General features: G+C 36.2%; 1 protein-coding gene and 5 pseudogenes across 1 annotated transcript; 2 read left to right on the top strand and 4 right to left on the bottom strand.

The window, feature by feature from the left end:
- Positions 24833-25745, top strand: OR6AA9BP (olfactory receptor family 6 subfamily AA member 9B, pseudogene; annotated as a pseudogene).
- Positions 44724-45677, bottom strand: LOC138921000 (olfactory receptor 2T27-like; annotated as a pseudogene).
- An 18963-nt stretch (positions 45678-64640) lies between these two features.
- Positions 64641-125999, bottom strand: OR2T1C (olfactory receptor family 2 subfamily T member 1C). The gene is made up of 2 exons (XM_001496984.5): positions 125487-125999; positions 64641-65864 (listed from the first exon to the last, which is right to left on the bottom strand). Exon 2 carries the CDS (start codon positions 65838-65840, stop codon positions 64875-64877), a length of 966 nt encoding a protein of 321 aa, XP_001497034.3. The 5' UTR covers positions 65841-65864; positions 125487-125999; the 3' UTR covers positions 64641-64874.
- LOC138920972 (olfactory receptor 2T8-like) lies at positions 83896-91542 on the top strand (annotated as a pseudogene).
- Positions 110548-126460, bottom strand: LOC138921080 (olfactory receptor 14I1-like; annotated as a pseudogene).
- A 16312-nt stretch (positions 126461-142772) lies between these two features.
- Positions 142773-144179, bottom strand: part of LOC138920971 (centrin-1-like) — a 3317-nt pseudogene continuing 1910 nt past the window's right edge.

Genomic DNA, 144179 nt, shown 5'->3' with positions numbered 1-144179 from the left:
AATTTTTTTCCTGACTCTCTTTTTTCCTCTTTCCTGCCATATTTCCTCTCTCCTTTCCCTTACTGTCCATATTGCAACTTTATCAGACTTAGTTTATTTCTTCATGTAGACCAGGCTATTTTTCAAATGATTGTTGACACAAATAAAACTCTTTCTTCTTGGAATAGTCTTACTATATCCTGCCACCTTCTTCAATTCAAAACCTGTGTATTCTTATAAAGGTATATTCCTATACTTTTTCCTTCTGTCTACATTACCAGCTTCTCAGCTATGGTAGATCACCTTCTATATAAAACTATTGCATTTTTCTTGTTTTTCTAATGTTTATAATATAATATTTCTTATAATTTGTATTATACTTTTATGCAGCTAATGAAAACATTTCATGAGAACACAGACCATGTTTATATTCCTCATGTTGTATCTCAAATATTAAGACCATTTTCTGACATTCCGTGTCAACTCAGAAACTATATTTTGAATTGATAAATGAACAAATGAATAACAAATACAGGAAACAAAACCACTGGGGAAAGAAATCTAGATCTATTCTGTAGATGTTGAGTTTTTGAAGCCTAGGGTTCAACAAAGTTTGTATTTTATTTATGCAGGTGAATGTATACAGTTGGAGTTAGGTCAGAGTAGAAGGAATGAAAATTCATAAACACACACGTGGCAATTGAAGTTGTGGGTAATGAGCAGATTAACAGTTCAATTCTGATACTATCTGCCTGGAGTTAGCTTCAAATCACAAAGGTTAAGGGCCCAGTCACACAAGACTGCCCACCTCCTTTCAGATGCCAATCACAGCTAGTGCATCTCCTCAGGTTTCTCACTTCTGTCCAAGTTTGCTACAAATTAGGGGTAATTGCAACACCCTCCTCAGGTTTCATGATTTGCTGGAACGGATCATGGAACTCAGGAAAAATGCTTTACTTACTATTACTGATTAATTATAAAGGATATTTCAAAGAATATAAATCAACAGCCAGATGAAAAGATCAATAGGACAAGATCTGGGCTGCAAGCCCAGTACAGTTTGTTCTTGTCGTCAGGGAGTTTGGGGTGTGCTACTCTCCTGCACATGGACATGTTCTTCTTCAGTGACCTGGAATTAGGTGGAATCTTTTCTTACAATACACATAAAAGTTAGCTCAAAATGGCCTAAAGATCTAAACTTAAGCCCCAAAGCTATACAATTCCTAGAAGGAAACAGGAAGAAAGCTTCATGACTTTGGATTTATCAAAGATTTCTTGGATATGATGCCAAAAGAACAGGGAACAAAAGCAAAAATAAACAAGTGAGACTACGTCAGACTGAAGTTCTTTAACGAAAAAAAGTGAAAAGGCAAACTACAGAATGGTAGAAAATATTTGAAAAACATATCTGATAAGGAAAAAATACCTAAAATATATAAAGAAATCCTACAACTAAACAACTACAAAATAAAATTGTGTGATTAAAAAACGATCAAAGAAATAAAGTTAGGGGACTAACACTACTTGACTTCAAGACTTACTATAAAGCTGCATTGATCAAGACAGTGTGGTTTTGGTGAAAGAATAGATAAATAGATCAATGGAAGAGACTAGAGAGCCCAGAAATAGGCTCACATAAATATAGTTAATTGACCTTTGACAAAGGAACAGAGGCAATAGAATGGAGCCAAGATTAACTTTTCAGCAAACGGTAGTGTAACAACTGGATATCTACTTTCAAAAACAAAATAAATAAGTAAATCCAGACACAGACATTATACTCTTCACAAAGTTAACTTAAAATGAATCATAGACCTAAATGTAACATGGAAAACTATAAAAATCCTAGAAGATAATATAAGAGAAATCCTAGATGACCTAGAGTATTGCAGTGACATTTTAGATCCAACAACAAAGGTATGATGCCTGAAAGAAATAATTGGTAAATTGGACTTCATTAAAATTTCTATAATTTTTATTTCCTTTTCCTTCCTGATTTCAGAAATTTTTGGCCATTATTTTTTTTCAGATATGCTCTCTGACCCTTTCCTTCTCTCTTTTCCTTCTGGGACTCCCATAATGCAAATATTGGTCTATTTGATAATATCCCATAAGTCCCTTAGCCTCCCAATTTTCTTCTTCTTCTTTTTTCTTTTTGCTCCTGATGATGATTTCAAATGACTGATTTGCATGGGAATTTTTCAGCTCAGTTACTGTATTTTTCAGCCTCAGAATTTGTTTGGTTCCTTTTTACATTTTCTATCTGTTGGTATTCTCATTTACCTCGTGCAATGTCTTCCTGATTTGTTTCATTGTCTATCTGTATTCTCTTTTATTTCGTTGAGCATTCTTATGATAGTTATTTTAAATTCTTTGGCAGGCAGATAATAGATCTGCTTTTACATAAGTTTGATGTCTGTAGTTTTATTTTGCTCCTTTATGCATGCCTTGTTTTCCTGTTCCTTTTATGCTCTGTGGTCCTGTTATGAGATTTGGGCATTTGAAAAAACAATCACCACTTCCTTTTTCATACATTGGCTTTACAAATTTGAAGACCTTCACCGTTCATCCCAGCAAGAGCTTGTAAGACCTCAGAAACTTTCTCTGATCTTTTGTTGCCCCTGGTGTCTGCTTGCAGAACTGCACCCATAAAGCGCCATGGTATCTCTCTCTGTTTTCATTGGCTGCTAAATAAACACTGCCACAGGGCCCATCAGCACTCTGAGCAGGGTTAGCCATAGACTAGTCCACTGGGCTGTCACCAGACATGGAGAACATTGAACATACAGTCTCCTCTTTGTTTCAATCCCACGGGAAGAGCCCTGGTATGGAAGGCTCCTCTTAGTTGAAATGCTCTAAAAGGATAGGGTTGTATCATAAGTGAGCATGTGAATGCTCTAAATTTTCCTGCCCCTTTTCCTTGAATCCCTTCAGGGTTTTACCGTGGCCTTTGTGCTGTAGCTTTTCAACTGGTGTCTCGAGTTCTCAAAGTTATTCTGGTCCCTATTTGGTGTCATTGTGCTGTCTTTGTGGGGAAAGGAGCTTCTTAGTCTTTCATCTTGCTGATGTCTCTCTATATTTCAAGTTTAAATCTACCTTAAATTTTCTTTCTTCTTTTGTCCCACAAATTCTCCTTTATTGTGTTCTATTATATATAGTTCCCTCTAAGATAAGACAAATTACTGAATTTTCAAATTACACTTACAAAACTTAGACATCTCACTTAGTATCAAGTTTATGTATAATTTCAAATATAAAAACAATTAAATATAGCTAATGAAATCTAAGCTCTCCAATGTAGTTTTGCAGATAGGTACTATCCATATCAGGACATCCTTTCAACCCAATTTAGCATATGATGTCTATATATGATATGTGCAGTGTGCAATCACAGCTCTTATATTGAATCTAATGTTTTAGTTAAAAAAGTATGTGTCTTGTATAGACATATTGTTGATTAACTTACATGACATTTTCCAGGGAGTCACGGCACATAAATACATAGATTCAAGTGTTTCAACAATTATATACTATAAGAAATCCTAGGCAGTAAGGTACATCCTGCCAAAAGTATTCCACAGATAAAGACTTCCATGCTAGCAAATACTATGCTTCTATTTCTTCAAAAGATCCACTATTAGCAAGATTGTGACATTAGGGAAGTTGCTTTTTCTATTTATCATGGTTTTTATTACGAATAGATTTTAAATTTTGATAAGTAGTTTTTTCATCTATTGAGTTGATCATATAATTTTCCTCATACATTAAGGTAAATAATAAATTATTTAATTAATTTTAAAAGATATAAGCAAATTTTTGTTCCTTGAATAAGCATCAGTAATGTATATTTTTCTATGTAGAGCATTATCACTTTTGCTTATAGTTTAAATAATTTTAATTTTATTTGTTTATATTCATGACAGGTATTGTTCTTTGGTTGTTAGTTTTCTGATGTCTTTTTCAGTTATGATTACATTTTATTAATTTAAAAAATACTATAAATATGTGTAATATTATTATAAGTGCATACTATTTATATAATTTTATTTTATAATCATATAATAATTGCAATTATAATAATTATTCTTTTGAGTTCATAAATTGAGTTAGGGGGCTTCTTTTTCTCTATTTTCTGAAATGCTTTGTGTAATAAAAATCTTATATCTTCATAAATATTCTTTCATAAAAGTTCACTCACGAGATCATGTGGATCTATAAATTTCTGTGTAGCTTTTTTTAAAGACGTTGATCAAAATTTTTTATCATAAAAGTTATGCATGTTTTCGCAAAAGATATGCCAATCTCGTCAATGATGCCATTGTTTAACATAAAGTTCATGCTGTATCATGTTATCTTTTAAATATTTGTGAGATATATAGTAATGCTGCATTTAGTTTTAGGAAGCCTGGTGTTGGCAATTTGTGTTTTCACTCTGTTTTAACATCTCATTAACGTTTAACCTTTTTCAAACATTTGAATAAAAAGTCTGTTTTTGGGGGCCAGCCCCGTGGTCGAGTGGTTAAATTTGCGCGTTCCACTTCTCCGGCCCAGGGTTTCGCCAGCTCAGATCCTTGGTGCAGACATGGCACTGCTCCTCGAGCCACGCTGAGGCGACATCCCACATAGTGCAACTAGAAGGCCTCACAAGTAAAAACACACAACTATGTACCAGGGGACTTTGGGGAGAAAAAGGAAAAAATAAAATCTTAAAAAATAAAGTCTGCTTGTATCTTGTTTTTCCATATCTATTTTTATTTTATTTTTCTACCAAAAAATAGTGATTTAAGATAACATATTTAGTAACTTAAAGTTCTGGTAGTCAATAATGCCAGATTCACTTCACTAGGCTAAAGTCCAGGCATCAGGCTGCTGTATTCCTTTGTGGAAACTCTAGAGGAGAATCCATTTTCTCATCTTTTTCAAAGATTTAAGGAGTGCTCACATTTCTTGCTTCATGTTCCCCTTTCAACTCAAAGCCTGAAATGTATGGTCAATTTTTTTGCACGTTACCATCTCTCTGGTTCTGACACTTCTGCCCCCATCTTTCCCATCCAAGAACTCTTGTGATTACTTTTGGCCCAGCCAGATAATTCAGAATAATCTCTTTATTTTAAAATCTACTGGTTAGCAACCATAAACCTATCTGTAACCTTAATTACCCTTTCCGTGTAACTAACATATTTAAGGTTTTAGAGAATTTGATATGGATATACTTGCAGAACTATCATTTTATCCACCACAGATAGAAACATAAATCGATGGGGCAGAATAAAGAAACAGAAATAGGCTCATTTTTAACAAAGGGGTCAATCTATCAGTGGAGGAAGGTAAAGCTCTTATAACAAAAGGTGATGAAGTAATTAGACATGAACAGACAAATAAAAAATATCAACCTAAAATTCACACTACATGTAAAAATAATTCAAAATAGATCATTGACTGAAATATAAAGTGTGACTATAAAACATTTAGAAGAAAAAATAGAAACATTGAGAATGATGTATGACCCAATATGTGGGCACTGTGACCAATCCAAGTTAACTCACATAATTAATCATCACACTCCATGAAAATCAAGATTCTGCTCTTACTACCCTATTCAGCACAATAGTGGAAGTTCTAGCCAGCGTGATAAAACATGAAAATATGAAACAAAAGGCACACAGAGTGAAAAGGAAACATTTGTTATAACACTTATTAAGTGATTATTATTAATCTTTAAAATTTCTTAATCTGAGTGAAAATAACCTACCTCACTGTTTTTCTGCAATTAATTGATTAATGATAAATTAGAAAAAACTTTCCTTATGTTTATTGCATATGTAACTTTCTTTTAAAAAATTGAAAATTGCTTAATTAGGTTTTAAGGACTGGGGACAATCCTCCATGTTTAGCTCTCTGCTCTGGGCTCTCAGGTCTGTCTTCTGGGCTTTTGGTTTCACTATCTGTGCTCTTCCTTATGCTCTCTAATCCCTTAGTTCCAGATTCTAAGCTACATTCTTATTTTTTTGAAAGTTAGCACCCTTTAGTAGGTATGTAGCTTTATCAGTCAACTTCATGATAGTAAAACTTTTTATGTCCAACAGCTTTCCTTCATTTTGTACTCTGTGTATTTCAGTCCCAGCTGACAGTGTTCTCTTCATCTGAAAATCACAGAATGCTGGGGGATCTTACATAAATTGTATGGGAAAATAACTCCATTAGACAAGAGTCAAATTCACAGAATTTTTGAGATGACCTCTTCTCTATTTTTGGCTTCTGTTGAGATGTCTGGGATCCAGCTCCTAAACTTCCTTGAGGGCCTCTAGTTTGATTGAAAAGATCTGTAACGAATATCCTAACTCTCTTGTGACTGAATACACTGAGGTTTTGATCTTGACAACGTGTCTGCAAAAGGTAGTACAACTACACACTCAACTGTTTCCCAATGTCATCTTTTCAGCAGACGTTTCTGAATTTTAGCATCTTTTGCTCTGTGCATAGGCTTATAGTTTCCCATATTAAGTTCTGGTTATTTTTGCTTTAACATATTATCCCTTGATTTATCATTTTCCTCTCACATTTTGCTACAAACAGAAAGGAGAAACTGAGTTACAACTTCAGCATTTTGCTTGGAAATCTCCTCAGCCAAATTTCCAAGTTCACTGTTTCTGAGTTCCGTTTTCTATATAACTGCAAGACATAATTTTACTAAGAGTTCTGTGACTGTATATCAAGGATTCCTCTAACTACAGATTCCAATATCATGTTTCACACTTCTTTTTAGACTCTTACCAGCAGCATCTTCAAGTCCAGATTTCTACCATGACTCTGTTTTAGGCTTTCTTCCAGGATATACACACTGCTTAAACATGTATTATATTTAAACACATGAAATGGTCTTTTTTCGTTGGACAAAATAGTAAAATATTATCAGTTGTATGTGATTTCATCTAATATATTACTTTAACAATATAATATGGCATCTTGTAAGCCAAGTTGGCATTATTATACTTTGTTCTTTCCCTAAAATGTCCTGGCCATTTCATGGTGTTACGCCTCCCAACTGCCATAGGAGATTCAGAATAATTTTTTCTGTTTCCCTCCCAAAAATATTGTTTAATATTGATTGTTATTGAATTGATTTATTTGGGAAGAATTGAAATCACTATTATATTTAGTCAACCAAAATAAGAATGCATGTCTTCCCTCTCCTGTCATATTTTCTTTTGTGTCACTTAGTTGTTATTTATTTTTCTGGTGCAGCCACTATGGAAAGCAGTTTGGAGTATCCTCAGAAAATTAAGGATAGATCTACCATATGATCCAGCTATTCCACTGCTGGGTATTTATTCCAAGGAACTTGAAAACACAAAGGCGTAAAGATACTTGCACCCCTATGTTCATTGTGGCATTATACACAATAGCCAAGACTTGGAAGCAACCTAGGTTCCCATAAAGGGATGAATGGATAAAGAAGATGTGGTATTTATATGCGATGGACTACTACTCAGCCATAAGAAATGGTGAAATCCAGCCATTTGTGACAACGTGGATGGACCTTGAGGGTATTATGCTGAGTGAAATAAGTCAGAGGGAGAAAGTCAAATACCATAGGATCTCGCTCATAAGTAGAAGATAAAAATGACAAAAAAACCCCCACATAGCATTGGAGATTGGACTGGTGGTTACCATTGGGGAAGGGGTGAGGGGTGAGGGCAAAAGGGGTGATTAGGGTCACATGTGAGGGGATGCACTATAATTAGTGTTTGTGTGGTGAACATGATGTAATGTATCCTGAATTTGAAATATGATGTACATCCGAAAAAACTAAAAATAAAAAAAAGACTTATTTTTCTCCTATAAGATTTACGTATTTTTTGTAAAGAAAGGGTTTATTTGATCACTTCATTATTATGAGAACAAAGTTGCATTCTCTTGACCTTTACCATATCCTTGCTGGGATTTGCATCATACCTTGTTTCCTACAGGGCAAGTGAGGCCCCTTGAATGCACAAGACACTATTCTGTTTACACTGGCTAAAGCACAACAGGGAGAGGTTGAAGACTTTGCCATAATCAAGAAACTCACCAGAATGCAGGAAACTGCCCTGTTCATCATTTTTTATCATAGTACAAACTCATTTGTGCACAACAGAAACAAATTTTAGATTATTGCCAGAACCCTCTTTTGAGAGAAACTAGCTATATCAGGAGCAATTTCTAAAATATTTTAAATGTTTAATCATTTTATGTGACGCTTTATTGTAAGGTCACTAGCATTTCAATAGGCTCTGATGAATAGGTAAAATCATGGTTAGAAAATCCTTTTCTCCTTGGGTTTTCCTTGAAATTGGTCAATATTTTGCTTCAATTATGTGCTTGTTTTTTGATTGATAATGATTCAGAGTAGCATTAAACAACAGATAATAAATTTCTAAAACATTCAAGAATCCTTTTGCTTCTTTCTTAATGGAAACTAGCACCTTGAATAAATCTCTTCACTTCTGTTTCTAAAAATGTCAGTGAGATGGCAGGTCCCTGATAGGATGGATTTTTATCTCTAAGGCAAGTGTGAGCCTCATCATCTTATATACATACTGTTTCTTGTGGACTAAAGGCTGAAACAAGAATGTTTTTCACAAAATAGAATAAAAAATATATGACATGTATTTAATTATTTGATGTCAGAATGTTATCATTTTCACTCCAAATCTGTGAATTTCCCCTATGGCAGTCACCTGTCACATGTGACTATTTAGATTTAAATCAATTAAAAATAATTGAATTAAAATTTTATTTCCTCGATCACACTAGCCACATTTTCACCACTGAAGAATGTCTATTGACCAGTGTTGCTCTATATCACTCAGTACTATCAGAAGAATCCATCCTAGTTCTTGAAATAACTCACAGCCTTTACATTGCTCTATGTCATGAGTTTACCAGGCCTGCTGAAAAGTCTCTTCAGTGACCACATGACATCAGATTCTGTCCGTAGAAAATTTAAGTAGTGAAATCATCTATGTCTCTTCTGAGAACCTAACTTGAAGTTTTGTGGCTTTACACTTCTTTTTTGCCAGATTATCAGTTGAAAATAATATTTTTATGAACATATATTGACTGACACTCATCTCTCTCTTTTGCTAAATCCTATATCAGTTCAAGGATGTTTATCCTAATGAGAAAGGCAATGCGTGTTGTAAAGCAGCTCAGAGATTCGAAGTCAGAGTGAAATTACCAGATTCAGAAAGGAAAATAACAGGATAATTCCAGAGATTTGGTTTGTTGCAGAAAGAGGCCTTCAAATGATAGGAATGAGATAAATTAGCCCCAGTTTATCAGATTAATTGCCATTCTTTTCAAAATTATCTTTCCAGGGAAAGAAAATATTTAACTTGAACTACCTGCTTTGAATAAAGTTAAAAAAAAGAAAAGCAAAAATGATTAGCTTTCTCAAAAATGTATTCCAAAGTACAGTGAACATGTTGAGACTAAATGACAAAATTCATGATCAATGATTCAAACAATAGATACACACCAGTGTGGAGTCATCCACAGTCACAATTCCACACTTGTGACCCAATTACATGAATCCAAATGTTGCATCATCTCAATTTGAAATCCCACCAAATATTGGTAGTAAGTATTATACACGAGACAGCTCAGACAAAAGAGTACAATGTAAGGAAATTTTGCCCAAAATTGCCTTTCTTAGATCATCTTTGATGCCTTTATTTCCCAAGCTGTAGAACATAGGATTCAGAGGTGGAATCACCACTGTGTATGGGACAGATAACAAATACCACATGATTTCACTCATATGTGGAAGATGAACAAACATGTGTATGAGGAGAACAGATTAGTGGTTACCAGAGGGAAGAGGGTAGGAGGGAGAGTGAAAGGGGCATGAAAAGGCTTACATGTATCATAACAGATAAAAAACAGACTGTTGGTGGTGAATTCAAAACAGTCTATACAGAAACATACATAGTAGTGTATACCTGAAATTTACACAGTGTTGTAAGCCAATATGACCTCAATAAAATAATTTTAAAAATGAATTAAATTTAAAAAAAGATCCAAAAGTGATAGGACATCTGACTTTAGGATCAAATAGGGTGTACTGCCAGTTGAGACAAATAAGGTCATGACAGAGAGATGAGGCAGGAATGTGAAGAAGGCTTTTGCTCTACCCTGTCCCAATGAGTTTCTTAGCACTGCAAAATATATACAAGAATTGGGGCTGGCCCCGTGGCCGAGTGGTTAAGTTCGCGCGCTCCGCTGCAGGCGGCCCAGTGTTTCGTTGGTTCGAATCCTGGGCGCGGACATGGCACTGCTCGTCAGACCACGCTGAGGCGGCGTCCCACATGCCACAACTAGAAGAACCCACAACGAAGAATACACAACTATGTACCGGGGGGCTTTGAGGAGTAAAAGGAAAAAAAAAAAATTAAAAAAAAAAATATATACAAGAATAGGACACTATGATGTAAACAAAGCATCCCAAGCTCAATAAAAATACTAGGGCAATTATGATAGATTTTTCAATGTGCACCAATACATTAGATCTTCATTAAGGAATGAACATCATAGAAAATTTGCTCTATGAGGAAGTTGCAGAAGGCTAATGAGAAAGTGCTGGAAATGTGCATGCCACCAATTATACCCCCAGTAAGCCAGAAAGCTACTGCTAAATTCATAGAGAACTTTCTCTTCTTGGTGACTTTGTAGTGTAAAGGATGACAAATAGCCACAAAGTCATCATAGACATCACTGTCAGTTAAGACCAGCTCTGAAAATGCCAGGTAAAGGACAAAGAAAAATTGTGTAGCACAGCCTAGGAAAGTGAACGTCCTGGCATGTGTTATTGAATTAATAATAAATTTTGATATGGTGACCAAGATGAAAAAACAATCTCAAAGAGAGGCTTCAGCAAAAAGTACATAGGAGTAGAAAGACATTGGTCAAGAAAGGTGAGGGAGATTATGAGGATATTTCCCAACAGAGCTGTCATGTAGATAATTAAGAATAGTGTAGCATGAAAGATTTGAAGCTTATGAATCTCCAAAAATCCCATTAGGATAAAGTCTGACATATCAGTGAGGTTGGCCATCTCCTACGTGTAAGTTTCTTCAGCTGAAGAACAGAAGGGTGACAATTAGGAAAGGTAAATATGATACTATGATCATAATGAACCGTCATCTCAACGATGCTCTCAGTGTGGATGAAAATTTTGTAAATCATAACTATCCTATCCCCTAGACAGACATGCATAATTATTTCAACAACTTGAAACACCAAATATATTCTCACAAATATTTCTTTTTTCAGAAAAGTATAGCCCCTATATTACTGTGAAAGTTAAGACTCCATTATATGAGAACTCTTGGTTGCTTATTTATCCAGCCCAGCATTCAAAGTTTTCTTTATTATCCCCTGTGAACTGTTTCAGTTCAACAAATACACAATGATACAAAGAAAGCACATGGAAGAATGTTGTTTTATTTTTCAGCTGATCTAAAGAAGCTTGTGTATGACATGGAATGTCCTTCAAACTCTCATTTGCCTATCTTAACCCTCTTACCAATCTGCTCTTGTGAACACTAAACATGTATATAAAATCTTTGTATACAGTGAAAACAGCCAGCTCAGAAATCTGCACATAATCAAGATTGAATGTATTTTTCACTTTCTATTTTGCTACATTCAGTTTTCTTGACTTGTATTTCTTTGTATTGAATTACAATGATTGGGAGTGATTACAAGTTTAGGTACAAATGCAATCAAAGACTGGATAGTTGGTAGATGGAACTCAGAAATTAAGGCCCTGAGATGGCACCTGTCTGTTGATTTTTTAAGAAGAGGGCAATGGATCACATTAGTATCAAAGCCATAAAATTCGAAATAATAGAAGATAAGGTAGTATTTGAGGTCAAGACTCTTGTCCAGAGGTTCAGACCTCTGAATTAGAGTCTCATCACAGAATCTTTATCTGCCCAGGCCTAATGTTGAGGGTACTGCATTTGAAATTAAAAATAAGTTCTTGTCTGCATAATATATTATTCACATACAAACAAGCTAATTAATTTGAAGACTGAATTAATATTTTCCTTCAAGTCTCATCTGTTCAAAAGTAACATGCAAAAATTTATTTAGATTTATTTATTCAGGAAAAAAGACAGTAGAATTCCACTTCTTTGTTAGAGAATATGACACATGCATTGAAAATGAGCAGAAAGCTGTTAATGAACAATGCCATACATCAACTAATGAGCCAGATTACAAAATCAAACTTGTGCCACAATAAAATAATAATCCAGAGACATCCATCTGAGCTCTACTTCCAGATCAAGTCTATGTAAAAAATACGAGCAATAGAGAGCCAGGGAATGATGCCAAAATAAAATTCACTGATTTTAAGACAGCTTAAATTAACAGGACAGTATAAATGATGAACAAGGGTAAAAGAGTAAGGTTTTCTCAAAACTAAATCAATTTTATTTCTGTGAAAAATACTTGATCACCATTTGGGACAGTTTACTTTTCCTAGAATATCTGTTTAATTTGATCAACATTCAAATTCATGTTTACTAACAAAAAAAAGTCAGATTTGATGACCAGAATAAATGAGAAATATGACTAGTTTGAGAGTGTATATAATTTTCTTTGTATGCTAAAGCTGTAATAAACATTTTACTTTTATTTTGTTTGAGTTCTGTCTTTAATATATTCTATATTCTTAAAGCATTTTCTCTTTCCATTATTTGCCCATTATATATGATAATTATAGCTTTCACACTAACGTCCATGATTTATGAAAATCTTCCATGATGTAGTTTGTCTCTGCCATTTAGTGACTATTATTTATTGCATTGTCTGAATTCTTTATCTTTCTTTTTAGTACTGAGTTTTCTTCACCTTGTCCACCCATACTTATTTCTGAGTTATCTACATGAAAACTATTTTTTTTGAGGAAGATTAGCCCTGAGCTAACATCTGTCACCAATCATCCTTTTTTTGCTGAGGAAGACTGGCCCTGAGCTAACATCTGTGCCCATCTTCCTCAATTTATATGTGGGAGACGTGTCACAGCACAGCTTGACGAGAGGTTTGTGGTCAGCACCCGGGAGCCAAACAGGCAAACCCCGGGCCACAGAAGCAGAACATGTGAACTTAACAACTGTGTGACAAGCCTGGCCTCAAGTATTTTCTTCCTTCTGCTAGGTTCATGTTTTATTCCCTCTTCTTTCTTTTTTCTGAAGATATAAAATTAGCCTATTGACTTGAGAATTGTATTCTTTTTATTAGAGGTTTTTAGTGATATACATTTACACTGAGGACCTCATTCACTGCATCTCACACATTTTTTAATGCTCTATTTTCAATTTCTTTCATTTCTGCTATTTTTTAATTTTCCTTGCAATTTTTTATTAAACTCTTTTGTTGTTTTAGATTGCGTTGTTAAAATTCCACGGATTTGTGAATTTTCCAGCTTCCTTCATTTATTAATATCCAGCTTTATTCTATTGTGGTTGGAGAAGCTATATTTTTCAATATTAATCTTTTTAAAATTTATTGACTCTTGTTTTGTGGTCTACCATGTTGTCTACCCTGGAGAATATTTCATGAGTGCATGAGAAGAAAATGAATTCTGTTGTTGGTAGACTGTTCTATATATACATACCTGTTAAGTCTATTTGGCTTATTGGATTTACAAGCTCTCTAATCCTTGTTGATTTTCTGTTGCGATGCTGTATTTACTATTGAGAGTGAGGTATTGATGTCTTCAATTATGATATAGAACTTAACAATTTCTCCTCTCAATTTTGCCACAATTTATATAATATGTTTTGAGGATCTGTTGTTTAGTATAAATATGTACAGAATTGTTATATTGTCTTGAGATATTACCAAGATATAAGGTCTTTTTACTTTCTTATAACATTTTTTAGTTTTAAAATACATTTTTCCAACATTACTATAGCCACTCAGGTTTCCTTTTGGTTTCTATCTGCATGAATTTTTTAAAATTGTCCATTAATTTTCAACCTATTTGTGTCTTTTGATCGAAAACAAGTCTCTTATAGACAGCATATAGATGGATCATGTTTTCTTAATCTATTCCACCAATCTCTGCCTTTCAATTGGAGAGTTTATTCATTTACATTTATATAATTATTTCTCTTTCTTGCTAAAGTAAGTTTATTTTGTTCTTTGGACCTATTTTAGGTGATGAGTAGCAAAGAACAATGATTCTATATTTGTAAATACAAGAAAATGCCTGGAAACCACAACTCAGTTACTATGTCCCTGTATACTCAATATTTGTAACTGTCATAAAAACACATAACATAAATTGTTTCGACTCAACCAATTTTAAGCATACAGTTCAGTGGTATTAAGTACATTAAAATTATTGTGAAACCATCATAACCATCCATCTCAAGGATTTTTTCATGTTTTTATTTTAGGAATCATTTTTAGAAATATTTTATTGAGGTCATCTTGGTTTATAACATTGTGTAATTTCAAGTGTACATTATTACATATAAATTTCTATATAGACTGAATCACGCTCACCACCAATACTCTCGGTTTTATCTATCACCAGACATATGTGACCTTTTACTCCTTTTGCCCACCCCCAAATTCCTTCCCCCTGGTAACCACTAATTTCTTCTGCTTATCTCTGTGTTTATCTTCGACAAATGAGTGAAATCATATGGTGTTTTCTTTCTCTATCTGGATTGTTTCAGTTTATATAAAACCCTCAAAACCATCCATATTGTTGCAAATGGAATGGCAATCTCTTTGTTATGGCTGAGTAGTATTCCATTGTATATATATATACCACTTCTTCTTTATCCATTTATCAGTTGATGTGCACTTGGATTGCTTCCACATCTTGGCTATGATGAATAATGCTGTGATTCATGTTCGCATAGGGATACATAAATCTCTTTGTATGATTGATTTCACATTCTTTGGATAAATACCCAAGGGTGGGATATCTGCACCATATGGTATTTCTATTTTTAATATTTTTAGACATCTCTATACTGTTTTCCATAGTGATTGCACCAGTTTGCGTTCCCACCTGCAGTGTATGAAGGTTCCCTTTGCTCCAAATCCTTACCAACATTTGTTATTTTTTGTCTTGTTAAATTATAGCCATTCTGATGGGTGTAAGGTGGTATCTCATTGAAGCTTTGATAGCATTTACCTAATAATTAGTGGTGTTGAACACCTTTTCATGTACCTGTTGGCCATTGGTATACCTTCTTTGGAAAATTGTCTGTTCATATTGTCTGTCCATTCTTTGATGAGGGTGTTTGTTTTTTTCTTGTTGAGTTGTATGAGTTCTTTATATGTTTTGGAAAGTAACTCCTTTTTGGATACTTGTTCTGCAAATATCTTCTCCAAGTTGTTAGGTTATCTTTTTGTTTTGTTCATGGTTTCCTTTGCCTTGCAGAAGATTTTTAGTCAGGTGTAATCCCACTTGTTTACTTATTTTTTTATTTCCATGCCTGAGTAGGCATGGTATTTGAAAAGATGCTGCTAAGACAAATGTCAGAGTGTATGGCAAATATTTTCTTCCAGGAGATTGATGGTTGCAGGTCTTATATTCAAGACTAATCATTTTGAGTTAATTCTTGTGTTTTGTGTAAGACAATGGTCTACTTTCATTCCTTTGCATATAGCTATCCAGTTTTCCCAACACTATTTATTGAAGAACTTTTCCTTTTTCCATTGTATGTTCTTGGCTACTTTTTCAAAGATTAGCTTTCCATAGGTGTGTGGTATTATTCCTGGGTTTTCAGTTCTGTTCCATTCATCATTTCTCTGTTTTTGTGCCAGTACCATAGTGTTTTAGTTATTATAGCTTTGCAGTGTATTTTGAATTCCAGAATTGTGATGCCTCCAGCTTTGTTCTTTGTTCTCAGGATTGCTTCAGCCATTTGATGTATTTCTTGTTCCACATAAATTTTAGAAATCTTTGTTATATTTCCATGGGGACTATCATGGGAATTCTGATTGGTATTTCATTGAATCTGTAGATTGTTTTAGTTAATATGAACATTTTAACTATGTTCATTCTTCCAATCCATGAGCATGCATTATCTTTCCATTTCTTTGTATCTTCTTCAATTTCTTTCAATAATGTCATTTTCAGTGTGTATGTCTTTCACTTCCTTCAAATTTGTTCCTATATGTTTTATTCCTTTTGTAGTGTTTGTAAATGAGATTGTATTCTTAACTTCTCTTCCTGTCAGTTTTTCATTAATGTATAGAAATGCAACTGTTTCTTGTAAGCTGATTTTGTTCCCTAAAACTTTGCTGTAGTTTTTGCTTATTCTTAATACTTTCCTGGTGGAATTTTTAGGGTTTTCTATGTATAGAATCATGTCATCTGTAAACAATGAGAGTTTCACTTCTTCCTTTCCAATTTGGATACCTTTTATTTCTTTTTCTTGCCCAATTTCTCTGGCCACCAACTCCAGTACTATGCTGCATAGGAATAGTGAGAGTGGGCACCATTGTCTTTTTCTTGTTTTCAGAAGGATGGGTTTCAATTTTCATCTTTAAGTATGATGTTGCATGTGAGTTTGTCACTTTTTGACTTTATTATGTTGAGATAATTTCCTTGTTTCCCCATTTTATTGAGAGTTTTTATCATAAGTGGATGTGGGATCTGGTCAAATGCTTTATCCGTGTTTAATTAGATGGTCATGTCATTTTTAGTTTGTTAATGTGGTGTGTCACATTGATTGATTTGTGGATGTTGAACCATCACAGCATCCCTGGTATAAATCCCACTTGATTAACGTGTATGATATTTTTAATGTATTGGTGTATTTGATTTGCCAAAATTTTGCTGAGGGTTTTTCATCCTCAGCAAAAACTATGTCCATCGGTGATATTGGCCTCTAATTTTCCTTCTTTGTGCTATCCTGGTCTGGTTTTAGTATCAGGGTAATGGCCTCATAGAATGAGTTAGGAAGCGTTCTGTCTTCTTTAATATTTCAGATTAGTTTGGTGGTCAGTAAATATTTGAATACTTGTTAGAATTCACAAGAGAGACCATCTGCTTCTGGACTTTGGTGTTTGGGGAGATTTTTGATTACTGTTTCCGTCACTTTTTTTGTCATTGCTCTATTCAGATTCTCTATTTCTTCTTGATTCACTTTTGCAAGGCTGTATGACTCTAAGAATTTATCCATTTCTTCTATGTTATCTAATTTGTTGGCATATGATTTTTCATAGTATTCTCTTATAATCCTTTTCATTTCTCTGTACCCATTTTAATTTCTCTTCTTTCATTTCTAATTTTACTTATTTGAGACTTCTCTTTTTTTCTTAATGAGTCTGGCCAAGGGTTTGAAATTTTGTTTATCTTCTCGAAGTGACAGCTCTTAGTTTCATTGATTGTTTGTATTTTTTCTTAGCCTCTTTCTCAATAATTTCTGCTCTAATTTTTATTATTTTCCTCCTTCTACTGACTTTGACTTTGTTCTTCCTTTTCTAATTCTTAGGTGTAATTTAAGATTAATTAATTTGAGATTTTTGTTTCTTGTTGATATAGGCCTGTATTGCTATAATTTTACTCCTGGTACCAATTTTTCTGCATCCTATACGTGTTAATATGTTGCATTTTAAGTTTCATTTGTCTCCAGGTATTTTTGATTTCTCCTTTGATTTCTTCATTGATCCAATGGTTATTCAGTAGTATGTTGTTTAGTCCTCTATTATTTGTCACTTTCTCAGCTTTTTTTTTCTAATTGATTTCTAGTTTCATAGCAAAGTGGTTGGAAAAATGCTTGATATGATTACAATCTTCTTAAATTTATTGAGACTTTCTATGTTTCCCAGTGTATGGTCTATCCTTGAGAACGTTCCATATGCACTTGAGCAGAATGTTTACTATACTTTTTTAAGATAGAATACTCTACATGTATCTTTAAGTTTATCTGCTCTGGCATCTCATTTAAGTCTACTGTTTCCTCGTTGCTTTTCTGTCTGAATGATAGGGGATGTCTAGTGGCAATGAAATTCTTTAAATTTTGTTTATCTTGGAAAGCTTTGATTTCTCCATTGTATCTGAAGGATAGCTTCACTGGATAGAGTATTCCCGGCTGAAAGTTTTTGTCTTTCAGTATTTTGAACATATCATTCCATTCTCTACTAGACTGTAAGGTTGCTGCTGATAAATCTGTTAGATTATTTTCTTCTGCCTTGCTGCCATTAATATTTGCGGGGTTTTTTATTGACTTTTCACAGTTGTACTATTATGTTCCACAGAGAGGGCGTTTTAACATTGATGGAATTAAGAGTTCTGTCAGCTTCATGTATTTGTAAGTCTGGTTCCTTCCCCAGGTTTGGGAAGTTCTCAGCTATTATTTCTTTGAACAAACTCTCTGCTCCTTTCTACCTCTCTTCTCCCTCTGGCATACCTATAATCTTTATTTTGCTTTTCCTAATTGAGTCGGATATTTCTTGAAGAATTCCTTCATTTTCTTAAAGTTTCATTTCCCTCTACTCCTCTGCTGGAAGCAGTTCTATATTTCTATCCTCCAAATCACTAATACTTTCCTCCATAACATCAGCTCTATTTTTTTTAAAGTATTCTAACTTATTTTTTATCTCATTAATTGTGTTCTTCATGTCCAGAATTTCTGCTTGTTTTTTTTTTCTTATAGTCTCAATCTCTTTGGTGAAGTACTCCTTCTTCTCATTAATATTATTCCTGAGCTCATTGAATTGTCTTTCTGAATTTTCTTTTAACTCATGGAGTTCCTTTATGACAGCTATTTTGAATTTTCTGTCATTTAGATTGTAAGTTCCTGTGACTTCAGAGCTGGATGTTGGAAACTCATTATTTTCCTTCTCTGAATTGTTGCTGTAGTTTCCTATGGTCTTTGATGAACTAATCTTTTGCTAGCACATTTATGTTAGTATCAAGTCACAGATTCCACCTGCTACCTCTAGAGGAAACAGGAGCTGTGTTTCTGATCCCACCCCATCTGGTGGAAGTTTTCAGGGTACAGTGGGCACCCCAACTGGCTGGAAAAGCATTCATGGGTGAGCTCAGGGTTGCCATCATCTCTTCTTACAGTCATACCAAGATGCATCCCCACCTGTGGGGTTACTGTGGCAGTATAGTCACACCTGGTAGCCAAGAAAACATTCATGCATGTTCATAGATCTGCTGTCACCTCTTCTGGGAGTTGTGCCAGCTGTTATTCTTGGTGGACAGGGCTTCTTCATGGGTTCTGAGCCTGAGCCACTTGTTGCAACCACAGCAGCACAGTGGGCTCTTCTCGCAGCTCTGAAAGCATTCATGCATGGGCTCAAGGCTTCCTCTGCTTCTTCTTACAGTCACAATGACATGTGTTCCCATTTGTGGGGCCTCAGAAGTACTATTGGTGCTCCTGCGGGCTGACAAACTTTCATACATGTGGATGTGTCTCCTGCCACCTCTTCTTATGATCAGACCAGCCACTGTGATTGGTGACTGGCACTTCTTCATGAGATCTGAGCCTGGCCCACCCATTGGGACTGTAGCAGCATAGTGGGCTCCCCTGTCAGCTGGGAAAGTGTTCATGCACTGGCTTAGAACTGCCTCTGGCTCTTCTTACAGTCAAGCCAAGGTCCCTTCCCACTTGTGGGACCACATGGTCACTATGGGCATTCCATGCTGGGATAGTGTTGCAGGAGAGCATAGCATCATTATTGCAAGGCTTTAAGCTTAGCAAGAAGAAATTACAAAATGGGTGACTGAGAAATATGCAACTTGGTGATTCTCATAAATTACTGTGTTAGACAGTTTGTGCTTTGGAATCAAAGGCCGGAAGGTAGTTTCTTACCAAACATGAAGGCAAGGGGCTTAAGAACGCTGGGCCCTTGCAGGAACAGAACGCTGTCTGCATAACTTGACAGATTGTTTGTTCCTAGGATGTTCCCTCAAAGAATGGCGTTGCGTAGGGCCAGGGTACATTGAAGGGGGGAAGATTAGAACTGCTGAGCTTTGAATTGCATATTCCTGCTGGCATGAGTTCCTGCTATGCTTGTACTTTTTGGGCTGCAAATAAATACATGGCGATCAGAGGGATGTCACCTCAGTCCTTGATGCTGATGGTCCCCTGTCCCGTTAAATAATATAGAGTGTGTTTTGTCTATTATATAGATGTGTTCTGTATATTAATTCCATCTGCCCCTTCAGCTGGCTGCCTAGCTGGTCTCGGCAGCAGGAAAGCATTTGTGTGCCCACACAGGTTTCATGGGGCAGCATGAGGGAGTGTTCACCTATCTCTACTACTTCTCAGAGGCACAGTCAGTCCATCCACCTTCAGATGTAGAGCTTTATGGGTCTTTCAGGTGTCCTGTTGTGCTGTGTGGGTAACCTCTGTTGGACAATGAATGTCCATTTAGTTGTAGTTCAAAGGGGAAGAGATAAAGGGAACAACTCAGTCCACCATGTTGCTGATGTCACTCCAGAGTGCTGTATTTCTTGAGTCTGGTGATAGATACATATGTGTATACATTTATCAAAACTCATTGAACCCTATACTTATAATGGGTGTATTTTATATTATTTCAATTACAGCTTAAAACATTTATTTTAGGTTACTTCCAAGTCTTGGTTATTGTGAATAATGCTGCAATGAACATAGGGGTGCATATATCTTTTAAAATTAGTGTTTTCATGTTCCTTGGATAATTATTGATATATATCTGAAATTTACATAATTTTATAAACCAATGTGACCTCACTAAACCTTATATTGTCTTCAGGCCAGTGATTCTGAATGGGATCACTATTAATACCTCGTGTGGGGTATTTGGCATCCCGAGATATTTAGCATTCTTCATGCTCATATCAAAACATGCCACCAACATCCCATGTTCCTTCAAACAAACTGCCTCCATACATTTTCCAGTATCTCCTGGTACCTTTAATTTTCTCAATGATCACTTTTTTACATTTTTTTTCTTTTTTGCATAAATTTTTGATCCATTTCTTATTTATGCATAAAGATTGAGAGTTTTTTATATATTTTGCTTGTAGGATAACAAATTTTCACAAACAATATTTTGAACAAACATTGTTTTCCTTGAATGACGTGAACAACCGCAACCTTGTATTCTAAGTTCCCTTTTCACCACACATGTCTAGGTTTATTTTATTCAATGTTCTATATCGTCGTTCTCTTCTTCTTTTGCCACATGGATTGCCAGTCTTTCATATGCTCTACACATATTCTCTATGCTCTTGTGACAAACTTTTTGTGAAATGACTCAACTTCAATATCTACTACATTGAGCAGTATTGTTTCCACGCACACTAAGTAAATGATTTTTAGTGCAGTTATTTGCTGTAAAGAGATTCCATGTCAGTGTTGTTTTCTGTTTTGTTTGTTTTTCAGCTCAGTTATTGTAAAGGAAGACTTTTAAATGTGATCTATTGTGTGCATTATATGCTAGAGAATATCATCTTCTGTCTATGCTGTGGTGGCTGAAATATTGAGGGATGCAATTCTGTAATCATAAATGAAATGTGAATATTGTGGCCAGTGGCAGCTAATGAAGTCAATTTGGAAGCTATTCCTTAAGTACCTGTGGATACATTTCTGTTGCTCCCCACACTTTGTTGTTCCTTTTGTCCCAAAGGGAGAATACTCTACCCCTCACCAAAGGAAAGTCATAATGTGATGTTTGTGGATGTTAGAAGTTGGAGGGCAGATCTCCAAGGCTCCAGGCTGAGGAAATCTTACCAAATGCCAAAAGAAGGATTTCAGACAGTGATTTTCCTTGCTTCTTGGCTACAAGGGGAAAAAATGGAATAAAACAAACAAACAGAGAATTCAGTGTTTATCTATAGCATAGAAGGTGTGGGGCAGACAATGATATAGCATTGAAGAAACTTTTTAGCTTATTTCTGTTATGATCCATTTGCATTGCCTTATCTGCTAATACATAGCTTTGCTGAAAAGGAACATTTAAAGGGAAATTTAATTTATAGCATTCTACCCCTGAAAAATAACCAAACAGAATATAGGCCGTGAGTATATCTGGGGGTACATAATCCATGTTATTTCTGCCTTTTCTAGAGATTAGTGGATTTACAGTACTTTTAATTTCTGTAATCAGAGGCAATAAACTTCCTCTAGCATTCACTTAGCATGTAGGATTAGTGAAAATAGGCAATAAATTAAAAACAATAAGTATGTAAAATGATATGTAAGTTATTTTTCATATTTAAATGTTATTTAATTTTATAAAATATTAACTTAAAAGGAATTTTCTCTAATTCCCAGTTCCCTTCTAAGATTATATACAGTGAAAGAGTGTATAACCCTCTTTTTACCAAAGGCAGAATTAGACAGTTGCAAGATATTTTAGAAAAAGAAAAGATATATTCTGTTTGACATGATTTTGACTTAATTCTGTTGCCAAAGTGCTATAATTATTCTTTTCAAATTGTTATTGCTTTTTCTGTGTTAGGATAAAAATAGCCATGCAATCTTCTTTACATAATAATAATATAGATATCTTGGACTTTTGATTGTAAATGAATAATATAAATGAAATATATAAATAACATAATATAAATGAATAATATAAGCAGTATAATTTATAATTATACATAATATAATAATAATATACATAAATATTTTTCATATGGAGCCAGAAAGACAAAATAAGGAAATATATTTTAAAAACATCCCAAACTCGTTCATCTGATGAGTTTTCTTAAATCACAAATTCTGCGTATTTGCTAATCATATTTTAAAGAGGAAATTGTGACTTTTGTGACAACATGAATTGAATTTAAAGGCATTTTGCTAATCAAAATAAGTCAGAGAAAGACAATTACTGTATGACTTCACTAATATATGGAAGATAATCAAACAAACAAAGCGATATGGAGAATATACTGGTGGTTACCAGAGAGGAAGTGGATGGGGGGAAGGAGAAGTGGGTAAAGTGGTGCATGTGTGGTGAATGGATGGAAACTAGACTTTTGGTGGTGAAAACAGTGCAGTCTATACAGAAGTCTAAATATAATAATGTACACCCAAAATTCATGTAATGTTATAAAACAATGTAAACTCACAAAATAAATTTAAAAATATATGTCTTTGAATAGTTGTAGACTTCAAAAAGTACAAGGATGTTTTTCTTAGAGTAAAATATCAAAAACCCTGCCATTTTTAGGGGTTTTCTACCTACAGGTTGGTGTAGTGGAACAAATAAATGTTTCCTCTCCTTACCAACTTTTCTTGACTCTTTATATCTAAGTGAAAATTTCTATGATCTGTATGTTGAAAAATTCTCTGCTAATCAATAATGTAACACGTGGACCATTAATGCTGTGACATAAAACGTATACATATTCTTTTAAAGATTTCTTTTTCCTTTTTCTTCCCAAAGCCCCCTGTACATATTCTTAGTCGTGGCTCCTTCCAGCTGTGGCGTGAGGGACGCCACCCCAGCATGGCTTGATGAGCAGTGCCATGTCCGCGCCCAGGATTCGAACTGATGAAACACTGGGCCGCCTGCAGCGGAGCGTGTGAAATTAACCACTCGGCCATGAGGCCGGCCCCCATAAACATATTTTTAATAGTTTTATGGTTCCAAAACTCTATAAAGGTTTAACAAAAAATCCATTGGAATGGGTCCGATTACCCCTACATTTCATTCTACTAATTTATTTATTGTGATATAGGAGATATCAAGTCTGTATGTTTAACACAGAGAATTTTAAAGAATAGCAAAATATATATATATATTACATGTACAAGAATGTTTTATTGTGAGTATTAAAATTTTTTTTCTGCTGTACTTTACACTCATCATTGATATCCTTTGGCACTAAAGCACATGTATACATGAATACACTCATTTGAAATCTTTGTTTCTTTAAAGACAAAATTTCTTTTTTTTATTATGGTGTGAACACAACATAATTGTAGTTAGCAATACAGCATTGTATACTTAAGTATTTGGAAAGTGGGTAGATCTCATGTTGTCTTCTTTCACAACAACCAAGATATGGAAACAACTTCACTGTCTATTGAAGGATAAATGGATTTCTGATACTTTAAAAAATTTATTTCTTTGCCTGTTCCCAAGAAATGTAGGAAATCAGATGAATGTAATGATTCTAAAAACAGACAAGCCAAAGATTAAGAAATTTAATATTTATAAACATAATGTCTCCCATATAGACTCTGAATCCTACTCTCTGTTTTGTTTTCTGGAGATATAGTTTACTCATGTACACATCTCTCAGAAAAGTCTAATTGATGGACTAAATCAGAGATCTTGAAGATAAAATTTTGTCTTCACCTGACAACTAGCATGGCCTAGAATCTCCATTCTGAATGGCACCCCATCCTCCCCCTGAGATCTACTGGTGTCTTATCTGCACTGTCTACAGATTTATTCATAATCCTCTAATGTCTAGGATTTGAATTCCTCAGTGATGAGACAATCACCCAATCACATTTTTCCTGTTAGCTTGGACCTTGTCTTTTGAATCAACCTACCTGAGTTCAAAACTTTACCCACCACTTAAAGTGAAGTAATTGTGGGAAAACTATGTACTCCCTTAAGTTTCATTTGTAAAATGAAGATTATTAGAATATTTATAACGGAGATTTATCTTGTGAATCAACTGAGGTAATCCATGTAAAATTTTTATAAAATGCCAATTATGTTTTTGCCAGACATCAATTTTTATTACTATTAAGGGTCCATTATGATCATGAAATAAATGAATATAAACATGTTCTAATCTTGTTCTTTGCTCATCAATAATATTCTGTTATTTGGTGGCTCATGCAAAGTCAAAGAAGATAATATATGGATGTCACAAACCAAACTGCAGTGACAGTTCATTTTTCTTGGGTTTTCTGGTGTTCTCTATCTACGACTCATGTTGTTCATGATAGTTGCCACTGTATATCTCCTCTCCCTTATGGGAAACATCCTCATCATTTTCTTGTTGTGATATAACCCACACTCCAAATGCCCGTGTATATTTTCTTAGGAAATTTCTCCTTCCTGGAAATATGGTGCCCCACAGCCACATTGCCTAATTTGTTGGTCACCTGCGTCTCCCAGGTTGTCGTTACCTCTGTTTCTGCTTGTATAACTCAATATTATTTCTTTTTTCTCCATGAGAGCCACAGAGTGCATCCTTCTACTAGTGATGGGTTATGACAGATATCTGGCCATTTACTGCCCTCTACATTACTTACTCATGAGTTTTTTGTCTGTGCCTGTGGTTTTCAGCTGGATCTGGAATTGAGGGCCTTATTGCCCACTTCTCATGTACCATGCTCCTTTCTCATGTAAACTTTTGTGGCCCCCAGAAGATCAACCACTTCTTTTATGACTCTGATGCCATTTATAAACTGTCCTGCTCAGATACTTTTTTGGTGGAGAATGTAGCTCTGTCATGATTCTAAGTTGTTACTTTCTCACTACATCTGCCTGTGGACTCATTGTGGTCATAATAATTGTAGAGTCTTCCAGGGAGGCTTGGAAGAAGACTTTTTCCATATGTACCCCCACTTCACTGTGGTCAGCATCTGTTATGGCATCATTATCTTTGCCTATGTTCACCCACCAGCCAAATACAACTTCACTATTGTTAAAGTGGACTTAGTGTTCTATTGTGTGGTCACCCATTGGTAAATCCTCTCAGATACACCCTAAGAAGCAAAGATGTGAAGAAAGCTTTCAGGAAAGCTCTAGCACAAAAGACACTGCTGTTGACCAGAACCACACATGATATTTGAGAGATCAACTAAAATGAGCAACTTGGAATAGATTCTCAAATCACATTTACAAATGGCAGGTACTGATAATTATTTTATGAAATTGATACCACCTAATATGAACATCTCTCTGCACTTTACATTTTGAGTTGAATTCTAATGCAATTGATATTCCATAATTACTGTGTTTAAGAATGTCTTAGTGCAATGTCATAAGGATAAAGAGATAATAAAAGCTCCCTGAACATAGGCATTAACAATCAGAAAATAGGCTGATTTACTCCCATTTATTTGAATGTTTTCATAATTTATATCACAAGAGTAAGTATGGGCCAAAAATTGTTTTTGTTAAATAGAGCAGTGTTACTCCAACTGGTAAATGGGCTGATTATAAGAATATCACTTGGTACCTCAAAATAAGTCACTCAATAAACATTCATTACACATATATAATGAGCCAAGCACTATTCTTAAGCATGAATTTTGATTTAAGTATTAATATAAACATAAGTGGAGACATGAGAAAAAGAGTAGCAAAACACTAGATAAAGGTCTTTTCTGGATAATATAACTGGATTTCAAAATTTTAGCAGAAGTAATAAGAATAATAATTGGAAAGGAAAAGAGGAAATACTTAGAACTGATCAGTTTAAGAATGTGATATCTAATATGGTAAAACAAGTATCAATCATTGTTATAAAATATTGAAGTAGGCAATCATTTCAGCATAAACGAATTTCCTTCAGAGAGAGATGAAAAAATAGAAAAAACGAAAGAGAAAATTTTTTTTCCATTACTATGTTCACATCCCTATATTAATGAAGTAGTTTTATGATTTTCCATTATGTCAGTACATTTTAGTAATAAATGGGATAACTAGATTGCTGGGAAAAATAAATCCCACCAGAGCTTTCTAGAGTAAGTATCCTCCACTTGATCACCTCCTATAGTCTTGCTTTTCAAAGTGTGGTCAGTGGACTAGAAGCATCAGGGTCGTCTGGGATCTTGTTAGAAGTGCAGAACCATATCCCAGACATGTTCAATGGGACCATGCATTGCCACAAGTTCCCCAGTTGACTGGTATGCAGATTAAATCATGAGAAGGACTATTTTAGGCAACCAAGATTTTAAACAATCTATTTTTATGGCAATAATATATAATGAAATCAGGAGTTTCTTGCAAATGCCAAGGCTTGAAATTTTTCTTAGTTTGAACTTTGACATGTCATTTTCTAATACATATGAAAACTGTAATATATTCTCCTGAAAGCCTAATTAAGTTTTAATTTTAAAACAGTCCACATTAATGGAAGCTATTGTCAAAATTACCTACTATGGAAATGAAAAATTTAAGATATACAAAAACATTTTTTAACCTCCTTTTCCCATCAGAATATTGAAATCTATATGAAAACTCTCACAATAATAGTGAAACATTCTGTAACAACACACAGCTAAATCTGTATGCCATCCTATTTTAGGGGAGGAAAAATTCCTTCTACCCTCTTATGATTTGTATCTGTGCCTAAGTATCAAACTAACATAAGACAGATTAACAGAAGAAAAGCATACATATTTTATTTTCATTTTTATGTGCACATCGGTGTCTTCAAAGAGAAAAGTTACTCAAAGAAGTAGTTAGTCTCAAAAGCATATATACATTTTTAACAAAGAACAATAAATTGTAAGTATATGACAAGATGAAAGAGCTTGAGCAAGGGGCAGTAAATTGTGGGAGTATCTATAAAATATATGGGAGAAACTAAAGTAAGGTAAGCGTGGGTCCAGCCCTGTGGCAGAGTGGTTCAATTCTCATGCTCCGCTTTGGCAGCCCAGGGTTTCACTGGTCTGGATCCAGAGCATGGACATGGCACCACTCATCAAGTCATGCTGACGTGGTGTCCCACAGAGCAAGAAGGACCTACAACCAGAATATACAACTATGTACTGGGGGGCTTTAGGGAGAAGAAGAAAAAGAAAAGAAGATTGACAAAAGATATTAGCTCAGGGCCAATCTTAGAAAAATATTAAATAAATAAATAAAAATGTAAACAAAGTGGGGCTGGCCTGTGGCTGAGTGGTTAAGGTCACAGACTCCACTTTGGTGGCCAAGGGTTTCATCGGTTCAGATCCTGGGCACGGACATGGTGCTGCTCGTCAGGCCACACTGAGGCAGCGTCCCACATACCACAGCTAGAAGGACCCACAACTAAAAATGCACAACTGTGTACCAGGGGGCTTTGGGGAGAAAATGGCAAAATAAAATCTTTAAAAAAAAAGTAAACAAAGTAAAGGATTATTTTACTTGGTTTGTTTTACTGGTCCCTTTTGAGATCAACACACAGTCTGCAGTGATAAGAATGTTCTTCCTGGCACAGGGAGAGCACATCCAATAGGAAATCATATGACCCACTTTTAGGTAGAAAGGGGGAGGTCAGTGAGTCCTCCTTACTTCTGCTGTTTCTCAAGTGTCTTCAGCTCAAAATAGTCAAGATGCCAAAGCAGCATATTCAGGTGTAGTGTATTCTTAATTCCTAACAACTGAAGAGAGATTTTGTGATAGTAATCTTTCCAAATCCAATTCCTTGGCAGAATGTTTAAAGCCTTTCCCCTTTTATCATTTTGTTTATCATAAAGCTCTCAGTGGAACTCTTTTCTTTTTTTCCTAGAGCAAGCCAGGAGCCATGGGCTGTTTGGAGTCAGTCATAAGGGAAAGAGTGCATTGCCTTCTCCATCTACAATTTCAATCATACAAAAGAACCTTGCCTGTCACATTCACTTATTTTTATTCCATTGTTACATGTTTGCAAACTCTTTGGTGTTACTTTAAAATACCACAATAAGGATGGTTTCATTGGAAAAGGGAAATTTTGGTAATAATAATAACTATTACATTTCCTTTAAGCAGATTGCATTAAAGCAGATTATTATGGAGTCTCAGGACCTTTCTGCTGGTTATCTTCATAAAGCTGTGTAATAGCATAAAACAAGAGGCAAATGTCAGGCAATGTAAAAAACCCAATGTGAAAAAGCCAAAAGGAAAGTCAAATAATATTTAATTTTATATTGTTCATAAAACTAGAAGAACACAATGAAATTTTACATAATTTAATGTAGGTAAATATTTTATACAGGCAACATTTACTTACAAGTTATTTTCTAAATACTGACGATATGTTTATATACATAGCTTTACAAACTGGATGGCAATGTGTATAAAGGGCAAATTTTATAAGTATTGAAGCAACTTCCTGACTTAGGAATTGTAAACATCTTGTTTGTTTGGCTGTACACTTTTCTGTGGTTTAAATTTGCTAAAACATATGTCAAAATTTATATTTTGATTGTTAATTTTGTAATCCTGTTATGTTGAGTTATCATTGTACTTAGTTTCCATATAAAGTATCTGTCTGCCTCACTGAACATTTCCTTGTGAAAACTGGTGTAAATTGTGCACCTTTAGTTGTAGAAAAATGAAGTCAGCTTTAGTCCACCATCTTGAAGGAAAAATAAACTATATTGTGTAGTGGCCCCTCATTATTTAAGTCAGAAATTCTAGCATCTTAGTTTTCCCTGTCATGCCCTAATCCATCAGTATTCATAGCCAATCCATTGCAAATTCTTATTTTTGATACCAAATTCTTCACAAATGAATCGACACATTTTCATCTCCTTAAGCAATAGCAGAATCTGACCTAGAAATGTCCGTATTGGATAGCACAGTATCTCCCTTAAGGATCTGACCCCTTCCTCTCAGGACCTGGTCCAATGAGACCTGCATACTACAATCAGAATAGACATTTTAGAACGTCAATCAGAACATGTTTTCTTCCTTCTTAAAACAGATAAATGTCTTTCTCCTACTTTTAAGAATATAAATTAAATCACTCATCCTAAACTAGAAACACTGTATGGTCTGGCCTTTCTTATTTCCTTGTTCCTTCTCTTGTCAAAGTTCAAACCTCAGTAGATAGTCTCATCACCATATACTCACCATGCATTTTCGCCCATATTCTGTGCACATGTTGCTCACATTGGATTCTCCCTCCTGTAGCTGTCAGTGCATGTGGCTCTTACTTAGGATCTCCCCTCAAGTATCACTTTGCTAAGGAAGAGTCCCTGAACTCACAGCTAAAACTCAAGGCTCTCTAAATCACCTACTTCAAATCACCACGTAACTTTCACTCAAATTTTGTACAATTACAATTTCACACAATCTGTATGATTATAAGATCATGATATTTAATTGACTTATTTTATTTCACTTCAAAAATAAATGATATTGTGTCTCAAAAACCAGAACTAGGGGCTGGCCTGTGGCACAGTGGTTAAGTTTGCACTCTCTGTTTGTGCGGCCCTGGATTCACCAGTTCGGATCATAGGCACAGACTATTCATCACTTATCAAGCTATGATGTGGCATGCATCCCACATATAAAATAGAGTAAGATGGGCACAGATGTTAGGTCAGGCACAATCTTGCTGAGCAAAAAGAGGAGGATTGGTGGTGGATGCTAGCTCAGGGCTAATCTTCCTAAAAAAAAAAACCCCAAAACTATACAAGATAAATATTTAGAAATTCTGATATTTCACTTTTCCTGTCTACACTGTTTACCTTTGACTAAATAAGTAAACAATTTAAAGTGGCTCCCTGTGTATAGATCCAGTGATTACTTGATATTCTTCTAAACTTTTTTGTGGGAGGCCAGGGACAGAAAGCATATAAAATAACTAGAAATTTACAGTAATTCCCACACAAAAATCTAGTATAGGATATACACTGTACTCTGCCTTGTTTTCAATTAATAATTAAATATCTTGAAATATGTGTGATGCCAGGGTAAAGAGGGTTTTTCACTTGTTATTCTACGTCTGTAGGCAATTCTGTATTTTATTTTACTTGTTTATTTTATTAAGGTTGTATTGGATTATAACATTGTGTAATTTCAAGTTTACGTTATTATACATCAGTTTCTGTATACACTGCTTCGTGCTCAGCACCAATAGTCTAGTTTTTGTCCATCACTATACATATGTGCCCCTTTACCCCTTTTGCTCATCCTCTCACCCCATTCCCCTCTGGTAATGATTAAATTTTTCTCTTTATCAATATGTTAGTTTATCTTCCACATGTGAATGAAATCATAGGTTTGCCTATCTCTCTCTGGCTTATTTTGGTTAACAGAATACTCTCGCGGTCATCCATGTTGTTGCAAATGGGACAATTTTGGGTTTTTTTGTGGCTGAGTAGTATTCCACTGTGTGTGATATATATATATATATATATATATATATATATATATATATGTATATATATATATGTGTATACATCATACCTTTTTTATCAATTCATCCATTGATGAGTACTTGGGTTGCTTCTGCACCTTGAATTTTTTGAACAAGGCTTTAATGACTATAAGGCTGCATAAATCTTTTTGTTATTGTTGATTTCATGATTTTTGGATAAATACCCAGTAATGGGATAGCTGGATTGTCTGATATTTCTCTTTTTTAATTTTTAAAGAAATCTTCACAATATTTTCTATTGTGGCTGCACTAGTTGCATTCCCAGCAGCAGTGTAATAGGGCTCTCTTTTCTCCACATCCTCTGCAACACATTATTTGTAATCACATTAATTATAGCCATTTTGACAGTTGTAAGGTGATTTCTCACTGCAGTTTTGATTTGCATTTGCCTAATAATTAGTCACACTGAACATGTTTTCATGTTCCTGTTGACCATCTGTATATAGAAAAGTGCAAAAATTAGAAGTGGCAAGATTGATGAACCAATATAAAGTGAACACATCCATGTAACCACAACAGAGGTGGGAAAATAGCCTCAGAAGTGTTCCAGTACATCTTTGGAGAAAAAACAAAATTCTGAGATTGCACTCATTGAGGAGGTGAGGCAGTAAGGACTAGAGGAAATGACAGTCCTTCAAATGTGAAGACATTAAATCTAGATATCAAAGAACATAAAGAATCATGGAAACATGACACCACAGTAGCAACATAATAGTTTTCTAGCAATCAACTTCAAAGAAATGGAGATGTGTGATCTACCCATTAAATCATGCAAAATAGTTGTCGTAAAGAAGTTTAGAGAGGCAAGAACAACACAGAAAGGCAATTCAATAAAAATCAGAAAAAAACAATACATGAACAAAATGAAAATGCCCTTAAAGAGATGGAAATCATAAATAGAACCAAATAGAAATTCTGAATCTGAAGAATACAATAAATGAATTTAAAGCATGCAATAGAGAGCATCAACAGCAGACTTTATCAAAGAGAAGAACTCCTGTGTCAAAGATGGCTCATTTAAAATTATCCAGTCAGAGAAGAACAAAGGAGAAAGAAAGACAAAGAATGAATACATTTTATATGAGTTATTGGAAACCATCAAGAGAAACAACCTATGCATTTTGGAGTGCCAGAAGGAACAGAGGGAGTGGGGTAGGAAATTGAAGCCACGTTTATAAAGCTCATAAGTTTTCAAGCTATCATTTAACAATTTAAAACATAAGCTGTTATTTAACTTAGAATAAAACTGTTCAAATCAAAAAATAAATTTTAAAAGCTGAAGGAGAAAAAAATCTACACATATGAGGAACCCTCATAAGGTTAAGACTGGATATTTCAGCAGAAAATTAACAGGTCAGAAAGAGTGGGCTAATATTTTCAAAGTGCTAGGGAAAAAACCCTGCCAGCCAAGAATGCTTTACTCAGCAAAGGTGTCCTTCAAAAATGAAGAGGCAAAAACTCTCCAAGGCAAACAAAAGCTAAGAGGATTCTTCATCACTAGTTCTGCCTTATGAGAAAAGCTGAGAGAAATTCTTCAAGTTGAAATAAAAGAACACTGACAAGTAACTTAGAAACATGTAAAAATAGAAAACTCACTGCTGAAGATACTATTATATTCAAAATCAGCATACTCCAATATTGTATATAGTGGTGTGTTGTCACTTAACTCTAGTATAAAGGTTAAAGACAAAGTATTAGAAATAAAGCTACAATGGATGCACAATATTAAAAGAGATAAGTGGTAACATCAAGAACATGAAATATAGAGGACGGGAGTAAAAGAGTAGAATATTTGTGCTCAATCCAAGATAAGTTAGCAGCTTAACATACACTGTTATAAATATAGGATGTTCTAGGTAAGCCTTAAGGAAAATACAAAGCCAAAACCTACAGTTAATACACAAAAAACAAACATAAGGGAATCAAAGCATATCACTATGGAAACTCATCATTCACAAAGAAAGGAAGAGAAGAAGAATGTACAAAGGAAGTAGAAATCAAGAAAAAAACAGTAAGACATCATTAGTAAGTCCTTAACTATAAATGATTATTTTTAAATATAGATGGGTTGAATTCTTCAACAAAAAGCATAGAGTAGCAAAATAGATAATTTAAAAGATTGAAGTAAATGCTGCCTACAAAAGACTCATTTCAATTTTAAAAAGCACAAAAGTTCAAAGTGAAGGGATGGAAAAAGACATTCAATGCAGATAGAAAACAAATGAAAGCAGGGGTAGCTATAGCTATATTAGACAAAATAGACTCTAAATCAAAAGCTATATGAAGACACACAGGACATCAATATTAAATGATAGAGGGAAGAATTCATCAAAAATATATAACAATCATAAATATATTTGCACCAAACATTGGAGCAACTAAATAAGCAAATTCTAACAAATATGAAGTGAGAAATAGACAACAACACAATAATAGTAGTGGATTTCAATAGGTCACTATCAACAATGGAAACACTGTCAAGACAGAAAATCAGTAAGAGAAGATTAGACTTAAACTATACTTTAGCACAAAGGAAGCTAGTAGACAAATGCCAGACAATCCATCCACAGTGACAGAATATATATTCTTCTCAAATTCACGCAAGGCATTCTCCAGGATAGATCATACATTAAATCACAAACAAATCTTACCAAATTAAAAAAGACTGAAATCATAGTAAGTACCACTTCTGACCAAAATGGTATGAAAATAGAAATCAACAATATGAGGAAAGCTGGAAATCTACAAATATGTGGAAACTAAACCATGCATTCATGAACAGCCATTGTGTAAAATAAGAAATCAAAGAATAATTCAAAACAAGCCAAATGGAAACAAATAACAAAAATTTATGAGATGCTGCAACAGAAATTTAGAGGGAATTTTATAGCAATAAATATGTATATTAAGAAATTAGAGAGAAAATGATGTCACTAAGATGGCAACATAGGTCATTCCTGATCACCACCCCTCAGAAGAGCTAACAACTATACCACTGAGAAAATCCTATGACACAGTGCTGAAGCCGAAGCACCCTCCCTGCACCACGGAGACTGAGATGGACAGCATTATAAGGGTCAGAATATCAGGTTTTGTCCCAGGCTGGTGCAGCACCACACTAAAAATTCTTCCCTGAGCCTACACTTCTCCCAGTGGGAAAAGAAAGATGAGGATAGACACCCAGTTTCACCAGCCTTGTAGATCACTTCTTGGGATCCTCCATTCTAGTCTTGGACCATGGGGTTGGCAAGGGAATCTGCAGGGCTTGACCACTGGGAAAGAAAGAAGCAGGGAAGGGCTTTCGACAACAAGCACTCAGATCTAGGCACACCAAATTCCTACCTGCAGCACCCAAGTAGAAGTCCTAATCACCAGCTATGCTCACCTGCAGACAAGATAGTGGTGCAATCTGAGCAGAGAACTCAGCAGAGTGCAAGTCTGCCTGATTCAGGACCTTAAACAAAAAAGCCCTGTTAGAACTGGAACCTGGTTGGCCCTTACCTAGGCAAGAGACCTGAGTCATAGCAGAGCCCACTGCTGAGCATAGCTCCCAGCCCCATCTGACCTAAAAGCCTAGCCAGAACACCTTAAAACTGTATAGTCTGGCAATGCTCAAGCAGAGTGTATGGTAGGCAGAGCTGAGTGTCCACCAAGCAAAGCCATGGCACCATTTGGCCAACAATCGTGGGTATCAGTTTGGCTTGAGTTAAGACCATAAACAAAAAGTCTTTCTGGGCTTAGAGTAAGTTCTTCCCTCAGCCCAGAGAAGAGAGGAAAACCATAGCCTTATCCACCACTGAGTATAGCTCCTTGTCCTTCCTGACCAGGAAGCCTGACTGTGAACACCTTGGAGGTTGCCTAGAGCTGGCCTTCCCATTCTGCTCTTTCAGGAGAGGTAAGTAATAGCCGTGCCTACTGCTGAGTTTAGTTCCAGATCCCACTAAACCAGAAAGCTTGGCTGGAACATCCAGAAAATTGTATAATCCAGCAATGCTCATGCAGAGAGTACAGCAGGAAGAGTTGATCATTTGCAGAACAAACCCAGTGGCCTCATTTGGCCAGGGAATTTGGGGCACAAGTCACCTTGAATCATAATCACAAAGAAGTTAGACAGTCTTGGAGTTGATTTTCCTGCTTTCCCTGACCAGGGAAACTAATTTGTAGCCCCACCCTTTGCTGGATACAGCCTTCAGTCCCTTGACCAGGGAATCTAAGCAAATCACATCAGAAGTTGCTTAGCTGACCCAATAGCCCTGCTTACAGTGGCACTTGAACTGAGCACACAGTCTGTGGCTTTACCCATATGCGAGGCAAAAACAGAAGTTCTGCCTGGCTAGTGAATTCAGTGCACAACCTTGCCTGATTTGTGTCCACAAAAAGCCAGCTGTGCAAGCCCTCAAGCTCATTCTGTTGCTCTAACAGGGCAGAAAAGTTACTTCATAGCTCCAAATACTGAGTATAGTACTAAGTCCCAAAAATCAGATTACCCTGACCAGAGAACCCAGGCCACAACTGAGGCCATCCTATAACCTCACGAGGCAAGGGTCCAACTCAGTGATCCTATCCACTCTTCTCATCAGCAGCAACCAACCAGAAGGACCTGCAACTAGAATATACAGCTACATACTCGGGGGGGCAGGGAGGGGGCGTTGGGGAGAAGGAAAAATAAAAAAAGATTGGCAACAGATGTTAGCTCAGGTACCAATCTTTAAAAATAAAAGATAAGATAATTTCTTAAAAATAAAAAAATATTTCATTCATAGTATCATCAAACACAATAAAACACTTAGGAATGAACTTCACCAAGGAGTTGAAAAATCTCTACAATAAAAATTATAAAAAAATTATACCAAACATTGATGAAAGAAATTGAAGAAGAAAAAAATAAAAGGAAAGGTATCCCATGCTTATAGATTTAAAGAATTAATATTGCTAAAATGTCCATACCACTCAAAGCCATCAATAGAGTCAATGAAATCTCTTTCAATATTCTAAAGGCATTTTTTACAGAAGTAGAAAAAAAATCCTAAAATAGACCCCAAATAGGCAAAGCATTTCCGAGAAAGAAGAACAAGGTGGGAACATGACACTTCCTGATTTCAAGCTATATTATAAAGCTATAGGCTCTGGTTTAAGATGGTGATACAGGAAGATCCTGCACTCACCTCTTCCCATGGACACACTAAGTCTACAGCTACATATGAACAATTCCCTCTGGAAAAACCCTAAAGGCTGTCTGAGTGATAACTACCTATTGGGCAAATGAGAAGAAAACAACATAAAAACTGGCAGAATAGGGTAGGACACAGTCTTGCCATACCCCCACCCCTGGTGTGATGTCCCATAACTGGAGAAGAACTCAAAACCTGAAGGTGTTGCAGGAAATGATGCTTGTTTCACTATTAGCTGATGCATGAGTTGCAGATATGTGTTTGTTTTTCCTCTTTTTCTTCTCATACATTTTCCTCCCAAAAAGAGTTTTAGCTTTTTTTATTCTCCAAATATTAAGTTAATTCTTTTTAAATATATATTTTTAAATTATTTGATTTGTTTCTTTCACACATCTTCCTCTGGCTCATCCCAAGGATAAAATCAACTTTACATCTTCTCCCTGGAAGAAGTTTTGACACACATCTAGCAGGCTCCAACTTATATTACTGCCACCTGAGGGAGTGACTCCTAAATCAGCTAGCTCTGAGGGCTGATGAAGTTGGCATTCCCGAAATCCCAGGACCACAGATAACAAATTTAGGTTTTTTAATGGGCGCATAAGCAGTTACAGCAGCTATTCCTCCTACCCCAGCACAGAGCAGAAGGCCAATATACAGGTCTTTGTTTCTCTGTGACAGTGGCTAGACTGCATCTCTAACACCCAAACTTTCTCAGATGCTGCCCAAAGGTGGGTTTTCCAATTACCTTTCATCTAGGAGCTGAAGGAAGAGGCAATTAGTAGTTTTTGAGAATCCTGAGAGGGTGTGTGTATTCCTTCCACCTGAGGGACACTGACTGGTCTTTACAAATTTCTAGTTTTTTGAGAGCCATTAGGAAAAATGACAGCAGTTTGGACTAAAACAAAGGTTATAGAGTCAACCAGAATCTCTGACTGTGCTGGTTGGAGAGCTTCATGTCCTAAACAAAGCTAGTCTGTGGAGCTTGGGAGAGGTGGCTGTTTTACCTAATGTGCACAAATAAACACAAAGAGTCAAGCAAAGTACGAAAAGGGAAATATGTTTGAAAAAGATGAACAAGATAAGTGTTCTGAAACCAACTCTATCAAATAGAGATAGGTGATGTAACCAAACGAGAACCAAAAATGATAGTCATAAAGATGCTCATTGAGCTCTGGAAAGCAAAGCATGACCCAAGTGAGAATTTCAACACAGACACGGAAACTGTAAAAGGTACCAACAGAAATCATAAAGCTGAAAAATACTATAACTGAACTGAAAAACTCAGTAGAGCAAATCAGCACCACACTAGGTCAAGCAAAAGAAAGGTGCAGCAAACACAAAAAAGGGCCGGTGGGAATTGTCTAAACAGAGGAGTAAAAGAAAAAAGAATGAAGCACAGTGAAGGTAATTTAGGCACTCATGGGACACCCTCAAATGGACGAATATATGCATTCTGTGAGTCCCAAAATGAGAACAGAGAAAAAAAAGAGTGGTAGAAATACTATTCAAGGAAATAAAGTCTAAAAACTTTCCAAACCTGGGAAAGAGATGGACACCCATATCAAGAAAATCAAAGAGAAACAAAAAGATGCATTGAGAGATTCTCACCAGAACATATAATAATCAAATTGTCAAAAGTTAAAGACAAAGAAAAAATTTTGAAAGCAGCAAGAGTAAAGTGACTTGTCACATTCAAGAGAATTGCCATAAGATTATCAGTGGATTTTTGTTCATTTGCTTGTTTGAGGAAGATTAGCCCTGAGCTACCATCTGCCACCAATCCTCCTCTTTTTGCTGATGAAGACTGCCCCTGAGCTAACATCTGTGCCCATCTTCCTCTACTTTATATGTGGGACACGTGCCACGCCATGGCATGCCAACAGGTATGTAGGTCCACACCCGGGATCTGAACTAGCAAAGCCCAGGCTTCCAAGCAGAACATGCAAATGCATCCACTATCAGTGGATTTTTTTCAGCACAACCTTGCATGCCAGAAGGGAATGAGATTATGTATTAAAAGTATTGAAAGGAAAAAAGAAACAACTGCCAACCAAGAGTATTGTACCCAGCAAGCCTATCCTTCAAATTAATGGGTACATAAATACTGTCAGACAGACAAAAATGGAGGGAAATTCATGCTTGTCCTTTAGTAATATAGGAACTTGTCACCTACCTTTTAGTATTTGGAAACTCTTTAATGAATACTAAGATCTCTCTTCCAACCAATCAGCACTTATAAGCCCCTTTCCTCTTCAGTAAATTTGTTCATGCCTTTTTAAACTATTACCTGATTCTCTTTAGCTTCTCATATTTTAAGCTACAGTATCCCTTTTTCAATAGTCTGGTAGCCAAAAAGTAAATGTACAATTCATCCTTCTTAATCTTGAAGTGATTTCTTAATAGTCATAGAGTGATGCCTAAAGAAAACATCCTAGTGTATGGGGAAAGTTTTTTCTGATTTCCATGAAAATCTAAGATCCTACCTCAGAGTAGCTGAGTCCAAGGCTTAGTAAGTCAACAGTGAAATGGCAGACTTCTTAAATGCTGAGATATGGAAGTGGGACTAGGTCAGAATAAAACTTTTATTCATAGTGGATTTCAGCATCCCAAACGAGGAATCCACAGCTTAATAATTAATCTAAATTTACTTGGTTTACCTTGTGCATTAGAAGAAGGTCAGCCAAAGCCCATCCCTATTTCCAGAGGGTGCGTTGTTTTCCTGAGTGAAATGTTGTAATCATTTCTTGATATTTCATCATAGGACTATTTATATAATCCTGGAGTCTCTTCAGAGTAATAAAAGAAATTGTTATATAGGAGTGAGAGTATGATTCACCTTAAATTTAAAGTTAAAACATAAAATTTTTAAAAAGAGGCATGCCAAACTAAAAATTGGTCTCTGCCATGTCATTGGACTATTTTATTTGGGAAAAATTACGTTAAAATTATGGATGTGACACAGAATTTAACTGTTTTTAATAATCATTCATCTAGGGAGTAGTGGAGGAGGAATTCAAATTCAGTATGAAATAAAGAAGACATGATAAAGAGAAGAGAAAAGTGAAGAGGAGAGGAAAAATAAGAAAGCAAAGAAGGAAGAAAGGAACAAATGATGAATTAAAACAGAAGTCACATATTCTCTAAAGGTTATTTTGCATAAGTTTATTAAGAGATTTAAACATGAGATAAATTGAACTTTCTAAAACTTGTTTCTTTTATTTTTCTAGAGAGGTAGATAAAAAAGGAAGTGGTCTCATTTGGAGAGGTGAAGAACTTAAGTAACAATAATAGCAACGATGATAAGAGGAATAAATACCATGATAGGATGCATCTCGTGCACTAGGCCTGGCGATGGGCACGCTACTTATATGATTTCTAATCATCACAAGTTTGTTAGACATAGACCTAAGACTTCATGCCCTCTATATTACAGATGAAAAAACACACACATTTCCAGCCATTTAGGTTGCTAATCAATAACTAATTCTTCTTGAAGAATATTTTATGAGTCTTCAATAAATATAAAAGTTGTTCAATTGGACATCAAATTGGTTTGAACAGAATTTTCCCTCCAGCGTGATGGGTTCATTACAGAGCCATGAATGAGTGAAAACTAGATATTGACCCTCTCAGTCCTCCAGTTGTCTGTAATGCCTGAGCAGTCTACAACCAGCAGGTAGTTGAGTCAGCTGCCAACAGCCACCTCAGTTTACCCCAGTGTGGCAGAAGACTACCATTTATTTTGGTATCCATGTCATGAAAATTTTTGAGAAGTTCTGCTATAACCATTAAGTCAGGCTTCTATTATTATTATCAACTTTGTTAAGGAAAATATCACAGCCTGTAAACATTACAGATTTTTAATGTATTGTTAAAATTAGGTATCTAGTAAATATATGAGTCCAAATTATTTATATATGATAGATAATTTGTGATTTCTCAATCTTCCTTTTCTTGTTTCTTGCTCAACTTTCTCTTTTAGCTCTCCTCCTCCTTCTACCCTGTAGCTCCTTCAGCCCTTTCCAGTAATATTACTTGTATAAAGGTAGAAATGGGCATGGATCCTACATTCCAAAACAGCAATTCCCAAAATCTTGTTGTTTATGTTCCCAGAGCTTGGTTTGATTTCAAATAATTTTGTCCACCCACACTCTGCCCAAGTGCTACCTGGCATTGAGATTGAGTCCTCTTTGGATAAAACCCTGATGTTTATCATGATAAGACCTAATTTAATATATTTTTTAAAATGTTCTTTCCAAATTCCTAAAGATTTTACTTATCGGTTCATGTCCCTGAAAGACAGAGACAGATATCAAAGGTTTCCTAGCTGGAGATTCAGACATGAACAAATAAGGCATGAAGACATTGGGATCCCTGGGAGAAGGAAAATATGTCAGCTGGTAGAATATTTTTATGAATTAAAAAATTAAGGCAGAAAGCATATAATTCTACCATATCCTTTGAGGAATCATTAAATTAAAAGGCTCAGAGGAAAGGCTAAAGATGCCTGAACTTGGGGTAAGGATACCTGGGCTGCAGCTATAGTTCTGCCATTTCATGTGCATTCTTGGGCATGAAATTCCATTCCTGGAAGTGGTTCTTCCATCTGGTAAATGAAAATATTCAACATAATCTTGTCTGAGCTTACTTGAAGCTCCAGTGTTCTATGATGCAGAATTTAAATGATATTTCCTTTTTTCTATATTAATACTTATTGCTTTATTTTATTTACTTCATCTCCAAGAATCCTATCAGTATTACTAAAGTGGACTTAACATATTTATTTAATATAAATAACTAAGTGAATAAAATTATGTTTAGGGCTTTTCTTTTGAGATTATTGAAGGTGCTCTTGGATATCAAGAAACAAAGACTGGAAATCACTAAACTTAAAGTATATACTCTAAGGCAAAAGGTGTTGATATAAGTAACAATGAGCAGTCATTGTTTATGACTATAAACAAATAGTGTGCTTATAACTATAAGCAGATGCCAGAACCTAACCAGAGCACGCATGAAAGATCAGGCACCCAAGACAGAGCGAATGGAGTCACAGTTGAGAATCAGGTGTCTGATCAGAGTAGGGAACGTACTTCTCTACACTTATCCAGCTCACTATGAAACAGTAGATTCTGAATGTTAGGGGAATTCTGTCTGTTTTAGACTACAATTTACCTGTATCAATATACTAGAACCAAAGAGACCTATTTTGTGCATTATAAAGGGAGCAGGTATCGATTTACCTACATTTTCCATTCTGCAAAACCTTCTTCTTGCTATAACTAATTGCATCTGACCAAGAGAAACACTTCTGTGTTAAATAAGTTTCCATTAAAATATCTCTTCATTAGCCACATCTCCTTTCCCTCTCATATCATGGTCAATACACTTTAGAAACTCATTTTAAAAGATTCTGAAATTCCCCTGTCCCTGGATATCCTGCTAACCTAGGATAATTAAAACCCCGCGCACCACTGGGGAAGAGCAGCATCACCACAGACAGCAGTGGATGCTGGAGCTCAGTCAAAGAGTAGACAAAGGGGAAGTGGACAAAGTGCAAGAGTAGGGAAGAAAAAAGAAAGGAGGAAACGGGTTTGGAGGTAGGGGTTGTTAGTCAAGTATGTAAGAGGAAGGGTTACAAATTATGAAAGAGAAAAAGAGGTAGAAGAAAGGGAGGAAAAAAGGGCTTAAATTGGGGAAAGACAGAGAAGCATAGATTTGATAACACTACTCTAGAGGAGAGAGAATGAGGTGATGTTGTAAAGAAATGCATTATAGAGCACACAACATTTATTTTTTTTTCAATTTATATTATTTGAGTGCCAATTATATGCCTAAAACTAAGCTGGAAAAGAAAGAAAGCAAACATATATGAGAAACATGCCTGGAGGTATGTAGCCCCTTTTGATTCACTGGGTTAGGAAAGGTGCGGTCAGCCATACACAGTTGGCTGAGTAGTTTCCTTCCAAGAAGAAATTTTCTTTATGTTGGGGTGTTTTTTTGCCTGTTTTCTTTAGTTTCCGAAATTAGGTGGAAATAAGTGTGAAAAGACCTTGTGCTGTCCAGTTCCTCATGACACACTAGAGGCAATGGCTATTATTTTATTACAAGGATGTGTAATGGCCAGTCAGACTAACACTGGTCCTTGAAATATTTTCTGTATGTTCTATAAAATGTATTATGTTGAAATTGGGAGAGTTTGATAACCTCTGTAGCTTCATCTATGCAAGAAATAATTCTGCCTAAAGGTCAAGCCCACTCCTGGAATAGAAGTGGCTGAGGGAGGCAAATCTCACTGCCCCTTCTCTGTAGTGATGAGCTAGTTATAATACCTCATGGTTTAAGCACCTTCCAAAGCTAAAGTTGCTTTGTACAAGTTATCATATTCTTGTAAAATTATCCCTCCAAGGTAAGAAACAGGTTAGAATATTATAATTTAATATATTGAGAAAGAGGAGTTCAAAAAGTTGAATTAATTTCTTCAACCTGACATAGTAAACACATCTATGATTAGAGCTTCACAAGAGTTATAACAGCAAAGCTTCTCTATCTTGAAAATGCAATTTTCCTAATCTCACTATTTCTTTCCTATCTAGAATCCATTTTTAAGGCATATTCACAGTTTTTAAATCAGAAAATGGCAAAAATTCTAATCCTGATCTCAGTTATCCTCCCCATGACACAGGTGTTAGAAAATAAAGTTCAAAGAGAGTAAAGGACTGAGTTGAGGAATCCTAGGGGATTAGGAGACAGTGGTGGAATCTAACTTGGTTCCAATCTGAGTGTTATTATGGGAAAATAGGAAAGAAGCCTACATTTAGGGATAAAAAACAATATCATATTTGACCCATGTATCCTCTTTGGAAATGTAAGATAAAAAATAAGGTGCCTTTGAAAGCTCTATAATGAGATGTTTCTCCTATTCTTTTCCTGAGTATGGAAGCACTGGATTTTCTAAAACATATGTCAAACCCCAGCTAACTTGTCTAAACACATTTAAACCACCCTAATATTTTACATTTTAAAAATGAATTTATAGGGTCCGGTCCAGTGACATAGAAGTTAGGTTTGTGCACTCAGCTTCGGCAGCCCGGGGTTCACTGGTTCAGATCCCAGGCACTGACCTATGCACTGCTTATCAAGCCATGCTGTGGGCACTGTCCTACATACAAAGTAGAGGAAGATGGGCACAGATGTTAGCTCAGGGTCAATCTTCCTCAGCAAAAAGAGGAGGATTGGTGGTGGATGGTAGTTCATGGGTAATCTTCCTCAAAAAATAAAAATGAATTTATCTATAATTATATGTTGTTCTTTGTAATGCAAAATATTTCCTTCTTAGAGAATGAAATATACGATAAGTAAACTCCAAAATATAAAACTGGGAAGATGGAAAGACCGAGGACTTAGAATGAGTCTTAGTCAATTCAGCAAAGGCATGGAAAAAGGAAATAAAAATTTTCTCTACTTCAGAAAAATGCTTGTCAATATTCAAGCATTGAATTGCTTAAATAAAAATTAAACTGAATTAAAATACTATTAAAATAGAACAAAGTACTTACATTAAATTCCAAAAGAATACATCAATCTTTAACACTCAAAAAACAGCCATTCTTTTGCTTGAGAATCTTTGAAATGAAATGTATTATGCCACCACACAATTTAAATACAGTGAAAAAGATGTGATTTAAAACTGTCCTGATTACTTCTCTTAAACTATATTAGGAGGTTGGAAAATGATGGGTAGGAAACGTAGGAGCCATCCATATTTATCAATGCTTCAAAACTACATTTATTTTTACATTGAATCCTTCCTTCTGGAATGAGCTTAGCAAAATCTTGTAGGGAAAACATAAATGTGAAGATATCCTCCAAAATTTCGTGTATACTATTGTATCTACAAGCCATTATGATGAAATTCCATTGAGAAAATTAGATAGAGTCAAATCAATTTTTTTCAATAATTATGATCTCAATATTGGCTTGATTGAATTCAATGTTTTTGATGACCAGAAGTACCATTTATAGAAAAAATCAAGTAAATATTGAAATAACATTTGAAATACAACCAAAATAATATTTTGCAAGTTTATATATTTGAAGTGGTCAATTTGTAGAGTGTCTAAAGAGAGACATTGGTGAAAAGTAAGAGAAGGAGCTGAAGATGAGTATTTCTTTGCTGTGACTGACCACAGCAACAAACAGGAAACTGCATGGTCTCCAGTGGTAAGCATGCTTTATGGGAAACAGATGGGTGACTACTGAAACCCCAACTTTATTCCCCTTCCATCCAAAATTGCCCATTGTTCAGAACCCTCACACCTTTCAAAAAATGACCATATCCTCAAAATCCCACAGTCATCTTCCAAATCCCAAGAATGCCTCACAGTAGCTGGCATATGAGTTACATTAATTTTCCAGGTGGAGAATATTTAAGTCCAAAAGTGATGATAAACTCCTGTATCCTTTTGTTCAAATCTCTAGCAGCAAATGCAGTTTCTTTAGAAGGTGATTACCCTTCCTGAGCACAAGCATCTCCCCAGAGCCTTCTGTAGGGCCCTTGTGACATTCTTGTTCCTAAGGCTGTAAACAAGTGGATTGAGAAAGGGAGTCAGGATAGTGTAAAAGGCAGACACAGCCTTGTCCTGCTCAGGGGTATGGTAAGAGTGAGGCAGCACATAGGTGTACATGGCAGCCCCATAGAAGAGACTGACAAGCACCATGTGTGAGGAACAAGTGGCCACTGTCTTTCGCCTTCCCTCTGCCTCACTCATCCTATAAACAGTGATGAGAATCTTTGTGTAAGAGGCTGAGGTAACAGAGAAAGGGATGAGGAGCATCATGATGCAACACACATAAATGGCTGTCTCATACACTGATGTGTCCACACAGGAGAGCTTCAGAAGGGCAGGGACCTCACAGAAGAAGTGGTTGATTTCCTGAGAGGCACAGAAAGGGAACTGCATGGTGATTGGGGTGAGCAGAAAGCCATCTATGGAACCTCCTAGCCAAGCTGCCACCACAATCAACAAGCAGATTTTGTGGCTCATGAGGACAGGATAGTGCAGTGGGTTGCAGATGGCAACATATCGGTCATAGGACGTGAGTCCCAGGAGGAAGAACTCAGCTCCTGCCAAAGTCAAGTAGAGGAAGTGCTGGGCAGTGTATCCTGCAAAGGAAATGGCCCCCTGGCCCACCATCTGGTCAACCAGAATCTTGGGCACAAGGGTGGAAATGTACAGGACATCCATGAGAGACAGCTGGCTGAGCAGGAATTACATGGGGCTGTGGAGGCAGGGGTCCATGTGGATGAGAATGATCATGATACTGTTGCTGGCTATGGAGATGACAAAGACCAGGAGGATGATGGCAAAGAGAAGCCAAGGGAAACTGGAGTTCCTGAACAAGCCCAGGAGGACAAAGTCAGCATACATGGAATAATTGCCCCACTCCATAGCTCTGTAGGTTACACAAAAAAGAGATGGATATGATGGGCAAAGCTGGATGCAAAAGATAAATATTTGATTTTATTAAAACCTTACCATGTGGCCCTGCACAAATCAAGGCAAATTAATCACATCTCATTGTGCAATTTCCTCCTTTTTCTAATACTTACTGTGGTTGATTCCAGTTAATGGGTTGCTTTGTGAATGCAGCCTTTTACCTTTGGGTTCTAAGTATGACCCACATCCTTTCCTGAATCTCAGAATTTTTAATTTCTGGAAGAACATCTTCAGCAGGATTATGTTATGTCACACCATTCACTCAAGGATGATATGCTTGACTTGCTGACTATTCTTAATTTAGAGGTCATGATGAAACAATTTTATGTCTTTTGGCTCAAGAACATTAATTAATTAATTAATTTGTTTGTTTACTTTTGCTCAAGCATAATCTTTCATTGAGGAAGATACACATAAAACAGTTAATATGCAACCTGTTTGATTGAATGGGGATAGAGTGGTGGGTAAGGAAGGGAGGGGATCCTTACCATACACTTTTCTCCCAACACGAGGCTCTAGTTCTCACACTTGAAATTCAGTTTGAAAACCACTGATCAAGAGTATACATTTTGCCTATGAAATGATAATGACCTTGACAGATTTTACCTAATTTACAACTTTCTTGACTCACGTGTACATTGTAAAATTTGAGTGTTTAGCTTATATTTATTAGGTGTTGGATATTTGAAAATAATGATTTCATGTTGAAAAATAAAATACAAGAGCTCTGAGCTCTGAGAAACAATCTAAGAATTAGGGGAAAGAAGACAATCAAAGGAAAATGTTTAGGATAAAGTGGTGTTTACTTTCCTTCTTTTAGCAGAAAACTACTGATTAATAACATACCATATTAATATGATTAGTGAGATGGGAGCAAAAACTAATGAATAACTTTTTAATAGAAAAAAGAAGGAAAAAGCTGATTTAAATAATACTATAGAGCATTGTCTTCCCAAAGAGCAAAATTTCTGCTTAAACCTGAAGTTAAATTATGCATAGATAGCTATTTAGTTAAATAAGATTACTACAGTTATAAACTGGTAGGTTATTTGGGCAAACAGTTTATATCAGCATCATATAGATCTGCACTGTCCAGTATGATAGCTGAAAGCCACATGAGGTTGTTGAGCACCTGAAACATGGCTGTTCTGAAGGGAGATGTGCTGTAAGTGCAAATTGCATTAAGAATCAAAGACAGTATAAAAGAATATGCAACATAACTCATTAAATATTTATATTGATAAAATGTATGCAATATATCTCATTAAAATTTTATATTGATTACATGCTAAATAAATAATCTTTTGTTTAATAACATAGATTAAAATTATTTTTGTCTGTTTCTTTTTACATTTATAATTTGGCTACTATGAAATTTAAAATCACCCCTGTGGTGTCCATCAGATTTCTACCAGGCATCACTCGTTTGGGAGTGTCCCTTTTCCAGGATATGATGGCTCCACATTGCTCCATCAAACCAAGTCCCCCAGAATTGAACACAAATCGAACTGGAAATAATTGAGCAAAAAATTCATGAGTAAAAACAAATTAGAAAAAGTAAAGGAATTACCTCTATATGCATTCACCTGCAAATAGTAGTAAGAACACATTAATAGCTGAGTGCTTAGTTTTTCGTGTCTTATTTGATTTACTTTCCCCAACAACCCTATGAAATACTATGCCACTGCTTTATCTATTTAATGAGATTTAAACAGGTTAAGAGACTTTCTCAGAGGCACATGACTCCAGTTACGTGACAGTATGATCACTCTATATGGTTTTGCAATAATCCTAAATAGATATCAATTCATTCATTCCACATACATTTCCCAGGGCACACTGCATGAGTTAAAGTATTAAGTTCTGAAGAGATGTAAAAGAATGTACAAGATATGGTCTCTGCCTTCAAGGAGCCTAGAATTGAGGCAAATAGGAATCCTTATATTATGTTTGGCCCCAAGTGCACTTTATGATTGGTTTTGATTAGAATCTCTGGGGTTTTGACCCAGCTAGTGTATAATGGAGAAGATGAAAAGGGCAGAATATTGAGAGAAGAGTTCAATGGAAGTGATGGAACCTGAAATCCAGTGGCTAGTTCATGATAAATTCATCTATAACTATGAAGAGTACATTATCAGTCAGATTTTTATTGAGGAGACTCACATTGCATCCTTATAAATTTTTAAGTTTTTTCATTATTGAAATATTACTAGTTTTACAGCAGGACGTCCATGAATCGTTTTCATAAAAGATATCTTTGTTGTGTTCCTCCTTTTTTTCCCCTCATTGTTCGCAACCACTGGGGAAATTAAAAGCAAGTGTTCAGCAGTAATCCACAGAATGGAGAGAGAGGGAAATGCCCGCTCAGCCCTGCCCATCAGAATTTTAATAAGAGCAAACTCCTTGGAGGGCTTTGCTCATTACTTCACTATAATTTAAGAGGACAGTAGATGGTAAGTGGAGATCAAGTACAGTGACTGCTATTGGTCCACAGGGAATGTTAAAGCCCAAGAGGGACAAATGGGCCCCAAAATCTCCCTTTCAGAGCATGAATGTCCTTAGCCTTGACCATGAATATTCCTGGTGCTGAAACTCACTGCTGAAGCCTTAGAGATCTCCCCAGCGTTCTTCACAAAGAGAAAAGGAGATTTCAGCAGTTCCATAATTCCTCAGATTTTAAAAACATTTCCTTCCCATTCTGTCAGTGTTGACTCATGCCTGCATTTAAAAAATTACAAGGTAATATGGGAACATTAAAGATATTTAGAAAATGAGAAAATAGACAGGAATCAACTGAAATACGCCATGCCCTGATGTAATATCTATTTCTGTGTCTATGCATAATTTTCAAATCTAAGTATACCCTTTCCATGTAGATGCACCGTCTTTACACAGAATATTGTTAAAGTTAAATGATGTATCATGCACTTTCTTATTCCTCAGTTGGTTGACATTCACATTGCTTCTAAGTTTGCTTATAATGTAAAATACTACGGTGCTAATTTTATGGGATAGGTCATGGAAGATGGGTTATTAGGATTTTGAAGTGCATAGCCAAATTTGTATATGAAGCTGGTGGCCAGTGATGCTGAAATAACAACAATGGAGCTTACTTGTAGCATAGTGTTCACTGCTGCATTTAGCAACCGTATCTAAACTCAGTTTAGTATGAGTTCCTTTGATTATTGGAAATTTAAACTTATTAGTATATGTATATTTTGTCTTTGTATTGTGGGCTTTCAATGTTCATGATCCTACTTATGTTCTATATTGGAGATTTCTCAAAAATTAGCATTTCTCTTTATAAGATAAGCATATTCTTTATGTATAATATTTATTACAACAATATTATCCAAACTTTTACTTGAAATTGTAACTGTGTTTGATTTTTAGGCCAAAAATGGTGTAAATATTTAATTACTTAATTAAGACATGTATTTTTTCCTTTGAACTATGAGTTTGGTTTGGAACGTTATTCCTCATACATGTCTCTGATTAATATGTAATTCTGTTTTAATCCAATTATCAAAATTTTTTAAATGTCTAATATTTTAATAAATATAGAATTTATTTTGCTCTTTGTTGAAAAATTTAGGACTATAGTTTTCTCTGCAAGGCCAAATATGTAATAAATTTGTACTTTCAGATGGTGCCAAGAAGTCCTATTTCTACTTATTCAAATAAGCAAAATAGTTCAGATGCAAATGAAGAACAACATCAATGAGGTCCACCACTTCTCTGTGTTGGTAAGGGGAATATCAGAATGGATGGAGTCAATCTTCACCCGTGTTGCATGTGTCAATGCTGGCATAAAATATGGATCCTAAAAACAGATGGGTCTTAGGTTAGTCTTAAGCAAAATTGTAAAAGCAGCGACAATTAAATTTTGGAATCTTACCCTGTGCTTTCCAAATTTTTTCTCTCTAATAATAGAGTGCCCAATACCAGATAGCTAGTTTTCTTTTTCTTTTTCTCTTTCCTTTTTTACATTGTCACTTTCCTGTCAAACTCTGCTCTATGTCAAATTTTGTCACAGCCCTAAGTAACCATCTAATTCAAATGATGTTTGAAAGTGCTGAAAGTCTAAACCAGACAAGACATGATGACAATTGGCATAAATTGGGACTGACTTAGCCAAACAGGGATAAAAACTGACCTTCACTGTAAGTCATTTAGTCCTACGTATAATCTAATCCATTTTATTTCCTCCCCAGTAGTGTTTTCATATGAAGCCTCACCTCTAATTGTGAGATAAAATTTCATTTTTAACGTAAAGTTATTTGGGGAATCTTCAGAAGGGTAGAGAAATTTTAACATAAGCAAGGGACCATCTTTCATTCTGAAACTAGAGTAATGGCCTAATAACTTTCTCAGCTAAATCTTCAGAAAAATTATACCTAGGTCTTCCTGTGTATATTCCCACCCTTAAAACTTATTTTCCTTGGCATTTTGTATGAATGTTATAAACATTAAACAATATTTGGGATCAGAAACCTGTTTTCACAGCCTATCTTCAGCACTTATGAGATTCTTGATATCTGGAAAGCCATTCATACTTCTTGTCCTGTCTACCTTCAGTAGTTTCTAAGCATAAAATAAGAAAATGTGGTGGGATAATTTCCTAGAGTAGGATATTAAGATTTTTCTACCTAAGTTATCTTTCAAGAAATTAATAAATTACCTGAGGAGATGTAATAGTACAAATAAATTAGATAAACTCCTGTCCCTATAAATACTTTAAAATTATATAAGTGAATATACTTTTTCAACAATGAGAACTTTCTTGAAGTTTGTGAATAAATGAAAAGCAATAAGAAAATTTAATATATTGTGGTATATGAGGAAGCTATTTGGTTTAAAACTAATTTGGCCTGACCTTGTTTTCCCAGAAAGGACTGACATAGCCTGTCAAGCATGCATTGCACATCTACTTTAAACATTTACAATGTCCCAAAACCAAGAATGATGCTCTTAAAGATGGGGATGTATGTCTCCCTCATATCAGTATTTCTTAAAGAGAAGCATTTTTCCTGGAAACTAAGGATTAATTACTGTCCTCCTGTGCTCATCTAGTGACCATTGACCTGTTGTGTTAGCAAAATATCTTGTGACTGTAATAAGACAGATATTCCTGTCATAGTTGTGGTTTCCTTGTTCCAAGACAAAATATAACTGTGCCATACAGCCCACTTCTCTGGAGGGCTTCCTTCTTTGGTGAAGGTTGTTCTCCTGGGATATAGTCCCGAAAACTGGCAAATAGAATAAACTCACCCCAATTTTGATTTATGGATTGATTGTGGTTTATTTGTGTTGGCAAGTTTTACATTGAACCAAATCTGTACAGAACTTTCCTGAGCAGAAAAATCACCTACAATGTGAAATACACAATAGAGAATTGAATCTATCATGTCAGCTGAGAGAAGAAATGAAATCAAAATGTCTAAAATTTACACGAGTAGCACTGATTCATGAATATCTATAAGTGGAATACTGAGGCATATCAACCTCAAGATTTCCTAATATGTCTCTAGTTTGAACCAGTTTCCCATTAATTAACTCCAGAATCTGACATTTCAAACACCCATAACTGACATAAAGTTCTCAGAATTACTTACCTCACGTAGTAGCCTCCACCAAACCTGACAGTCTGAACTAAAGGTCAAATACCTACTGTCTGGAGAAAAATCTTACAGAACTGAAGTAGTAAATGGAATTGCTCAGCATTTTTTAAGCAAGTGTGGGTAACTTAGAGGCATGATTCAGACCTTTCAAACTGAGAGTTGGTATTCTGAAGTGAAGCAAAACAAAGAGGGGAAAGAGAATCAAAGAGAAGGGCATGTATGAAGGTATGGAGGGGCCATCAATGGAAAAAAATAATGAAATGGTGCTGTGGCTTGGGCATGGAATTACATCTTGTTGGCATAAGGTTAAGAGTCAGTCCCTAACCAGTGTGAGATGCTTTAAAATAGTCAAGGATAAGCAAATAGATTGAGAACCTAGATATGGACAAGCCCAAGTCCTTAAATGCCTAAGAAAGGTGGTTCATGAAAGTGGGCAGCAGCTACTTTATGTAGGCTGGTAAAAACAAAGAAATAAGCAACTTAAATAAGAGAGCTTGAATCATCACGTTATATCAGTAGTCTCATTTGAAAGAATAATTGACATCAGAATATCATTCCCTGGGGTAATTTGTCCCTAGCCTGCCATTATACAGTTTATGTAAATGTGATAAAGTCTTTCACCTTCCTTTATTTTTAAATTCATAAAAATGTAACCTTCCAATTTATAAAGAATTACAGTAATTAAACTGCTCTCAAATAAATCAGACTGTGGGACTCTGCACTCAAATTAAATTAATTACTTTTGTGTTTTTTCCCCATGGCTTTATTTTGGAAAATTCCTTTTTTACAATTCTAATTCTTATGCATTCCTCTCTTCAAGGATTAAAGGAAAACCCACCCCTCATAGGGAAATAGTGTATTCCTGAAAATGCTGCATTTTAGACCCACTCTGTTACTAAGGGATTCACTTGGTACTGTAAACATCTTGTCTTCCTTATGAGTTGTGTTAGCAAGCAAGGACCATTTTGTCCACTGCACAGTGTGCTAATCACTGAGACAAATTTTGCAGCAGAGAAAGGCTTTATTCACAAGGCAGCCAAGCAAGGAGATGGGAGAACACGTCTCAAATCCACCTACCAGCAAATGGGCATTAGCGGTATTTATGGGATAAAGGGGCAGGGTGCTCTGAAGTGTGGGGATAGATGATTGGAGGTAAGGAAAACTGAGATAATTGATGATCTATGTAAATGTAGTCAAGCTGCATGGCTTTTCATACGATCTGTGTTCATAAAATGGTGGCCTTAGCATGATCTGACTGGTGGAGTTTTTGGCACCTCCTGATGTCAAAGGGTCACCTATCGAACATTCATGTAGGCATACTTGACATGTCAGTGGTGTCAACCAGCCTGAAGTGGACAAGGAGTCAACTCTCAGTTCCTCAAAAACAACTTAAACGACTGTTACCATGGTGACCCAGGTGTCACAGAAGTTATCTATCAGGAGCCTAGTGGGAGTCTGATAATAGGTTGCTTATCCCACATGACTTTTAAAACAATTATTAATAGTCACTTGGCCACCAGTTTCACTCATAATGATATAAGAAAAATTTCATCGCTGCAAAGGATTTGAAATATGTAATGAAACAACTAAAAGCAATAAGAAAATGAAATCTCTGACTTACTTAAAGAACAATAAGATTCCCTTTCCCCTCTTTTCCAATATTATCCCAAATGCTTACACTCTGGAAAAAAATCCTAGGCCAAGGTGTATTGCTATGCTAATATCTCCCTCTGCATTATCTCTTGGCCCTTTATCATGCAATTCACATTTACCTCTCCTGGCTATGTGCATAAATGACGGTGGGATTTAAGGTTTTCTGAGTCTAAAGTTTATGTAATATGGGGAGACTTCCTTAAGAAAAAGGATATAAAAGCATGATTACACAGTTCGTTTCAAACATAAATATTCTCATTTGATGAGAAAAGAAATTCTTTTGAATTACAAATTGAAAAAGCCAACAAATACTGAAAAGAAATTCAGAAAAACGCTAACATAATCTTGTTATTTAACTGCTTGATATAACACTTTAACCCTTTTTTTCCAAAAATTTTGTGCTGCATATTCTGTGATTGTGCTTTATAAGACAATACCATTTTCTATAGGAAAAAGAAAAAGATAATTCAATTATTCTAGTATGGTTGGCTGAGGATTTTTTTTTTAATTTTGATACTTTAGAACAGTTTGTGTGTCTCCTACTATTTTAGGATTGGGGTTCAATTTGCGATAACTGCTATTAAATTACTCTCATATATAATTTTCCTTAGCTTGAGCTTACCAGAAAATTGATTTTGGGAAATAGGTACTGTATTGCAAGTGTTTTCTTGAGGAATGTGATCCAGAGAGCAGATGGGATGGGCGGAGAAAAATAGTGGTTAAAGCAGGGGGAAAAAGTCAGTGCCCAGATGATCTGTTGTGGTGGCAGTTACCAAGACTGTGTGGAAGCACCCTCTAGATGACCCTGGAGAAGGCAGGTCAGATGCATCTTAGCACCGCCTTTCATGAGGAAAAAAAGGAGCAACTTCCATTCACCAGCCACCCGGTTCTTTATGATGTTCTCCTCCAGCAGTGATAGAAGGAAAAACACGTAAAACCATGAGAATTCTCAAAATATGTTCTATGTGTGTATATGTGTAGTGTAAGATTTTAGGATATTTTAACGTCTCCTGTGCAGTGACCTTTCTGACTTTTGGTGTTGAGAATGTAATGTTTTATATTGTCTACTTATACATCGTAATTTGTGTCAAATCAGGTATAGATGCAGCATATATTTGAGAAAAAAGTATATATATACCTATAAATTTATATCTGCATATGATATAAATCACTCAATCATATGAATGACTTCTGTAATTGGATTTTAAAAATTCCAAGAAACAAGTACTTATTTTTACTGAAATATTTCTCTTCCATTTATGATGTGATGTAAATATATTTTATTATTCTTTCCTCAGTTGCAGAATATCTTATATGGATACTTATTAACTCACATTTATTGCCTTTACATAATAGTCCACGTGTTTGCATCTGAATTTTCTTTGTTATTAAATAAATAATTTTAAATATTTTATTGTGATGAAATGTACTAAACATAAAATTTATCATTTTAACCATTTGTAAGTGTACAATTCAGAGGTGTTAAGTATATTCACAATGTTGTACAACTGTTACTACTATGCATCAATGGAACATTTTCATTATCCCAAATAAAACTTCTGTGCCCACTAAACAATAACTCACTATACCCTGGCCCCCAGTCCCTGATGTCCTCTATTCTACTTTCTGTCTCTCTGGATCTTCCTCTTCTAGTTACTTCTTGTGAGTGGAATCGGATAATATTTACTCTTATGCTAATTTCACGTAGCATAATGTCTTCAAGATTCATGCATGTTGTGACATATATCAGAAATGCATTTCCTTTTAAGGCTGAGTGACATCACTTTGTTTGTAAATGTCATATTTTGTTTATTCTTTCATATGTTGATGAACGATTGGGGTGCTTCCACCTTTTGGTTATCCTTAACAATGTTGCTATGAACAACCTTGTAAAGATATATGTTTGAGTCCCTGGTTTGATTTTTTTGTGATATATACCAGGAAGTAGAATTACGGGATCACAGAGTAATTCTATATTTTTTTTGAGGAATTGCCAAACTTTTTCCACAGTGGCTGAACCATGTTACATTCCCACCAGCAATGCACAGTGTTCCAATTTCTCCACATTCTTACCAATATTTCTTATTTCCTATTTTTTTCTTTATCCTTTGTTAGCTATCCTAATGAGTACAAAGTGTTATATCAATGTGGTTTTGATTTTTCTTTTTCTTTTTTTTAATCTTTTTTCTTGATACCGTTCAATTTATTTATTTATTTATTATTATTTTTGGATGTACATCATATTTTGAATTCTGTGTACATTACATCATGTTCACCACCCAAAAACTAATTATAGTCCATCCCCTCACATGTGAGCCTAATCAGCCCTTTTGTCCTCCCCCCTCTCCCCTTCCCCTATGGTAACCGCCAATCCAATATCCAATGCTACGTGTTTGTTTGTTGTTGTTTTTATCTTCTACTTATGATTGAGATCACATGGCATCTGACTTTCTCCCTCTGACTTATTTCACTCAGCATAATACCCTCAAGGTCCATCCATGTTGTCACAAAAGGCCAGATTTCATCATTTTCTATGGCTGAGTAGTAGTCCATTGTGTATAAATACCACATCTTTGCTATCCATTTGTGCCTTGATGGACACCTAGGTTACTTACACGTCTTGGCTATTGTGTATAATGCTGTAATGAACATAGGGGTGCAAGTATCTTTATGCCTTTGTGTTTTCAAGTTCTTTGGATAAATACCCAGCAATGGAATAGCCGGATCATATGGTAGATCTATCCTTAATTTTCTGCGGATACTCCATACTGCTTTCCATAGTGGCTGCACCAGTTTGCACTGCCACCAGCAGTCAACAAGTGTTCCCTTCTTTCCACATCTTGTCCTGCATTTGTTGTTTCCTGTCTTGTTAATTCTAGCCATTCTGACTGGAGGGAGGTGATACCTCATTGTAGTTCTGATTTGCATTTCCCTGAGAGCTAATGATGTTGAGCATCTTTTCATATGCCTGTTGGCCATCCATATATCTTCTGTGGAGAAATCTCTGTTCAGATCTTTTGCAGATTTTCTAATTGGATTGTTATTTTGTTGTTGTTGTAGAGCTGCATAGCCAAAGGATTCCTGAGAAAAAAGGACAAGGCTGGAGGTAACACACTCCCTGATTACAAATTTTACTTAAAGCCATAGTAACCAAAACAGCATAGTACTGGCACAAAAACAAACACACAGATCAATGGAACAGAATTGAGAGCGCAGAAGCAAACCAACATGTTTATGAACAGCTAATATTCAACAAGGGAGCCAAGAGCATACGATGGAGAAAGGAGAGTCTGTTCAATAAATGGTGTTGGGAAAACTGGACAGCCACACGCAAAAGAATGAAAGTAGACAATTCCCGTACACCATGCACAAAAGTCAACTCAAAATGGATTAAAGACTTGAAAGTAAGACCTGAAACCATGAGACTTCTAGAAGAAAACATAGGCAGTACGCTCTTTGACATAGATCTGAGCAGCATATTTTCAAGTCCCATGTCTGACCAGGCAAGGAAAACAAAAGAAAGAATGAACAAATGGGACTACATCAAACTAAAAAGCTTCTGCACAGCAAAGGAAACCATCAACAAAATGAAAAGACAACCTAACAATTAGGAGAAGATATTTGCAAACCATGTATCAGATAAGGGGTTAATATCCAATATATACAAAGAAGTATCACAGATTTTCATTTTCCTAATGGCTAATAATGTTGAGCATTTTTTCATGTGCTTATTGGCCATTTGTATATATTCTTCAGAGAAATATCTATCCAAGTCTCTTACCCAATTTTTATTTTTTACTTTTGTATGTGTGTGTGTGGCGGTTGTTATTGAGTTGTAGATTCTTTATGGACTCTGATATTAATCTCTTATCAGATATATGATACGCAAATATTTTCTTCCATTCTGTGGGTTGGTTCTTCACTTTCTTGACAGTGACCTTTGGTAACCAGACGTTTTGAAATATGACTTAGTCCAACTTATCTATTTTTGTTGTTTTCCTGTGATTTCCATTTCATATCCAATAAATCATTGCTAAATCAAATGTCGTAGAGATTTCCTGTGTTTTATTGTAAGAGTTTATAATTTTAGCTCTTACTTTTTGGGCTTTGATCCATTTTGAGTTAAACTGGAAAATGTTCTTTAATGTTGTTCTTAATTTTAAAAATTGTTTTGGACATTAGGTTACCTTGAGATTGCAAATGAATTTTAAAATACTTGAAGCATCAGAGTGAGAAGCATGTCTGTGGATTATTCTTCAAATTATAAGATATAAAAATGCAAATGGAGGTAGTTTAAATATATTTCTTTTGCACATTTGCAAAAGGAAGTATGGTTTATGTTGCAAAAAGGTATATCACGTGAACAAATTGCCAGGGCCCCTGCCAATGGTCCATAATTGAAAATCACCAATAATTTTCCAGAACTCTTAAAATTCATCTACATACTTATGAAAGATACCTAATAAATACCCAGCAGAATAAATAAAAGGATACCCACAGCTAGGCATCTTATAGTGAAACTGTGCAACATCAAAGACAAAGAGAAAATTACAAAATGAGCTACAGAAAGAAGAGATTACTTAACGTAGTTACAGTTGAGACCTGACTTCTCAACAATAAACAAAGGAAGTCACAAGACAGAAGAATGATATCTTCAATAAGCTGAGATGTAAACACTCATGCTGTAAGCCATTGAGATTTTGTAGATTTTAAGTAACTCCTATGGCAGGGGTTAGTACAAGCAGACTGTGCACTGTTATTGCTTTTTACAAATGCCTAATAGGACTAGAATGTCAAGACATTGGTTATTTATCTTAAATACTTCAACGTAATAATGGCATATGTTAAAAATGAAATTGTTTGATTGAGATAATAGATAGAGATGGATATAGAGATTGATAGAGTTAGATACATAGAGATAAAGATAGAAATAGAGATACAAATTCAATGTAATGTTAATGAAACATATATATATATTTAATTTGAAAATCTAACTCTTCTAACAAAGATCAAAAGGCCAACAATAGCAGTGAAAATAATGTTAAACAAGAACAATGAAGGTAAAATTGTCATTCTAGAAATCAAGATTTATTTCAATACTACACTAATTCAAACAATATGAAATTGACACATTGTGAGACAAATAAAACAGAGAAACAAAATAAAGAATTGAGAAATGTATCCATGAATTTATGGGCATTCTGTGACTAATTCATATGATAATTATTTACTGAGTTTCTACCGTATGCAGCCATTGCTCAAGACCATTGGAATATTAGTTCTCAAAATAGGCAAAGGCCCTTGTCTTCAAGGAGCTGCCATTTTAACAGGGAAACAAACATTAAAATTAAATAGAATAGGTAAGCTAGCTATAATATGATAAACAGTTTCAAATGCTATAGAAATAGTAGAGTAGAATAAGTGAGGAGAGGAATTGCTCAGGATGAGATCCTGTTTGTTGCTTTTCAAAGTATCATGGACGGTATAATCATTTTAGGAGGATAACGTTTGAGAAAAATCTTAATGAGAGAAGGGTTTTAACCAAGAATATAGCTGGGATAAGACAATCCCAAACAGAGAAAAAATCCAGTGGAATAGTCCTGAGGTGGGAGTGTGCTTGGCTTGTTCAAGAAAGGACAAGGCAAGTGGGGCAGCACAGTGAGTGAAGGGGAGAGTAGCAGGAGCAGATGCCAAGAAGTTATGGGAGGGGACATATTGGAAGGGTCCTTGTAGCTTATCATAAGGAATTTAGAATTCACTCCCAGTGAAATAACAAGCTATAGCAGTGTTTTCACCACAGCACTGACATGCTCTGATGTGTTTTCACCTTAGCTGCTACTTTAGAAATAACCATTAGAGGACTGAGATAAAACTGGAACCTATTTAAGAAATGGTTAGAGACTAGATGTAGTCTGGAGATAAGAGCCAGCAGGATTTGCTCACTGATTTGATGGTATCAAGATAAAGATGTCCAAGAGCTCACATAGACCAACTGGAAGGGAGGAGTTGCCTTCAGTGGGCCTAGGAAAGTCTACATCTGTTCGGTTTGGTGAATGGCATGTTAGGGAAAACAATTAGACATTCAAGTGGCCATATTGGGTAAGGAGCTGGATGGATGCATCTGGAATGCAAAAAAGAGTTCTGGACTGGAGTCATCACTATATACATATTACATGGTAAACCAAAAACCTAAATAAGCTTACCTGGGAATAGGTATAGAAAAGATGAGAAGGCGGCCAGTGACTGAGCATGGTAAACTCCAATATTTAGAAATGAACCTGGAGAAGTTATGCCAGAAAAAAAAATTAGAGATCTCAGAGAAACAAACAGTTGTGTAGGAATAAAACCATCACAATATAGGGCACTTGAAGCCAAGTGAACAAAAACAAACAAACAACAAAACCCATACATTCTCAATTGGGGGTCAAGTGCTTCTGATGGATCAAATGCAATGAAAACAGAATTAATTATTGAATTTACCCATGTAGTTGACACTAAAGGAATAGGCACAAATTCTCAATAGAGAGGGCATATGAAAGAATGGAAGGACAAGATTCGGGGATATCAAAAATAGAGAAAGTTTTTTATGAGTGTGTTTGAAAAAGGGATAGAGATGTCACTGCAAATCAGAAAAAAGGAAAAGAGTTATCATTACATTTTTCTGGGAAAATTGTTGATTCATATGGAAAATTTTCCTCTTATACACCATGAATCTCTTCTAGGTGGGTAAAGATGAAAATGTGAACAAAGAAAATACTATGAAGCTTTTAGAAGATAGGATAGGAGAACACCTTCAATGACTTTAGGATATGGAAGAATTAGTTAAGACACAAAAAACACTAACATAAAGGAAAATGTCGATAATTCCATGCATATACAAACATGATTTAAATACAAGGATAAGTTGCAAACTAGCACATCATATAATAAACTAAAAACAAAAGAGCATGTTTATTAAAAAATATGTATATATTAAAAGGGAGAAATTTAATAAGGAATGGGCAAAACACTTGAATAGGCACTTTACAAAAAAGGAACTCTGACTGACAAACCAATAAAAAGTTACTCAACCTCATTACAAATCAGATAAAAAATATTCAAACTTTATTGAGCAGTACAATATTGTGATTTATATGTATTTGGTCATTTAGATAATTAAAATATATACTTCTCACATATATTTGATAGTGGTCCTCAGTTCCTGGCTCACAGCTCTCAAAACCCTTGGAATTTTCTAAGTGTTTAGATTGATAATGGTTCTTTTGTTATGTGAAAGGTGACTTTTGGAAGCACCCAGGGGTGGTGGCTGGCCACCAGGAGAACCAGTCATGTGATCAGAGAATTAAAACTTTCAGTACTCCCCCCTGATTATTGAGAGAGGAGAGGATGGTTTGAGGTTGAATCAACTGCCAATGGCCAATGACTTAATCAATCATGACTATGTAATGAAGCCTCCATGAAAACCCAAAAGGACAGCTCATCAGACTCTTTTTTCAGAGAGCGGCCACGTTGAAGAACCAGAACACTTCCACACACCACTGTGCTGGGCCTAAGATCCGTGAGATCAGAAGCTCCTATGTTTGAGACCTCACACTATGTTTCTCTTCACCTGGCTGTTCATACCCATCCTTAGTGTTGCCATGCATCACAGTCCTCTGTAATGATGCTAAACTCAGGAAGTTAGAAATCTAGAGACTCTAAGCAAATAGCAACTGTAGATGGACTGCGGACTATTTGAGCTTTGCTGAGAGTTCCCAGTGAATGAGACAGGCCAAACAGAAGAGATTTAAAAGTTTTCACATGCATCTACTTAAATCAATCTCATAGACTAAACAAGTTTAAGCAGTGAAATGAAATGGTCAATTATTTCAAAGAAAAATTTGGCTCTAGTAGATAGTGTCTGCACAATAAGAGCAATCCATCTGTCAGCCATGTGTTAAAAGAAACAAGCAGGTAGCTGCAAAACAGTGAGGGGTTAGGTGGCAGAAATAATGAAAATGAGGCAACATACTTGAAGATATTCCATTTTTTTTCCCTCTTATTGCTTGTATCCCTGTTTTTCATGAGGAACTGTTTCTGCTCTCATCCAAAATTTAGCCTTCCAATGGGGTTCTGGAACCTCTTTCACCCAATTGACAGGTGCTCTTCTTGAAATACCCCTCTTTCTCCCTTGAATCACTGATTCCTCCTTCAACACCAGACTATTCTTGTCAAAATCCAAAAAAAAGTGTTAATATTATCTATATTGAAAAAATTAAAAATCTTCCTTTAACCACACATAACTCTCCAGATATAAGTTCATCTTTCATCTGATATTCTGAGCAAAATCCTGTACTTTTCTCCAATTTGTAAACCTCTTTTTGTGCTTAATCTATTTCATAGGGTATTCTCCAATACTCCATTGAAACCACTCTGTGGAGAACAAAATGGACTATTAGTTTGTCTACTCAGGTGATCAGTTTTCCTCTTCAGAGTACTTGAACTATGCCCAATACATCACATGGTGGACATCGCCCTTCTGTTAGAAAGAAATTTTTTTTCTAAGTTTCTAGCACATCGTTATCCCCTGGGTGTTTTACATCTTTTCCATCCTTCCGTTGCCACCTCTTAAATTCCCTGGCCCCAGTTCTTCAGTTCCTTTCATCTCTATCTACACAATCACTTCTTAGGTGATCTCTTTTAATCTAATCTCCCGTCTTTACATCCATCTGCTTATCAATGACTATTGAAACCTATCTTCACACCTAACAACTCCAAAGATATGTAGACAAAAATATCTAGCTTCTTATCTGACTTTTTATCTTAGATATTCAATAGACATTTCAAACTTAAGGTGATTGAAAGAAAATTCTTAATTCTATTCACAAACCCTGCTTTACTCTATTTCATCAAATATATCTACCATTCACTTAATTGTTCAGTCCCAACATCTGGGGACTCTCCTTGATTATCCTATTTCCCTTACACCCTACCCTCTACTCATCATAAACTTCTATAATCCATGTCTTAAGAATACATCCCCGGTTATTGCAGTTCTTACCTTCACACCAAAAATTCTAACCCATGCCAGGAGCATCTCTCCTCAGAATGCATGAAAACCCTCCAAAAAATTCTTCCTACTTTAATGCTTTTACCTACAGTCCATTCTCTACAAAGCAGCCAGAAAAATGTCATCAGCATGTTAGTCATGATCTGCCTTTCTTTTACCTGAAATCCACTAATGATATTTTATTGCAATGTAAATAAAGTGCTAACTTCTGTACCACAGTATATAAGGACCTCCTGATCTGGTCCCTACCCATTTTTCCTATCACTCGTTTCAGGCCAGCACCACTGTCTAGCCTTCTGAACTTACCTTCCCTGTGTCAGTACATTGACACTTGCTATTCTTCCTACCTGGAATGCTCTCTGCTTGGATCTTCCTATGCCTTTTCCTTTCCTGCTCAAAGATTGCCTGCTCAGAATTTTCTTCTTTGACCACCATAGTTTGAGTAGACCTCCACTTATTTTCATTATCCAATTGTGTTATTGTATTTCTTGTACACAATACATTATATTATGAATTATATTTTTCCAAATTTTACTGAGATATAGTTGACATACAATACTGTATTAGTTTAAAGTGTACAACAAGATGAGATATTATACCACACCTGTTAGAATAGCTGTCATCAAAATGACAGGAAATAATGTGTTGGCAAGGATATGAAGAAAGGGGAACCTTTGTACACTGTTGGTAGGAATGTAAATTTGTGCAGTCACTATGGAAAACAGTATGGGGTTCCTCAAAACTTAAAAATAAAACTACTACATGGTCCAGCAATTCCACTTATGATTATATACCTGAATGAAATGAAATCACTATCTCAAAGAGATATCTGCACCCTCATGTTTATTGCAGCATTTTTTACAATAACCAAGGAATGGAAACAACCTAAACATCCACTGATGGATGAATGCACAAAGAAAATGTGATATATATATGTATGTATAGGCTATATTTTAACTTTTAATTGGAGCATAATTAAAATACAAAAATATTAAACAAATAAATTTGAACTTGATAATTTTTTTCAAAGTGAACCATAGGTGTATAATCTGCATCTACTTCAAGAAACAGGAAACCCCAGAAGCCCATCATCTACCCTTCCAGCCACTAACCTTCCCCAAACACAGTTTTTTCTGGATCTGTATTTTATATAAATATATTCTTTTGTGACTTCCCTTTTCAGTTCAGCATTACGTTTCCGAGATTAATCCATGTTGTTGCTAGTAGTATTGGAACATCTATTCTTATTGTATGAATGTCTCACAATTTACTTATCCATTTCACAGTATGTTTTTAAGTAGTTTCTAATTTTCGTCTGTTACCATGTGTCTTTTGCTGAAGACTATGCATACACATCTGCTGGAAATTCACCCAAGGAATTTCTTGTGTGCAAGGAATTTCTTGAACATATAAAGCTTTGGATATGTTCAGTTTTAGTCTTTGCTGCCACATACGTTATGGTGGGAATATAAGTCATTTGTTTACTTGCTTCCTTGTTGTTCTTTATTTTCATTGTCTTTCTTCCATTGGAATACAAACTTCTTAAATGCAGGTGCTTTGACTATCTAGCTAATAGCTATAATGAATGGAAGAATGAATGAGGAAGCTGTATCTGAAAGATACAGTGCTCTATCAATCGCATTCCTTGAAATCCTGTGATCTAGGGCACTAATTAAAAATGTTTACCCTACAGAAGTTCCTTGTGCGCCTGACCTCCATTGCTCTCATCTGTAAATTAGAACTTATAAAAAGCATTTCTTTTTCATATGAGGTTGTTAGAGGATAATAAACCTGATAAAGCACATAAATTATTAAGTTTTAGACAGATTGACCAATGTGATTATAATTATGATCATTAATAATTTAATAAAGTCACCCCTTTTTGTCCCTGAATAAACTCCTCATATAATCAAATGGGACAATGAACATGGTTTGTCACATCCTTTCTGTCCTCAATTCCTGGACTGTTGGGCAGCATGGATATGAATCATGAGCTAACTCCTATTACCTGGCATATATGCTTAACTTTGATGACTTTGCGATATATTTGAAAAATAATTTTAGTATTCTCCCAACTCATACCCATGTGTGTTTTGCCAACATCTCAGAAACCCTCTCAGCCACACAGTGCTCACATGTTGTCTGTCTGGGCAATGTCCCTCACTCTCAGCCATGAGTTTTACCTTATCCTACACATAGTTTGCACAAATACGTTGCAAACAACCAAAAGTTAAATACTGTGTTTCTTCACAAAATTTTTAAAAAAACACTTAATGATTGTAGTAAGTGCAATGGCTTTTCAAGAAAATTATGTTCAGTGATTCTTCATACTATCCGACAAATTGGAACACGTAGATAGCTAACCAGCCATCTTCCTAAAAGGCTGTGTCAAAGTATTACTCTAATAAATAGAAAAGAGGATATTTCTTTTATCCTTAGATGGTGAACTAGAGTTGTACATAGTAGCATATACTCAAAAAGTAATATCTTCCCTCCTGCACTCATCAGCATAATCCATGCCATTTAAAATGTCATGCAATTTATTTTGTCTCTAAAAGATAAAATTTCTGAGCAAAAAAATTTTAGTTTGTGTTTCTGGAAACCACTGTGCATTTATTTTGAATACATGTGAACAGCACAGGAGAAAAGGAAGACATAGAAAGGAATGAAGAGTGAAGGAAAGGAGACCAAGGGGAAACATGTCTTATACTGACTTTTTTTTTTATCTACACAGTTGAACGCTACCCTCCAGTTTAATCGTTCATTGAGAGCATGGCCACACTGGTCACAGAGGATTCCATTCACCAGCTAAGTGGGAAGAAACTGTCAAAAGGCATCCCCTGACACTCTTTGTGTACCCTTGATTCTCCCCAGTGCCCTCTTCAGAGCTCCGGTCACATCCTTATTCCTCAGACTATAGATGAGGGGATTTAGCATGGGTGTGAGGATGGTGTAGAACACAGAGAAGACTTTGTCCTGGTCTGGCCTGTGGTAAGAATGTGGCAGCATGTAGGTGTACATGGCAGCCCCATAGAACAAGGTAACCACTATCATGTGAGATGAGCAGGTGGCAAATGCTTTCTTCCTCCCTTCCCCTGAGCTCATGTGGTGAACTGTGGTCAGGATTTGGGCATAAGAGGCAATCACCACAGAGAAAGGAATCAGCAGCATCAAAACACAGCACACATACATCACTGTCTCATAGAGAACTGTGTCTGCACATGCCAACTTCAGGACTGCAGGTGCCTCACAGAAGAAATGGTTAATCTCCTGGGAATTGCAGAAGGGGAAGCTCATGGTTATGGGAGTTAGGAGAAAGCCATCCAAAGATCCACCAAACCAGGAACCTGCTATGATCATCCAGCAGACCCGTCGGCTCATGAGGACAGGATAGCGGAGGGGATTGCAGATGGCCACATAGCGGTCATAGGCCATGAGGCCCAGCAGGAAGAACTCGGCTCCCACAAGGGTGAGGTAGAGGAAATGCTGAGCTGTGCATCCCAAAAAGGAGATAGTGCTTTGACCCAGCAGATAGTCAACCAGCATCTTTGGCACAATGGTAGAGATGTACATCATGTCAATGAAGGAGAGGTGACTGAGCAGGAAGTACATGGGAGTGTGGAGACATGAGTCAGTGCAGATCAGGAAGATCATGACCCCATTGGCCATCAGCGCAGTGAAAAAGATGATAGAAATTACGACAAAAAGAAGGCCTGAGATGTCCTTTCTGTTGAACAGCCCCATGAAAGTGAAGTCTGTAGAGGATGTGTTGTCCACTTGCATTGATTCCATGATGGCTCTGCTGTGCCCTAAAATCTGCAGAATAAAATGATCACTCATGCACAATTAAGAAAAGAAAATATGGGTTAACTGTTACATAGCGAACTCATAAAAGTTGGAAGAAAACTTTTAAAAATATTTTTCTTAGTACTTTGGCACTGACACCTAGCAATCAATCTTTTCTAGAATGTTTTTAAGTAAAATTGATTATTTAAAATCAATAATTCTTTAAATGGATTGGACAAGATTATACCAGCTGGTACTATTGTACTACAGTGATACACACACCACCACCTAAAGGTATATAGCATGCTATGCGGCAGTTAAACATACCCTAATATGGTGTGTGTGCACATGTGTGTGTGAACATGCTACCTTAGATGTGTTTAAATGAGTATTTTTATTAAATAAATGTTTATTATAATCAGCATCACCATCATCTTCAGAATATTTAAGTCTGGCTATGGGTAGTCTACGTCTACCGTTTAGCCACAAATATGGGTGATCTCCCATTTGGGCCATGAGTCGCTGTCTACATTATAAGTGTTTCTTTTGGTGTCAGTTCATCCATGATGAAATAAAATTGTATGGGAGGAAATAAAGTGGGCAATGGAAACTACTCTTGCAAATTCAGACATGAAAAGGTTATCCATTACAAGAGGCATTCACTGTTCTAGAATTATTTTTATTTATTTTTAAGAAAGAAATTTCAATTTTAGAATGATGAGTAATTAGCATTGGTATTATGATTGGCATTACCTATTAGCAATTAGCACTAACAATTAGGATTCAGGGGAAACAGCACATGAACATACATCCTGAACTATAACTCAGCTATTATTTTTAGAAACTGGAAATTTTTCAATGTGATTTGTAAATTAAAACAAATTCAGTAGCTGCACTTTATATAATTTCAGGTTATGATAGAAGAAAAAAATATCCACAAAAAACATTTTGAATGTTGAGAATGATTTCCATGTGTTTTAGAATTAAATAGGATAAGGCAAGATATATTTTACCAATATGTTTGAGAATTAAACTGATAAAACTTGTCTATTCTCAAAATATTAAAAAAAATATGAACACTTGAGTCAACTGAGCTGAAAAAAACTTACTATTAAGAGCAATGATAATGACATTGTGAAGAGTTTACCTGTGCCTAGTTCTTCACATCTATTGAATCACTGAGCTTCACAATAAAGCTAAGCAGTGAGGAACTGTAAACCCCATTTCACCAATGGTGGATTGAAAGTGATATTCTTGTGGTCACACAATCTGTTAGTGCAGGGATGTTTGGACCACGCAGTCTCAATTCTCTCTGTTCTCTTACTTACAGAAAAATAGACAGAAAAACAGCTAGACATTTATTGTAGTTGCCAAATAAAGTGTCACAACAACATGAATCTGTTAAATTTTTAACTATATGTAATTAGTAATGTGACTCATGAAAACTAGTCATAAACAAGACCACATGACATAATTTAGTATAATCAAGACTGCTTTTTGTTTTTCTGTGAGGAAGATTGGCCCTCAGGTAACATCTGTTGTCAATCTTCCTCTTTTTCCTTGAGGAAGATTGTAGTTGAGCTAACATCTGTGTCAATATTCCTCTGTTTTATGAGGGATGCCACCACAGCGTGGCTTGATGAGTGGTGCTAGGCCCATGCCTAGGATCAGAACCTGAGAACCCTGGGCTGCCAAAGCAGAGTGCATGAACTTAACCACTATGCCACCAGGCCAGCTCCAGGACTGCTTATTTTTGAGAGAGCAAATGTTGTTTCTCGTGTTTAGCTGTTTTTTTCCTCCAATTTCAGAATCTTTGATGGCAGGTTTCATAGATTTTTCCCTGACACCATGCACCATTTCATCACCATTTAGAATCTGCCTCATTTTTCTTCTACCTTTCTAGTTTCGACTAATGTCGCCTATTAAAATATGTATCTGAAGGAAAAATGCTCTCCAGATATTGAAATATCCTAAATATTAGTAGTATTTCAACTGCTTCCACACCTCTCACATTTTGGGTCTAACTTTTATCATGCCCTGTGATGCCAGGAAGAGAGAGAAAATGATGTATTGCTTTACAAAGTCAAATAGCATTCTCTGCTTTCCATTACACTCATTCCAAAATCTCTTAAAAATCTACCTTTGACTAGTTTTTCCACTCAGCTCTATAGTAATTGCAATTACAAAGGCAAACTCTAAAGTCTTCTCTATTTTGCAGCTGCCTGACATTACTCTCCCAATTGCACATAAAAAGTCTAATTTGTCAGACAGCAAGCCCTATTTGGTTAAATTTATTATCTGCTGTCTCACTATGCTGAATCATAATGAGAAGGAATTATACTTGTTGAATTTCTGCTGGACAAAGATTGTACTGCTTTCCTATGATTTAGTACAATTGACAGTTATCATAAAATGTCTGGAATAATTCTGTGACTTTATACAGGAATTTTCTTCTGAAATGAGGTAGTGGACATAGAGTAAAACCAAATTTAGAATCAAATGAATTGAGTTCTCCTTGACATGATATTAATTAATTCTATTACCCTGTATTCTCTCCCCAAACTCTCTGAGCCTTGGTTCCCATTTACATTAATTTTAGATGATATGACATCAGGGCTATTCTATAGATTAAATAAGAAATTCTTAGTTACAAGTGAAAAATATATTATACAATGCAAGGTAAAATACCAATGTTATAACCATATATGTTAATTATTGCAAAACTATAAGTGTGTGAGAATCCTCAATCTCTCATTTAAGCAATCTACACATTCACCTAGAATCTGTGAATTTCAGTTATAAATACCTCTTGAATTTCAGGTCTATAGACTTTGGCACTCCTGGTGGAAATATTTCAGCTGTTAAATTCTATATTTTTTTCTAAATATCTCTTGACTTAAAGAAAATGGTCTTCAGCATAAATTCTCAGAAATATGGGTGAACCACATTTAAGCCTGAAGAGAATCTAAATATCTTTGAGAAGCATAGATATGCTTGGCCTGCAAATTATGAGAACACAAGAAAAAGAAGATTGCATAAAATTGGCATGACTTTATCGGATAAAATTGTCTTTAAGTTTTACTTAAATTAATTTTTTATTACACTATACCACACATCAAAAGAATGCAACACAATTATTCCATTCTGACATTTGAAACTATTCCCTCTTATTTTGCAAGGGGTACACATTTGGTTGAGTAGGGTGGTTAAAATTATTTCTTCGCACCTAACTTGAAGTTAGGATGTGATTTCTGCCTAGAACTAGGATGATCACCAAGCTCATCTTTTAAATCAAGTGATAATAGTACCTCTAAGTTGCAAGTTGCTTCCTTTCCCTGATTCTCTCTGACTACTGGTGAACTTTCTGCCAAATGAAGACCATAGTCCATGGTCTTTCAGCACAACAGCCCTGTGGCTAGGAGCTCTGTGCTCACTTGGATTAAAAGCTGCCTCATGAAACCTCCTTTTTTGCCCTCTAGATCCACTCAGAAGCAGTTTCTTCCCTTTTTAATGTTCATCTGTTCATAATTTGAATATGCCCATAAAGTCTTTCTCCATCTTTCTCTGTGCCAGGTTATGCTTCCCTATTTTTGTATGCATTCATCTATGAATTCTTTGCCAAAATGCCCAAGTTCTAGGTATTAACTTGAGATAATCTTTGGAAATGCCCATTTCAAAATACAGTCTCTATTTCAACAATTATTTTAGATGGAGTTTTTCCAGTGCAGCATAACTGGGGATGTTACGTTTCTATTTTATATCAAACACATCACATTGTTGGCACATTATATACACATTAAAATTATTCTAATTCTGTTTTATTGATCTAAGCATCTGTTTTTCTGCCAGTATCATGTATGATACTGTTGTTGATTCTATCTTTATTTAAAATTTTGTATTTCATTTATCATGGATTTTTGCCTTTTAAAAAAAATATTTCATTAAAATATTATTTATCTTGGGTAAAAACCTCTTCCAGTTGAATTTTCACATGAGAGTTTCTCAAGCCACTTCAATCCATTGTTGTGCAGTTTAGAAACAAAATACAAAACCTTAGATATATCCCTAAATCTTCTCTGTATTCCAAAATTCTTCCCAGTATCTCAAAAAGTTGAAATCATTAAGAATAAAATCAAATTGAAATAAGAATCATAAGCTTATTACGTGATAAAATGCGAATGTACTCAGACAATTTCACCAAGCATCCGTTACTGTTTGGGAAATCACTCCAGGGAGTCACTCAGGCCACATTCCTTTGTTCACCACATACCCCTCTTGCCAGGACCCCTAAAGAGATCACACGCCCCACAACTGGAGAGACCCACTATTTCATATGGGAATTTATTCTATGGTATGGCAGGCACTAAAAAAAATGTTTTGGAATCATTGGCAGAGTGGGGGTGAGGAATGCGGCTGTCTGCACATCCTTTAACATCATTATAGAAAAGTCATATGTACAATGCTTGCATCATTGGCAGCAAGGCATGAGGCCTGGCTTTAAGTTAGAGAGCCTCCAGCAGTCTGTCTGTTTCGCCGGTATGTCCTTAAGACAAGAACACCCAATTCTCAGACCCTCAGTGTCCTTATCTGTAAAAAAAAAAAAAAAGGACAAGGATAAAAAGGCAATCATGCCAGTGGTTGGGGGGAGAAGAAAAGAACCAACAGGGAATAAGAAAGCCTCTTCATAGTCTGTGCCCTATAAACTGGGACTAAGTGCAAGTTTTTCATTTAGTCCTTTTGTATCTTTCAAATAGTGTTGTCCGTATCCCATCTAATTCACAAGGTCAAGCTTTGCTTGAATTATCAAAAAAGAAAAAAAAAAGGGAGGAAAGGTTTTGTTAAAATTGCACACACAGACATAAACAGGCGTTTTATAAAGAAGATTCTTTGTACTGTTTCACTCAATAGCACCCTTACAGCAGGAGATTTGCAAAGCATACTCCAGCAAATTCCCAGAAATAATCAGGCAATCTGCTTCTTGGTGCACTTGCAGCTGAGGGGTGGTATGGGGCAGTCTCCTCCCATTGAACTTGCACTTGAGATTTGCAACCCATCAGTTGTAGACACTGTGCCTCCATTTCCTTAGATTTAGCTTGCGTAAGTCTTGTTTACATCATATAAAGAAAGATGATTAAGACCACTAGGAAATGCTGTAGAAACTCAGTGATTTCCTTATTCATGAAATAGTTAAAGTGTCATTAAGATGAGCCAAGCCAGGTGCTCATCAGCATTTGATCTATAACCTGGGATCTTCCTTAATTTCAAAAGACCTGGATTTTCACTAAAATAAGAGAGAGAGAAGAACATACAGAGTTGGCCTAAATATTGCAGAAGCTTGTAGATGATTCACTGAATTGCTTAAATTAATCAAGAATTTTGCGTTGTTTAGACAAAATCTCAAACTATTAAATCCCATCATTTAATTTTCAAAAATCTTTAAAGGGATTTGTTTTTCCTATATCTACACTTGTTTAACTCATCACCTCATTTCCTCAAAGCCTTTTCTTATCCATGAAATCTGAATACTACATATTAAAAGCAGCATATTACACATCTCTTAGTATGCATAAAGGAATGGAATGCATATCATTGATATTAAAAAATCACCCAAGGGGGCCAGCCCTGTGGTTGAGTGATTAAGCTTGCACGCTTTGCTGTGGCAGCCTGGGGTTTCGCTGGTTCCGATCCTGGGCGCGGACATGGCACAGCTCTTCAGGCCACGTTGAGGCAGCGTCCCACATGCCACAACTAGAAGGACCTACAACTAAGATATACAACTATGTACCAGGGGTAATTTGGGGAGAGAAAGCAGAAAAAAAAATTAGTGACAGTTGTTAGCTCAGGTGCCAATCTTTAAAAAAAAAAATCACCCAAATGCCTAATTTTATCCTAAACTTTGCTCCAAATAAAGAAAATCATCATTGTCACTTACGTAGAGCTGAATCCTCTCCAGATAGTCATTCAGAGTAGAGTGCGTTATTCAAATGTAGAGCTAGTCATACAAAATTTAGTAAAACAAAAACTCAGCAGCAAACTATAAGAACTTTATGTAACTAAGAAAGAGATTGGGAATGAACAGAGGCTTTTCAGAAAGAAGATGATATCTTAGTAGAAGAGAAAATGGTTGTTTAGTAGATTGAATTTCTTCAGTTTATGTTGAGAGAGAAAAGAACACAAATTGATTCACAGTCATGGGTATCCACAACAAGAAAACTTTCAAGCCCACCCGTGTGCCTGTGTGCTTTGCATCTTACCCCTAAAGATCCAGCACGCAGAGGTTTTTTACTTGGACTGTGAACTTGAATTTACTGAATTATTGACTGATGATAGAATTAGCTCAGACAGACATGCAGCAAGTTATTAAGAATAATTTGGTAATATTGCTCTTAATATCTGCAGAATGAAGTATTATTTTTAAAAAATAAAAATTAAATAATTTCCACCCCAAAATCCCTGAGACATTTTACATTGCCAGGATATACCACACAAATTCTCCAGCCTTCTAGAAAAGTATGTTAACTCTTGCTTCCTCTCTTTGCAAGAAAATATTTAGACACCAAAGAGGGACAATTATGAAAAAGTAAAAAGGCAGGAAGAAAGCGGTAGACTACTAAAGAACAATGAATTATCTCTGGTTGCTCTGCATTTGGGTTCCTTGGCACAATGGGAGGTCTCTGAGTGAGAAGAGGCAGGAGTTTAAATAGTTTTCAGAGAAGGTCATGAAGTAAAGTGCTCTTGGAAAGAGCAGGTCTCCCCCTTCAGATCTCAATAGACTTCAGTGAGACAGATTTGTCAGAGCTAATTAAAAGTATATTCCTAAGGTGTAGGAGAGGGAGCCCTAAAGTCACATGAGCTTTGAGAATAGTGTTTCCACCACTGGGCTCCAAAGTGCAAGACCCTGGTTTTCTTAACATTTCATCAGAAATTTCCTCTAGCAGCTATTCCTCCTGGAGAAATGTGGGAGCAAATGTGAAAAGTCATAAAAAATGAAAAGTAGCCCAATTGCTGTTATTTATTTTAGCATTTTATTGGTAATCTAATAATAATTATTTTACCTGAGTATTAAGTTAATACATAATCTGAGGAGAATAGGAAAAAGTTTAAAAATTTAGAAGCATCCATAATACTCAGAGATAGACACAAAAAAACATATCATATAGATGGTTATCCTTACAAAATTACATTCCCACTGCATGGATACATACATACATACATTTATATAATATATATACTTACATATATATCATTTACATACCAACATATGTATATGTGCATATGGGCGTGTATTTATGTATAATTTGACAATTTTTATTTTTCATGAACTACTTATTAAGAAGCATCCCTGATGTGAAATATTCTTCCAAATGTAACTTACAATATTCATAGGGTATTCTACCCCATAGCTATAATTTATTTTATTTAATCAATGCTTCATTTTCAATGCACACATTGTTTTAATTGTGGCAGTAATAAATCATGTGATGATGAACATCCTTATACTTAATTTAGGAAAAAAATATATTAACTCAAATTTCACAGAATAGGAAATTGGGCCTCAGTTATCTCACATGATGGACAGAAGTTCTTGAGAAGTGGAGCTGAAATGGATCCCAAGTTCTCAGGGTCGGCCGTCTCCTTCTATTCTGCTTTGTTTACTGTGTTTCGTGTACCCCATCACCTTCTTGGTTGGAAATGCCCACTCCTATCACCCTGTATGCGATGCATTCCAAGCTAGTCTGACATAGAGAACCACAGGAAGGCTGCACCTGGTTTGCAATTGATAACCCAGCTGACTGAGATGGGAGCAAGTCTACTTTCCTGATTACCTGGTCAGTTCAACCCACTGTGTTTCAATGTGAATTGTTTCATTTGGTCAAATATTTTGCCTACCACCCAGCAGCTTTTTCAGGGCGTTGGAGGCACCCCACCCACCACTGCCAGTGTCTATCCACAGTAAACAGTGCTGAACTCAGCCAGGGTTTTATCAAATTGCTGGGAGCCCAAAGCCTGGTGGAGCACCATTTAGAGGTGGTCCAAGAGGCCTGGGATATGGACCAGGATTTTATAACTGGGTGTATGATTTAGGCTAAACATTTACATTCTCTGCTTATCAGGTACCTAAAAAGAAATTATACTCAGTCATTTCCAAAGAATTTTCCAGTTCCAATTCTCAAATGAAAAACTAATTCTTTCCTTCCCATTTAGTAATGTTATCTACTGTAAAACCCAGTGTTCTAGAGAAGGACAAAAGGGACTGTCCACAATTTCTTTGGAAGAAAATGGTCGATAGAAATATCCATACCACTGCTACCATCTAGAGAAGGATTCCATAAATCTAACAATCCTAATGAATTGGAGAAGAAGCTGAAAAGTGATTATTGAATTTATGAACTAACAGAGCACTTCTTCCTCATCTACCTCTGTGTCTTCTGATGTAACAAGTATCTACCACATAACAAATGCAACATCATAGGATCTTTGCCCGTAGAGAATTAGTCTTTGCATTTCTTAAAAAACAGGGTTCATTTTTTCCAGTTCCAAATTTAGATAAAGGAAGAATGTTTTCAATTGATACTCAAAGAAAGGATATCTGGATTTTCTAAATCCTAGTCTGAGTCTATGTAACTATTCTCTTTGAAGCTTTATGGCCCTTTAGTCTCTTTCAAATTCTTTCAAATGTCCACACATCTAGCCCTTCTGCAAACCCCATCAATGGATCATTTAAATAATGTCATCAAATCACCAGATCATATGAGGCCACTGAAGGTGGTCAGAGCACATAATATTAAATAGACATTTTGGGACATTTATATACATGAATCACTGTCCGAGAAGTGGTATGAGAGAAGAACTGGAATGAGTGGACACAGAGAAGGAATAAACACCAGTGGTGTTTACAGCCTTATTCATGTGTGAATGTTACCATGACTTCACATTTTTGACAAAAATACTGCTGATACGCCTTTTAAGATAGCTGACATTGGCAGTTGATGCAGGTGTCATCCATATAACTCATGATAATATGTATATAACATCACCCATACTACTCTGAGAGGATTGAAACTGTCAGAATTCTTCCCTTGTCATGCCACAGGTCCCTTGGCATCTTGCCAAAACCCTCTAAAAAGCCCCTGTGACATCTGTGTATCTCATACTGTGTTAACAATGGGGTGAGGATGGTGTAATAGTCAGAGAAAACCTTGTCTTTGACTGGAGTGTGGTAAGATTGGGGAGTATATACGTGTAAAGGGAAGCCCTGAAAAGAAAGGTCACCACCATTATGTGTGATGAGCAGGTGCCAAAGCCTTCTTCTTCCTTTCTGCTGACCTCATATGGTACACCATGGTGAGAATCTTGGCATATCAAGCAATCTCCATAGAGAAAGGGATTGGTAGCATTATGACACAGCAAATGAACATCACTGTTTCATTTCGCTGCCACAGGCCAGCCTCAGCATGGTGGGAGCCTCACAGAAGAAGGGGTTGATCTTGTGGGAAGCACAAAATGGGAGACTCATGGTGATATGGGTGAGGAGAAAGCTGTCAAAAGCACCACCAAACCAAGAGCTGGCCAAGATCATCCAACAGACGTGGTGACTCAAAAGGACGGGATAGCAGAGGAGGTTGCAGCTGGCCACATAGCTGTAAGTCCCAGCAAGAAGAATTCAGCCCCCACAAACCCCATGTAGAGAAAGTACTGGACTGTTCAGGAGATAAAGGAGATGGTCCTCTTGCCCATGAGATAATCAACCAGCATCTTGTGTACAAAAGTTGACATATACATCATGTTGCTGAAAGAGAGGCACTGAGCAGGAAGGACAAGGGAGTGTGGAAGTGAGGGTCTGTGTGGATCAGAAAGCTAATGACTCCATTAGCTATCATGACCATAAAGAAGATGGCACAAATGATGCTGAAAAGGAAGCCTGAGGCTTTATTGTGAGCAAAGAGCCCTGTGAGGGTGAAGTCACTGGAAAAGTTCTTTTTATCTCCATCCATGGCATTGAGTTATACCCAGAGGTGTAAGAAGAAAAGTGTGGGGTTAATGAAATTGCAGTAGATGAAATGAATTATTTAAAGATGTCTGTATATGTACTGCTAAATTAAAATTATTTATATAACTAACATCAAATATTTTTTTGTGTGGGGGGTGGATTTGCAGCATCTTCCTTCTTGGCTGTTAAAGAGTAACTCTAAATCTGGATCTCCATGTTATGAAGATAAATGGACATTTGGCAGTAGATGATTAGTTTAAGGGAGTTTAATTATTATGGCAGAAGATTTGGGCCCAAGAGAGAGGATTCTTCACCTGGAGTTAGCTCCATTTATTTCAAATATGCAAACGACTGCAAAAGAATTGATTCAATCAGTTCAAATAACCAAATAATTCAGGAAGATGTTTTATTGAATCGAGAAGTTTTGTGACAACTTTAAAACTAATCAACCTCATCTATGAATAATAATTAAGTTGTAGATATAGTTGCAAACTATAATGAACTGTAGTGAATTAGATCACAGCATCATCCTTCTGAGCCTTGATCCTCCTTATTTGTTCCTTCACTCATTTGCTGATTTCTCAATCATTCACATACCGACTTTTATTTATGGGATGCTATCAGCACAGTGTTCTAAGCTTTAGGGATCCTGTTGTAGACAAAAGGAGACATCTTGTGACCTATGGCTCTAGTTGTGGGAGAAACAAAGTAAACAAGTAAATGATGATTATGGTTCTGGATAATACCAATAATCGCTGTGAGGAAAAGTGTAACATGGCCAGTGAAGGATGACAAAGAGCAGCCATGTGAAGATTTGGGGAAGGGTATTCATGCAGAATGAATAGCAAATTTAATATTCCTAAAGAAGAAATAAACTTGTTATGTTCAGGATAGCTCAGGGAGAACATTGTGAATGAAAGGTATAGTGAGGCATCAGAGGTCAGATTTTAAGACATGTGGACCAAGGTAACAAGGTCAAAATTATTTTCTAAATATTATCAGTAGAATTGAGGTGTAGTTGACAACTTGTAATGGTTTAACATTTAAATATGTGTTCATTCTGATTTTTTTAGTTTTTATTTTGGTCATTTGAGCCAATAATTCTTTTCCCTTGATCCTGCATTGTTGTGGGTTTTGAAGGTTTTACAAGAAGGGACTTCCATCCAGGTTAGTTTGGGGAACTCCAGTTTGCATCTTCTGTCCAGGATCTCATCTGGTTTAGCATTTCTTCCATCTCCTTTCACTCTCAATAGCATCGTGATTTGGTTCATCATAAACCTAGACATGGGGCCTGAATAAAATGTCTGAAGGACATGTAGGTAAGAGGGCAACAGGAAATTCTGCAAGGTCTTAGGACATGGAGGGTGTCCATACTGTGGGTGATGCATTTACATCTTGAATATATATAAAAATAAGATAATATTTTCCAAAAAATCCTCATCAGTTTTACCATTCTTCAAAGGCTAAATATACATTTTGAATTATGGATATCACATTAACCACTGCATGCACTGAAAGAAATGGGTGATGTGGCCATAAGTGCATGGAATTGATGGCCATTTTTCTGTTTTAGGAAGAGCATTTTCGAGTAGGGGTTCTGTATGATGCCAGTTATATATATTTAAGGATGTCAGCACAGTGAATTGGAGACCCAATTTAGGAAAGTGGAAAATATGCAGACTTAAGGGAAAATGCAAGCAAACTAGAAATCTAATCTCTATCATTCGAAGTTTATTCTGATCTTTCAACAAAAATCAAAACATAACTCTATGATCTTGCTTGCCAGCGTGGGGAAGGTTGAATGGATTGAGTGATGAGGAGAAGGGAACAAGTGATGGCTTATTTGACCCTTGTCATCCATGGTGGGGCCCTTCCAGAAAGGCGTACCACCTGGTCTAATGAGTTCCTAGTGATGAGCTGCAGAATCAGAAGGGGCCCGCAGCAAAGCCGAGGAAAGCCTATGATGCTAGGGGACTCTTCAGGAAAGGACAAACACGCTGCTAGGTCAATGCACTACTGCATGGAAGGGAAAGAGGAGGTTACCCATGACAATTAAATACCATGGTTCCAGGATGGAAAGTCACAGGAAAGGCAAGAAAGAATAGTGCAAATGATGTAAAATTGTATCACAAGTGTGGAGAGTAAAACTTGAGTAGCTTTCCAGGAATCCAGAAGGAGAAAGATTAAATGACAAGAAACAAAGTGATAGATGAGGAATAATAATAATACAAAAGCAAGCTATAAATAATTGGTAGCTTTTAAAATAGGGATTCCAGTGTAAGACAACTATTAATAACAAATTGAAGAGAAGAAAACTTCTGGGAAAAGAACAAAAAATCTTAATATATGTATAAGTTTCATTTAGTAAATTGATACATGCACTTAAGTATGTCCTGGAAAATTTTTAAAGTAAAAGCAATATGAAAGAAAGGAAAGAAAGAAGCAAAGAAAGGAGAAAGACAGGAAAGAGAATGAGAGTGAAGAAGAAAAAACATCCAGAAGCATAAAGACAGAATAAAAAAAGGAAAAAATGGCACCTACAATAGAATAAAATTCACACTGGCCACAAACATTTTCTTGATATTGATAAAATCCAAATAAAAGTGACGAAATGTCTAAACAGAAGACATATGCTATTGGAATTAAAAACTAAGGGCTCCAGAGCCAGAATTTTCTGCTGTGCATGTATTTTCTAAAACACTGAAAAATATGAAAGGAAAAATGCATCACATAAAAGTGCAGGAGGTACAGAGAAAAGAAAGCATGTAATGAGATTAGATGGAAAACAATTATGTTAATTTAGCAACAACATTAATTTAGTAACAACATTATCCCTTTTAAAGTGAAGGTTCACTCCTTAAGAAAGCAAATCAGGAAAGGTAGACTTAAAAGATGCAAAAAAAAGTAGTGAATGACTTAACCATATATAGAATATAATTTAAGGTAATATTATAAATGAAGCATGTAAATAATTCTATCATTCAAATTTTAAATGGAAATCCTTTCTGTGCTTAAGAGATTCAGTTAGCTTCCAAAGAACAATCTTTTTTTGTAAAATATATTAGAACTCTGAAATAATAATAAGAGATTTACTTCTAATTTAGAGAAATTGAAATATGTAAACATATGCCTAAAACACTACTCAGGATAAAAGGAAGCACAAACTTGTACTGGGAAAAAATATATCACATATAGAAACTTATGTGACATAGCTGAAGTGTTACTTAGGCAAAATTTTATAGCACTCAAAATATAATTTTTATATAGAAAATGTGGTGCAAATAAAGATTTAACCCAAGAAGTTAGAAAAATATCAACAGAACAAATTTAAGTAAGAGGAAGAGAATATAAAACACATAAATAGATATCCATGAATTCTGAAATAAGTAGACAAGATATATAAAGAGGTGATTCTTTGAAATTGAAACAAATGGACCAACTCCTGGTTATTGCTATGAAACTCGGGGGAAAAAAAGACACGGAACATCATTAAGAATAAAACAGAAATGATCTAACCACAAATATGAGAAGAGTAGCAAAATATTTATAGTATAAGACGTTATTTTAACACTATATTAATATAGTTGGAAATGTCAATGAAGAAGATTATTTCAAAATATGTTACATCTGTATCTATATACATAATATAGAGGTATAACTACAAATAAATACGATACATACATATGTATGTATATATATGTATAGCGAAATTACTAAGGGAAAATAATAAGACCCCTAAAATTTGGAAAAATTAAGATTTTAATACAGATGTCTCCCCAAAATTTCTAGTTCAGAAAGCATTCTGTGAATATCTTCTAAGAAGAGATAATTTCAAAATTATTGTAGTGTGTAAATTAATCTTCATTTATTTTATAAACCTGTGTAACTTCCAAAAGAACTCTCATAAGTATAAACCAATCTCATTTATAAATATAGATTAAAATTGCCTAAATTAATATTAGTTATTAAATCTAGCAGTAAATTGAGGATAACATATATGCAAACCTGTTCATGTAAACCCACTCCCTCTCCTTCTTAACACTCTCCAAGGCTCTGTACTGGTTGTGAACTAAAGATAAACGTCCCGTGTGTGGTTTGTATGGCCCTCAATGGCTTGGCTATTCAGTCCTGTGCTCTCCAGTGCTCTCAGTTCTTGGCACTTGCCTTCCATGAAGTAGCCCAACTCAGGAGCTCCCACTGCCTGGAGCACAATCCTCCCATCTTCATCTGGTTTCTGCAGCCCCAGGTCTCAGCTTGCATATACTTCTCTCAGAGGGGGGAGCCCCTATGTTGTTAGTAATAGTGTAAAATGCCCTCATTACATGCTAACATATTTGTTCATAATATCTACAAAAATATCAATAAAATACTTCTATATATTACCAAGAAAAATGACGACATAGCTGGTAATGTACTAAACTTGGAGAAGAATGTAAAACTAATAAAATGCAATTCTGGTTAAAATTCTAATAGAGATTTTTTTCTGGGGAAACTTGGCAAAGTGGTTCTAAATTTAATCTTAAAGAATGAGCATGTCCAGGGGAGAAAAATTTTAAGTATTGACAGAAAAATGTTAAATATTAACCTCTGTGGGATGAGTGTAAAATACAGAGACTGAATAACTGGACAGAGAAGAGTGTTTAGAAATAAACATCCCGCCCCCCCAAAAAAAAACACAGTCAAAAATCATAGCATGTAAGTGAATGTTTTACATAAGAATTCAATGAAATGGAAAGATGGAATTCACAATGTGTAGATGGAGATGAAGGAAAACAGAATATGTCACCCCAAAATATACCTCTTTGACATAAAAGTTATTTTGAGCTAAAAGCAATTAAGAAGCAACAAACTCAGGAAAAGCTCCCCTTTTTCATCCTAAAAGGAGGATCCCATTCTCCTTTTACTGGAGCCAGACTCTTAACAACCCAAAGACAGCACTAGAGGAATCTGCAAAATAACTTTATTCCATTAGTTCCCTCCCACATATTTACCTTCCCATAGTTTGCTAATGGAAGCTTAAAACTGCTTGCATTTGGGGGCCAGCTCAGTGGCACAGCGGTTAAGTGCACACATTCCCCTTCTCTGTGGCCCAGGGTTCACAGGTTGGGACCCCAGTTGTGGACATGGCATTGCTTGGCACGCCATGCTGTGGTAGGCGTCCCACATATAAAGTGGAGGAAGATGGGCAAGGATGTTAGTTCAGGGCCAGGCTGCCTCAGCAAAATAGAGGAGGACTGGCAGTAGTTAGCTCAGGGCTAATCTTCCTCAAAAAAGAAAAAAAGGTTGCATTTGTCCTGTCACTTTTTAATAAACATATTGGTTTTCTTGAAGATGCTGTATAAGCCACAGTTCTAAGCCCCTGCTTTGTTGCTTTTTTGTTGAGGTTTCTCCTGAATGCTGTATGCTGCATGTACCCTGCATGCAGTAATATACTGTTTTTCTTTGGTTAACCTGACTTTTTCTTACAGAGTCCCAGCTGAAAACCTAACATTGGTAGAAGTAAAGTTTTGCATCCTCTACAGAGACAAAATTGCAATTTAGAGGTAAAGAATAAGAGTTTTCTTTCCAATTCACAATTTTTAGACTAGCTGGCTCAAAACCTTAAATAAAAGGAATAAATTCATTTCTAAAATAAAACTTTTATGTAGTGTTTGAATATTTTTAACAAAGAAGTATATTATTTTGTAAGAAAAGATTTGTTTAAAGGATGATAACATTTAGGGTTCTCAATGTGAGGGAGTGGCCTCGTGCATTCTTATGCACTGCTAATGTGAGTGCAAATTAAAACAATTTTCCTGGAAGATTTGGCAATATTTATCAGATGTCTTTAAGAAACATCTACTTTAGCTACCTTTATGAATTTATTTTAAGAAAACACATAGCATGAAGATGTGAGTATAGGCAAAGATGTTACATGAATCACTGCTCAAGAGTTTCTGCTCAATATCATTAAGGAACTTGTAAATTAAAACAAAATTAATTTTCACTTTTCTATGATTGTTCATAATTATTGCACTAAAAATATCTAAAAGTTCCACACCTGGAGGAATTGACGCAAAAATCAACAGTTGATGGGAATAAAATGTTAAGAATTCAGTTATCCAAAATATAAAATTGCTGCTTTCAGGTTCCTTACTAGAGATACTCAACACATGCTCATGGCCATGGACTATAATATTAGAAAATTTAAAAGGAACTAAATATTCACAATTATATTATACTATCTATATACAATGTAATAAAATGGAGTAGTAATTAACAATTTACTAAGCTGGATATATATAATATACGTATTATTGAAGTAATAGAGCATGATAATGATATGCTCATTATTATATCTTATTTTTAGTTCTTTGGATGAACAAAGCGTCTATAATCTTTGAATTATATAATAGAGATTGGGGGTATAAACTAGGCACTATAAACAATGGAAATATTTATTAAAGATATGGTGCCCACTGGGGCTGGCCCCGTGGCCAAGTGGTTAAGTTCGCGCGCTCCACTGCAGGGGGCCCAGTGTTTCGTTGGTTCGAACCCTGGGCGCAGACAGGGCACTGCTCATCAAACCACGCTGAGGCAGTGTCCCACATGCCACAACTAGAAGGACCCACAACGAAGAATACACAACCATGTACCGGGGGGCTTTGGGGAGAAAAAGGAAAAAGATTTAAAAATCTTAAAAAAAAAAGACATGGTGCCCACTGACATAATTTACACTGCTTATCAATTAACAAAGAGACCAAAAAAGGATGTGCTACATCATAGATTATGAATAATGCCCAAACATAACCCTCTTGGAAATAATCAATCTATTAATCTCTTTCAAAGTTTGATTTGTAAAGACACGGTAAATGTCACATAAGTATAAGAAAGAATTCATTGCATATACATCCACTTCTACTACCCTATATACTTACAGGTAAGAAAAATGGAAGCTAAAGTCTTTAGTGAAAAGAGAATTAATCCCTGAAGGTAACAGAAATGCTCCATAGTTTATTTCTAGTTGATGCTATACCTCAGATTAATTTTGTGCAACAAATTAATTTGGGTAAATCTTAAATAACTGATTACATAATTAACCAATAATTAAGTATGATAATTAATCTTTTAATTGATAATCAAATTGGTTAATAAATTAATCTTTTGCCTACATTTAAGAATGTGTGATTACTGGTAAAGTGTGAAAGCTGCAAGTAAGAGCAGTTTCTTTATATTCCTTTAATTAATGCATAAAATTATTAACTTTTTCTGGTGGACATATTTGAGTAGATTCAGACACATTGTGTGAGTCCATGTCCAGTATAAATGTTAACTGTTTAGAGGATTCTAAACCGAGAAAAGTGCCTGTATGCAGGAAGACAGGTCATGGTGCCCTGAGGCGGTAGCTGCCCCAGAGCTCTATCTATGGTAGCTGAAACTTCGGTGAACTGAGATCGCAGGCTGCCTACAGGTATGAAATAGAGAAACTTAGCCATTTTCATTTTCCTCACCAGGAAGTGGAGCTGTAGCAATTCTATATTGATTTTTTGTATGCTTTTTAATTTTAAAATTTGGTTCATCATTACATTGAAGGATATCTTGTGAAATAGTCAAACAAATAGGCAAAAAATATACAAATGTCATATGAGATATATCACATCAATACTAACCAAAATGTGTGAATCTGAAGCTCCTTCAAGAAAGAAGTAGCCAAATTAGAGAAAATTGGGATTACACAACAATATTTCCCAACATTGTGAGTAAATGATGTGTGGCATACTGAAAAGATATACAAAAATGATAGAAATATAACTGGTACTACTATATATATATAAATGTGTATATATATGTAAATGTATATATATATATATATACATTTTCCAGTTTATTTTGATAAAAAGTAATATGTAATTCCAAAGAGATGGATGACGGGATGTTATTGTGAATTGAAAGATTAAAGTCATGCTCATTCCTCCAAGTCTCAGTTGTTTCTATGTCATTTGGCAAAGTTTTCTTAAAGAAATCTCAAACTTCCTTTTAAATAGTTCTCATTTCCTATCCATTCGCTGTCTTCCAGTCATGACTGGAGCCATGGAAAATGCAAATGAAACCACAGGGATAAACTTGATTCTTCTCGGGCTCTTTAACCACATACACACAGACCCATCTGTTCCTCTTTCCCATGGTGCTCATGATCTTTCTCACCTTTCTGATGGGCAATGCCCTCATGATCATGCTCATCCATGAGGATCACGGGCTGCACATGCCCATGTACTTCCTGCTTAGCCAGCTGTCCCTCATGGACATGATGCTGGTCTCCACTATTGTCCCCAGAATGGCAGCCAACTATCTGATGGACAAAAGGTCCATTTCTCCCATTGGCTGTGGAGCTCAGATCTTTCTGTATCTCACTCTTGGAGGGAGGGAGTGCTTTATCTTAGTGGCCATGGACTATGATCGCTACATGACAACATGTCATGCCCTGCACTACATCCTCATGAATCAGAAGCTCTGCTTGCACATGACTTCAGGTTCTGGGACTGCTGGGAGGGTTGGATGGGCTGATGCAGACCTGTGCCACTCTGAGCTTCCCTTACTACCACTCTTGGGAAATCAAACACATTTTTTGTGAGACATCATCACACATGCATCTTGCCTGTGCAGACTATAAGCTTTTTTATTATTATTATTAAGATTATGATAGATTACAACATTGTGAGATTTCACTTGTACATTATTGTTAGTAATGTTGTGGGTACACCACTTACCCCTTCATGCCCTCCCCCCACACACCTTTTCCCTGGTAACCACCGATCAGTTCTCTTTGTCTATATGTTAACTTCCACCTATGAGTGGAGTCATATAGAGTTCTTCTTTCTCTGTCTGGCTTATTTTGCTTAACATCATACCCTCGAGGTCCATCCAAGTTGATGCGAATGGAACAATTTTGTCCTTTTTTATGACTGAGTAGTATTCCATTGTGTATATATACCATATCTTCTTTATCCAATCATCAGTTTCTGGGCATTTAGGTTGGTTCCACATCTTGGCTATTGTAAATAATGCTGCGATGAACATAGGGGTGCAAGGGACTCTTGGGATTTCTGATTTCAGGTTCATAGGATAGATACCCAGTAGTTCAATGGCTGGGTCATAAGATATTTCTATTTTTAACTTTTTGAGAAATCTCCATACTGTTTTCCATAGTGGCTGCACTAGTTTGCATTCCCACCAACAGTGTATGAGGGTTACTTTTTCTCCACAACCTCTCCAACATTTGTCACTCTTGGTTTTGGATGTTTTTGCCAATCTAGTGGGTGTAAGGTGATATCTTAGTGTAGTTTTGATTTGCATTTCCCTGAGGATTAGCGATGATGAACATCTTTTCATGTGTCTATTGGCCATACTTATGTCTTCTTTTGAGAAATGTCTGTTCATGTCCTCTGCCAATTTTTTGATTGGGTTGTTTGTTTTTTTGTTGTTAAGCTGTGAGTGTTCTGTGTATATTATGGAGATTAACCCTTTGTCGGATAAGTGGCTTGTAAATATCTTTTCCCAATTAGTGGGCTGTTTTTTTTTTTCAATCCTGTTTTCCCTTGCCTTGAGGAAGCTTTTTAGTCTGATGAAGTCCCATTTGTTTATTCTTTCTATTGTTTCCCTCATTGGAGGAGTTATAGTGTCCGAAAAGATTCTTTTGAAACTGATGTCAAAGAGTGTACTGCCTATATACTCTTCTAGAAGACTTATTGTTTCAGGCATAATCTTTAGGTCTGATCCATTTTGAGTTTATTTTGTGGTGTGGTGAAAAAGAATGGTCAATTTTCAATCTTTTGCATGTGGCTGTCCAGTTTTCCCAGCACCATTTGTTAAAGAGACTTTCTTGTCTCCAGTGTAGGACCTCCGCTCCTTTGTCAAAGATTAGCTGTCCACAGATGTGTGGTTTTATCTCTGGGCTTTCAATTCTGTTCCATTGACCTGTGGACCTGTTTTTGTACCAGTACCATGCTGTTTTGATCACTGTAGCTTTGTAGTATGTTTTGAAATCGGGGATTGTGATGCCTCCGGATTTGTTTTTCGTACTCAGGATTGCTTTAGCAATTCGCACTCTTTTGTTGCCCCATATGAATTTTAGGATTGTTTGTTCAATTTCTGTAAATAATGTCCTTGGGATTATGATTGGGGTAGCATTGAATCTGTAGATTGCTTTAGGTAGTATGGACATTTTAACTATGTTTATTCTTCCAGTTCATGCGCATGGAATGTCTTTCCATCTCTTTATGTCATCATCAATTTTTTTCAAGAAAGTCTTGTAGTTTTCACTGTATAAATCCTTCACTTCCTTGGTTAAATTAATCCCAAGGTATTTTATTCTTTTCATTGCAATTGTGAATGGGATTGAGTTCTTGAGTTCTTTTTCTGTTAGCTAATTTTTAGTGTATAGAAATGCTACTGATTTATGTATGTTGATTTTATACCCTGATACTTTGCTGTAGTTGTTGATTGTTCCTAATAGTTTTTCTATGGATTCTTTGGGGTTTTCTATATATAAGATCATGTCGTCTGCAAACAGTGAGAGTTTTACTACTTCATTACCTATTTGGATTCCTTTTATTTCTGTTTCCTGCTGAATTTCTCTGGGCAACACCTGCAGTACTATGTTGAATAGGAGTGCTGAAAGTGGGCACGCTTGTTTTGTTCCTGTCCTCAGAGGGATGGCTTTCAGTTTTTGTCCATTGAGTATGATGTTGGCTGTGGGTTTGTCATATATGGCCTTTATTATGTTGAGGTAAATTCCTTCTATACCCATTTTATTGAGGGTTTTTATCATAAATGGATGTTCGATCTTGTCGAATGCTTTCTCTGCATCTATTGAGATGATCATGCGGTTTTTCTTTCTCATTTTGTTAATGTAGTGTATCACGTTGATTGACTTGCGGATGTTGAACCATCCCTGTGTCCCTGGTCTAAATCCCACTTGATCATGGTGTATAATCTTTGTGATGTATTGCTGTATTCGGTTTGCCAGAATTTTGTTGAGGATTTTTGCATCTATGTTCATCAGTGATATCAGCCTGTAGTTCTCCTTCTTTGTGTTGTCCTTGTCAGGTTTGGGGATCATAGTGATGTTGGCTTCATAGAATGTGTTAGGGAGTACTCCATCTTCCTCAATTTTCTGGAATAGTTTGAGAAGGATAGGTATTGAATCTTCTTTGAATGTTTGCTAGGATTCTCCAGAGAAGCCGTCTGGTCATGGACTCTTATTTTTGGGTAGGTTTTTGATTACTGTTTCTATTTATTTACTTGTGATTGGCCTATTCAGATTCTCCATTTCTTCCTGATTCAGTTTGGGGAGGTTGTAGGAGTCTAGGAATTTGTCCATTTCTTCTAGGTTGTTCAATTTGTGGGCATATAGTTTTTCATAGTATTCTCTTATGATCCTTTGTATTTCATTGGTATCTGTTGTGATTTCTCCTCTCTCATTCGTAATTTTATTTATTTGAGATTTCTCTCTTCTTTTCTTGGTGAGTCTGGCTAAGGGTTTGTCCATTTTGTTAATTTTTTCAAAGAAGCAGCTCTTTGTTTCATTGATCCTTTCTACTGTCTTTTTAGTTTCAATATCGTTTATTTCTGCTCTTATTTTTATTATTTCCTTTCTTCTACTGACTCTGTGCTTTGTTTGTTCTTCTTTTTCTAATTCTGTTAGGTGTCATTTGAGGTTGCTTATGTGACCTTTTTCTTGCTTATTGAGGTGAGCCTGTATTGCAATGAATTTCCCTCTTAGGACTGCTTTTGCTGCATCCCAAATGATTTGGTATGTCGTGTTCTCGTTTTCATGTGTCTCCAGACAATATTTGATTTCTTCTTTAATGTCTTCAATAATCCATTGTTTGTTCAGAAGTGTGTTGTTTAGTCTCCACATTTTTGCACCTTTCTCTGCTTTATTCTTGTAGTTGGTTTCTAGTTTCATAGCATTATGATCAGAAAAGATGCTTGATATTATTTCAACTCTCTTGTATTTATTGATGCTTGCTTTGTTTCCCAAAATATGGTCTAGCCTTGAGAATGTTCCATGCGCACTTGAAAAGAATGTGTAACCTGCTGTTTTTGGATGAAGTGTTCTATATATATCTATTAAGTCCATCTGGTCTAATTTTTCATTTAATTCTATAATTTCCTTGGTGATCTTCTGTCTGGATGATCTGTCCATTGGTGTTAATGGTGTGTTGAGGTCCCCTACTATTATTGTATTGTTGTTGATGTCTTCTTTTAATTCTGTTAAGAGTTGCTTTACAAATTTTGGTGCTCCTGTGTTGGGTGCGTATATTTTTACCAGTGTTATGTCTTCTTGGTGGAGAGTCCCTTTTATCATTATATACTGTCCCTCTTTGTCTTTCTTTACCTGTTTTGCTTTGAAGTCTACTTTGTCTGATATTAGTATAGCGACACCTGCTGTCTTTTGTTCATTATTACCTTGGAGTATTGTTCTCCATCCCTTCACTCTGAGTCTGTGTTTGTCTTTGGTGCTGAGGTGTGTTTCCTGGAGGCAGCATTTTGTGGGGTCTTGTTCTTTGATCCATCCTACCACTCTGTGTCTTTTGATTGGAGAGTTCAATCCATTTACATTTAGAGTGATTATTGAAATGTGCGGGCCTACCGTTGCCATTTTATGTCTTGTTTTCCACTTTTCTTCAATTTCCTTTGTTTCTTGTCCCATGGTTTAATCTGTTCTGATGGATAGCTGCTACTCTCTGTTGTTGTCCTTCTACTTATCTCCTTTGCTCTTTGTATTCCCTTTCCTTTTTTTGATTTTTCAGGTATGAGGGTTTTCCTGAGCATTTCCTGAAGTGGAGGTTTTGTGGCAATGAACTCCCTTAATTTTTGTTTATCTGGGAAGGGTTTTATTTCTCCATCATATTTGAAGGATATTTTCGCTGGGTAGAGAATTCTCGGCTATAGGCTGTTGTCCTTCAGATTGTTGAATATATCATTCCACTCTCTTCTTGCCTGTAAAGTTTCTGCTGAGAAATCTGCTGATAGCCTGATGGGGATTCCTTTGTAGGTTAATGTCTTCTGCCTGGCTGCCCTTAGTATTTTCCCCTTGTCATGGACTTTTGCTAGCTTCACTACTGTATGCCTAGGTGTTGGTCTTCTTGCATTGATAAAGTTTGGAGATCTATTGGCTTCTGTCACATGAAGTTCCATCTCTCACTAGGTTTGGGAAGTTCTCAGCCATTATTTCTTTGAATAGGTTTTCTGCCCCTTCTCCCTCTCTTCTCCCTCTGGTATACCTATAATCCTTACGTTGCATCTCCTAATTGCATCTGATAATTCTCGGAGAGTTTCTTCATTTCTTTTTAGTCTTCCTTCTCTCTCCTCCTCTGCCTGCAGCATTTCTATATTCCTATCTTCCAAATTGCTAATTTTTCTTCCATATTATTGGCCCTACTGTTCAGTGCGTCTAGATTTTTCTTAATCTCCTCTATTGTGTTCTTAATTTCCAGTATTTCTGTTTGGTTCTTCTTTATAGTATCAAACTCTTTTGTGACATAGCTCCTGAGCTCGTTGAGTTGTCTATCTGAATTCTCTTTTAACTCATTGAGTTTTTTAATGATGGCTGTTTTGAAGTCATCGTCATTTAGGTTATATATTTCATTTTCTTTGGGATTGTTTTCTGTGTATTTGTTATTTTCCTTCTGTTCTGGAGATTTAATATATTTTTTCATATTGCTTGATGTTGTGGATTTGTGCCTCCACATAGAGATAGAGTTTAGTTACTCCTTCCACTTGTTTCTACTGGTGTGGTGGGGGAGCAGCTGTTTATACTGCACCAACCAGGAACCCTATCAGCTGTTGCTAACTGGGCCTGGGCCCCTCCTCATAGTCACAGTGGTCCTGTGGGTTCCCTCTTCAGCGGTGGGGTCCATCACAGAGGGGCTTAAGGCTGCTGGTGCCTACTGTTGCAGCCCACCTAGACGTGCTCCCTCCTTGGGGTCTGCAGTGGTGTTATGGGCTTTCCCAGTGGCCAGGGGCAGGATCACTTATATTTGCAGCTCCGTCACTGTCGGTGCCCACAAAATCTCACTTGTCCACTATGGGTCACAGCAGAGCTATTGGCATCTTCTGCAGTCTGTGGTTAGCTCACCTAGCTATGCTACTTTTGTCCCAGGGTCTTCCAGCCTTGTGGCTGCCAGATGCGTGCTCGCTACTAGTGCTGTGCAGAGGCTTTTGCTGAGGCTGCTGTGAGACTGTAGGATTTCCCCCTGGGCTACGGAGCTGGGTCGCTTGAACTCCACCCAGCCCCAGTCCTCTCCCCCAGGATCTAGGGGAGCCCCTTGCCCTGTCTGGGGGATGGCTGGACACCTTGAGTTCAGTGGCAGCTGGCCAGCTGCTGCCCTGCCTGGTATTCTCCTCTCCTGGACCCTCCCAGTGTTGTGGATGCTGGGCAGAGCCTCTCCGCCAATGACAGGCAGAGACTTTGCCCACTGCCCGGGTGGAACTCTGGAGCTTCCCCCCGGGCTGCGGAGCTGGCCACTGGGGCTCCACCCAGCCCCAGTCCCCTCCCAGGAGATCTCCAACAGTCCCAAGCCAGGCCCAGCAGTGATTGGGGCCAGCAGTGGAAGCTGGCAGGCTGCCATGCTGCTTGGGATTCTCTCCGGGACCCTCCTCGTGTTGTGGATGCTGGGAGGGGCCTCTCCGCTAAGCTCAGACAGAGACTTTGTCTGCTGCCAGGGCAGAACTCTGGAGCTTCTCCCCCCGGGCCATGGAGCCAGCTGCTGGAGCTCCACCCAGCCCCAGTCCTCTCCCAGGAGATCTCCAGTAGTCCCGAGCCCAGCCTGGTAGTCAGTGGGGCCAGCAGCGGCAGCTGGTGGGCTGCCGTGCCATCTGGGATTCTCTCCAGGACCCTCCCAGTGCCATGGATGCTAGGCGGGGCTTCCCTGCCAATGGCGGGCAGAGGCTCTCCCCATGGACTCAGGTGTGTAATTCTGGAGCTTCCCTCTGGGGTTAGGTGTAATTGCGGGGGGCTTAGGTAGTGCTCTGGTCACCTGTTTCCACCATCGCTCCTCTGGTGTGCACTCCCTCCTGCCCTAGGTGTGTGTCGATGTTCTGGGGGCGTCCGCTGGAAGAAAGCCGCTTGCAGGTACTAGGCTGTTCTGGGTCGGGGTCAGAGAGTTTTCACCTATGTCCACCTCCTCCCAGAGGGAAGTCCATCCGCCTTCCGATGTATAGCAGCATGGGTCTCTCAGGTGTCCCGAGATGCTGCATGGAAATCCATTGTTGAGCGATGAATGTCCAATTAGTTGTAGATTCAAAGGGGGAGAGACAAAGAATACTACTCATGCCATCATCTTGGATCTTCTCCACCAGACTATAAGCTTTTTGAGTTTTTCATGTGTGTGTTCTGCATCCTGATGCTCTTGATCCCTGTATCTCTCACTTTGGATATCCTACAATCTCATTCTGGCTGCTGTGCTCCATGTGCAGGCCACTGCTGCATGAAAGAAAGCCTTTGACACCTGCTTCTCTCACCTAGCTCTTGTAGGGCTCTTCTATGGCACCCTCATATTCATCTACAAGCAGTCCAAGTCCTACCATTCGGTGGCTCATGAAAATGCTGTTTCTGCTTTTTACAGCATCTTCACACCTTTGTTGAACCTCATTATTTACAGTGGGAGGAATAAAGAAGTCAAGGGGGCCTTGAGAAAGTGACTGGAGAGATATTTTCTGCGATTTCAATAGTGAGCATAATTTGCCAATTTGGCACCAGCCAAATTGGATTTAGCTAATAAAATTTATATTGTATCTATATTTTCCTCTCACTTTGCTAGTTTGCATTGGGTTTTTCTTCATTATTTTACATTTTGTACATTAACTAAAAATTATATTTGTCTCACTTTTATACGGTGTTGCATTATTTTTATTCTGAACTTTGGATCTCATCAATAAGAGTAACTGATTGAGGCACTATAGCACAAGATATGCTAGATAATAATTCGATGTACATTATTTGCATATATAATGAAAATAACTAATTATGATAGAATGAATTGTTTAAAAAGTGCATTTTTATTTTGAAAAAAGAAATGCAGATTTAACTTTGTATAACTTTGATGCAACAAATTTCAAATTAATAAATAAGCAGCATGAATATTAAACAGAACACTTATAAGAAAGTTGCAGTAAACATTTGTCAAAATGTTTCCCAGGGGAAGATTTTCTGTCACTATATGTGATTAAAAAATTCCTAAATAAAAAGATTAACAGATTGGACTATACACATTTAAATATTTTTAAAATATGTATTAACCATGAAAGGAAGAAGTCAACATTTTTATCTGTGAAACAAAACTAATTAAAATATTCACATGTGGTAAAATTTACCACATAAATTAATACAGATTGTATATTTATTCACTGTACTAATTAAGATGAAAAAAATCAAAGTAGTTTTGCACATCTTAAAATGAATAAATAGCTACTTTCTATTAAATTTTATGCAGTTAAAAAGTGATTTTAAAGCACAAAGAAGGCCCAGGGCTGAAGGTTTTACCTTTTCAGTGATTAACTGAAAGGAGTGTATCAAATGGTTTTGGAGAAGTCTTAATACATAAATTCTCTGCAACTTTGATTTAGGGTCATTTATTTCTCAGAAAAAAAGGAAAAAAGACATGACACACACATTTTTATTTGAAAGAAACATCAGTTTAGCAATGAGAAAAACAAATTAAAATAGTCTTGTCAAAAATTATTAAAATATGAGTTTTGGTGATGTGTGACAAGTTACCACAGCTAGTTTATTTAACTGTCATGCATCAACTTAAAATAAAGCACCATATCTGTAGGTCTTCAAGGAGTGAAAAAAACATGCTCTTCCATAGTTTCAATAATTGTAAGATTTTGCTGCTAAAAGAATGTCAGATCCTTGAAACAGAAATGTAGGAATGAAAATTTATATTTGCTCATATTTCTCCTCTTTAAATTTAATGAATTAAATTAGAATAAAACTAGAGGCAGTATGCCAAATTATGACTTTAAACATCAGTCTTAAACATTATTAATTCTAAATGCATACACATCGGAATTGATACTATATTCCAGGCCATGTGAAACTGTATGCTTTAGCCTTTAGTCACTTAAAAATTGTTTGTGAGAGTGTACTTTGAGTGACAAACAGATTGGAGTCTATGTATTTATGAAGTATTCTGTGCTGATAGCCAGCCCTGGTGATCTGGTGATTAAGATCTAATTATCTCACTGCCATGGCACAGATTTGTGTCCATGTCAGAGAACCACACCACCTCTCAGATGATCGTCACACTGTGATGGCTGTATTGCTGTGATGCTGAAAACTAAGCCAGCCATATTTCAAGTTCAAGCAAGGTCACCCATGGTAGACAGGCTTTAGTGGAGCTTCCAGACTAAGATGGACTAAACAGAAGGAACTGGACACCCTCTTCCAATAAAATTGGCCATTAAAACCCAATGAATGCCAGCAGTCTTGTCTAATACAGTGTTGGAAGATGAGAGGATGATGCAAAAGGGTGAGATAGGATTCTGCTCTGCTGTACAGAAATGTCACTAGGAGTCTGAATCGACTCAACAGCCCTAACAACAACTATGCTGATAAATGATTACATATATTTATGTATGTAATTTTTTATATCTACAATTTATATACATAATATAATATGTAAAAATATATGTATTTATATAATTACATATATCTAACTAAGCTTATAAATGTTTTTACATATATATGATATAAATATATATAAGATTTTGCATATATAATAGATATAACACATTTATATTTAAATACATAATATATAAAATATTTACCAATATATATTACTTCATGAAACCACAAAGTCCAAATTACAGTATATTAAAAATATACTAATTATATAGCAGAAATAATGGACATAATTTTCACATATTTTATTTTCAATGGATGGTTAGAATTGCTTATTTAGAGGCAAAGTATATATTTTAAATGCTGTCTTAGGCACTATTGTGAGTTAAGAGAAAAATGTGACATAATTTCTATTATATAAAAGCACAGTGCTATAGGGTAGTTGTGATACATTGCATTTTCCAAAGAAGGTGGCAAAATCTACCATTCCACAAATTCTACTAGAACACTGCAACTAATCTACTAAGAAATGAAGTATACAGCCCATCCCTCAGAAACAGGGAAGCACTCTGTGTCTCCCTTTACCATTAGTGTATGGAAGAAATGACTGTATGTGAATTCCATAATTAAATGTTGTTGACTGTCTCCTTATCTTCTAGCTTGCTTACCCTCAGACCCATTGACCACATTATGAGGAAGTTCAAGCAGCTTGTGGAAAGGCCAGCATGGAGAACAATTAAGCTCTACAGAGAGGTTAGCTCTCAGAAAGCAGTTAGCATCATTTCACTGCCACGTACATGAGCCATCTTGGAAGTAAATCTCCAGTTCTCAGTTGAGCTGCCCAACTGATATCATGTAGAGCAAAAATCAACAGTCCAATAAACCCTACCAAAACAGCAGTTTCCCGAGCAAAATAAATTGGTATTTTTGTTTTAAACCATGAAGATTTGGAGTGGCTTGCTATGACTCAACAGTAACTTGAATGTATTTTGGTAGTTGGTGGAGGGATGCATCCCAAACTGATACTAACTCATGTAGTGTTTTCATAGAATCAGGTGGCAGACCAAGCAAAAAAGGACCTCAAAGATACTGTTAATTAAAAACCTAAGGCCTAGAAAAGACTTGCTGAGGGCTTAGAGGGAAGTTAGAAAAGTCTCATTGGAATCTGAATCAAAGGGAACCATGTTTATCTAGTGAAAGAAAGTCTGTGGTAATAAGAAATTAGTGTAATCAAAAAAGTTAATGACCTTGCTATGAAGATTTTCAGAGGGAACATTAAAAATTCCACCTTTCTTTTCATGGCCTGTGATAGAAAGTGAGAGGGTGAGATAGGCTAAAGAAAAAGATGTTAATCTGAGAACTCAGGATTTGCTGGTTTCAAAAATAAATAGTTTCTCTCATCGAAGTCTCAAAGAATGGGCTTCAGGCCACAGATTAAATAAATACATGGGCTGAAAAATGACTGCTTAAGACTTCAGAATGATCTATTGATGAAATTAAAGAAGAAATCAAAAAATATCTGGAGACAAATGAAAATGATAACACACCATACCAATTCATATGGGATGCAGCAAAAGCTGTATCAAGAGGGAAATTCATCGCAATACAGGCACAAGTTAACAAACAAGAAAAATCCCCAATAAGCAATCTCAAATTACACCTCACTGAATTAGAAAAAGAAGAACAAACAAAGCCCAAAGTGAGCAGAAGGAGAGAAATAATAAAAATCAGAGCAGAAATAAATGCTATTGAAACAAAAAAGGCAGTAGAAAGTAGAAAGCATGAATGAAAAAAAGAGCTGGTTCTTTGAGAAGATACATAAAATTTACAAACCTCTAGCCAGACTTACATAGAAAAGAAGAGAGAAAGCTCAAATAAACAAACTCAGAAATGAAAGAGGAGAAATAACAATAGACTCTGCAGAAATATAACAGATTATAAGAGAATACAATGAAAAACTTTATGCCAACAAAATGGATAACCTAGAGGAAATCGATAAATTCTTAGACTCTTACTAGCTCACAAATTTGATTCAAGAAGAAACAGACAATCCGAAGAGACCAAGCACAAGGAGAGGTATTGAAACAGCAATCTAGAGCATCCAAAAGAATAAAACCCCAGGATCAGATGGCTGTCCTGGGGAATTCTACCAAACTTTCAGAGAGGATTTAATACCTATCCTTTCCAAGCTATTCCAAAAAATTAGGGAGGATGGAACACTTGCTAACATATTCTACTAGGCTAACATCACTCTGATACCAAATGCTGACAAGGACAGTACGAAAAAGGAGAACTACAGGCCCATATCACTGGTGAACATAGATGCAAAAATTCTCAACAAAATTTTGGCAACCCAAATTCAGCAATACATCAAAAGGATGATACATCACAATAAAGTGGGGTTCATATCAGGGACACAGGGATGGTTCAACATCTGCAAATCAATCAACGTGATACACCACATCAAAAAACTGAGGGATAAAAACAACATGATCATCTCAATAGATACAGAGGAAGCATTGACAAGATCCGACAGCCATTTATGATAAAAACTCTGAACAAAATGGGGATAGAAGGAAATTATCTCAACATAATAAAGGCCATATATAACAAAGCCACAGCCATCATCATACTCAATGGGCAAAAACTGAATGCCATCCCCTTGAGAACAGGAATGAGACAAGCATTCCCACTATCACCCACTCTTATTCAACATAGTACTAGAGGTTTTTGCCAGAGCAATTAGGCAAGAGAAAGGAATAAAAAGAATCCAAATAGGGAGTGAAGAATTCAAACACTCATGGTTTGCAGACGACATGATCTTATATATAGAAAACCCCAAATAATCTGATGGAAAACTAATATAAATAATTGAAAACTAAAGTAAAGTTGCAGGGTACAGAGTCAGCTTACAAAAATCAGCAGCTTTTCTATACTCCAACAATGAACTTACAGAAAGAGAACTCAAAAATATAATTCCATTTGCAATCACAACTAAAAAGTTAAAGTGCCAAGGGATAAATTTAACCAAGGAGGTGAAAAACTTATACAAAGGAAACTCTAAGACAGTAATTAGAGAAATTGATAATGAATTAAAGAGATGGAAACATATTCCTTGCTCATGGATTGGAAAAACAAACATAGTTAAAATGTCCATACTACCCAAGGCAATCTACGGATTCAATGCAATTCGTATGAGAATCCCAATGACATTCTTCGTGGAAAGAGAGCAAAGAATACTAAAATTCATATGGGGCAATCTAAGACCCCGAATTGCTAAGGCAATCCTGAGAAAAAAGAACAACGCTGGAGGTATCACAATCCCTGACTTCAAAATGTAATAGAAAGCCATAGTGACCAAAATGGCATGGTACTGGTACAAAAACAGGCACACAGATCAAAGGAACAGAATTGAAAGCCAAGAAATAAAACCACACATCTATGGTCGGCTAATCTTCGACAAAGTTGCCAAGAGTATACAATGCAGACAAGATTGTCTCTTCAATAAATAGTGTTGGGAACTAGTCTGGACAGCCACATGCAAAAAAATGAAGGTAGACCACTATCCCAACCATACACAAAAATAAACTCAAAATGGATCAAAGTCTTGAAGATACATCCTGAAACTATAAAACTTCTGGAAGATAATATTGGTAGTACACTCTTTGACATTGAACTAAAAAGGATATTTACAAACACCATGTCATCTCAGACAAGGGAAACAAAAGAAAAAATAAACAAGTGAGAATTCATCAGACTAAAGAGCTTCTGCAAGGCAAAAGAAACTAGGATCAATACAAACAGACAACCCACCAACTGGGAGATAATATTTGCAAATCATATATATGACAAGGGGTTAATTTCCATAATATATAAGGAACTCACACAGCAGAGCAATAAGAAAGAAAACAACCTGATCAAAATGTGGGCAGAGGAGATGAACAGACATTTTTCCCAAAGAAGATATACAGACAGCAAATAAACACATGAAAAGATGCTCAAAATCATTAGTCATCATGGAAATGCAAATAAAAACTTCACTAAGATATACCTTATGCCTGTTAAAGTGGATATAATCACTAAGACTAAAAAACAAATGTTGGAGAGGGTGTGGAAAGAAGGGAAATCTCATACACTGCTGGTGGGAATGCAAACTGGTGCAGCCACTATGGTAAACAGCATGGAGACTCCTCAAAAAACTAAACATAGAACTACCATATGACCCAGCCATTCCACTCCTGAGTATCTACCCAAAAAATTTGAAATCAACAATCCAAAGTAACCTATGTTCATTCCAGCAATATTCACAATAGCCAAGACATGGTAGCAACCTTAGTGCCCATTGACCGATGATTGGATAAAGAAGATGTGGTGTGTATATATATATATATATATACAGTGGAATAATACTCAGCCAGAAAAAAAAAAGACAAGTTCATCCCACTTGCAATAACATGGAAGGACGTAAAGTGAGTTATGATAGCGAAATAATCCAGTCTGAGAAAGACAAACACCAGATGACTTCGCTCATATCTTGATTTTGTACGTTACACTCCCCACTCCAAAATCACTCTATTGATGAAACTATACCCCAGATCCATAGTAAATAAGGTTAAAACAATAGATGATTGACTAAGACTTCTGAGCTTATCTTGTAGAACAGGAAAACTACATGTGAGGAAACAGTTTGCTGACAGCCCCCTTCAACTAAACATCGCACAGGTGCATTGAGGGACTACAATCACTGCTCAGTGAACTCTGGCCATCACAGGCTGAAAATCCACTGCATGTAACACACAGCACTCCTTGACCTTGCACATGCAACCCATGAAGAGACATGAAAGAGAGACACACCAGCACAAGGGACTCTTGAAACTTCCTTTTACCCTTCTCCCAATCATGTCTCAGCCCCAATATATTCCTAGTTCTTATTCCCAGGATAAAGATCCCACTCAAAAGCCAATTTTGCAGACAGATCTGAGCTTTGAATCCTGTCTCCTGGCTTGGCCATGCTGTAATAAAGCCATTTCTTTCTTCAAAAGACTGTTGCCTCCATATCTAGCCTTTCTGTGTGCATTGAGCAAATGAAGATGCTTGTGTTTGGACTCATAGAGACCCAAGTCATTGATCTTATATTTATTTTTTGTATTCTTTCCACTTATTCTCTGTGAGCTGAGTAAGGATATTTAAAAATTTCATACTTTAATGAGTGGGTGTGTGACTAAATGTATATGTTGAGAATCACTTTAGAATAGAATAGGTTTATGAATTGTCAAACATTTAGCAAAGTTGTTAGTGCTTTAAAGGAAGTCAATAAATCTAATATGGAGTCTCTTACAAGTGCCACTGATTTATCAAAAAAAAAAAAGGTGAAGTAACTATTTAAATAATATTATATGCAATTGAATGAGTTTAAATACTTGGAAATTGCAAATGAAGTCCCAAATAAATAATAATCTAAAATATATATGTACTTAAAAATAATATTGCAATCCACTTGGAAAGTGAAATCTATGTCCACAAAATAAGAACTAAGAGAACTATAGTTTCAGCCTCATTATTTGACTAAAATATTAAGTCCCTGCTATTTGAGAGAACACCTTTTCCCACCATTGGCTGAGTTTATTTGTCATTATATTACCCGCCTCATGCTAAATGGCCTGTTTACAGGGAATTCCTCCAGGACTACAGGTATATTTTCTTACTGTTTCTTCCTTGATATATTTCTCATCTATTTTTTAAATAGAGTATTATGTCTGGTGATTAAGAAAAGATGACCCTGGGGAGTGATGTCAGCATCATGGCAGAGTGAGCTCTTCCCTTGTACTTTGCCCTCTAAGATACAACCAAAAAGACATTCCTACACCAATAGAGGACATATATACATCACAAAAGACATCTGAGATAATCACACAGCCATATGCCTTAAGGTGGTGGTGGGGCTGAATTCTCCAGAGGAAGTGTAAACTGATCCACAGGAGCTCCATGGAGAGAGACAGGCCATGGTAGTAGGAACTGTGGCAGGTGAAAAGGGCTCCCAGCCCCCGCCTGCTATGCCAGCCCCAGAATCATCTGGAGCATGGAGCAGAGCATGTGTCAGTAGTGGCAGGGAAAGTATGCAAGTGAGGAAAGTACCCCATCCCCATTGGGAACTCCAGCTGCAGAATCACCCGGAACAAGATGCAGAGAGCTTGTCAGTGGTGGTGGGGGAATTGTGAAGGTGAGGAGAGTTACCCATCCCTGCCTGGCACTGCAGCCACAGAGTCATCTGGAGCACAGTGCAGAGAACATTTGGCAGTGGCAGCCTGGAAAGTGTGAAGGTGAGGAGAGGTACACAACCCCACCTGGTGCTCCAGCCCCTCTATTCCCTGGAGTACACAGTGGTAAGTGAGGGATCACTGGCTGGGGGAAAAAGAAAGTGCACTGCCCTGAAATTGCCCAGAGGTCCATACAGAGAGAGAGTGCGAGACCTGGGGGAAGTGCTTGGGAAGGAGAGTATTCTTCCCCTACATGGTGCTGCAGATCTGTCATCAATCAGTTGCTCAGAGAGAAAAACAGTCATTGACCAGAGCTGGGCAGTGCCTGCTTGTGCCAGGCTCAGAATACAAACTACCTGAGCCCCAACTAGTAGCAATACATGGCAGCTGTGACTATATAAGAGCAGCATGAGGAAGCAAAAACCTACTCCATCAAGCAGTATGAGTAGGTACACTAAATATCCAGACCAGCAGGAAAGTGACAAGTACCCAGAAACCAATCCTGAAGGAACAGAAATCCATACCCTAAATGACAATTCAAAACAGATATCATAAAAAAACTCAATGAGTTACAAGAAAACACAGAAAGACAAATAAACCAATTCAGGAGCGTCTTCACAAAAGAGATTGAGGAGCTGGCCTGCTGATGCAGCAGTTAAGTGCACACATTCTGCTTTGCCTGCCTGGGGTTCACCAATTTGGATCCTGCCTGTGGACATGGCACCACTTGGCAAGCCATGCTGTGGCAGGCACCCCACGTATAAAGTAGAGGAAGATGGGTATGGATGTTAGCTCAGGGCCAGTCTTCCTCAGCAAAAATGGGAGGATTGGCAGCATATGTTAGCTCAGGGCTAATCTTCCTCAAAACAAAACAAAGGAGATTGAAACCATAAGGGAGAACCAATCAGAATTGCTTGAGATGAAAACCATGATGGATGAGAAAAAAAAGTTCTGATTAGCTAAACAACAGAGCAGACAATATTAATGAAAATCCGCCAGTTAGAGGATAGTACTACAGAAATGGTTCAGAGGGAAGAGAAGTGAGAACTAAGACCAAAAAGAAATGAAGCTCTGAGCAAAATATCTGACTCAATCAGAAAGTGCAACATAAGGATTATAGGTATTCCAGAGGGAGAAGAGCAGGAGAATGGAGCTTGTTCAAAGAAATAATATCTGAGAACTTCCCAAACCTGGGGAGGGAGCTGGAAATCCATGTGACAGAGTCCTCCAGACTCCCTAACTTTGCCAATGTAAGGAGACCCACTCCAAGGCATATAGTAGTGAAATTGGCAAAAGTCAGGGACAAAGAAAATATACTAAGGGCAGCAAGGAAGAAGAAAATAACTTACAAAGGCCCAGGGGTGCAGCAGTTAAGTTCACATGTTCTGCTTTGGCAGCCTGGGGTTTGTCATTTGGATCCTAGGTGTGGACATGGCATTGCTTGGCAAGCTATGCTGTGTAGCAAGCTATACTATGTAGGTGTCCCACAAATAATAAAGTAGAGGAAGGCCAGCATGGATGTTAGCTCAAGGCCAGTCTTCCTCAGCAAAAAGAGGAGGATTGGCAGCAGTTAGCTCAGGGCTAATCTTCTTCTTCTTCAAAAAAAAAGATCCAACAATATACAGCCTCCAGGAAACACATGTCCACTCTAGAGACAAACATAGGCTCAGAGTGAAGGAATAGAAGCTAATGGCAAACAAAAGAAAGCAGGTGTCGCCATACTTATATCAGACAAAGTAGACTTCACTATAAAACTGATAAAGAGAAACATAGGGGGCAGAATATAATGAAAAAAGGGACTCTCCACCAAGAACACATAACATTTATAAACATGTATGCACCCAAAACAACACCACCAAAGTATATAAAGCAACTTTTACCAGACCTAAAATGAAATATCAATGATGAGATGGTAATAGTAGGGCACCTCAACACCCCACTGCCATCAATACATAGATCATCCAGACAAAAACGTCAAGGAGATAGAGGAATTAAATGAAAAACTATCCCAAATGAACTTAATAGATATATAGAGAGCACTCGATCCAAGAACAGCATATTTTACATTCTTCTCAAGTGCACATGGAACATTCTCAACGATAGACCATAGTTTGGGAAACAAGGCAAACCTCAATAAATTTAAGAAGATTGAAATCATATCCACTATCATTTGCAACCATAATGCCATGAAACTAGAAATCAACTATAAGAAAAACATGGAAAAAGAACAAAACTGTGGAGACTCAACAACATGCTACTAAACAACCAATGAGTCATCGAAGAAATAAAGGGAGAAATCAAAAAATGTTTGGAGACAAATGAGAATGAAAACACACCGTACCAACTTATGGGATGCAGCAGAAGTGGTCCTATGAAGGAAATTATAGTAATACAGACCACATTAACAAACAAGAAAAAGCTCAAATAAACAATCTTAAAATACACCTAACTCAATTGGAAAAAGAAGAGAAAACAAAGCCCACACGCAGCATAATATGGGAAACAATAAAAATTTGAGCAGAAATAAATGAAATTGAAACATAGACTGTTACAAGGATCAGTGAAACAAGGAGCTGATGCTTTGAGAGGATAAACAAAATTGACAAACCCTTAGCCAGACTCACTAAGTAAAAAAGAGAGAAGGCTCAAATAAACAAAATTAGAAATGAAAGAGGAGAAATTACTATTGATACCACAGAAATACAAAAGATTATAAGAGAATATTATGAAAAACTATATGCCAACAAACTAGAGAATCTAGAAGAAATGGATAAATTCTTAGACTCTACAACCTCCCAAAACAGAATCAAGAAGAATTAGAGAATCTGAATAGACCAATCACAAGTAGAGAGATTGAAACAGTAATCAAAAACATCTCCAAAAATTAAAGTCTAGGACCAGATAGCTTCCCTGGAGAATTCTATGAAACATTCAAAGATAATTAATTACCTATTCTTCTCAAACTAGTCCAAAAAAGTGAGGAAGACAGTAATATTCCTAACACATCCTATGAGGCCAACATCATCCTGATCCCAAAACCAGATAAGGACAACACAAAGAAGGAAAATTATAGGCCAATATCGCTGATGAACATAGATGCAAAAATTCTCAAAAAACTATTGGCAACCTGAATTCAGCAATTCATTAAAAGGATCATACATCATGATCAAGTGGGAATCATACCAGGGACCCAGGGATGGTTCAACATCCATAAATCAATGTGATAGACCACATCAAGAAATTGAGGAATAAAATCCACATGGTCATCTGCATAGATGCAGTGAAAGCATTTGACAAGATCCAACACCCGTTCATGACAAAAACTCTCAAGAAAATGGGTATAGAAGGAAAATGCATCAACATAATAAAGGCCTTATATGACAAACCTACTGCCAACATCATATTCAATGGGGAAAAACTGAAAGCCACCCCTCTGAGAAAAGGAAGAAGACAAGGGTGCTCATTCTCACTGCTATTTTCTTTTTTTGAGGACGATTAGCCCTGAGTTAAAATCCACCACCAATCTTCCTCTTCTTTGCTCAGGAAGACTGGCCCTGAGCTAACATCCATGCCCACCCTCCTCTAATCTATATGTGGGACGCCTGCCCAAAGCTTGGCTTGGCAACTGGTGCGTAGGTCTGCACCTGGGATGCAAACTAGTGGACCCAATGCTGCCAAAGCAGAATGTGCAAACCTAACTGCTATGCCACCAGGCCGGCCCCTCTCACCACTCTTATTCAACATAGTACTGGAGGTTTTGGCCAGAGCAATTAGACAGGAAAAAGAAATAAAAGGAATCCAAAGAGGCAGTGAAGAATTGAAACTCTCGCTGTTTGTAGATGACAAGATTTTATATATAGAAAACCCCTAAGAATCCATTAGAAAACTATTAGAAATAGTCAACGACTACAACAAAGTTGCAGGATACAAAGTCAACTTACAAATCTGCCGCATTTCCATACTCTAATAACAAACTAACAGGACAAGAACTCAAGAATATAACCCCATTTATAATCACAATGAAAAAAATAAAATATCTAGGAATAAATTTAACCAAGGAGATGAAACACCTATACAAGGAAAATTATAAGACATGATTGAAAGAAATAAAAAATGACATAAAGAAATGAAAGATATTCCATGTACGTAGATTGGGAGACTAAACATAGTTAAAATGTCCATTCTACCTAAAAAAATCTACAGATTCAATGCAATCCCAATCAAAATCCCAATGACATTCTTCAAGAAATAGAACAAAGAATCTGAAAATTCATACAAGGTAACGAAAGACCCCAAATAGCCAAAGCAATCCTGAGAAACAAGAACAAAGCTGGTAGCTTCACAATCCCTGACTTCAAAACATATTACAAAGCTATAGTAATCAAAACAGCATGGTACTTGTAAAAAAAAAATAAATAAATAAAAAACTGGCACACAGGTCAATAGAACAGAAGTGAAAGCCCAGAAATAAAGCCACATATCTATAGATAGCTAATCTTTGACAAAGACGCCAAGAACATACAATGGAGAAAGGAAACCTTCATCAATAAATGTTGCTGGGAAAACTGGTCAGTCACACGCAAAAGAATGAAAGTAGAACATTATCTTTCTCCATACACAAAAATGGATTCAAAATGGATCAAAGACTTGAAGGTAAGGCCTTAAACCATAAAACTTCTTGGAGAAAACTGTAGGCAGTATACACTTTGCCATCAGCCTTAAAAGGATCTTTACAAATAGCATGTCCACTCAGACAAGGAAAAGAGAAAAAATAAATTGGTGGGACTTCATCAGACCAAAAATCTTTTGAAAGGCAAATAAACCAAGATCAAAATGAAAAAAACAACACACCAACAGGGAGAAAATATTCGCAAATCATATATCTGATAAGGGGTTAATCTCTATAATATATAAAGAACACACACAACTGAACTACAAAAAAAAAAAAAAAGAACTCAATCAAAAAGTGGGCAGAGGATATGAACAGACATTTCTCCAAAGAATATATACAAATGGCCAATAGGCACATGAAAAGATGCTCAATGTTACTAAACATTAAGGAGATGCAAATCAAAACTACACTTAGATACCATCTTACATCTGTTAGAATGGCTATAGTCACCAAGACAAAAAATAATAAATGTTGGAGAGGTTGTGGAGAAAAGGGAACCCTCATCCACTCCTGGTGGGAGTGCAAACTGGTGCAGTCACATTGGAAAACGGTATGGAGATTTCTCAAAAAATTAAAAATAGAAATACTATATGACCCAGCTATCCCACTACTGGGTATTTTTCCAAAGAACTTGAAATCAATAAGACAGAAAGATTTATGCACCCCTATGTTCATTGCAGCATTATTCACTATAACCAAGGTGTGGAAGCAACCCAGCTGCCCAGTAACTGATAACTGGATAAAGATGATGTGGTATATACATGCAATGCAATATTACCAAGCCATAAAAAGACATAATTTTCACATTCACAGCCACATGGATGAGTCTTGAGGGCATGTTAAACAAAATTAGCCAGACAGAGAAAGACAAACACTGTAGGATTTCACTCATATGTGAAATATAAACAAATTTACAGACATAGAGAACAATTTAGTGGTTAGCTGGAGCATGGCAGGGAGCATGGGCATAAGGAGCTCAGGGGTACATTTATATGTTGTTTGAAAAATGTTAATGTACAACTGAAATTTCTCAATGTTATAAACTATTTGCACCAAAATGACATTTTTTTAAAAAAAGATTAACATTTAAATCAGTAGACTTTGAGTAAAACATATTGATTATCTTCCATAGTGTAGGTGGGCCTCATCCAATCAGTTGAAGGCCCTAAAAAAAAGAATGACCTCCCCAGATATAGAGGGAATTCTGCCAGCAGAGTTTCAGACTTGAGCTACAGCTCTTTGTCGGGTCTCCAGCTTGCCAGCCTGACCTACCAGATTTTGGAATTGCCAGTCTTCACAATTGCATGATCCCATTCCTTAAAATAATTTCTCTCTCTACATATATACATCCTGTTGTCTCTGTTTTTCTGGAGAACCCTGACTAAAACACCTATGAATAACAATATATGGTTCACTCATAAGGAATCAAATACAATTGTTTAAAAGAACAACTCAAATCTGTATATTTTGATCTATAAAGACATTCGTTAAAAAATAAATTCTACCTTGCTAACTGTGTGATTACATGTTTAGAGGATAAGCAAACTGAAACACACATGAGTGTCTCTATGTTGATGAGCACAGAGAATGATGTGAAGGGATACACACCAAGTTGTTGGCAATCACCCTGAGGGATGGTGATGGTGGCTGTGCAGCTGTTATTGGGGTAGGGAGGGATATTCACTTTTTCTTTCCATACTTTGTTATTGTTTGATTTTAGCTTGCATCATTTCTGTCATTAAAAAGATAATAAAGTAGATAAGTATAACATGAAAAGAAAAGAAGAAAAAAAAGATGACCCTTCAGTATCTGGTGTAGGTGTTAACACGTGTCAACTCCTAAGTATATTTCAGTATGTTTGGCTCATAATGTAAACCTCTAACATTGCTTTTATCTTAAACACTAGTGTAAATATTTCCTCATTATCGGGAGATTATTAGTTCTCTCTAAACTTTTGTTTTCCCAGGTGGCCTTCACTTCTGTCTTATAACAACTTTGACACATTTTCAAGATCATTTTATCCAAAAAATTTTGGTATAAAGAACAAAATGAAATTTAAACCAGGTCGTATAAAATCATAAGGGACACAACAAAAGCCAATTTCAGTAAACAATGTATTAAAGTTTATGTTTAAAAAATGAGGAAATGACAAATGAATTCAATACTTAGGAAAAATTCAAATAGTTTAAATATATAGTAGCACTTAATACACATATATATAGCAGCAATAAAAATAAAATACATAGGAATAAATTTAATCAGGAGATAAAAGATTAGTACACTATAAACTAAGAGACATAGATGAAGTAAACAGAAGACAAAACTAAATGGAGAGATATTTTATGCTCATGGATTGGAAGAATGAATATTATTTAAATATCATTACTATTAAAACAAATCTACAAATTCAACGCAATCTCTATCAAAATTATGATGTCTTTTTCACAGAAATATAAAACCAATTTTGAAATAGGTATGGAGCCACAAGAAACCCCAAGTAGCCAAAGAGATCTAGAGAAATAAAAACAAAGCTGGAGATATTACATTCTTGATTTCAAACTATATTATAAAGATATAGTAATTAAAAATATAGTATTGGAATAAAAAGACAAAAAAGTCAATGGAACAGAATAGAGAACTCAGAAATAAGCACACTGGTATATGGTCAATTAAATTATGACAAAGGAGCCAGAACATGTGAGTAAAAAGATTGACTCCTCAATAAATAGTCTTGAGAAAACTCGATGACTACACACAGAAAAAAACGAAATTGGATCCCCATCTTATATCACTCAAAAAATTAAGTCAAAATTTAATAAATATTTAAATATAAGACCAGAAACAGTACAACTCCTAGAAGAACACATAGGGAAAAACCTCACTGACATTGTTCTTAACAATGACTTTTTGTTTATGACACGAAGAGTACAAGCTGCAAAGCAAAAGTCAACAAGCATATCTACATCAAAATTAAAAGCTTCTGAACAGTGAAGGAAACCACCCACAAAATGAAAAGACAACCTAACTAATGCGAGAAAATATTTGTCAATCATATATATCCACTAAGGGGGTTAATATCTAAAATATATAAAGAACTCATACAAGTAAACATTAAAAAAATTCTTAGGGGCTGGCCCCGTGGCCGAGTGGTTAAGTTCGCGTGCTCTGCTGCAGGCGGCCCAGTGTTTCGTTGGTTCGAATCCTGGGCGTGGACATGGCACTGCTCATCAAACTATTCTGAGGCAGCATCTCACATGCCAAAACTAGAAGGACCCACAACGAAGAATATACAACTATGTACCAGGGGGCTTTGGGGAGAAAAAGGAAAAAATAAAATCTTAAAAAATAAAAATCTGATTAAAAATGGGTAGATTACCTGAATAGACATTTTTACAAATAAAACATCCAAATGGCCAACAGGTATATGAAAATGTGCTCCACATCAGTAATCATCAGGCAAATGATAGTGAAACCCACATGAGACATCGCCTCACACCTGTTAGAATGGGTACTATCAAAAATACAAAGAAAGCAAGTGCTGGCAATGATGTGGAAAATCAGAACACTTGTACACTCTTGGTGTGGATGCAAAATTGAATGTAGAATATATATAAATCCTACCATTTGTGAAAACATGAATGGACTTTGCGGGCATTGTGCTATGTGAAATAAGTCAGACAGAGAAAGACAAATAATGCATGGTCTCACTCATATGTGGAATTAAAAAAAGAACCTCATAGATATAGAGAACAGTTTGGTTGTTTCAAGAGGTGGGGGTGGGTGTGGGGAAAATGGGTATGAGTACTCAAAAGTTACAAAACTCCAGTTATAAGATAAATGAGTTCTGAGGATACCATGCACAGCATGGTGTCCAATTTAACAACAATATATTGTATATTTGAAAGTTGCCTTAAGAGAGTTGATCTTAAAAGTTTTCATCACAAGAAAAAAATGTGATTGAGACATTAGATTAATTTTGTACTTTCCACATTACTGCATTAGAAAGTTACTAAATTTTCCAATACTACATCACAAAGTTTACACTTACTTCAGTTCCAACAAGAATTTTCTCAGGTTCTTACAAGCCAATACTGGCAGTTTTATCCAACACCATGAGATTTCTATTGATAATTCATCAGATATATTACATTTTCACTCACAGGCACCTCAAAGCCTACCATTTACTATCGAGGACGTGCTCACATTTTAACTTTTTGTTGTAATGCCATGATCCCACTACCAGGTACTGAATCTTTTCCAAATATAAACTCATACTTAATGAATGTCTTCAAACATTTTAGGATTTCCGTTTATTATCTTAGATTTTATGAGGATCAGGAAACCAGGAGCAGCTTATCTGAGTGCACCTGTCTCAAGATATCTTATGGGTTTACAATCAAGTTGTCAGCTGCGTTCTTATCTGAAGCCTCTAGTGGAGTCACCTGAGGGATTTGCTCCTGAGTTCACTCACCTGGTTGTTGTCAGGTACCAGGACCTTGCTACATGGCAGTGTACACTGGGCTGCCTCACATCACGGCAGCAGGTTGTATCAGGACCAGCACGCAAGAGAATAAGTGTATGACAAGGTACCCAAGGAAGGAACCATATTCTTTTTAATGCTTAATATCACAAGTGACATCTCATCGTTTATCATGTTTGATAAGAGAAAGTCAATAGGTCCAGGTCCCACTTAAGGGAGGGGATAACACAAGGGCATAAATAGGAATACATGAGGATCATCGGGGGACATATGAGATTTTGCGTAGTGCATCTTCCTTCCTGAAACAATCAGGAAATTTCAGCCAAAGTATAGTTTTAAAAAATTTCAAGAGACTGAATAATGTGCAATGAAGGATAAAGATCCCTGAGAGACAGAAAACAGATGAGGTAAGTCCCACAGTTCCCTGAGCTTACTGTCTCCAGCAGCTTTTTAGGCTGTGGCACAGGTAAGTGGAACCTTGGCAGAGTCCACTAAAATCACGAGTTGAGGAGATGGACATGGCATTCTGGGGAGACTAAGTTGGCTATCTTTGCAGGATAAAATCCAAAATAGTAGTAGTCTACAAAGAAAGAAACCTGAAAATCTGCAAAGAATTGCCCTCAAGTTTTCAGCAGAGCACTGTCCTGCATGTGCATGGGAGGAAACTGCCAAAGGCCCATAAAAGTACTATCTAAAAGGATTAAAGGGAATCGTGTCAGATGCTCACATAGGGGAGAACCATGGCTGTACCTAACAATTAGAACGGAATACCTCAGAGTTCAGAAAACAATGGGTAGAGTATTCAGGAGAGATTTGCCTAAGGAAAAACACTGTTCCAGTCTTGCCCATAAATCTTAAAGTAAGATCTTAAAGCAATAAAGTGATTCCAAACAACTAAACTGTGAATTTGAACAATGCTTGGATATATTTATAGGAATGTAAAATAATCAAACTAAAAAGGTAAAACTAACAATATCTGGAATCTGATCAAGGAGGACCAGGCAGGCAACCAGCAGGAAAATTCAACACACAATGAGGAGAAAAAACAATCAGTAAAAACGACTTAAGACAGAAGCAGATAATACAGATAGAAGGCAAGAAACCAGAAACAATTGTATTAACTATTTTTCATATGTTCAAAATGTTAAGTAGAGGTATGAAGGATATAAAGAACCCAAATGAAACTTCTAAAAATAAAAAATATAAAATCACGTAAGATTAAAATTACATGAGATGGTATTAATGACAGACTAGACATAGTAAATAAGAAAGATGGTGAACTTGAAGATGTAGCAATAGAAAATATCCAAAATGAGGTTCAGAAAGAAAATGGGAACAGTGAGTTGGAGGACATGTGAAAACAGTGATCAATACATGTAATTGATGTATCCAAGAAAGAAAATTTAGTGTGGACAGGAATAAATATCTGAAGTTATAATGGCCATTTTATTTTCAAAGTTTAAAAAAACTCTATAAAGCCACAAATCCAAGAAGCTCAACAATCCTCAAGCACAAGGAACATGAAGAAAATTATGTCAGAGTTGACCAAATAAAATTGATTTAAAATCAGTGTTAAAGAGAAAATAGTGAAAGCAATCTTAAAGAGAAAATAGTATTATATACAGAGAAGCAAAGGTAAAGACACCACAGCGTTCTCACTGGAAAGAATGCAACAGAGAAAACAATGTGAAACTATACCTTCATATTACTAAAATATTTAAAAAGTCAGTATAGAAGAGTGCTAGCTGCGCACGTGATTCAGCACAACGTTATTTCAGTGATGTGAATGTGTTCACCATACTGTTCTGCCTGTAGTCCAGTCTAAAAAGATGCAGCTTTAAAAGAAATTCTTAGGAATGCTGGTTTCCTTGGCCATTCCAAACAGAGTTATTTCATTGAAGTCCAACTACAGGTATTTCATAGATGTCCTTTGTCAGACTGAGGAAGTTCCATCAATTCCTAGTTTTCTGAGAAATTGAATCTGCAATGGATAATGGATTATGTCAAAAGCTTTTGGTGTATCAATTGAAATAATCATGCAATTCCTCTTTTTTTAGTTTTCTACTATTTGGTCTCATTAATTAAAAACTAAACTTTTTTTAGTTTCCATTTTTAGTTTGCTGTATCAGCAGTTCAGTGTGGGGAACTGCTGCCCCCTGAAGATGGCCTGCTGGGTTGTGGCAGCCCCTGTTACACAGATCTGGAAGTCCTGGACGCCTGCGGACAAGAGCGCTGTAGGCAATGTCACGTGCATGGGCCACACTGATAGGGCATCCAGGCTTCCTGGGATCAGACTGTCAGTTTGGACAATATAGGGACAATCTGGGCTTAAGTTGGGGGTCTCTGGACCTATCCTGGGCTGCCAGGGTCTATCTGGCTCCAAAACTGTTAGTAACTCCTCTGAAGCCATCTCTCCCAGTCTCTCAGAATTCATTATGGGCCTCAGCAGGGCTCCAAGGAATAGGAAACAGCTAGGAATCATGATTGCCAGACATGACCCAGAAAAAAAGGACAATAGGGGCTTATTTCCTCTGAGGATAACTACAATTCGAATTTTCTCATAAAAGGCTTAAGGAAAACGCCTGGCCCAAGGATAATTCCTGGTGGGCTGAGGCAGGACATATCCAACAGGTCTAGAGGGATGACAGATGGAATTATTTGTGTGTGAACTGTATGTGCTCAGGCCAGTGTGACTCAGCATCCAGGCTCCATGGGATATTTCAAGGATCCTGGTCATGTAGGGACAGTCCAGGAAAGAAAAATGGACTCCAGGGAGACAGCACACACTTCCAAGGTTCAGCCCATTCTAAAAAAGAGAAGCCTATTCCTCTGAAGCCAGATTTACATAAATTCCTGTACCATCCTGGGCAGTTCCCAGAAACAGCTCATGAGAAATACCTGGGAGATCTCATACCCACAGAAGCCCTGTGTATCTTCCTGACCCAGGACCATAAAGAGTCTGGCTAAAACTACCTTCCCTGCTCCACATCAGGACTGCAGTGTGGGAACCACTGGCCACAAGATGATGGCCTGCTGGGCTGGCACAGCCCTGTTTTCAAAGGACTTGAAGACCTCGATGCCTTAAGGCAAGTGGAAGACAACTGCACACGAGCATTCTGCACTGACCATGCACTGAGCATCCCTGGCATTGGTCCCCAGGGCCTGGGCCCTGCAGGGATAGTGCAGGACACAGATGGGGCATTCTGAAAGACACTGCAAGCTCCAGGGCCCATCTGGCTTTAAAGCAGAGTTACTAATTCTCCTGAAGCCAGATCTTGCAGGATCACAGAATCATTCTAGTCCTGAACAGGGCTCTAAATGATGGGAGACATTTGGGAGTCATGAAGGCCAGACAGGCCCCAGAAAAAAAGGACTGCAGGGCCTTATGAGGTCTCACCATAATCACAATTCAAAACTCTTCATCAGTGGCACAATGCAGGAAACCGCTCACCAGTATAATGCCTAGAAGGCTAGGGCAGAGCCTGTCAAACAGGCCTGATGGGCCTGATTACTTAGGACAGGTGCTTGGCAAAATTGTCCATGCATGTCCTGGCATATCTCAGCAACCATGCTCCATGGGATAATTCCCTGCGTCCCGTCCATGTAGAGACAGACAGGGGGAATGGTGGGGGCTCTTCACCCGGCCAAGGTTAAAACTATTTCAAAAAAGAAATAACTGTTCCACTTAAACCAGATATGATGGCAAATACTTAAACTGGACACTCCAGGCAGTGCTGGAGAACAGCTCGTGTGAAAGACGTGGTAGACCTCACTCCCACACAGGCCCTGTGTATCTTCCTGACACAAAGTCATAAAAGGTCTGGCTGAGACAACATTTCCTGCTCTGCATCACAAGTACATTTGGGAAGAAACGCTAGCCCCAGGAAGATGGCCTGCTGGGCCAAAGAGGACCCTTGTTCACAGGCCTAGATTTCCTGGATCCCTGAAGGCAGGTACTTTGGGAGACAGCTGTGCAGCACACGCTGCACTGACTAGACATCAAGGTTCCCTGGTGAAGGGAAATGGAAGTATCATGGACAGTCACACCAGAGCAGTTTCCAGGCAGATGTGACTCAGCATGTCCACTGCAGGCAGCACCTGCACCAACCATGTGTGTAAACACCTTGTGTAACCTGCATAATGTAAACCTTGTATGTCATCTGCTGGCTGTGTGACACTTTTGTCGAATGGTCACATAAAAGTGGCCACAAGGGGAGCTGCTGTGCTCCCACCATCTGTTTGCCAGGCCCAAGTGAATAAAAGTATATCTGCTTCGCCATTGGCTGTGTGCACATTTTTCAATCCCCCGAAACCCTGTGGTGGCCTCCTCGGCTGTTTCTCTCCTCCATACACCTGGTTTCAGTCCCTGGGCCTGCACTGTCTAAGGACAGTCTGGGTCATGGGCGGGGTCTGATGGGGGACACCCAGGGCTGTCAGGCACAAAAGCAGAGCTACTTGTTCCCCTGAGGCCACATCTCATGGCATCTTGCAGCCAGATCTCAGGGGTTCTCAGAAGCCATTCCAGGCCTGAACCAGGCTCCAAAGGGCTGAGAGACAGCTTGGAATCATGATGACCAGACAGGATCCAGGGAAAAAGTGCAACAGGGCCTTATGGGGTCAGAGGGTAACCACAATCCAAACATTCTAATCATATGTGTGACTTGTCGAAACACTAGCCCCAGCATAATGTCTGCTTGCCTATGGCAGTCTCAGGCCAGCAGACCTCGAAGACCTGATAACTGGGGCCAGGTGCTAAGGTGCAAACTGTGCTTATGTGGGTCAGTCCGCCACAGCATTCAGAAACCTGGGATCTTTCTCCAAGTCCTGGTTATCTAGGGAAAGACTGAGCAAGAGATTGGGACTTTTGGGGAACACTCTGCACTGATGAGGTCCAGCCCATTCAAAAATAGTCATGCATGTTTCCTGAAGCCAGAACTCATGGGAGTTTCTTTGCCGTGCCATCCCTAGCTGTGCCAACAAGAGCTCATTAGAAATACCTAGGAGAACTCACTCCCACAGAGGCCTGTGTATCTTTCTGGCACAGGGTCACAAGGGGTCTTGGTGAAATGAGCTTTCCTGGACTGCATGAGGAATACAGAGCAAGGAGTCACAGGCCCCAGGAAGATGGCTGTGGGACTGGAGTGGCTCCCGTTAAATGGGTATAGAAGTACTGGATTGCTGAAGGCAGGTGCTCTGGAAGCCAACTGGGCATGCACATTCTGCCCTGACTATGCGTCCAAGTTCCCTGGTATTAGTTCCTGCATCTGGGCCATGTAGGGATAGGCTGGGCCACACATGGAACTTCTGGGGGACACCTGAGATGCCAAGTTCCACCTGGCTCCACAGCATATTACTGGTTTCACTACTGCCATATCTGATAGGATCTCTAAAGCCATTCCAGGCCTGACCATGGTTCCAAAAGATGGGAGAGAGCTGAGAATCATGATTGACAGAAAAACTGCAGGTAAAAGGACATCAGGGCCTTATCCTATCCTAGGGTAATCACAATTAAACCTCCTCATCAATGGCACAGTTTGGGAAACTGCTGGCCCCAGGAAAATGCCTGGTGGTTGGGGCAGGCCCTATGAAATGGGTGTAGAGGGACTGATGACTGAGGGCAGGAGCTCAGCTGTGAACTGTGTGTGCTGGCTGGGCATGACACAGCATCCAGGCTTCCTGGGATCTTACCCCATCTTCTGACCATGTAGGGACAGACTGGGACAGAATTAGGGACTTTTAGGGGACACCACACACTGCTGATGTTCAGCCCATTTCAAAAGAGAAATTCCTGCTTTCCTGAAGCCAGATTTCATAGGATTCCTTAGCCTTGCTAACCTGGGCAGTGCTGGGGAACAGCTCATGTGAAACACCTGGGAGACCTCACTCCCACAGAGGCCCTGTGTATTTTCCTGGCACACAGCCCTAAGGGTGCTGGCTGAAATGGCCTTCCCCATTCTGCCTGAGGCCTGAAGTATGGGGAACCACTGGCCCCAGAGAGATGGCAAAGCTGGGCTTGGTCGGCAACCAATTCACAGGCCTAGAAGTTATGAATGCCTGAAGGCAGATGCTTTGGGAGTCAACTGCATGTTCGTGTACAGCACTCACTATGCCACCTGGAGCCCTGGTGTCAGCTTCTGGATCTGGACCATGTAGGGATAGTCTGGGCCACAGGCAGGGCATTCTGGAGGGCAACCCAAGCTGCCAGGAAACATTTGGTTCCAAGCAGAGTTACTGATTCTTCTAAAGCCCAGACTCACAGAATCTAGGAGCCATTCTGGGCCTGACCAGGATTCCAAGGGATGGGAGACAGCTGAGAACCATGGCTTCTAGACATGCCCCAGGGAAAAAGGACAGGAGGGGAGTATAGGGTCTGAGGTTAACCACAGTTCACCTTCTTCATCAGTGGTGCAATGCATGGAAAAAATGCCTGGTGGCTAGGCAAGTCACTATCCAACAGGCCTAGATGGCTTGATGACAGATGACAGGTACTCTAGTGCTAACTGCATATGAACATCTCAAGGTGACTCAGCATCCAGCCTCCCAGGGATCTTTCGCTGGTCCTGGCAGATGTAGATAGATCATGTAAGGACAGATCAGGTCATAGGTAGGGACTTCTGGAGGGCACGCCTTGCTGCAAATGTCTAGCCCATCCTAACAAAAGGCTATTCTAAAAAAAAAGAAAATCCAGAAAACACAGGAAATCCTTAGTCTTGCCATTCAGGGCAGTGCTGTGAAAAGCTCGTGAAAACACGTGGTAGACCTCACACCCAGAGAAGCCATGTGTATCTTCCCAAAACAGGGCCACAAAGGATCTATCTAAAACAAGCTTCACAGCTCTGCATCAGGACTACTGAGGGGGAAATTGGGGCCCCAGAAAGATGGCCTGCAGAGCTGGGTCAGCCTCTGTTTTACAGGCCTGGAAGTCCTTGATGCATGAAGGTATATGCTTTGGGAACCACAGGTATACATGCATGCCACACTGACTATTTATCCCACTTACCTGGTGTTGGTCCACAGACCTGAGCCATGTACGGATAGTCTAGAATGCAGGTGGGTCCTTCTGGTGGACACCTGAGCTGCCAGGGGATGTCTCCAAAGCAGGGTTACCAATTCCCCAGAAGGCAGAATTGAGGAGGACTCAGAGCCAAGATCTTGCTTGATCTCAGAAGCCATTCCAGCCCTGACCAGGGCTCCAAGAGATGCGAGACAGCTTGGAATCACGATTTCTAAAGTGGTCCCAGAGAAAATGGACAGCAGGACGTTATCATGTCTGAAGGTAACCACAATTCAAAGTTCCTGATCAGTAGCACAATGCAAGCTACTGCTGGCCCCAAGATATGCAAATTGTTCCAACAACATGTAAAAAAAATGCAAATCTTTCTGTTTTGAATTGGTTTGACATTAGTCAAAATAAATTTTCCATATTTATGTGGCCCTATTTCTGCATTCTAATCTCAAAATGCGTGTGTCAATCCATTTGCCAAAGCTGTGCTATCTTGATTACTGAACTCTACAGTAAGTCTTAGAAGAGTTTTTTCAACTTCATACATATTTCAAAATTATTTTATCCAGTTGATTTGCTTTTTCATATAAATTTTAATTTATTTCTAAAGCTTTATTGGCATTTAAGATATATTATCTTTGTAACTTTCAAGTATATAATACAGTATTATTAACTAAAATTACCATGCTGTGCGTTAGATACCCAGAACTTAATTACCTTATAACCAGAAGTGTGTACTCATTAACAAACATCTTCCCATTTCTCTCACCCCCAGCTCCTGGTAACCACCACTCTACTCTCTCTTTCTATGAATTCAACTTTTTAGATTCCACATATAATAATATACAGTATTTGTTTTTGTCTGGCATATTTCACTTAGCATACTCCTCTCAATATTAATCCATGTTGTCATAAATGGAAGAATTTCCTTTTTTCTCATGGCTAAATAAAATTCCATTGTGTGTGTGTATATATATAAGCCACATATATAAGTCATATTTTTTTATTAATGCATTTGTTGCTTTTAAATCTTGGCTGTCAGGAACGATGTTGCAATGGATATGAGCTGGTAGATATCTCTTTGAGGTCCTGTTTTAATTTCCTTTGGATATATTCCTAGAAGTGAGATTGCAGGATCGTGTGGTAATTCTACTTTTAAGTTTTTGATGAATCTCCACGCTATTTTCCAGAGTGTTTGTACCAATTTACATTCTCACGAAAAGTGCTCAAAGGTACCCTCTTCTTCACATCCTCACCAACAATTATCTCTTGTCTGTTTGATGACAGGCATTCTAACAGTTGTGAGGTGATATCTCATTGGGGTTTTGATGTTTATTTCCCTGATGGTTAGAGACGTCAAGCTCCTGTTCATGTACCTGTTGGCCATATGTATATCCTCTTTAGAAAAATATCTGCTCAGTTCCTCTGCCCACTTATTAATCAATTTTTTTACTATCGAGTTGTGTAATATTTTATTTATATTGGATATTAACACAATATCAAATATATGGATTGCAAATACTCTCTCCCATTCTGTAAGTTGCCTTAGAAACAGGTTGTTTATATTTACCAAAAATCATACTGAGATTTTAATTGGAATTATTTTAAATATATAGGTCAAATTGTTAAATTTGAAATATTTACTATGTTGGTCCTTCCAATCCATGAACACAATTGTCTCTATATTTATTTAGATCTTCGTTGACTTCTTTCAATAATGTGTTCTATTTTCAGCACAGAGGTCCTGCACACATTTTCTTAGGTCTTTGCTGAAGTATTTTATTCTTTTGAAGCTCCTGTAAATACATTTATACACATACATATATATTTACATATATACATGTATAATTGCTTTCAAATTGTATATTACTAATATATAGACATACGATTGATTTTGGCATATTTGCCTTATATCCTATTACCTTGATAAACTCATTTATTAATTTTATGTGTCTCTTTTTAATTCTTGGATTTTCTAGACTGACATTCATGTTGTATTAAAATAGGGACATTTTTCTCTCTTTCCAATTTGGATGTCTTCTACTACTTGTTCTACTTATTGGGGGTTTTGTTTGTTTGCTTGTTTTTAGTATTTGAGTATTTTCTGTTAGATCTTTAGTAATGTTCACTTTTTACCCCAAGCTTTACTGAGGTATAGTTGATAGATAAATATTATGTGTATTTAGTTTGTACAATATTATGTTTTGATTTACATATGCATTGTGAAGCGATTACCAAAATCTTGCTAATCAACATAACTGTCACGTCACAATTACACTTTTCTTTGTGGTGAGAACTTTTGAGATCTACTCCTACCAAATTTCAAGTATAAAATAACGTGTTGTTAACCATAGTCACCATTCTGTACATTAATAATATCCATGATTTACTTCCTGATATTGGTAATTTGTGCTTTCTCTCTCTCTCTCCTTTTTTCTTGACCAATTTTTCTATGGGCTATTGACATTGTTAAACTTTTCAAAGAACTAATATTTAGATCTGTTTTCTGTTACAGACCTGCATGGTATTTATTAATTTATCCTTTTATTTAATTATTTACTCTCTTCTACTTTTTAGAATTACTTTGCTCCTCTTACACCTTCCTGGGATGTCACTTGGATCATTCATTTTCAAATGCTTTTCTCCTTCAACATACACTTTGGAAGCTATAAATCTTTCTCTGCACTATTTTAGCACCATATCATAAATTTAGATATGTTTAATTTTCATTATATTTTTGTTTAAAATACTGTATCAATTTTATTTCTTATTCTTTTTACCCAATTCTTTTTGTGTGTGTGTGAGGAAGATTAGCCCTGAGCTAACATCCATGCCAGTCTTCCTCCATGTTGTATGTGGAATGCCTCCACAGTATGGCTGATGAGTGGAGTAGGTCTGCACCTGGGATCTGAACCCACAAACCCCAGCCCACTGAAGCAGAGTGTGTGGAAATTTAACCACTTGGCCATGTGGCCTGCCCCCACATTTGATCCAGTTCTTGTTCTTGAATTGTGCTATATTGTTTCTATACTATTGGGAAATTTTTAGTTATGCGCTGTCTTGGATATTTGGTTTGATTCTATGTGATTAGGAAAGTATATCTTGCATTGTTTAAATGCATTAGAATTTGCTGAGTGTTAGCATATTATTCTGGCTAAATATTGAGTTGTTAAATGTTCTATGTGCAGTTGATAAAAATACACTGTGCACTGTTCTAGAAATATTAATTACTTTAACTTTTCAAAAGAGTAGTTTAATCACAATCTTTATGAAGTTTTTATTTGGTATTTCAGTTTGTTACTGAAAGAAGAATGTAAATATCTCCACATATGTTTGTGGATTTCACTTTTTTCTTTTAGTTTTGTCAGTTTCATCTATTTCATATTTTGAATTATGCAATTAATTGAGTAGGAATTGGCAATTTCTTTATCTTCACACTAAATTAAATCTTTCTCAATCTAAAATGACTCTTTTTATTTCTAGCAATACTTTACCTGATGATAAAGTAATAAAGATTTTCTTTCCTGCTATATTTTTTTCAGTTCTCTACCTTCACATCAACTTTGGTTCTATACATAGATTGGGTTTATTGTAAAAAGTAAATAGTCTATCTTGCGTTCAACAATATCATATTGACATTCCAATAACGTTTTATTTTAATTGGAGTGTTTATTTCATTTATAAGTATTGTAATATCTGACATAGTTGTATCAGTACTGTCTAGCATTCTGTTATTTCTTTTCGGTTTGTGCTTTTTTTGTTCTGTGTGTTTTATTGTCTTTTTTTTAAGTAATATGGTTGTAGTTTTATTATTTCCTTTTTTAGCTTTTAGTTTTCTGTCGTTATATCATTGAGTATTTTTTTCGTGGTTAGCCTAGAAATTTCAAAATGAATCATTAACTTAAGGCACTCAATTTTAAATTAATACTTTTATTATATACAAATTGATGTAAAGTATTACTATAACTCAGCTTCATTTTGAATTTCGTTATTTTTTATATTGTATCATATATTTCACTTCTACATGTGTCATGATCATGATTCCTCCAGGGCACATCAATATGCTGCAGCTGTCTGTGGGAAGTTCTGACTTGGGTGACCTCATTTTCTGTTTGTGCTCTTCTAATTACTGTAACTGTTGTCAAAAGCTGGTTCCCCAAATATCACCAAAAGAACTAGTCGATAAGACAGAACTTTTTTTATTGCTTAAGACAGCAAGAGAACACTCCATCTTTCCAAACTTGGCAGAATCTTCTTAGTTACTGTGAGAATTTGTTGAGAATTCTGTTTGACTTTAGGTGAATCTTTCAAATGTGGCATGGGGGACCTCATTAGGATAAAGATCACCATACAATAATCTCAGAGTACTAGAAATAGCAAGATGAAGATTTTGAATAAAGGGAGTGAAAGAATCTTAGACCTAAACTGTGTTTATGTTTTCCATTGAAGAGTTGATGGATTTAGGGGGAAATTTCTATAATATAATAAAACCATTGGACTGGACAGGAGACACCTGGAAGAATAAAGTCATAATAATGAAATCAGAAGAATAACAAAACCATGCTAATGAAAACAGTAAGAGGTGCCTTCAGTTCTTAGTGTCCATACTGAGTGTGGGATAGACTGTTTAAATTCTCATTCCTAAACCACTTGATTTTATTTTGCCAATAATTTCTAACAAATTTACTTCAAAAACAATATACTTTCATGTTCAAAAGCATGAAATTGTGCATTACAATTATCTAAAATAAACATTAATTTGCAGTAAATGACGTACTTTTTACTGAACTTCTTTTGTCTCTGTTTTTGATGCATTTCTGTGTATTCTTCATTTTATATTCTTATTTTAAGACTATTATATGAAGTTGAAATTGTTATATATTTTAAATTAAAATAAATTACTCAAAATTGTAGTTGTAGATAAAAAGTATTTAAGTTTTATATTTTCTTCCTATGCATATAATTAACAAGTCAGTGACTACTAGATTACACTAGAATAACAGATCCTTGCCTCTTTCAAGTCCATGGACCTAATATGCCGTTCAACATGGATGAATCTCAAATCCATTTTTCTCAGGGAAAGTGCCAAACTCAAAAGTCTATGACCATACAATTCCATTTAGGAAACATTTTCTAAAAGGTAGACTATAGGGAGAAGGATTTATTGGTTAAATTATTTTGTATTTTCTGTGTGGTAGATTTTTAATGATTTCATGGAAAAGAAAGCAGAAAATAATGACTACATAAACAGCTGTACACTGTAGACTTGATCCTGAAAATTGATTATATCCAAAACGATATTTTAAAATTTTTTATTGCAGGAACATTGGATTGTAACATAACATAGCTTTCAGATGTACATCACAATATATTTTGAATTCTGTGTATATTACATATGTTTACCACCCAAAAACTAACTATAGTCCATCACTTCACATGGGAGCCTAAACACCCCTTTTGCCTTCCCTCCTCCCCGCTGCCCCTGTGGTAATCAACAATACAACCTCAGTTGCTATGTGTTTGTTGTTGTTTTTGTCTTCTACTTATGAGTGAGATCATAAGTAGACTGACATTTCACTTAGCATAATACCCTCAAGGTCCATCCTATGTTGTCACGAAAGGCTGTATTCATCATTTCTCATGGCTGAGTAGTATTCCATTATGTATATATACCATATCTTCTTTATCCATTCGTCCCTTCATGGGCACCTAGGTTACTTCCATGTCTTGCCTATTGTGTATAATGCTGCAATGAACATAGGGCTGCATGTATCTTTATGCCTTTGTGTTATCAAGTTCTTTGGATAAATACCCAGCAGTGGGATAGCTGGATCATATGGTAGATCTATTCTTAATTTTCTGAGGATACTCCATACTGCTTTCCATAGTGACTGCACCAGTTTGCATTCCCACTTGCAGTGTATAAAGGTTTCATTCTCTCTGCTTCCTCTCCAACACTTATTGTTTCCTATTTTGTTAGTTATAGTCATTCTGACTGGAGTGAGGTGACACCTCATTTTAGTTTTGATTTGCATTTCCCTGATAGCTAATGATGTTGAACATCTTTTCATATGCTTGTTTTCCATCGTTATATCTTCTGTGGAGAAATCTCTGTTCAGATCTTTTGCCCATTTTTTAATTGGGTCATTGTTTTATTTTTTGGTTGAACTATATTAGTTCTTTGTATATTTTGGATATTAACACCTTATCAGATACATGGTTTGCAAATATAGTCTCCCAATTGTTAGGTCGTCTTTCCATTTTGTTGATGGTTTCCTTTGCTGTGCAGAAGACTTTAGTTTGATGTAGTCCCATTTGTTCATTTTTTCTATTGTTTACATTGCCCAGTCAGACATGGTACTTGTAAATATGCTACTAAGACCAATGTCAAAGAGTATACTGCCTATGTTTTCTTCTGGAAGTTTCATCATTTTGGGTTCTTACATTCAAGTCTTTAATCCATTTTGAGTTGATTTTTGTGCATGGTGTAAGGTAACGGCCTACTTTCATTCTTTTGCATGTGGCTGTCCAGTAGACCGTAGACTTGATCCTAAGTTTTGATTCTATCCAAAATTATTTTAAAATTTATATAGTAAGACAAAAAAATCTAAAGTTTGAAAAAGTAGAATGAAGATTGAGAAGTCACACTACCTAATTTCAATTCTTATTATAAAAGTACAGAAATAAGGTGTTGAAGTAGAAAAATGATGAGAAGATAGAAAAGTGAAACAGACTCAAGAGTCAAGAAATAGACTCACACAGATAAGTTTAGTATATTTTTTACCAACTTGCCAAGAGGTAATTCATTGGAAAGAGTTGCTAAACATTCGATAGCCATATGCAGACAACAAAAGGAACCTAGAGGCATACATCATATGTTATTTAAAAATGAACTCAAATTATATCATAAACCTAAATGTAAAGCCGAACACTATAATTCTGCTTAAAATATAGAATCTTTGTGACTTTTGGTTTGGTACAGTCTTAGAAATGTCATTACAAGCATAATCCATATAGGAAAATTTTGCTAAATTGAATTTCATCAAAGTTAAAAATGGTTCCTCTGCAAAATGGTATGTGGAAATCAAACCATGGACTAAGGATATATATTTGAAAATCATAGATCTGACAAACGACTTGTGTCCATAAGATTTGAAGAACTGTCAAAACTCAGGAATAACAACATTCCAATTAAAAATGAGCAAAATATTTGAAGACACATTTCACAAAGCACACATAAACCTAGCAAATAAACTTTGAAAAGGAAAAGATGAACTGTACAATTAGTCATTAGGAAAGTAAACTTACAACTAAATGAGCTACCAAAATACACATATTCAAATGAATAAAATAAGAAATTAATAACGCATATGAAATGCTGGCAAGAATGCAGATGCTCAACTAACAAACTTTGCTGATCACAAACTGTTACAGTTTGGAAAGCATTTAGTCAATTTCTTAGGAAATTTACCATACACTTAACAAGAGTCTCAATGATTTTACTCCTTTTCATGAAAGAAATGAAAACTTACATTTACTTAAAAACCTGTACATGAATGTTTATATCAGCTATGTTTCTAAATACTAATAACTGAAAACTGCTGAGTGGATAAAGAAAAATAGTAGTAATACATTCAATGAAAAATTCTCAGCAATAATAAGGAACAAAGTGTTGATATAAAATTTAACATGACTCTATCCCCAAAACATTATGCTAAGGAAAAGTGCCAGACTCAAAACCTACATACATTTTAATTCAATTTACATAACATTGTGTGAAAGATAAATTGTAAGGAAAGATAAATCAGAATTGGCCACGGGCTGGAGTTAGAGGATATATTGAATATAAATTGGTATCAGGAGGGAATCTGGGGTGAGGTACAATTATGTTGTGTCTAGATTGTGAAGATGGTTACATGAGTCCATACATTTGTCTGAACTCAGAACTGTACACCAAAAAAGTGAATTGTACTATAGATTAATAAGAAAGTAAATACATAAGAACTGTCAAAATATCATTACCTTGAAGGTAAAATAAAATGGCCAAATAATTAGAAATTGTAATCAATGAATTATTCAGGAACATACAATTTTGAAGAATTAGTAGTGGAATAATGGATATAAATTTACATGTTAAGACATCTAGAACCCAAAATAAAATGGATCACTTTCCATGAAAATAACAATTTACAAAATTTAAAACTTTATAAAAAATGAATAAACCAACTATCATAAAGGACATCAAAATTTCATTAAAATTTCAAACGTAGCTTCCAAGCCTAATTTTCATCTATCAAATAGAGATAATTATTTCATTTTGAAGAATAAGACATAGAACTTCAAAAATTATCTTTTGAATCTGAAACAAATTTTATAAAAATTGAGGTAACAATAGCACCAACAATCACACCCTTTGATACTCTTCCGTACATAGTAGGTATAATTATTCTAAATATGGTGCTAGCAACAAGAATCTAGACTCTTATGACACAGACAAAAATAAGAAGTACATGTATAACAGAAATATCAATTAATATTAGAACATTATTTTTTATTTATTACAGATATTAAGATTGTATAGAGTTGTGGCAAATATTCTATATTCTCTAATAAAACTCCCTGGAATCAATTACTGATTCAGACAATTTTGGCTGCGTGAACTTGGGCAAGTCCTTGACTTCTAACTCAGTTTTCTCATCTGTGTAACCCGAGTGAAATAAATAGAACCAACAGAATTGTGTTATTGAAAGCATTGAATTACTATAAGCATAGATATCTAAAGTGTTTAGACCAATGTCTGATGTAGAGCAAATAATATAGTCATATTTGTTTTTATTATTATTATTACAGCATTTCAAAAGTGAAATGTGGCAATTTATTTTTTTGTTTGTTTTTTAAAATTTGGCACCTGGGCTAACAACTGTTGCCAATTTTTTTTTTCTGCTTTATCTCCCCAAATCCCCCCTGTACACAGTTGTATATCTTAGTTGCAGGTCCTTCTAGTTGTGGGATGTGGGACACTGCCTCAACGTGGCCTGATGAGTGGTGCCATGTCCGCGCCCAGGATCCGAACCCTGGGCCGCCGCAGAGGAGCGCGCGAACTTAACCACTCCGCCAGGGAGACGGCCCCAAACATGGCAACTTAAATAGATGCCAAAAAAGAGTATTGATGAAATTTGTCGCAATTTCCTGAAAGATTTATAGGATTAGATAAGACTGAAAAAATATTCTTAAAATATTGGGCAAAAGCCACAACAACATTAACTTCTGTCCTCTGAAACCACTTTGCTTGTTTTATGTTCTCTTTTGATAAGTAGGTAAATCAGGTACCAAAAACAGATGTGTCTGTGCATCTGTCCCCTTCCAACAAATACATCGTGACTTTAAGATAGGGCTACAGGTTCAATATATGGTATTTACATGAGTAGGAAGATAAATGGGATGAGAAGGAATGGATCACCATAGAAGGTCGTAGTTACACAATTTTAGAATATTTGATATCATACAAATAGATTTTTATTTTTTGAAGGACCATTTGCATTTCTTTCTAAATATAGGGCTGGAAAATTTTCATTCTGCCATCCAGCAGTTTTTTTCAATATCATTTTTTTCTCATAAAGTGTTTGTGGTCTCCTCACCTTTTGTTACAGGATCTTCCATTAGCATAGACCAGGTGATCTACTTTTGCAGAAGATTTATCTTCCCAAGAAGTCTCCAGACAGATGCTTTGATCTCCTTGATTATAAGACTGTATATGATGGGGTTCAGGAAGGGAGGCAAAACTGTATATGCCATAGCAATAATCAAATCTTGAGTGGAAAAAGTTTTAACAACTGGCTCTAAGGCAGCAAAGAGCCCTGTGGTGATGAAGGATATGAAGACCGTCAGCTGTGGGGAGCAGGTGGCGAAGGCTTTCACTCAACTCTCTCCTGACGGGATTCTGAGTATTGTTGAGAAGATCTGGATATAGGAGATGATTATAGGAACAAGCATATCAGCACCAAGCTGGAGCTCAGAGCCAGGGTCACAAACTCAACAAAGAAAACCTCACAGGAAATCAGGGCCCACACATGAGGGATGTCACAGAAGAACTGGTGCCTTGTGTTGGATCTGGAAGGGGCTCCCAAAACATGTTGCCATGGTGGACTGCTGCATAAGAAAACCAACTTAGCCAGGTAATGACTGCCATCTGGTGGCATGTTCCTGATGTCATAATGGCTCCATATTGGAGGGGGGGCAAATGGCAACATAGCAGGTCATAGTACATAAGTGTGAGAAAGACCAGTTCAACAGATGCAAAAGCAAAGAAAAAAATAGACTTGAGCCATATAGCCAAGATAAGAGACGGAGTTGCTGTGCGTCATGGAGCTGTGTATTGACTTAGGTACAGTGACTGAGATGTAAAACAAATCAAAAAAGGAGAGGTTCTTTAGGAAGAAGTACATGGGTGTGTGAAGATACTGATCAAGAGTAATGATCATGTCGATGAGAAGGTTCCCCAACTGTGCTGCCAGGTAAAGCAGGAGAAACAGTCCAGCAGTAGTATCTGAAACTCCCAGATATCAGAAAACCTCATAGGCAGGAATTCTGTCACTTGAGTAAGATTATCCATTGAGCAGGGAAAGCTATGTCCTGATTGTCAAAGGAAAAGCACACAGTGATTAAAGATGAGACAAAAAATGAACACAATATTGTATTAATACAATGTTACAAAAATACTATTCCCCTAAATAAAGTAATCGGTTAGATATCTTCTACACTGCTTAAGCAAATAGAGTGGTGGAAGATGAATTTCTCACATGGGCACATTCTAAGAGATGTATGTCTTAAGACTTTAATAGTTAAGTAAGTAATTTCCAAAGCTTTTGATTAGTACTGTATATTTACTTTGCAGTACTCAAAATGCGAGATCAAGATTTTTTCATCAAATAGGTGCTTGTTATAAATTTTAAGGTCCCAATGAAAATCTAATAAATAAGAATTTGTGAGATGAATCCAACAATTTACCTTCTATTCAAGTTGCTGGGTAAATTTTTAATATAAAAGTTTGGAATCAAAACGGTTACAGGTCCTGTGCAGAGTCAACTCTCTTTAGCTTTTTGTCGAATAACTTTGTTGGTAAGTGACTTTAAAATGGGGATTTATTGTTTAAGTCATAGAAAGAATATGGAATACAATTTTTAAACCCATTATAAATAGTTCTGATTTGGAAAAGAGGAAGTTTGCTTTGTGTGAATGCACAAGAAATGACAATAGTACAATAAAAACACAACAATCCTTCTGTAGCACTTTCTCTGTGACAGATTCTGTCATACGCACAGTAAATATATTAACTCAATTAATATTCACAATGGCACAAAGGATTAAAATGTGTTACTATTATTTTTATTCTACAGAATAAGAAATTAAGAAAAAATAATGTCAATTAACTTGCCCAAGACCTCTCAAAAAGCCAGAGCCTGAGCCAGCACTCAAATCAAGGTTGTCCATCTCCAGGATCAGTGTTGCTCACCTCTCCATTCTACTAATTTTCTTTAATGGGTAATAATTTCGACCAACAAAACTTGATGAAAATGAGATTTTTTCTATATATTAATTGATGATCATCATATCTTTACTTTTGCTCAGTGATACTGTCTGCATGTTTAAAACATATATGCTTGTCTTCATCAAAGTCATTTCTGTGTTAGATTCTCTCTACATGACTCCAAAGTGTTGTAACTCACAATTTTATGATTTCAAATATCAGCCAACTTTGAAGTCAATTTAAAATAAGCTTAGTGATTATCCATTTTAATCAGTATTGTTTGATTATCTCATTACATTCGTGATAAATAAAACACATATATAAGTGCTATCCTTTGAGAGTAGGCAAATATGAATGAATCTTACCCTTATTTATAAGAAATGTAGGACCCCCTTTTTATGACAAATTTTGAAGATTGTCTTCTTTCCATAGGCTATAAATAATATAGTCAGTATGAAACACTTCATTGTCTCATTAAAACAAAAATTTAAAAACAATAGTGCCCTCACACAATGTCAAATAATGAGCAATAAATATTTGCAAGGTAAATGAGAAAGGAGTAATATCAGTTCCCTGATTTAAAAAAAAGTATCTATGAGAGCAGGTTAACATAAAAGAAAAATATAGGCAAAATGTCTGAACAAGCAGTTCATAAACAGAAAAATTAATGATCAATTACTACTTCAAAAATATGTCCAAAAGTACTCGTTATGAAAATGCACATTAAAACCTGAATAAGGTGCTCTTGTTTCTTTCATTGCTCTAGAAAATATAATGCATATAAATCTTACCACTAAAGTCTTAATAAAGATGTGAAGGGAGGAAACTCTCCTTTACTGCTGTTTTTTGTGTAAGCAGTCTATGTACTTTGGAGTGTCGTTTGGCAATATTTAATACAATTAAGATGTGTAAGTTTCAAGCGGCAATGTTATTTGTAACAAATATATACTTAATTTTTTACATGACATATTTAAGAATGTCTGTTCTATCATGTTTAAACTCTAAATTCCAATTACTGACATACTTGATAATATACCTTGTTTTACACCAGAATGGAACACTCTGTAGCAATAAAATCAAATGGAATAGCTCTACATACATCAATAAAGGAGATCGTAATATATTTTTGAATAGCAAAAGCAAGCTGCAAGCTATTACATAGAAAGTGTTTCCAATCATATCAGTTTAAACATTCAGAAGAGTATAGTATATTATTTATGGATAGACACACGTATAAAAATTGTACAAATCTGTTAAACAATTTATACAGAGTACCCATTAATCAAAATGGTGTGGAGGAGGGAAGAAAAGAGAATAAAGTGAAATAAAAATTGTGTCAACTATATCTGAAATATTTTAATATTTAAATCTTAGAGCAACCAGAAAAATATTAATGTGATAAAATTAAACACTGGTTATTAATCATTTGGTATACTCCTACTTTCCAGATTTGAAATATTTCTTTTAATATTGTGTATATCCATGTAAGGAAGCAAATGGAATATTTTTGTGCATTATGAATTGCACTCCACCTTTTAAATTACTTATAAAATTCAGTGGGAAGGGTCAAAACTGTCCTCTTTGGCATTATGGATCCGATAAGATACCCCATATATTAAAACCTAGGAATCCAAGAATATATTAAGATTTAACAAAAGAAGTTACTGGAGAATCAGGTGTGTGTTATATTATTTTATTATTAATTTCTGCATATTTTGTTATGTATTATAATGTAACAATGCATAGTAATTTAAGACTGAATTTTTGTGTTGTCTTTTTATTGTTAATAGAATTTAGTGAAACAAGTAATAAAGCGCTCATTTATTAGTTTTTATTAAAAAAGTCACAACTACACAGCCAAGACTTGTAGATTCTCCTTAAAGCAAAATAAAAAAAAAACACTCACACACTCACACACACACAACCCTTTCAGGCTGAATCAGCAGTAGGATATATATTCTCCAAGTTAACTTTCTTGCAGTAGATGTAAAATTCTACACAACTGCCATGTGGCAGATTCCTCATAATCTATTGTCTAGAGGATGAGAAAATAAATATCCTAATTCCTTATCTCTAATAGTCACATTTCCATACTTCTGAAAGGAAAAATATATGATTTATATATAGTTACTATTTGTTTTTTATTAAAAACTTATTAAATCAATATTTTTTAACTGCAGACAATTTAGAATTAAGAGCATAGAAGATCATTTTATAGACGTATAACAATAAATGCATTATCATGATATATAAATACACATGTATACATATACTTATTCAAAATATTAGGCATATTAGTTGATACATTTGTTTAACAAATGGATAGAAATTAACACTTAAAAAATGCACAATTCCTTTGCAAACACCTACATACATCCTCAATTGTTATACATAAATTCTGAATTTTAAAAGCATTGTTTTTAACAGATAAGCATATTTATTAAATATTTATAGCGGCTGTCCGGGTGGCACAGCAGTTAAGTTCGCATGTTCCGCTTCTTGGCTGCCCAGGGTTCCCCCCTTTGGATCCCGGGTGTGGCTATGGCACCGCTTGCCACCCCATGCTGTGGTAGGCATCCCGCATATAAAGTAGAGGCAGATGGGCATGGATGTTAGCTCAGGGCCGGGCTTCCTCAGCAAAAAGAGGAGGATTGGCAGAAGATGTTAGCTCAGAGCTAATCTTCCTCAAATAAATAAATAAATAAATATTTATACAGTTTCTTTTTTTGTGAGTCTGTGCATTTCAAATCCATACATCATCTGATGAATTAATAGACAGCCTTGTGGAATTCTCTCCATGTCAGGAACAAAAACGAATTTACAATCCTGTCCCGCACCTTGGATAAATGCACCTGGATACTCCCTCTCCCTGATGACAGAAGAGTGTTAGGGTTGAGGAGAGACTTCCCCATAGACATGAGGACACACAGAGTGAGAGAGTAAAAGGGTTCTCACTTCAGTTCGATGTCTTCTCCAAGCCTGCATAAGGTCAAAATAGCAAGGATGTACTGGTTTTGTGGGGTAAGCCTATGCTATAGAGTAATTTCAGGATATTATACTCCTACCCAATTTGTTCAAATTTACAATGATCTCTGAAAAGGCAAAGCTTAGCCAGGGTGTTCCTGGTAAATGGCATGGGCAGAACAAAGACCCTGGACATGCCTTTTCACCTTCGGTCATTTTCTCCCTTCTGGCTACACTGACCAAGGATGAAATTTGACTACATAGGCATACCCTAAGTCCAAATCCACCTCCTCCATATGCCTCAATATTTCACTCAAAAGATTTTAGTAAATCAAATTCATAAAGTTAAAACTAAGAATACCCCGTGGTCTAACATGTAATGGGATTGAAGGAGACCTGAGTCCTAGTTATGTTCTGACATAGTCAAGCTGTCCTAAATTGGGGAACCTACAGATAAATTTGAGTTTCAATTTCCCCAACTGTAAAGTGACAGTAAACAAGCTAGCTTTTGCTGCTCACCAGCTTTGAGAAAATATAAATCTGATCTACATGGGTCTCCTTCACCTATCAGTGCAGTCCTCTCTGAGTGGTCCTTACTCCTGAAGAGCCTGCCCTTATTCTGCTTATATTAGGGGACAGAGATCAGTGCTGAAGGACAAAATCCCCAAATTCTGCACCAGAGATGCTTACTTTCCAGTCTCAGGCTCAAAGTAGACATCTTCAAAACTGATTAAAATGATAAAAAAATGAAGCAAACTGTCTGGGGTAAATTATTTGGTTTGCTTGTTTCATTGATAAAGCTCATAATGCATAAAACCAAGGGACTCATCAAATCACTTTTATCAAACATTTGTCTTGATGTTTTTTCTCACAAAGAGGTTGAAATAATTGGTTACATAAACCTCATGACAGGTGAGGAAACTCATTCTGTTTTCTGAATGAGTAAAAATCTGAGAAGTAGGATAAGAGTAATACCTTGATGAAAGAACATGCAGTTTCTCAAAATGTATTCACTTTCTGCAATAATGATGAAAAAACACTATTTCTAATGTCTTCATTGATTACTAGAAGAAACCAACTGATATAATATGCAAACCCAGTGATGGAGCAAAGCTGTTGTACAATGTATCAAGGAAAGACAGTTTTCGTTAGGTGTCCGCAGGTGCTGGAGACAGAGCCCCTGGAGTCTGGAGTGGGTTGGCTTCGAGAGAGGAGCCTGGGGGATGTGGGTCTCAGGTGGAAGCAGACTTTCTCCAGGTCAAATGGAATATTACCTGCTGAAACAGAAGCTCGAATACTGAGTGGCTGCTAATAAAACTCAAAGTCCCTAGGGAATTAATAAACATGAGAGATACATAGATATTAATTAAGAGAGTGAAAAAAGTCAACAGTGAAAATAAAAATTCAAAGCATTTTTATTTTCACATTCTATAAAACAATCTTTGATAAAGTTCAAAATCTGGATGTTTAATGAACTGAAAAAATAATAATTCATTGCTTGAATTCATTACCATGCCTAGTCAATGTGCCACCTGAAAATATACGAACATATCCAATTTACTTCACAGTTAATAGCAACTTATTTCTGTATTGAACATAAACCCTCAGAAAATTATTGAGAAAATAAAGACAATCTTCATCCTTCCCATCTCCTCCAAAATCTATTGATCTGACAACCAGTAATAGAGTAAAAGGATGAATGAATACTAGATTTAATAAAATACGACAATTTAAACAGCTTTATTTTAAAATAAAAGTGTTCAAGGAGAAATGCATAAATAAATGAATTTTATGTATTCAATGAGAAATCTAAAACAATTATATGAGATACATATTTTGTTACCATTTATTTCAGATGAGGAAACAGAGGCATTTTAGATACTTTGTAAAAACTCTCATGCCATATAGAGCGTAAGCAAGTGACAGCACTAGGCCCCAGGACTTTTTGGCCGCAGGACTAGTAAATTGTGCTGTCTCCCTGTAATAGTTATCCCTGCTATTATTGAGCATTATATTAGTCAGACATGAGAAGGATATAGGTGGTAAAATCTTTGTAAAGAGAGGGCACAATGACCTTTTGTATGTGAAATTGTAATTTATTTGAAAAGCACAAGGCAATCACCTCTAAAATTAGAAGAAAATAGAATTATTTGGAAAAATGGGTACAACTTAAACGATATTTGGATAAACTAACAAAAGGAGAATTTTATAAAAAATACCCCAATTTTGTAAAAAACAAAATATTTAAACTATTCAAGGTTTAAATTAAAAATAACTATACGACATCTGAAGATGAAGACATCATTAAATTCTCCTGGAGGAGACCAAAGTCAACTTAAAAAATTTGAAAAACACTATGAACTTGATAAAATGGCCATATCAACAATATATCAACATTGTGCTGGCTTGGAAAAATAAATTTATAGTTTATGTTTCTCATGCTCAGACATGGTTAAAATACATCACAATACTTGTTTTTACAAAATTCTTCAAAATTGCTGGGTTCTGGTAGTAGTGGATGAAGATTTGAAGAGTTTTATTTGTTCAGAAAAATTTGGATCATGGCAAGGTAAGTTCCCAATCCCTTTTACATAAATGATGGAAAGAGTCTGAGCAAACAAGAGCTCCTGGGCAGGAAGAGTGATAGGAGAGTGGTGGCAGAAAGAAATCAACATTTAATCAAGAGCCAATGACAGGAAATGTTTCCAGGTAGGGTTACAAAACTGACACTATCTTGATTTCAAGGAGTTTATATCCTAAGGAGATGATAATTTTACGTTTAACTGGAATAGTGTTAATAATTTATAGAATCATACTCCCTACTATGGTAATATTTTCTATGAATGTGTAAAAAACATTGGTAAAGTGAATGATACATCATCAGTCTATAATTAGAATGTGATATGAGTTTTATATTAGAAAAAATAATTAGTATAATTGTTGCCTAAATGTCATATTTATTACACCATATGAAACATTTTTCCTTGGCATAATTGACATTCAAAGATGTTTATAATGTAATAGAATTCTAACCAGTAGCAAATATGGTGAGCATGGAAACAAACAGACCAGAGGAAGACTATAATTAAAAGAATAAGTCAATTTATAACTCTCTTTTAATCATTTAATAATCTTATATAAAATGATACAACTTCCTGCATTGGAAGAAAAAATGGAATACATTTAAAATTCATGCAAGGTATGACCAAGCATGTAGTCTTATGATAAATTTGTATATTTTTATAGATACTACAAGGTCTCTTCATCATGTAACTCAAATTTATATAGATCATTATAGTAAGAGAAATTTTGGTATGTTCCTCTACACATGAGAATGATATAAAAGTTATGAATTAAACCTGAAACAACTAGATGTGAGACAAGAGTGTATCTCATATGCCTCAGCAGGATTGATTATGGGAAAATCAGGGGCATGTTAGTTTGACTCCCACTGCACCTTAGAGATGACACCTGTTTCTGCAGCAAAGTATTCAGGAATGTGCATGGACCAGACTATGCTAGCCTTGGGTACCTAGTCATCTTGATGTTCCAGACTGTATCTAGCTAACCCTGGGATCACATTGTAGATTTTATAACTTGGGTAAAATAGACCCCTCCATGAGATTAGATCACCTCTCGTTTGGACCTGCTCCCACCTTGAGTATAGGACATCCAATCTCCAGAGAGGCTGTCTTGCCTAGGAAGTTCAGGCATCGCTCTCACATGCTCCATATTGTCTACCACAGGTCTGTGATAACTTTTGATGAGGATTGTGTGGTTCAGAAGATTGCAGCTGGCTCTGTCCTGGACAATATTGCTGATATCTCTGATCTGTGCACTAGATTGTGTAGACTCCCTTGGTACAAAGAGAGTAAGTGATGAACTCTGGGAAGGCCTGTGTTCGTCAAACCATCAATCAAATCTTTTGTTAATAAATGGTTTATGAAACACTTTGTACCATGTGAAGGTGTAGAGAATGACATAGATGGATAGATAGATAGATAGATAGATAGATAGATAGATAGATAGATAGATAAAGGAGACCATCAGAAGTAAACAAGCATCTATAGAGAAGTAAGTGAGGTGAAGAACCCAGACTACATAATGTGTAGCCATCAGCTACTATATCATACTCTGATGATATTCTTTTCCCACTCTTTTATTTTCAACTGTCCAAATCTTTCTCATTTGGGTTTGTCTCCTCTATACAGAAGATAACAGGGTTTTCATTTATCACCTAATTTAAGAAAAGCTAAGTCTCCTGTTTACAGTATCTTTGGATTTACAAAATAATTGAGCAGAAAGTGCAGAGTTCTTACAGACCCCTTCTCCCTCACCAACAGTTTCCCCTAATGTTAACATGTTTAATTGGTGTGGTAAATTTAACTAATACAATAGTTTACATTAGGGTTTACTTTTTGTGTTGTACAGTACTGTGAATTTGAGAAACGCATAATGTCGTGTATCCACTTTATAGTATCATACAAAATCATTTCAATGCCCTAGAATTCCCTTATCTTCCACCTATACATTCTTTCCCATTTCACACTGAGCCCTTGGTAAGCAGTGATTATTTTACTGTATTGATAATCTTTCCTTTTACAAAATGTCATATAGTAGTGTCAACAAAGGGCTCTGGAATACAGGAATTCAGTTAGGAAGGCTATATTGCTCATACAGTTTGCAAACTTGGGACACTGTAGCCAGCAGCAGCAAACTGAAAGTCAGCTCTGAAAGAACAAAAAAGGGGCTGCCTTTATAGAAAAAGTTCCCGCCCAGGTTGCCAGTTCCCACCAAGGTCCCCACTTAGGTCTGCTTCTGCAAATGAGGGATGCAAGCCAGCTAAGTCCTGATTGGTTGGTGCAGGTCAAAGTTTCATTGGCTAGGTCCAGGCGGCTGTAAGGGGCTTTTGTAAAATCAGGAACTTAGCAGAGTCAAAAGCTTAATGGTGAATTCCATGGTCTTTCCAGAAACAGTGTATGTGACTGCATTTGGTCCCATTATGGCCACTTGACGCTATTGTCTTTAGGTCCCTGTTAGCCACACAGAGTTCATCCTGTCCTCAGAGAGATTTTTTACTTAATTGTATTCCACAGTAGGAATCATACACTATGTGGCCCTTTTAGAGTGGCTTCTTTAACTTAGCAATATGCATTTAAGTTCTCTCCAAGTATTTTCATGGCTCGATCTCTCTCTTTTTTTTAAATCACTAAATAATATTCTGTTGCAAGAATCTACAACTAATTGCTTACCTATTCACTTATTGAACGATATCTTGGTTGCTCCATGTTTTGACAATTGTGAATAAGATGCCATAAACATTTGTGTGGGTGTAAGTTTCAACACTTTTGAATAATTACCTAGAAGTACAATTGCTGGATTGGATGGGATAATTATGTTTAGATTTGTAGAAACTGCCAACTGTTTTCTAAACTAGATGTATGATTTTGCATTCCCACCAGCAATGATTGAGAGGTCCTATTGCTCCACATCATCACCAGCATTTCATGTGGTCAGGGTTTGAGATCTTAGCATTACAATAGGTTTATATCATTATCTCACTCTTATTTAAATTAGCAATTCCCTTAATGACAAATTATCACAAGCATGTTTTCATTGCTTATCTGCCATGTAAATATTTTTTGGTCAGATCTTTTGCACACTTTTTTAACTGGGTTGTTTGTTTTCTTATTGTTGAGTTTTAAGAATGCTTGGCATATGAATTCAAGTTGTTTATCAGAAATGTGTTTGCAAGTAGATTCTGCCAGTCTGTGGCTTGTACTTTCACTCTTTTAATAGTGCTTTTTACAGAATAGACATTTTCTTAATTTTAATGAAGTTCAACTTTTTTTTCTTTCACGGATTGTGCTTTTGGTATTATATTTAAAAAAAAATCATTGTTAGGCACAAGACCACCTAGATTTTCTCCTATGTAATGTCTAGAAGTATCACATTTTCATGTTTTATACCTACATAATGAATAAATTTGAGTTAATCTTTTATGAAAGTTGTTGGATTCTAGATTCCTTTTTTGCCCTATGGGTGTTGAGTTGTTACAGAACCATTTCTTGAAAGGACTATTCACTATTCATTGAACTGCCTTTGCTTCTTTGTCAAAAATTACTTGACTCTATTTGAGTAGATCTATTTCTGTGTCTTCCATTCTATTTCATATATGTCTATTTTTTCAAAAACATCACACTGTTTTGCTTATATAACCTGATAGTAAGTCTTAAAGACAGATAGTTTCATTATACCGACTTTGTTTTCCTTCAGTATTGTGTTAGATATTCTGGGTGTTTTGCCTTTCCTAATAAACTTTAGAATCAATTTGTCAATTTTCATGGAGTAACTTACTTGGATATTGATTGATATTGCATTGAATCTATAGAGTAACGTGGGAAGATTTTAACAATATTGAGTCTTTATATTAATGAACATACAATATCTCTCTGTCTAGATCATATTTCCTTTATTCTCTTAGGCATGTATAGTTTTGTTGTTTATTGTTAGATTTATAGAGAATCACTGAACTTTTAGGTATTAACATAAATGATGTTGTATTTTCAATTTAAGATAGAAATTGTTCATTGCTGATATGTAGAAAAGTATTGATTTTTGCATATTAAGCTTGTATCCTGTAACCTTGCTACATCTGCTTCCAAGTTGATTTTTGTCTATTTTTAAAATTTTTCTATATAGACAAAAATGTCAACTGTAAAGAGAGTTTTCTTTCCTCGTTCCCAAAATTTGGATAGTTTGTATTTTCTTGTCTTGTGTTATTGCATTATCTAGAACTTATAAAGTGATGTTGAGTAAGAATGGTGAGTGGGAACTTCTCTGCCTTATATATGATCTTTGAGAGAAAACATCTATTTTTTCAAAATTAGGTATGATGTAAGTTGTAGGTGCTTTATAGATGGTCTTTATCAAAATGAGAAAGTAACCACTATTTCTAATTTTCTAACAGGTTTTTTTTTTCTTAATCATGAATGGATGATGGATTTTTTAAAGTAATTTTCTGCACTTAGTGATTGATTATATAACTTTTCTTTTATAGGATGTTGATGTGACAGATTATATAAAGTTATTTTTGAATATTGAAATGGGCTTGCATATCTAGAATATCCTGCTTGGTTTAGGTATGTAATTTTTGTATACATTTTTAGACTTAATTTATTAATATATTGTTGAGATTTTTGAATCCATGATTAAGAGAAATGTTAATCTGTAATTTTCCATCCTGTAATGTGTTTGTCTGCTTATTTTATCAGGATAATACTGGGCTTATAGAAGAAGATTAAATGTGCTCCTTCTGCTTCTATTTTCTGGAGTAGATTGTAGAGAACTATTATTTTTTCTTAAATATTTGGTATAATTTATTAGTGAAACTATCTGGATGTGGTGCTTCTGTTTTGGGAGACCATTAATTATTGATTCTGTTTCTTTAACAGATATAGTCCTATTCATGATCACTTTTCCTTGGCATTAGTTTCAATAGGTTGTATCTTTCAATTATGGTCCATTTTATCCAAGTTATCAGATTTCTGTGCAATGGAGTTTCTTTTTGAAATTTTCTTTTATTATTCTTTAATATCCATGTAGTGAGCAGTGATGACTCCTCTTTCATTTGTGATATTGGGGATGTTTCTTCTTCTTTTTTAAATGTTTTTCCTTGTTTAGCCTGGCTGGATGTTTTTAGTTTGATCTTTTCAAAGATCTAGCTTTCCATTTCAGTGAACTTCTGCATATTTAATTCCATCCTATTTTCTTATTATTTCTTTTCTTCTGCACACTTTGGATTTTATTTACTTTTCTTTCTCTGGTTTCCTAAGTTTGAAGCATAAATTATTGATTTTAGATCTTTCTCCTTTTCTACCATATGCATTTAATGCTACACATTTTTTATAAATACTGATTATGATGAATCATGCAGATTTTGATGTTATAGTTTTATTTCTTTATTTCAAAATATTTAAAAATATTTCTTGATAATTTTTTGATCTATGAGTTATTTAAGAGTGTTTTGTTTAATTGTCAAAATGTTAGGGATTTTTCCAGCTCCCTTTTTTTGAGTGTGTTGATTTCTAGTTAATTTTATTGTTATCAAAGATCATACTTTGTGTGATTTCTAATATATCAAATTTCTTAAGGATTTAGTTTGTGTAATAAAATAAAGTCTATCTCCATAAATGCTCCCAGAGAGCTTGAGGCTACTGTATATCTGTTGTTGTTGGATGAAATATGCTGTAAATGTCAATAAGATCCAGTTCATTAATGGCGCTGTTCAGTTCAACTATGCCCTTAATGATTTTCTGCTTTTTTAATCCATTAATAACTTACAGAGTTATGTGGAAATCTCCAAATATAATGGTGGATTCATCTATTTCTCCTTGCAGTTCTATCAGTATTTGCCTCACATATTTTAATGTATTTTAGACATATACACATTAAAATTGTATCTCTTCTTGGAGAATTTATCCCGTTTATCTTTATGTGATTTCCCCCATTTATCACTGGTTTTCTTTCCTCTGAAGTCAGTTATATAGGAACTTAATAGACCTACCCAGCTTTCTTTTGATTAGGATATTCCTGCCCCATGCACCACCTGCACTGCTATTCCCAGGTTATCTAAGAGTGCTGGCTGCACTGTGGCTAGGGGCTCTGGGTTCAAGGATGACACTGTTTCTGCCAAGGGCCAGGGATCTGGCAACTTGTACACTGCCCCTACTGCTGGTAGAGCTGGCGTCTGGCACCAACAATGGGGGCTGGGTCACTGGTTCTGCTGTAGTTCCTGAAGCCTCTGCTCACAGGTTTCACCTGCCACCACTGAGGGGTTAGCATGACACAGTTTGTAACATCTAATTAGTTTTAATCTATTTGTACTTATATTTAAATTGGGTTTATTGTTAAAATGTGTAAATGTAAATGTGTGTGTGTGTGTGTGTGTGCGTGTGTGTGTTTTATCTACTCTGACCCTATCTGTCTTTTAACTGGTGCATTTAGATCATTGGCATTTAAAGTGATTATTCCTGTAGTTGGATTAGTATCTACTACATTTGTAACTGTTTTCTATTCTTTGATGTTGTTTGACTTGTTTTGTGTAGCTCTCTTTTAATGCCTTTTCTAGTTTTAATTGAGCATTTTACCTTATTTCACTTTTTCTCTTCTCTTAGTGTATCAAAGATACTTTTATAAAACATTGTTCCTTCAATTCCTCCCACCAATTTCTTATCTTGTTGTTGTCATCTATTTCATGTGTCCATAAGCTATAATCACTTAATAAATTTTTTGCTATTATTATTTTGGACAAACTTGTACCTGTTAGATAAGTTGAGAATAAAAAAAGAAAGAGTTTTTGTCTTAATTTATTAATTGCTTAATATTCTTCCTTCCTTTATTCAAATCTACATCTCTGACCTATGGCATTGTCTTTCTCTCTAAGTAACAATTTTCTAACATTTCTTACAAGGCAAGTCTACAGTCAATAAGTTCCATCAATTTTTGTTTGTTTGAGAAAATCTTTATTTCTCCTTCACTTTTAAATACAATTTTGCTGTATACAGAATTCTAAGTGAGTGTTTTTTTCCAACACTTTAAATGTTTAACTCTATTCTTATTTCTGAAGAGAAATTCAACTTAATTTTTTCCTTGCTCCTCTGTTTTTAAGGTCTTTTATCTCTTTTTGTCTTCTTTCTAGATTTTATCTTTATCCTTGATTTTTCAGAAGTTTGAGGGTAATGGACCTGATATACAAAATTTCTTTTTGTATTTATACTGCTTGATGTTCTCTGATTCATATATATATATGACTTGTTGTCAGGCATTAATGTTGGAAAATTCTCAACATTATTAAAATATTTCTTTCACTTCTTTGTCTCACTTTTATCATTCTGGTATTCTCATTATATGTATCTTATGATTTTGGTAATTCTCCCATAGTACTTGGGTATTCCCTTCTGTCTTTTTCCTTCTTTTTGCTCTTTGCATTTAAGTTTTATAACTTTCTGTTGACATAGCCTCAAGCTCAGAGATTCCTTCCTAAGCTGTGTCTGGTCTACTGATAAGAGCATGATAAGCATTCTTTGTTTCTTTTACAGTGTTCTGATTTTTAGCTTTTTCTTTTGAGTCTTTACTTGAGTTTCCATAACTTGGGTTATGTTACTCATCTTATCTTGAACATTGCCACTTTTTTTCATTACAGCCTTTAGCATAATTTTACAGTAATTTTAAATTGTGTCTGATATTTCCAAAATTTTGGCATATTTATGTCTGTTTCTGGTACTTCCTTTTTCTCGCCAGGTTGTTTTTAGATTCTTCGAATGCCTTGCAATTTTTATTGAAATTTGGCTTGTTAGTTTCCCATGGTTGCTGCAATGAAGTACCACAAAATAAGTAGCTTAAACAACAAAAATTGTCTCAAAGTTTTTGAGGCTAGCTGTCTGAGATCAAGATGAAATAGAGTTGCTTCCTTCTTTGGGCTGTGAGGTAGAAACGTGTTCCATACATCTTTCCTAGTTTCTGGTGATTTACTAGAAATTTCTGGCTTTCATTGGCTTGTAGAATAATAGCCTAGATGTCAGCCTTTATCTTAACATGACATTTTCTCTGTGTTTTTAATCTGTGTCCAAATTCCTCCTTTTTATAATAACACCATTAATATTGGATTAAGTCCCCACCCAACTTCAGTATGACATTATCACAATTTATGTAATTATATATGCAATAATCCTATTTTCAGATAAATTCACATTTTGAGATAGTATGGGATTAGGATTTCAACATATAACTTTTTACAGGACATAACTCAATCCGTAACATGAGGACATGAGGTATCAGGTAAAATGAATTGAGGTAAACAAGACTTTAGTGTGAGGTTTATGTTTATCTGCGTATGAGGTAGGCTATGTTTATTGTTTGCTGTAACTGTGGTTTCAGAGACTATAATTTCCTCTAGTGTCCTTGTTTTGTGTCCTCTGTTGGCTTTGGGTTCCCTAAAGATTTCTCCTTAAGTAAGATCTATGACATGCAGGTCTTTCTGCTGTAATCTGCTCTTACACTAAAGACCTATTTATGTGGTTGAATGATGTGGGGGAAAGGAATGTCTTCTAAGGTCCCATGACTATAGGCTTCTAAGGTCTGATGATAACAGGCTTAATCTTTTAACCAGCCTGTGTCCCTGGTCTGTGACCTTCACAAGTAATTTCTGGCTTTCTCCACCATCTAGATGAAACAAGAAGGCTAGAAGGGATTAATGTCAGGTATTTCCATTCCCCTGGATTGATAAGGCTGTGGTAATATCTAAGTAGGTCAGGCTCTGATAAATAGTTTCCACTGAGAACAGGCCTTTGTTAAGGAGAGCGGTGAGCTCTGGGAATATTTCAAATGGTTATATTTCTCCTCTCCATTCCAGAACCACATGGAAATTTGTCTTTAGTCTTCATATGGATTACATGATGGGACTTCTTGAATTAAAACTCATAAATGCATGGAGGTTTCCCTAAGGATGGGCCCCACCAGAGCTTTTATTTCTTAAGTTAGCCCATGAGAGTTTCCAGCAATATATCAATTCTACTTTAAGTTTTTCTACTGGTAGTGTCTCCAGCTTTTGGCTGCTGATCCTGGGCTTCTGCTCACAGAAGTTGGAAGTCTCTTTATCCTGTGTGTCTCCAATTATCAAGGCAGCCACTTTTCCTGGGATTTGAATGCTCTGATGGGTCTAAAGAGAGTGACTTTCAGTTTCTTTAGCTTTTTCCTTATTGTGAGGAAGGAATGATTACCTCCAAGCTATTCACAAGTTTAACCAGAAACTGAAATTCTCAATAAATTATTTCTATGAATAAATGAATCACATTAATTATTATTGATATAATATATATATCTCTAGTTTTCACAGTCTTTTATGCTTTTCTCTATGTTTTTGTAATTTCTTCTGTGCCATTGTATATTTCTCTTCTGTGATCATTTTTACCAAAATGAGACCAATGTGATGAAATTAGTTGTAATAACCACTAACACTAACAAGATAACATTCTGACAATTTGAAGGTTCCTATGCTGCTAAATAGAAAGAATCCTGCCTGAAACTGACAAACCTGGGTTCCTGAGGAACCAAGAGGAAAAATACTTTCAGGCTTCTAGCGACAGGCACCAAAGCCAAGATTAATCAAAGTTCTGCTGTATATGACAATACTCATTTTCTCCTTACATGATCAACTGGAGATAATCAACACTGTGTTCCACTGAGCCTCATATTAAAAGCATTTTTGTAATTCTATCATTGAACCAAAGATTTGGAAATAGAAGTATCTAGACAAGTTAGGATATAAGAGGAGGGATAGCACTGTCCTCTAACTCAAGGTTTCACAAAATGGAAGCAGGGAACCCAGCATATCCCTCAACTTCTCTACACATGCTTGCAGGAGAAACCAACTTTAATATAGGTTGGTCTTTTTCATCTTCCCAAGAAACTCTTTCTCATTCACTTCACTGTCTCCATCCCGATAGGCTTCATCATTCATTTCCTATAGCTCTTCATCAGTGAGGTTTCCTCTAACTAGTTTGCCATGTGATTTAGTTATTTGAAAAAGATCTTCTGGGTTTTTATCATCATCAAAGACCTGAAAGCTATCAGAATTTCTTCTTTGGTGTCTTTCTTGGACATCTTCTGAATCACCATGGCTGAGAAGTCATTGAAGCTGATCTTCCCTACGCCTCCCTTGTTCACTTCAGGCATCGTATTCTTTATCTCCTCCTTCCTGGGTACAGAGCCAAGTGCTCTCATGACCACCTTCAGCTCCTTCATGTCCATCATCCCACTTCCATAAGCATGGAAGAGGTCAATTGCTTCATGAACTTCTTGCTTCTTATCTTCAATGAGTTCAGGCTGAGGACCCACCATTCTTTTCTGGTTTGCAAGGCCATGTTTGGCATTTTTTTTTCTTTTTTCATTTTGTGTAACTCCAGGTTTTATTTCCTATGTGATTTTTAAATTTATTATTAATTGGGGTAAAATTGGTATATGCCATTATGTAAGTTTCAGGTGTGCAAAATTCAACATCTGTATACACTACAAACTGATCTCCACCAAAAGTCCAGTTACCACCCATCACATTACAATTGACACCCTTTACCTGTTTAACCCACCTCCCAAACCCATTTCCCTCTAGAATCACCAAGCTGTATTCTGTAATTATGACTTTCTATTTGTGTTGTTTTGTTTTTAAAAGAAGTCTACACATGTGTGAGGTCATATGATATTTGTCTTTTTATATCTGATTTATTTCACTTAGCATAATACCCTCAAGGTCCATCCATGTGGTCACAAATGGCAAGATTTCATCCTTTTTAATGGCTGAGTAGCATTCTATGTAAACATACTACATCTTCTTTATCCATTCATCCATACATGAAGACTTCGGTTGTTTCTATATCTTGGCTGTTGTAAATAACGCTGCAATGAACATAGGAGTGCATATATCTTTTTGAGTTAGTGTTTTCATATTTTTTGGTTAAATACCCAGAATTGGGATGGCCAAATCATATGGTAGTTCTATTCTTAAATTTTTTTGATAAATCTCCATACTGTTTCCATAGTGGCTATACCAATTTACATTTCCACCAATAGTGCACAAGGGTTCCCTTTTCTCCACATCCTCTCCCACACTTGTCATGTCTTGTCTTTTTGATAATAGCCATTCTAACAAGTAGGAGGTGATGTCTCATTGTGGTTTTGATGTGCGTCTTCCTAATAGTGATGTTGAACCTCTTTTCATATGCCTCTTGTCCATCTGTATATCTTCTTCGAAAAAATGTCTATGTAGTTCCCCTACCCACTTTTT

Source organism: Equus caballus, chromosome 27 (assembly GCF_041296265.1).
Source record: "Equus caballus isolate H_3958 breed thoroughbred chromosome 27, TB-T2T, whole genome shotgun sequence".
Taxonomy (NCBI): Eukaryota; Metazoa; Chordata; class Mammalia; order Perissodactyla; family Equidae; genus Equus; species Equus caballus.
The sequence above is the reverse complement of the archived record's forward strand: the minus strand, read 5'-3'. Positions and strand labels throughout refer to the sequence as shown.

Coding starts and splice junctions, on each gene's coding strand:
- OR2T1C (XM_001496984.5), bottom strand. CDS start 65,840: ATGGAATCAATGCAAGTGGACAACACATCCTCTACAGACTTCACTTTC.